This window comes from Dermacentor silvarum, chromosome 2, assembly GCF_013339745.2.
Source record: "Dermacentor silvarum isolate Dsil-2018 chromosome 2, BIME_Dsil_1.4, whole genome shotgun sequence".
In the NCBI taxonomy this organism is placed as follows: domain Eukaryota; kingdom Metazoa; phylum Arthropoda; class Arachnida; order Ixodida; family Ixodidae; genus Dermacentor; species Dermacentor silvarum.
In genome coordinates, this window is record NC_051155.1 from 175,555,613 (window position 1) to 175,699,791 (window position 144,179).

General features: G+C 45.4%; 4 protein-coding genes and 1 pseudogene across 8 annotated transcripts in view; 3 read left to right on the forward strand and 2 right to left on the reverse strand.

Annotated features, from left to right (window-relative positions):
- LOC119442183 (mannose-6-phosphate isomerase) overlaps positions 1-7,129 on the forward strand; it is a 23,199-nt gene extending 16,070 nt beyond the window's left edge. Inside the window, exon 8 of the mRNA XM_037706950.2 lies at positions 3,382-7,129. Within this exon, the coding sequence (XP_037562878.1) occupies positions 3,382-3,573 (192 nt within the window). The 3' untranslated portion in view covers positions 3,574-7,129. The remainder of the gene's footprint in view (positions 1-3,381) is intronic.
- Positions 7,130-12,623: 5,494 nt separating this feature from the next.
- LOC119442185 (ras-related protein Rab6) lies at positions 12,624-35,732 on the reverse strand. 2 transcript variants are annotated; one of them, XM_037706958.2, is made up of 8 exons: positions 35,517-35,732; positions 33,173-33,231; positions 31,658-31,711; positions 29,925-30,030; positions 28,296-28,407; positions 27,396-27,489; positions 25,331-25,394; positions 12,624-16,468 (listed from the first exon to the last, which is right to left on the reverse strand). In XM_037706958.2, the coding sequence occupies exons 1-8, from the start codon at positions 35,584-35,586 to the stop codon at positions 16,401-16,403; spliced, it is 627 nt and encodes a 208-aa protein (XP_037562886.1). In that variant the 5' UTR covers positions 35,587-35,732; the 3' UTR covers positions 12,624-16,400. The 2 variants fall into 2 exon arrangements, with proteins under 2 accessions (XP_037562886.1, XP_037562885.1); XM_037706957.2 differs by lacking the exon at positions 12,624-16,468 and adding an exon at positions 18,375-19,144.
- Positions 35,733-35,754: 22 nt separating this feature from the next.
- LOC119442184 (regulator of nonsense transcripts 3A) lies at positions 35,755-60,159 on the forward strand. 4 transcript variants are annotated; one of them, XM_037706954.2, is made up of 11 exons: positions 35,755-36,136; positions 36,207-36,313; positions 36,395-36,501; positions 36,926-37,135; positions 38,198-38,268; positions 40,248-40,460; positions 44,859-44,996; positions 49,024-49,188; positions 52,882-53,141; positions 54,996-55,248; positions 59,829-60,159. In XM_037706954.2, exons 1-11 carry the CDS (start codon positions 36,035-36,037, stop codon positions 59,961-59,963), a joined length of 1,761 nt encoding a protein of 586 aa, XP_037562882.1. In that variant the 5' UTR covers positions 35,755-36,034; the 3' UTR covers positions 59,964-60,159. The 4 variants fall into 4 exon arrangements, with proteins under 4 accessions (XP_037562882.1, XP_049517903.1, XP_049517904.1 ...); XM_049661946.1 differs by having other exon boundaries at positions 54,999-55,248; XM_049661947.1 differs by lacking the exon at positions 49,024-49,188.
- Positions 60,160-72,879: 12,720 nt separating this feature from the next.
- LOC119443267 (U1 spliceosomal RNA) lies at positions 72,880-73,020 on the reverse strand (annotated as a pseudogene).
- A 13,685-nt stretch (positions 73,021-86,705) lies between these two features.
- Positions 86,706-110,738, forward strand: LOC125943563 (uncharacterized). Its single transcript, XM_049662974.1, has 5 exons — positions 86,706-86,984; positions 95,310-95,524; positions 97,356-97,536; positions 103,876-104,130; positions 110,316-110,738. The coding sequence occupies exons 1-5, from the start codon at positions 86,912-86,914 to the stop codon at positions 110,573-110,575; spliced, it is 984 nt and encodes a 327-aa protein (XP_049518931.1). The 5' UTR covers positions 86,706-86,911; the 3' UTR covers positions 110,576-110,738.
- The last annotated feature ends 33,441 nt before the right edge of the window (positions 110,739-144,179 follow it).

Genomic DNA, 144,179 nt, shown 5'->3' on the forward strand with positions numbered 1-144,179 from the left:
TGCACGGTACATCATGAGTGCATGCCAGCTAGCCAACAGGTTAGGCTATTCTGCCATTGTGTCAAGGAGAATTGCAAATTGCCCTCGCCTCCTCCTATTTTGCTGGCTCGTACGACGATATCTGGAAACTTGCTTTCCTCACGTGGTGAGGTGCGATGTGTGTGGCAGGGTACTGTGTTTGACTATTCTAAGCGACGCCGGTTGAATGATAGGATTAGCAGCAAACAATTAGCGAGCCTTGCAGACTGCAGCGAAAAGTGCTGATGGCTGCGTGACCTGCAGCATTCCAAGCCGCGTGCTACTAACCAAATGCCATGTGTTCCGATGCCTAGCGAAGTTTTGAAACACGTGATTTCCAGTAGGTGCTTTTCTTGTTGAAAGATATATCATATTTACCCGCGTAATCATCGCACTCACATAATGGTCGCACCCCCACATTGTCCACTTTCTTTTGCGAGTGATTATCGTACGCTCGAAAATCACTGAAGTGACTGCCATTTGCTTGTTGCAGTGTGTGGCAGCCGACTGAGCAGGGTTTTCTGCTATTTCTTCTTGCGAAGCTTTTCCACCATTGCATGCACAACAGTGTGCATGTGTGGCTCAACAGTAGCTCTGTGTATTGTTAGCACAGAAGTAATGAAAACGAGCTTGCTGGGGGGCTTCTGAACGTCGGGAAATAGGCATCAGGTCACGCGGCACATGCGGTCGAAACAAAACTGATGTCAGCCGTGTCCACAACTCTGATTTCTATGCACGTGGACCGGGGTAGCTTACAAAAGCACTGCTACTTCTTCGAACAGTCGCGCCTCGACACCCGGCTGTTCCACGTGACCGAACAGTACCGGTGTGCGGGGCCGGTGACAAACTTTCTCGAGGAAATCACTCCACAAATGGTCTTCTTTTTTCTTTTCACTTAGTCGCTCTGTTGTAAATATTTCATTGTTACTCTATACTAGCCTTTACCCTTACTCTTTTACCGCCACCTCTCCTCCACTGCTGACTGCTGTTCAGGTGTCAGCAGACTGTGCTAGACAGTTACTGCGGTCCATAGCAATTCCCTACCCTTTCCTTTATTTATCTATCTATCTGTTTATAGGCACAAGGCAATAGTGACCATTTCAAGCCTAGAACCTTCATTTAGCGGGCCCATACTTTGCAGAATGAAAAAGAAAGAAAGAAAAGAAATGAGACGCTAGGACGAGAAAGAAACAAAACAGTACTAGTTGACGATCAACGTCACTCAAGGTTCTACAGTGAGCACTGGTCTGCAGGCCATCTGCCGAGACGGCTTTCGAGGCAGCGGCCCGTACTCACATGACAGCCACATCAAAAGCGGCAGTGACGAACCACTAATAGCCACCGTCATCAGCAATGACCATTTTACATAGAGAAAGGTTCGACCGAGCCATTGTTGAAAGTATCAGTGGGGACAAGGCCACCATGCGCAGCACCAAAACTACAATGGTGCCAGGCACAAGTTGTCCTGAAAAGAAGGGGAGGGGTAGGGGGCATTTTCCCCAACTACAGCAGATCAGCTGTCGCAGCGTCGCAACAGGGCCAAACCGGGGCATGCTGCGACGGCAAAGAGCAGATTTTTTTCGCTTTTTCCAAACATGACTGAGTGGCATCGCCTGGTGGGAGAATCTGAACTACACGCAAGATCGCGACAGTGATACTTTCACCTTAAGCCCAATTGTGTTGACTTAATCTGAAATTTTCGTCTCTAAGCTGGTCTTATAGCCGACGATGCTGAATCCAAAAATGAAGGCTCCTGCTCTTATGTCCTGTGCTGACCACAGTGGAGCCACACTACAAGTGAGACGGTGACACTGAATCACACGATGCTCTGTGCTCACTTTCATCTGTTGTATTAATTGACATTAGCAAGCCAGTGGTCCACCAGTAATCAGCAGATGATAGCCAGTAGAACATAATGTTGGGCTTTGCATAACCTTGTCTTTCTGGAAAAATCACTTTCTTAAAGGAGATATGAATGTAAGGCTTCTTGAGCTGTGAAAGATACATGGCCATTCCACTAACATGAGTGCCAAAGTTACTGACAGCTGGCAACATTCTTATGGCATGATAAGAGCTCTTGCACACTCTGAAGCATGTGTGGTGTGTACATCAGGTTCTTTCCTCTTCCAAATTTTTAAGCATTCAAGCTTATACTAATTATTTAATATTGAGTATTTTGTTCAACATTTGGCTTTTCTTTCTTGATTCAGTATTTGATTTGATAGTTACAATTTCGTATTCACACACTTTTAGATGAAACCCATCAGTTCCTCTAATACACAATTTGCTGCTGATGCAAGCGACCAAGTTCAGCCGTGAAGACTCATGTTTTCTTAGTTTAGAGCCCCAGGTAACTAGAACAGAAATCCAATCTGTTTGCCCGCATACTCTTGCGGGCTGACAGACTTCTGTTGTTCGTCAGTGTCATTAAGATTTACTACCAAGAGGGACATTAATTGAAAGGAATGCATAACAGTAACACTTATATACACTGTCTACCAAAAACATTTCCAACCTTCAGTTCAGATTGCAGCTTGTCAGCAGTTTGTCATTGAAGCTGGTTACTCTTGCATACCTGCCAACTCTCCTGAATTTTTGTAACGTTTACGAATTCAGGCTCTTCCTACAATTTTGTGAATGTTTTGTCAAGATCTATCAAACAGAAATTCAGTTTGCAATAAAGTTTTGCTTGTTGGTCTGCGACGATACTCTTTGAAATCTCCTGATTGTTAAAGGACACCAAAGTGGTACTTGCTGGAGCAAGCTTATTCTGGACAATTTCCTGAGCAGGCAAAATCGGCAACAGCTGTGATCTAAAAACTATGTGTTGCATGTCAGTTTGGGCTGTTCCGAGTTTTCTGCTACCTGTGTGCTTTGTCTAGAGGTAAATCATCGTAAATAATATGCCTATATATCCCACAAGAGTCGTGTCTAAGGGTGAACTTTAATCATTTTTGCTATCCACCCCCTCCTCCCTTCCTGTGTTGTGTCCGCAGGATTTTTATGATATCAGAGTTCACAGGTTGTCAGGTATGCCATTGGAGAGGATAGACAGCACCATTTATGGAAGGTTGCATGTGGGCTGTTTTTGTTTTGATTTATCCTTGTTTGTTTGTGGTTCTCATCAGCCTATGTCATTACTAAACAGATATTCACGATGCGTAGTACATTTTTAGTCATCTCTGATGACTAAGCAAGTGCTCACTGATGGTTTCAAGCATAGATCAAAACCTTTATTTTATAATTTTCTTTGTTTTTCACCATGTAACAGGGTGTATAATGTTTAAAAAACAAAGCAACAAACCCATTAAAAAAAGGCAAGAGGCTCTAAAGTTTGTGTGCCTGCTTCATGTATTTTTACAGATTTTGCCCAACACCACCTTCCTTCTAAAGGGCATCGGCTCTGCAAGCATCCTATTGGTGATTAATGGCGAGGGCAAGATAGGAAGTGTCAAGCTGCAAAAGGGCAGCATCCTCTTCCTGGCAGCAGAAAAGGCCCGCACCATTGTCTCTACCAGTGGCATGTGCATGTACCAGGCATTCTGCCCTGTCTGAACTATAGGGGTGCATCGTGCTATAATGGGCTGCCTCGCGTTGCTTTCTTTGGCCTTGAAAGCAGTCTCGAAAACTGCTGGCAGTCTTCTTTTAAGAAAATTACTTAGAAGGACCTTAAAGCAATGGTCTGAAATACATAGTCAACAATGTGTGAACATGTGTGTCTTCCTGCCTAAGGCCAGAGCCATAATGTGTCAGCTACACCACTGCTGTGATGTTGCGGCCAGCTTGCCAGATTTTCCATCTTAATGACTGTCCCACTCTGCCAATGTGCTGCATTGTATGTGGGCTTAAATTTGTGGCATACAGGGGATCTTTGTTAATACCGTATTTTTGCGCGTGTAACTCGCAACAAAAACGCCCCCACAAAAAAAGTTTGACAGTAAGGTCGGGGTGCGGGTTATATGCGAATTTCGCCATTGTGGCTTCACGGTATTGCAACGCGCGCTGCCGTCAAGCCACATCTTAAGGCCAGGTTCTCCGCCATTTAGTTTCATTATCTCCTAGGGAACCCCACCCTCTCCCCATCCCTGCGTGTTGAAGTTCCCTCTCCCCTTCATTGTCGCCCATTCTACTTTTTTTTACGAGATCGTGCCATTTTGCGTTTAGTAGTTAGCGATTAGTGCACGTGGCGCCGGCTAACTAGAACTCGGATCATGATGAGCTGCGTTCTACGGCCGTCCTAGCACAGCAGAAGCTGATGATAAGGCTTTCACACGATGGATCAAATCGCGATTTGGGCTTGCGGATTGCAAATCACAAGATCATACCAACGTCACCCATGCCCACGGTGCTCCCTCTGTCCGCGCAAAGCACTTCGTGATACGGCTCGGTTGCGTTTGCTCCGTTGCCCCTGTGTGGGCTGCCCCGTCTGCACTGTAATACTTCGTCGCGCAAATGCTAGCTGCGAAGTGATCCGATTCACGTCACATGTCACGTAACTAATTCGTCCGTGATCACGTCCGTTGTGTGAATCCTGACTCAATCCAGCTTTATCAGCATCGCCGAAGATGGGGGGGCGGGGGGGGGGGAAAGAGCCGCTGGCCGAAGATACGACATGGACGAGTCGTGTATCTGCGAACGGAGACTTTTTGCAAGGATTTTATTTTTGTGTGCAGTTATTTCTGCATGTTATACGCGCGGATTTTTCTTTTTCTTTCAGAACTGTTGTAATTGGGGGTGCGGGTTATACATGAAAAAATACGGTAAGTTCTTCGTTCAGACCAATTCCAAGTTTTATGCTTACAATGAAAAACGCTGAAAAACTCAATTCCAAAGCTTGCCATTTATTTTCATATCAAAAATGTTCTGCCACATTCAGTAACTATACAATAACTACTACAACAGCCAATCAGTCCTATCTTCACTTACCTGTTTCACAGCATGTGTGGCGTAGTGACATTGGAAGTGTACTGCACACTTTTCATAGGCAATAACCCAAACGCACCAACGTTCCCAATTGCAGGGAACGTTTCTGTCTGACAGAATTGTATTCTGGCATCGCCCACCAGCTTGATTTTGTTTCAGTTTCCTGTTGCGGTCTTAAAACACTATGCAATAGAAAAACAGCAACCTGCGTCTCAGGTTGCTCAGGTCCCACCAGTTCGAGGCGTGTCGGCATCTCTTGCCGCGACAATTCTCATCGTGTGGGTGCATCAACACTTCCTGCCAAAATTTCTCGCCTGAAGAAGCTGCTCAACTAGGTCAAATTCGAGAGGTGCCAATGTAAGCTTACCGAAGCCACAAAAATGACAATGTACGTCTCTCGCTGCTTGGACCCTCCCTCTACAAGCTCTGCACACGTCGGTGTCTCGTGCTGCAATGAATTGGGATTATGTATATGTCTAAGTCTTGGCATTATGTAGATGTCAACAATAGTCGAGTCTACCAAATTGTTTAGTGCCGGATCGTACGTCTTCCCAGTTGGTACGTTTCTTCTTGTGTTAGTATTTCCAAAATCGTGTGAATGAGGTGCTACTGTACTTATTCTCCTGCTGAACTTTGCATCAAAAGAACATAGCCAGAAATGTCCTTCAAGAGCAGAGCAACTAATACTGAATGCAATACTATAAGTGGAGTGCTGGCCACTGTTTACACTGACTGCATCTGCATCTGTTTCATAGGGGCTGCACTTTGTACCACGAAGGGCCCCTGGAAACCATTGCAGTCACCAACATTCCACAACATAAGACAAAAGTTTGTGTGTGATAAAATGGAAAATGATTTGTGTTATGTAAAGAGACAGGAACAGGGCGGTATGGAGTGGAGAGAAAGCACTGTGCCGATAGTGTATAGTTGAGATTAAGAGAAAAAGTGGAGTTAGGCAGGTCACGTAATGCACAAAGCAGATAATCGGTGGTCTATTAGAGTAACAGAATCGGGGGGGGGGGGGGGGGGGGCACGAGGGAAGGGAGGAAGTGAAATGCAGTTGAGGACAGCACAGAAACCAAGGATGTTGCAGGCATGAATAGAGTCAGCTTTCATAAGACAGGGGTAATCGGAGAGGCAGAGCTGTTTAACATCCTTTAATGGCAAAGTTGCTGGTGGGAAGTGAGAATTTGTGCAACTCCTAAGTGTAAACAATGTGTCATTACGTAGTCCAAAGACCAAAGGGGCAATGGGGACACCAAAGCTGGAGTCCAGACTGGTCCATGGGTTCCGGGCTCGCCGAGGCCTCTGCGTGCCGGGGGTGCGTATGTGAATGCCCTCCAGCACACCTTGGCCTCGGCAGCCCCGACCTGTGGACTTTGCTTATACCACATAAGGCTGTGACAAGCTATTGTTCTTTTTTTCGGTGAAATAGTACCGTTACACAGCTACCTGTACATCTTGTGAATGTCTTTGTTGGTTAACCAACGGCATAGGTTTCTTTTGCTTCTTTTTAATACTGCACGTGTGAAATTTGAAGTTCTTACATTCAACAATATCAATACTAGAGCGTAATAATGTAGTGATAATTAACGTACACATAGAGCACATTTTATGGCGACAATTTAGGAAGAACTATAGAATGGAGTGTTGTCCTGCTGATTACCTTTTGTAATATTTAGGAATGTTAATACCTACTATGTACTCAACTATTTTTCTTGTACTTCATCATTTTCCATTTGACTTTAATAATACACGCCCTCCGCCAGAGAGCCACTCCCAAGGCCTCCATGCAGCATTCTAGTGGGGAAGTTTTGTTTAGATATGCAATGTTTGTATTGCACCATTACTTAGTACCCTTGCTCAGGTTGTAACAAAGAGCATAGTCATGCTAATGTTCTTCAAGTGCCCAAAGATAAATGTTTTTGAAGTTACGACTTGTGTGACTATAGTGATAGTAAAAGCGTGCAAGTTTAGTTTAATTTAATTGTGCAAACAATTTCTGTGACATGGACTGTAAAATACAAGTTTCATCTGACTTAACACAGTGGAACGAAGCTGTTTCGAATTGTTGCAATAAAATTGTAAAGCGCTTATACAGTCGTGCATGTCCTACTGTTCAATTGTGCTTGCTCCTGTGCTTTTTTATGATTTGGAGAGTGCAATAAAATGAGTTTTTTAAGGCAAAGCTTTCACTGAATCGTTTCTGGGGTTTGGCGTTTGGCGTCGTTCCCTCATCGGATATATTTGTGGATATATACAGGGTGTTTCAGCGAACACTTTCAAAATTTGTTTAAGGTTGCCTGTGGCAGATAGCCCAATTCTAGTTAATGAGCTTGTCTACTCGAAGAGGCGGACATTACTTCACAAAAAATTGAAATGCATAATCGACTAATCATCAAAAATTCACTAATAAAGTTTTTAACTAATTACCTGATGGCCCATATTGCAATTTACAAATTGTAGCCGTGGAGTTGGCAAGGTGGATCCACTTGGAACAAATTCTCGGAATGACACCAGTTTCGAGATATTAATTCCCGAACTTCGCGGAGAAATGCATTGACGTTCCAGTTAGTTTCTTAAGAAAATGTCATTTTATGCATTCAAGCACAAAATTAACTGGAACGCCAATGCATTTCTCCGCAAAGTTCAGGAATTAATATCTCGAAACTGGTGTCATCCTGAGAATTCATTCCAAGTGGATCCGCCTTGCGTACTCCACGGCTACAATTTCTTAATTGCAATATGGGTCATCAGATAATTAGGTAAAAACTTAATTAGTGAATTTTTGTTGATTAGTCGATTGTGCATTTGAATTTTTTGTGCAAATAGTGTCCGCCTCTTCAAGTAGACCAGCTCATTAACTAGAATTGGGATATCTGCCACAGGCAACCTTCAATAAATTTTGAAAGTGTTCGCTGAAACACCCTGTATATAGACAACCTGCACCACTGAGTATGTTCTGGCTGTAGTATTGCCAAATAGACAACTTTGGTCATTGGGTATATATACCATATTTTCCGGTGTATAATACGCATTTTTTTTTTCAGAATTTTTCGTCGGTGCGTCTTATAGAACAGTGCGACTTATGTACGTTTTTTTTTCGGAAAACTGCTGTCAAAATCAGATTTGATGTTATGGCCACGGGAAGCGCGCTGGTTGACTTTATTGCTACAGGTTCTGTGCGTGCTATCGAGGTGGCAGGTACGTTCTTCTCGTGATCGAGTTCCCGAGCACCGTGCCAGAAGGACGGAGCAGTAACGCAAGCGGCAGCAGGCCGACCCCGAATTCGTCGCATCTGCAGATTGCTGTCAAGATACGGCGCAAACTACGCAGTTGCTACCGGAGTACAAGCCGCCCCCCCTCCCTCCTGCGCTGCCTTCCCGCTTTCCTCCCTTGTGCGCGATTCGGCTCACCGTCGGACGCTTTCACTCGCACATACAGCATATGGCACGTGGGGACGATGTTATCGCCCTTGGACTTTATACGGAACATCGCGTTAACCACAACGGTAGAAATGCGCCTGTAGTGGAAATATATGGCACCCATACGCTTGCGCGTTACCCGCGTTCACGGAGTGAAACGTCACAAATTTTTTTCAATCGCTTACCGAACGAACAGGTGCATCTTATACACCGGTGCAACTTATATACGTTTCTTTCCGGGAAAACTGCTGTTTTGAGGGGGGTGCGTCTTATACTAAGGTGCGACTTATAGACCGGAAAATACGGTATATGTGTATGTATGTATGGTGTGTGCCTGAACAGACAACTTGCTGTAGGCTCTTGTCTCGCCTAGCTGAAGCCGACCGATAATTTGGACTGGACGGGGACCGCCAGAATGTCCGTATAATCGGGAGTCCGAAATACCAGATTCGCCCAAAATAAGCGACTTTATCTCGCAAGTGGCTAAAAAAGATGTGCCATATGCTCGGATCATCACATTCAGATCCATATACCTTCAATTTCTCGTGACTATAGCGCAAGACGTATAGGCGACTAGGAGTGACGGCATTTTTGGCACAGTGCCACGCACGCTATCTCATGTGACTAGCGCAAGACGCATCGGCGTCTGCGAGCTACAGAATATTTGACACAGTGCAAAGCACATTGACACATCCGGCACTAGTCATGCGAAATATTAAAAAAATGAAACCGTCTTTCGAAAGTGATCGACCCGGTTTGTTACCGCGTGTTTCTTTCAGCCTGGACAATCACGTCCTAGACATTATGTGACCGTGATTTTCTTGCAGTGCCATTTATGCTATCCTTTTCACACTCCGTCGATGGTCGAGCGAGACTGCGGATACGTTATCAGTGGGATCAGCCACGCATAAACAATGAATGAGAAGTGGCATAGAATCGAGCGGAAAGCATCGCTCTTATCTTGACCATTGTCATGCTGTTGCTACAGAGAAACGAAAGTACAGTTAGTACACTAGATCGTTTAGGCTTCGCTGCTTTCGCAGAGCGCCAGCAACGTTGGACGATGTTTCAAAATGAAAATATCGCTATTTCTCCCTGACGCGCAATCGGTGGCCATACTAGCACACCCATTATTGCACCCGTTATGCAGTGTCTGAATAATCGCTCGTTGATGTATACTACTTGGATCACTGGGTATGCATGTACCCATTGTTGCATGGTCAACACCCCTGAATGGATGAGCCACTGTGCTTCTCAACATTTATTTCTTGACAAGCATCATAAATCGCTTTCGTCCTCGTGACCCAGACAGCAACAAGTGATGGGACTGTGCTTGTGTCATCCGCTATATATATGCTGCCGTGCTACCTCGATAACTCAAAACGAGCTTCGCGTAATTTAGATTCTCACATTGTGTTGCATGGATCTGCATGCAATCTCAAAACTCTTTCAGTACTTCACACAGCTGTTGGAGTCTTGGCTGCTAATTACGACTTTCAAGAACCTGAATGGTTCAGCTGCGACATGAGGCATAAGAAAGCAAACCATGGCTGTGAGAATGTAACAGTTTTATTCCATCCGTGCTCCTTTTCATGCTTTGTCAGTGGTCTGAGCAAATTTCCACCTATTGAAGCGAGTAGCTTCTTTGCCTCTTTCGCCTGTTTTCGTGGTTGGCAGTTGGACTTACCGCCGATACAAAGGTGCCGATGCAAATGGCACGTGCACTTGCGCGACTGATCATGACCGAGTTGAGGGGCATGCGTTTGTCGCTGAACGCCAACTAGCTCTTTGAGACACACGTGCCGTTGCGCGTGTGCTAGGGGACGGCTGAAGTTCAGATGCTGCAGAGGAGTGGTCAGGCAGAACAGCTCTCCTCTCTTTTATTTTGCCAGCCTCTCCCCCTGCGACGCCTGCGAGAGGGCCCTGCCGGGAAAGGAGGACGGCAGTCCTGTTCCACGCCACCGCTCGCGCCGCTCCATAGTGACGACATACACATGACGAGTCTGGTTATATGTAAAGCCGCCAATACTACTGCTACAGATATGCAGGTTAACAGCTCTGCTCTCTACCAGATTATGCAATTAAACAATGGGTGTTACATAAATATCCCCACAGTAGCACATATGCACCATCAAGCGCATCATTCTATTAATAAAGCAAATAGCTTTCTAGAACACTCAGCTATTCGCTTCCATTGACAGTTAAAAATTAAATAATGGGGTTTACGTGCCAGAATCACGATCTGATTATGAGGCATGCCGTAGTCGGGGACTCCGGAATGATTTTGACCACCTGAGGTTCTTTAACGTGCACCGTGAAAAACCGGTGTTTTCACATTTCGCACCCATCGAAATTCGGTCACCGTGGTCGGGATTTGATCCCGTGACCTTGTGCTTAGCAGCCCAACACCATAGCCACTAAGCAACCATTGTGGGTGCACTTACATTGACAGTCATCGTTGATGCTTTCCGCAGTTTTTTGTCTTAAGGATTGGCAAGTCGCAAGTGGAGGATGATAAATGAATAGAATTGCTTGTACTCGTAAGCTCTTCCTACAACAGTGTCAACCTCATTGCAAGCTGCAATAGCTTCCCCAAAAACATGTTGAACACCAATTTGCTTGCAGACTTGTTGGTAAAGTGCCACGGTCAAAACAAGCACCATTGAATTCCCAGCAAAGCCAGTGCTGAAATTTTTTCCTTTATTATGTCACAGCGGTTTAATGGACCATGTTGACGCGACTGAATAGCTTGGCTGACGCCTGGTCGGCTTTACATTAAAAGCATTTGACGCTCGACCTCATGTGAACTATATTTTAGTTGAGGGAACCCGAGCAGGGGGGAACTTGCAAGTCTTTATGTAGTTAGAATGCCAAAGAGTATTTGGACCATTTACTAACTTGTGTGCGAGCAAATGAACAGAAGGCCCCCTAAGCACAATAAATTTTTTTTCAAACCTTCGTTCATTCCATGTTCTTTGGAGAGTGCGGTGTCTCACATGCATGCAAGCTTGTTGAACAATAGCACATAACTGGATGCAGCGTTAGTCTTTTGAGAGCGTTCGCCTTCATGTTGTTTCTTCGACAGCTGGACATAGAGAAATCAAGCAGTCCATTGCATAAGCTTACAATTGGTATGTTGCAGAACTATAATAACTGACCGCAAGAGGCTGAAATGGCCATGTTTTTTTCAAGAAAAAGAAAGTGAATTTGTCCATAAGCAAGCTGTCAATTTGTAGTCACATGAATACCTATATGTTGTCGAAGCATTACCACAACATTTCATTATTCTTAGTTTCCTGCTGCTTCATCTGTTGCTTTTCTGTTGCTGCTGCTTATTATGCTCGGTATAAATTCTCATCTCTTGGTCAATTATACTAATGTAAACAGAGACAAAAGCTGAAACTGAAATGGTCTTGCCTCTGTATTCACGTTTGAGCATCGACTCAAACTTTTTTCTCGACTTCATGGAGCAGAGGGCGGTGCTGCGCTTCAACAGAAGCAGTTACTATTCCACAACAATTCCTCAGGTAAGAACTCTTAACCAAGCATTTGACGGCATATCACAAATGGAGACAAGTTTCTCAAGCACCAAAATGTGTTTTGTATTGCAGCAACTACTTCAACTGAGGCAATGCTGCCTTGCACAAGATTGAGTCAAAGTGGTTCGAGTTGAGGTCTGTTAACGAATAGGAGAGTTATTGCAATTATCAAGGTTAAAAATTATCGTAGGAAATTCAATTTTTTCACTTTCTTTTTTTACTTCTGTTAAGTTGGTGCCATGCATATCTTACTATGTGTGCACATCTTTGGAAACTGGAGCATGCGATATAAGGTTCCAGAAATTTTGTACAAATGTCTCCATATTCTCACTAAGTCACCCAGACTGTGCTGAGCTGTTTTAATTAAAGGTGCTTGGCTATCTCAGAACTGGGAAAGAAATGACCTTATATCACAAGTTTAAATTCAACTAATTGTAACGAAGAAATCGGGGGTACGAAAGTGTTATGTGGCACACAAATAGAAAACACACATGGCACATTTTCTGGAAAAACCTTCACATGGACTGCTAAGTGATGAACAGGTTTCTGTGGCACATTTTTATAACCATGTTCAGCACTTTATGTAGCACGTCACTTCAGCAGAAGCATTAACTCAGTCACGAGAAGTGCAAAATTATGATTAATAATCTGAAAAAGCCGCAAATAATGCTCACCACGGAATGCACCCAAGTGCTTGAAAACACACACAACACATGTGCAATGGTAGCCAATTGCTCTGCAAAGCCTTCATGGCCACATTTATTTGGAAAAAAAAAAAATCAAATCTTTCTTGTTGGACAGAGCTCCTCCAAACCATAATAAGTAGCCTTGCACCATTCGCTGTCATTCTTGTGCATGTACAAAGCTGAGTCTCCTCATGGTAAAATGAGTCCTTTGTTCTCAGACGTATTTAGCACATATGAGTAGCAAGCATAGAAGGTAAATAAGTTGATAACATCGAAATAAATATGCAACAAACAAAACCCAGACACAAGCAATTGTGAGGGGGCTAAAGTAGACTTTAGCACTCTTCACTGCAAAGAAATGATTAATCTATGTTGGAAACAGCACCATTGAATTTATGCTAAATCGACCAGTACATTTTACACTTAGGAAAATTATAACTGCGCTAAAACGAGACACGAGAACGAAGTGGACAGGACAATCGATATAATTTTCCTAAATGTCTTACCAACTAGCCCCCCATCAAACGCTTCTCGATTTTACACTTGCTAGGGTAATTTTATTGGACAATACTCGTCATTCCCATGTGCATTTCTTTTTCTTAAATCTGTGTACCTGCATAGCGTGCCTGCACCAACAGGAATGGTACAAGATGCTCATTGCATTCTGTAGCATTCCACACCCTCCTTAAGTGTGTGAAGTCATTCTTAAGGTGTAATTAACCCTTTGGCCTGCATTTAGGCTAAAAAGTAAAAATTTTTTCAGTGCTGTGTCCTGTTTGACGAAGGAAAGATTATTTCATCAAGCAGCTGCTGCCTTCAGTAGATAGCTTTTAACAGCTATGGCATGCATTGACACCTTGGGTCATTACTACAGGGGCTTTCCAACTGAGCAATGCAGTGTTACGGCCAATCTGTATAAAACAAGCCGTACAGGCATTTCAAGCTTCAGGCAGATAATCCAGTGTAGTTGTACTGTCCAAACAGTACAAAGATATTTGCATTACTAGCCTATGAGAGCATTTTCCAGATAGCAGCACCCCATGACTGAAAATTTAATGGTCTACAAGAATTTTCAAGTATTGGTCTTGTAACATGCTTGTCATCCAGGCTAAATTAGCTTGCAGACCTTGTCAGAGATGAAACTGCTGACAAGTGCCACCGTAAAAATCTGTAAACGTGCAGCGGTGCCCCGTTGTATAATTTCTTACCTACATAGAAATCACAAGTGTCACGAGTAATTCAAGCTGTGCCTACTTTTAACAAGAACAACCATAAAATGAGAAAAGTAAAAAATTCTCACTAAAAAGAGAACTGCGCATGGCAGCATGAACGTCATCACATGTTGATTGTTGACCACCTTCCTACCCTTCCACACTGTGTTTATAAACATGCAAAATCTTTCAAACTTTGATAAAAATGTTAGACTAGAAAGGATTTCCATTCCTAGGCAAAGCCCCTCTTGCATCCCTGGGAACAGATGCTGGACAAAAACGTGCTGCAGCAATTCAAAGTAGAAACTGCATCATAAGACTTCAAAACAGGAAGGGGGGGAAAACTTATTGCGAGGAATGTACGCCGAGTGGCAGAAGTTCACAGACCATGCAAGTGACCATCACCAGTTAGAAGTATGCCAGACTTCTACCTAGCATTTGTTGCCACAGGAAAGCAATAGAATGTTTCCAATCTGTAGCCAACGCTGTCATGAACATACAAGCCAATAATTTGCTGCATGTAGTATAGAGAGCCCACAATCTCGCGTGAAAGATTGCTCTCTCCTGTGGCTTTCAAGGAAACCTCCATGGTGCCCCCACCTATGATGTCGTAGACTCGTGCAACAACTCATAGATGCCAGTCATTGGGAGATTCTTCATGATCATGAGTTACTCCCGAACGAAAGCTAGCACATTCGTGCACAGCCCTTCAATCTTCTCGTAAATGCGGCTGTTGTTAACCCGTCCTGTCACCGCTTCTTTGTCACTCTTCGGCACTTTTGACTGCCGAAAGAAGAAAAAGGAGCAATAGGAACAACATTGCTATCAGCGTCGCACCAGCCGAGAGGAAATGTGTTTGAAGAGGGACAGGGTAAGAAGTAAGCACTGCGTTCATTATATAACCATTTATAATTAGGTTGCTTTCGAGCATTTATGCGGGAATAGTATATTCCTTGGAAGGCATTGGAATCACTAATGTGCATTTTCAATTATGATGAGAACGTGTTTCGAGTTCCTTTTAAAGTTAAATGCACTTGGATGTGTGCCTTCCCTCTATTATATTATGGCAAAGCAAACCTTTTCTTTTTAAATATAAATGCTCAAAATGTGAGAAAGTGCACATGCCTTGTCATCAACACTGCTGCTTGCACTATTCAGTTCAATTAAGTGACAAAAAAAAAAAAGAAACCTTGCATAAGCGTAAAATACACTAGTGCAAAAGCCCAAAGAAACAATTTCCCCGGAACTGTTTTTCCACCTTCATTTTAAGCAGTTTGCAACATACAAGCCTCTATTGCTTTCAACTATGAAAGTCTGCAATGGCTACTCAACAGTGCAGTCCATTAACTGCTCTTATCAGACTCTGATGCACAAGCAAAGCTAACTAGTGCATCCAAATTGTGAGCTCGCCTTGCACTCCTAGCAAAAGCAATGCAATCTGATCAGTGGCAGCAGAAAGCTGCTGAATGCACACTTAGTGGGGGGGGAAAAAATGTTTCACCACACAACACTGCAAATGCATTAAACCAATTTTAAAGAGTACCGACATGTACTTTTAAAGTTAGAGAGACTAGCACATACTCCTTGCCATGTAAAAGGATCACACTTGGCAAGTACTTGAAGGTTGCAAAAAACTTAAGATAATTTAATTTCATAAAGTTGTCTCAAACTGTCAGATGTCATTAGAATTTTAGCTTGTCCATAAACTTCTCACCATTCATGAATTACAGAAGCCAGGCAGCAAAGGTGGTAGCGACATCTGGTGACACTATCGAACTACAATGCACTTGAAAAATTTTAATGAAAAATCACAATAGCACTGCACGTTCATTATGTCACTACTAATGATTTAATCCTGCAGTTAAGCAGGATCATAGGTCACTGCAGTATAAGCTTTGCGAGCTCTGGTTAAACTATGCGATGCAAGATGTTGCTACCAGTATTGTTGCTGCCGTGCATCTCTCCAAGTGCTAATACTTACGAGCGAAAACTCCCTACAGTTATCATGACGGAGCAAAATTTGCTGGCTTGCAGTGGCGGAAAGTTTGGGCATGATGATGTTGCTGACAGAAAACAAACGTGCGTTCTGCGCACGATACTTGTGGGCTGCACTTGCATGCGGCAGCCGCAGCGATCACACAAACAAAGTGAGCCAGTGCATCCACCTCCTTGGTACCATAACTGAAGCTAATTCATAAGAACAAGTATTACGTAATAAATTATCTAATGTGCTTTGGCACTTTCCAGTGCATCTTCTAATGCTTAGAGGAAACTAAACCTGGATTTAAGGGGGGGAAAAAACAAGAAGTTCATGTCAGTACTCCTTACAACTTGCAGCACAAGCCATCTTACTTGGTCTGCAAACTTCATAAGCCACAGGATACTTAGTAGCTCTCATCCGTCTCCCCACAAACAACTCTTCGCGCCCTGAACCATGCAACTCTGCTGCAAGCTCGATTTCCTAAGGAACATAAAAAGCTTTGTCTGCATGTGTAGCAGCAGCAGCAGCAGCAGCAGCTGTGGCAGCAGTGAGGAGCGACAAGATATGGAAATAAAGCAACGGCTGCAGCTTCTTGGACAAAGCCTATGTCTCGTTTTCTAGCAGATGCAGCTGCCTTCTTCGTCCTTCATCACCTTTGGCGGTTCTTGGGGCTTCAGCGGAACAGCTGGTGGAGGAATGATGAGTTAAGGTGACTGCCACACAAAACATACACACACTTAAGTTTGCTTCAGTTTCTTTGCGTGGAGGTAGGTGGAAAAAAAAAAGCCACCACACCCACTGACATTCAAGGTGCCCAGCCTGGCATAGCTCAGGGAATAGTTTCTCTGTTCTCCAAGGCTGTGTTAACTTGACAAGCAAACTCCAGCTTGCAATGTCACACAGAGCAGCCATACTTTTTCAGGACAATAAAGTAAAAGGTACTTTGCTTTTTTTTTTTTTTGCATTTTACTTTGAAAAGCTCCATTAAGTTTCCACCTTTGACACTCTGTGATAGACAGCTTTTCATGTCTGAAGTCCTAACTTTTCCAAATGTGGCAGCTATGAAATAGCTAAATGGTATAAAGGAATACACTATGCACATGTGTACGTGACCAATATGATGCCTTTAGGCTGTGCACCTAGGTCGTGTTGTGAAGACATTTGGCTCTTCCATGGCTCCTGAAAAACTGCTGGGCACATGCGACTATCATTCAGTCATGCTACTGCTTGTAGCAAAACTAGAAGACTTCCGACGCGTGACAAAAGTTCAATGTCACGCAGCACTGTCAAAGTATAGGATTTTTCCATTGTTTCATTTCTGCCTATCAGGTAGGTTTAGAAGACTGAGGCACAATGCAAGCTTGATATTTCTAAAAAGTGTTTTCAAGGCAGAACTACTCTTCAGTCTAGAAACCTTGGCTGACTGCTTGAAAACAATGGCATCACTGCAATAACTAGAACTGCAGTGGGCAAGCGTACGAACTCAATGCAAGAGAAGAACTTGAGTTTGGCCTAGTTGGTGTTTACTGCATGACATGTTGACCGCTAATCAAGGACAAAGACAGAAACACAAAAAATGAGGACACGGGCGGTGTTGTCGTTTTGTGTTTCTCTTTCTTTGTCCTTGATTAGAGGTCAACATGTCAATGCAAGGGCTTTTCCTCCCCCTTCAAGTTTGCAGCAAATGATTTGTTGAGAGTGGAAACAGCAAAAGGCAAGCTACAAGTTGGTGTATGGCAGTGCCACTGCCATTTTGATGTTTTCTTAATTTTAGATGACCAAAAACTATCTAAATATAGTTCCCATGTGCAGGGGAGGCCAACTTTCACTTGTGTAAAACATGCAAGAGATGCAATCGGTCAAACAAGTTTGTGCCTTGGTCTTGTCTGAACATCGAATTACTGAAAGTGGAAAAAGATTTAAGTTTGGCAGCCATGGTCATGCAAACATCCTTGTTAGAACTCAAGAACAAGTAAAGAATGGTGCAAGATGAAACAATGCATTGTAATCTAACCAGGATGCAATACTGACAGCCAAAGTGTACTTGCAGATGCAATCTGAGACTATGCTTTTATGAAATATGTGCAACGAACAAACGTCCTGAGCGTGCAGTCATTTCTACAGCAGAAACTTGGACAGAGAACTGCTGAGTACCAAGACTCAGTGGAGTGGAAAATGTACAAAACGGCGCGAGCAGTCTGCAAATGTGGCAGGGATATACGTTAGCAGCTACCGTTGATCAACATTATCTATACGTTAGCATAATGAGCCCTCATCGTGTACCCATGTTTCATGTAATCACGGCCCACACCTAGGTGCGTCAACACTATTCAGCCTTGTGCATAATGAGCCCTCATCGTGTACCCATGTTTCATGTAATCATGGCCCACACCTAGGTGCGTCAACACTATTCAGCCTTGTGCAACTTGCAGTCAGATTTGGATTCCAACGCTGTGTTCAAATGGCAGGCGCAAACACTGCCTCTGCCCCAAACATGTGTTCAGGAACTCAACTTTTCTCTAACGACAATAGCTGCCGTGAAACAGCTCGGAGGAAGGCAATTTTTCAGACAAGAATGCCAAGTACGAAAAAAAAAAGTTTATATTCTACAAAACGAGAACAAACAGAGACATAGAATGACAAACTAATGCAGATCAATGAGGACAAACAACTTGCAGAGTATGACAAACTTCAAACACGCAAGTGTCTGTTAGAATTTAAAGAAAAGTGAACAATGGCTGCTCCTGCAAATACAGAGCGGATTTGAGAAAGACTTAAATTAAAGTGTAGACGCAAAATAGCACGCCCAAACAGCTAAAAATTACAAAAGCCCCTGCGTGTTTCTCGCCTCTCTACAGCAGATGCTAACTTGTGTGTACTGACGTCACCATGCACGCACTTTCAACCACCGCAAGAATACAAAGCACGCGTTACAGCCGACTTGCCAAGAACATGATAAAAAAAATTGCTGCATCAGTACCAACTGCGGCACCTGTATTCCCACTTTTTGTCGCATTTTTCGTCTCTGATTAACGCACTCGGCAGCACTTGAAGATCAGCAGTTGCTCCTGCCTGCTGGATGTTGATCGAATGCATGAATACATGCCGTCTGCCATACACATGCCAGAGATAAACTGCGTGCCTGTGTGTCATGTTTGTGTTTAACGATGCGCTTCACGTTATAGCGGTAGTGGTGGACGGGTTAAGTGCAGCACAGCAGAGCAGCGGGTGTGGCGTGGCTGCCTTTTTTTTTGTTTCTCTCGTTTTTCTTTTTTTTCCATGCGGGCCCGACCTTAGCAGGCACAACCGCCTTCGGGGCGCGGCGTTTCCGTGGGGCCATCTTTGAGATCGACGTCCACGACTGGTGGTGAAGAGGGAAATGGAGGATGGGAAGAGGGAAGGGGCTTTGAGTCAAGGAGACCAACAAAAACAAACATGACAAACCAAAATAAGCAAAAAAAAAAAGATGATGACACCATGCTGCATGCAGGAACAGTAGTAATCAGATAATAGGGATGTGCGAATCAAACATGTACTGACCATTCCAGCTACAAACTAGGGTATAAATAGGATGTACTAAATAGTGCTAGTACGCACTCCTGAGGCAAGCAATTGTGTGCCTATTTCATCATCATCATCAGCCTATATTTATGTCCACTGCAGGACGAAGGCCTCTCCCTGCGATCTCCTATTACCCCTGTCTTGCGCTAGCTGATTCCAACTTGCGCCTGCAAATTTCCTAACTTCATCACCCCATCTAGTTTTCTGCCATCCTCGACTGCGCTTCCCTTCTCTTCGTATCCATTCTGGAACTCTAATGGTCCACTGGTTATCCATCCTACGCACTACATAGCCTGCCCAGCTCCATTTTTTCCTCTGTGTCAACTCGAATATTGGCTATCCCTGTTTGCTCTCTGATCCACACCGCTCTCTTCCTGTCTCTTAACGTTAGCCTATTTACATACTGCTAAAGTGACATAGGGCAGCCAGAATGAAGATGCACAATGCACTAGTGCCTTACATTGACTAAAGTAATAGGCATTCAGGTATCATGTATCATTGTTTTCTTGTTCAAAGGTTGACGCTTTTATTCTTACACTACAGACCAGGCACACCCATATTAGCTAAGGCCAGAGATGACTGATCAACTGATATGGTTTGATAAGGTAAGGGGTACACGGAGCATTATAGGTATAACAGCCTTAGATCAATTTTGGCTACCTCGTGCCTTTCAGTCTTCAATAAAAGCACCACAGCATGAGTGTTTTGCATTTCAACCTGATCAAGTTGCAGTCCTGAAACCAGAGTCAAACAATGGTTAACGAAATTCACTTTAAGTATCGCTGAATATTCGCACAGCCCTAATAAACTAGCCATAGAGACAATAAACAAGAAAACAGCAGACACCAGAATGAGTAGCCAAAAAGGAAAAAACAAGAAATAGGCAACACATGCTGCACAAGATTCAGACACTGTGAAAAAAAAAAAGCAAAGTGTAGAAAAAAAAAGTATAGACAGCTGCAAGATAACCACAAGGAAGAAGGGCACTACAGCAGACAGAAAACAGCCTGATGATCTCACTTTTTGCAAGACCTTAAGCCAAGAGTAAAAGTAAGAATGCAGCTGTAAAACTGTGCTAAGCCACTGACAACATTTTATGTGCCTCAGACCTGCTTGCAGAACACAAATGCTGTAGTGGCAGTGCCAGTAGCGAAGCAGTGTGGCATGGATGAGACAGGCAAGATGGTGTAACATAACAAGACACTGACAAAGTGCAGCCACCCACAAACTATTGCAAGGCACGCTGCACTTCGTGGAGCGCCAACGCAGCTGCTGTGGCTGCGCGCCACAGCAAATTTGTGCGGGCACAGTGATGCCTAGAGGCGGGGCTTGGTGTCATGTGCTACACTGTTTGGGCCTGCCAAGCCTGTGTCTTTGTTTGGTAAAGAGGATTTTGCTTTCAGTAGCGTATTGCCGTCGCGGCAAGCCAGCATTGCATTTGTATGCCGTGTACCAAAAGACTGTAGTTTCACCATCTCAATTCGAGTACACTGCATCATCGGCTCCAGTAAACATTTCTGTTGGTGTGCCCAAATATCGTAGCAGACGATATGAAGCCGTGCCTCCAGGCATCACTGCACCTGCGCAGGTTTGCTTTAATGCACGGTCACTGCACTGGCGCTTCGTGGAGCATAGCCACGAGTTCCGTGTGCCCTGCTATATTTTGTGGGCGAGTATACAGTGCAGCCCACTCTTAGGAAACAGGCAAATTTGATGCATGTGCGAATTCCTCTCCCGCTATTCTGGAAGCATCCAGACTCTGTAGCAGCGGTAGGTGTTTCTAGCTCCTCTCTGTGTGCCTGCATGGCGCATTGAAACAGATTATGCCAGAATTTGTAGCTCGAGTGCAATCGCCTAAGTCTCAGCCACGGTGTTTGCCTGTTCAATGTCATTGTCTCATTGTTAGCCTGTTCCCTTAGTAGACTGCGCTGTATGTGCTAAAACAGCCTTTTCAATTATTTGCTTTCTTTGAAAAATACTATACTGCACGAAAGTCTCCTAAAGTGCTCCAGCCTCTATATAATATGCAGAACTTCTGTAGGCTACCGGGCTCAGCCTGGCTAATCTTCCTGCCTTTCCCTTATGACCTCTCTCTCTCTGTGTAAATGCAATCGAGGAAATCAAACATGGTCCAGCTGTTTTAGGACAGACAAGGAACCATAATTCACAGAATCAGCAGATACTGTTTGCGGGGATAGACAATGAAGTGGAATTCCAGTTGGAGGCTGCAAATTTATAGTTTGCAAAACAATCACCATATTAGCCACAAGTGGTTACAATTTTGATTTTCTCAATGAAACAAAAGATCATAAAGTAATGCCAGAACATACCAGAATGTTTCAAATCATGCTGGTCTAACTCTGTTTTCCATCAACTGACCATGAGCCCCACTTCTAAATATGAGGTGTAACGTCCCAAAGTCACACACCCGCTGTGATGGGGGGCTTCAAATTAATTTTAACAACTGGGGCAGTATTGTGTAAGAGTCTACCTAGTGGACTGTCCTTTTCGGCTGTCGCTGATTGGCTGCTGCTCGACGTGCAGGAAGGAGACTGGCTGGCACCTTCCTGCACATCAAGCAGCAGCCAATCAGCGACAGCCGAAATGGACAGTCCACTAGGTAGACTCTTACAGAATATCACCCCTGGGCTTCTTAAACATGCGCCTAAAATAAAAAATTTAGCTGCAACACTAGGGTCTACCTGTGAGGGCTTGTGATGACAATATATTGGCAAACCAAAGAACGAACTTGACAAATGCCTGCAGACACCTTAACATACAAAATATAATAACTATTGGTGTTGCATGCTCCAAAGTGACAGTTCAACTACGGTAGCAGTGCGACTGAATTAGTTTTGACCACCTCAGGTTCTTTGATGTGCCTCAAAATGTCACTAACCAAGTGCTTCTGCATTTTGCCCCCACCAGAAAGCAGTCACCACAACCGAAACAGGAACCCATAATCTCACCCTACCTTGCAAATGCATTCTCGTGACAATGCAAGCCACCATCCTTTTTCACAATGAAAAGTGGTGCTTGTCTACTTTCTAAAAATAAATGTCTTGACCAGTGTGCCAGTAATCTCATATAAAAGCCTCACCAGAGTTTGGCCACAACCAAAGTAATGGAGCCCATGGTGTTCACATAACTGACTGAGCAACATGCCACAGCGTCGTCACATAAGCAGTGCTGCCTGACTAGTGAAGCTCTGCAAATTCTGTAAGCTCAACTTTACAGAGAACAGCTGTTCAGGGTTTAATACATGACTTCGATGTTCTCTCTGTCTATGTGCATGACCAATATTGTTGAGTTCATCGCATTAGTGATAGTTGCGGTGCACAGCCTGTGCGAGTGCACAGGATGGGAGGATACGAGATAATAGGTACATGCTGCCACAGAAATTATTCACCTGATCATGCAAGGGATAGCAGCAAAGGATAGCAGCAACGGCAGTTTTATATTTCGCACCATTCATTTACCTCCCTATGTGGTTACAACACAGGATTGGTGAAGTTTTGCACATCAGTGCGCAGAATTGCACAGATATGGGGGAAAAAAAAAAAAACATCCATTCACTGTGTATGACTCGGTGAAGCGCCAACACGTGCAAATATCATGCGAAGATGAAGTGGAAACCGTGCAGAAAACACATTCAATGTGCTTTCAGCATGCCACCACCATGTTCATTCAGGGCTGAATGGCATTGCACGTGATTGCAACTTGAAGCAATCACTACGTAAAACGCATGCATGTTGTGTAGACAATTGGGTATATTATAATGCCAGGAGGTTCGCCACTCAAGGATGGATGGTTTGAGTGAACTTAACTGTTAACTTGGCATAAATAAAAAAGTACATAAATAAGAGGAGAAAGAAAAAGGAAAGGTTGCTACCACATAACTAAACTAACAGCAGGAGCCACAGCACACACCACCAATGGTGCTATAGCTTTCACTGATTCAGTCGCAATATGTCAAGGAGTGAGATGCATTTGTTGGAATGACATTTCCAATAAAGGGAATAGCAAAAATCATTGACACCAGCTGAAACATCATTACAAGAAGTCACATAATTGTTACATATTTATCGCCTATCTCATTCGTAGTTTTCAAGCTTCAGCTTTAATTGTGGACACAATGCTCAACAGCCCATGGTTTACGGGCCCACATAGGCAACCCCGAAAAACAACCTTGGTGTCAGCATGATGACAATGCTAATGCTTTCCTGCTCTGATCTGTCAGGTTATCATCAATTAAGGCTAATATGCCGTAGCATGTATTTCAGCCACTGTAACACTGTGGTTGTCGTGAGGCATAACATGTACAGGCTGACACTAAGCACTGTCACTCGGGAGATGTGTCAGAAATGTGCTAGATGTGGTAGCTGATTTTGAGTGGATGACAATGGATGCCACACTTCTGACAATGCATGCCACACTTTTGGTTTGACAGCTGTCTAGATGAATTTTCTCAATTATTTTCATTGCTTACATTACCTTGTTTTGGTCTGGCCATATAGCTATATCAATACATGACTTGTTCTCTGTTTTCAGACACTGAATGCCTGAAAGCAGCTGGCCCCGTTACACTTTTACGGGTGCATTCTCAGATAAATTATGGGGTTCCAAATCCACATACGAGCTATACATATTAGAGAAATAGCAGCAAAGGGCTAAAAATTACTTCTGACCACTAGTTTTTCTTAAAAGAAGTGTGGGCTTTTTTAAAAGAAGTGTGCCGTGACCTCATGTGGAGGTTCTTGCACTCAACCCAGCTATGATTAGGACAGCTGCCATGGTGTGCCCTTGGGCCTGCATTCATTCGGAATACCAAGTATGTGTCATGTGGGCACCACCTACGATTTTGTACTAACTCAATGCCAAGAAAGAAACCCGCTTCTGCAAGAAAATGGTGCTGCCTTCCTGACCTGTGCTAAAGATTGTGTCCTGGAACTGGTGTATAAATAGTGGAAATGTGTGTATGCCACCTTGCAAACTTGACTCTCGAAACCAAATCCTTGGCAGCACTGACAAGTGTCAATTAAAATTGTGAAGTTGAACATGCTAAAACTGCACAGTGGGTTGACTGACACCGCGATAGCGGGGGGGGGGGGGGGGGTTGGATTAACTTTGTCTACCTGGGGTTCCCTTAAACCTAATGTTTGTTTTTTTGTATTCTGCCCCCAACCGGAATGTGACCACCACAGCTGGATATTGACCTTTTCAAGAAAAGCGTCCTGGGCATTGCCATAATGCTCTCTGGGATGTGCTCTCTGCAGCTGAGCCCCAGTGCAGAAGCACTGCAGACACTGCTGCGTGTGTCTTTGTACTCCCGCACCACAGTGCAGAGAGAAGGTTCTCGCTCTCCCTGTTGAAAATGTCTATAGAACACACGACCTAGTTTTTGGCAGCAAAATGCAGCAGCCACCGAGACCCCCACAGTGGGTCAGAATTGACGAGTGCCTTAAGATATTTCGTAGACAACGAGCACAACAATTGTCCAACAAAGATAGCCTAGTACAAAAGAAGGAGAAACACAGTCTGCAAGAGCACACTGCAACGCAATGCTACACCAAAACTGCCAGAAACAGAGTGGCTATTTGAGGTTAACGAGAACGTGACTTCCATTCATTCAACACATTACGATTGTGGTGGCCCCTTTTGACTCCCAATATAAATAATCCAAACTGTATTATGCACTAAATGTAACTGAAATGTGGTTGACGGCATCAAAGAGGCAAGGAATGAGCTGAACCTTAGCAAACGTCACAACAAGCCCTCAAGAAGCCCAAGTGCCAGCATCTAAGGTAGTCGTGGCCATGAATAATAAAAGTTGCTTAGTTCACTACTTGCTTGCCTTTCCTACTGTTTAAAAAAAATGTGGAACGAAGGGAACGACGTCGTTAAAAAAATATAAAGAAATGGGGAGGTACACAAGCACAAGAGTAGCCACTCGTCAAAAATGAAAACCAGTATGCTAAAAGGATACTGTCTTCTTTCGTTCGTTCCGTGTTCTCCATTCCTGGTAGGGCAGCTGCCACACGTCTGAAGAGCTGCATGATAAAGAAAGGTGGATTCAGCTTGATTTCACAGCGCTGCTCGGCATGCCGTAGATATGCGACATAAGTTGCAGCAAGATTACTCCCATAATTCCTCTGTCACACGAGCACGCAAAAACGCTTTTACGCAAGCGGTCTTTTACCAAGTTGAAAGACTTTTAATGAAGAGGTGTTGTGCAGCAGACACACGGCACCGACAATCTCATTTTAGTTTTTCCTTCTGGACACACTATCTAAAGCGTGGCGCTAGTGGTTGAAACAAAATTGGCCAAAATACACTGATGTATCTCGAAATATAAAGTGAAAACTTATTGTATTACACGTTTTTAAAATAAATTTAACAACGCCAGATTAAAAAACATTAATGTAAAGATATATTGTAGTAGATTAAAGAGCGTTTGCAGAACTAGCGAAGTGCACATGCTTGTCTGGCAACACTGGGCTTTTTCTGGCGTTACTGGGTTTACTACACCTTCTGTGAGCCATAAAATTATTTTTTTATGATGAGCCAAGGCGACAGATAAATATGTAATTTGCTTATTTTCTTTAATACATAATAATTGCTGGCGCCCACTGGTTTCGAGGCTACTCCTTTCAGTTGTAAAGGAGATCGATGAACTCCGCTTCCAGAAAAGACCGCTTCTGAAAAAGATCGCTCCCTGTCGTGTGTCTGCGGGCCAAACTCTTTTTCGGGAGAAGTCTTTATGCTGAAAAGACTTTCGAGTGCCCGTGTGACAGGGGTATAAAATAAAAACAGATCTGGATTTCACAGAAACAGCTTGATTTGCCGTGGAGACATTTGACTGGACCTGCTTTGGCCATAAAAATGTAAATGTTAAAATTGGAATGTACGTTTAAGGGCAGCCAGCTGTAAAGGAATATTTTAGGATGTTTTGCTAAACATTTCATTAAACAATTTCTAAACGCTCACCTCAAGATCTGTAAATAAATTGCAGTCAAAATTTGAGAAGTCGCAGCTTCAGTTGCTTTTATGAAGTGCTGATTTGCAGGATAACACAACCATTTTTAAGACAACTTCAAAATTGTGGCCTCAAAGATGTACAGTAAGGCCCACTGTTAGGAACACTAAATTAGTACTTCGGAAATGATTGTTGCTCATTTTAGAAACAAAGGCCTCGGCAATAATTTTTTACCATTACAGGTGTACTTATTGAGTCACATTGAGCACTTTTTTCTTGTGAAGTTGATATGTTCAAGCTAGGTTTGTATAATAATTAGACATTCTCTTTAAGAGTAGACCTCAGTCCTGTACCTATCCCCGATCCACACACAGGCACATAAACCTGTATAAACAATCCATTCACAACCAGAAGCAAGCTTTCCTGAATGCCTCTAGCAACGATTTCTGTCACTGCATCTAAGATGCAGTACCACCATACAATTTGTGAACTGACGGCAAAATGCATGCTTACTGAAAGCAATGTGAATTTTATTTACAATGCATGAAACCTCATAAGCAATTAAGTATCTGTAACCTATCGTCACTGTCCATCCCAGAGATATTTGAGATTGTTCGCTTTTCATGTCCTATGCAATATATATATATATATATACATTGAAAAACTGAAGCTGTATGCACCCTTCCTCCCTCCATTTTTTTGCTATTTACTGATCGGTATGACTCAGAATGGCACACATTGTATACATGCGAGTTAAACGAATGATGTCCCGCAGTGAAGGTTCTTTCATTTGCAACAAAATCTAAGTATATGAACATTTTAGCATTTCCCCCCTATCAAAATACAGCCGTGGCGACCAGGATAAGAAGCCGCAACCTTTCTCTCAGCAGCGCAATGCCACTAAGCCACTAAGTTACAGTGGCGGGTCACCTTTTCTTGCGCTTTTCACACAACCCTAAGCTTCAAAAGCAATACGAGCATTTTATATCTTCTGTAGGATAAATTAAATGCGTGCAGAAGTATGCTTAAACAATTTCACGTATCTCCTCTTGTCAAGAAGACGTGGTTCACCTACCTGCTTGACATTGTAGCCAGACTTTGCACTGGTTTCTATGAACATAACATTGAGCTCTTTTGCCTTCCTCTCACCCTCCTCTGTCGTCACTTGCCTGCAAGTGAAATATCGAATGCACATTAAAAGAAATCTCATCAGAGAAAAATGCTCCCCTAGTAAGTGCATTTACACTTTTCAAGCAATTACACTTTCATGAGCCTCACCAAACTTTTCTGTGATTAAGCATGGAACTTAAGAAAAGAACACCTAAAGTACATGAAATCACAATGAAACTACCAAGTGCATGCAATGTAGGGCATTTCAGACAGCAGACGCACATCATGATTAATCAGGAGATCATGAGCTAACTAGGTGACAGATGACTCCCATCATTACATAGCTTAGTGACAACCCGGGAACTAAAATAAAAGCAAAGCTACAGCATGTATTCCATGTATTCTAGCATATAAAGCCATGTGTTACATAGAAATAATGTACTCCCACACAAGGCATCCACTAATGTCTGGTAGGCCTCATAGGGACATGGGAAAGATGCAAGACTTACATATGCAAGATGTATTATTGTATGTGAGAAATTTAAAAAATAATTGACATACAAAAACGACTGTGAGCTGACAGCGTTTTCTTTGTGCATTATGACTAGTTTATAAAAATGAGGTCCTCCATTTCTCATACGTGTTCTCTTGCTGACAATTCTTCACATCAATGCAAAATGGACCCAAAAACTTGAGTTTTGGAACTTTCTCCACAGACGCTCTATTCCTCCAAGAATAGTGACTAAGTACCAAATTTTTTATCCTTCAATTAAAAAAAAAAAAAGAAACAAAAGGATCTATTATTAAATTTCTTACGTTCTCGCATACTGTGCACCATGTAACGCAAGCCCTAACGCATACTTACCTCTTGTCAGAGAGGTCAGTCTTGTTGCCAACAAGCATGATTATGACATCATTCCCCCTTTCCGTTCGCACATCATCTATCCACTTGGATGTTTGATGAAATGAGTTGGCATCTAAAACAGGATATAAATGTTACTGACTGTTAATAAATGGTTCATTTAAACCCAACAAGCCTAGAATTTTTGGCAACTGCACTCAATGTGAACATCGAAAAGAGCGCATGAGAACAAATGAAGCATCAAGATGCACGCTGGTCATATTACTGGATGGATATAAGACGTACTCTTCATGCATCACAACAAACCGAACAGCAATTTCCACACGAAAATTCTTTGTTTAGATGAATTGCTTCTACGCTACTGTTACGGTTGTAGTGCTAGAGCAATCAGGAAGTTGTAGAAACTGGTTGCAAATGGCATAGTATACTCCCATATGTAGTGCCTGTGGCAATACACATGCACAGAGCTGAAGCCATTGATTGACTAATCAATCAATCAATCAATAAAATCAAACAAGCTTGGCTTGGGCACAAGGCATAAATGGCATAACAAGTATTGAGCCCACTATTTCTAAGCTCTCTATTGTTGCAATTCTACTCAACTGAAAGCAAATGGTAATCCCTCTGTGCCACCTCCATAAAATATCAAAAGGCGACTTCCCCCACAAAAACTCGGATCTCAGACAAACAGCACCCAGAATTTTTGCAGTTTACCGTGCATAGATTCAAAGACTGTCACTAAGTAATTAAGCTTTAAGCTTTACTGGGATAGTAAGCTGCTACAGTGTTAACAAAGCTGGAAAAATGCTACTATGTACATTCATTTGTCGGTTTATTACAGCTAATTGTTTTACGCAACCATAGGAGAGCGCTGAAATGACATGTCAAATATACCCATTAGTTTATACAAGATGAACTTAAACACACAACATGGTCAGCCCTTGCACTGTTTGAAGGTCTCCTTGCGCACAAGAATCTAAATCTTTACAAAACAACGCTTGCAAGTGTTGCAAATGACGTAGAGGATCCCTTCGTGTTGATTTGGGAAAAACCCTTAATGGTACTAAAACATTTACCGTAAAAACCGGACTATAGGTCGAACCGGAATATAGGTCGACCCCCCAACTAACCAATTCGAGAAATGAAAAAAAAAAAAAAAAGTTTTCAAAAGGCAAAAGTACCCAAAGACGCCCTTACCTTAAACAAATGCGACTCAGCCGGTTGCACAATGGTGACAGTATTTATTTAAATGCTGCTCCGTGCCGTGATGACAAGGTGCTGACAAATACGCGGGTCGATGGTCGCATGATACGAAGCCCACGGCAACCAGCCAGGTTGCCGTGGGCTTCCGCGTACTCAATCGCCTTTTTCTTGAAGGCGACGGTGAATTGCCAGCGGGTTCTGCTCATTTCGAAACAAAATGTGAAAATCAGCCTGAATGCGATGGCGAAGGCGGCTGTTTACTTCATCTGCCCATTGTTGCAAGACTTCCCTAGTTTTTCCACCAATGTCCGGTATATAAGACGAGGGTCGACTTTTCGCAATGGTTTTTTGAAAAAAAGTTCGACCTATATTCCGGCTTTTACGGTATATCCAAGAGAAAATCAAGAGCAGAACATTGCGACAACTCACTGGTTATGTCATAAACAACTACAGCAACTGTAGAATCCCTGATATAACTTGGAATGAGGCTCCTAAATCGCTCTTGACCTGCTGTGTCCCACAGCTGTAGACGGACCTGCAAGACAAGTATGCACCATGAAAGGAACAAACTAGATTTACCAATACCCTTTGCAGAGGTACTCTATGTTGCTTCTGTAACTAAACTATTGCAAGAATAAAGATAGTGATGACAAGTTTGTTTTCTGCATACTTGACAGACATGTTGTCCAACAAGTTAATGCAAAATGAGATCCATGCTAGCAATAAACCATTAATATGTTCAAGAATTAGCCTCCCTCTGTTTTGTAACCTGTTCACTACATGTGAGAAAATGGTTGAAGGATGGGGTACCGTAAAAGAAGAAAAAAGAAAAATAACATAAAGTACAACACTAAATGTATCCTTCAAACGCTCTTGAATTAGACTACGATGGACTTGTGTAAACTTGACATTGGTTGATGTGGCCTTAGTTTCAATTGGACTCTGCTCAGGGGCACTGGGTCAAACTGACAGATATCAATGGCACAAAATTTTTCCAGTATGAAAATAACAATAATAATCATCACAATCAGCCTCTTTTTTTTTTTTTTATGCCCACTGCAGGGAGAAGGCGTCTCAGAGCTATCTCCAATTACCTCTGTCTTGCGCTAGCTGATTCCAACTAGCGCCTGCAAGTTTCCCAATTTCATCACCGCACCTCATTTCCTGCTGTCCTCGACTGCGCTTCCCTTCCCTTGGCCCCCATTCAGTAACTAACGTCCACTAGTTATCTTCCCTATGCATTACATGGCCTGCGCAGCTCCATTTTTTTCTCTGAATGTCAATGAGAATATTGGTTATCCCCGTTTGCTCTCTAATCCACACCGCTCTCTTCCTGTCTCTTAACGTTATGTCAAAAAATTTTCGTTCCATCGCCCTCTTTGCGCGGTCCTCAACTTGTTTTCGAGCTTCTTTGTTAGCCTCCCAGTTTCTGCCACATATATCAGCACTGGTAGAATGCAGTGATTGCACACTTTTATTTTCAACGACGGTGGTAAGCTCCCAGTCAGGATTTGGTAATGCCTGCCATACACCAGCCCATTTTCAGTCTTCTGTCAATTTCCTTCTTGTATTATAAAAAAAATTCCCTCTATGAGTAATTTCCCTCTGTGAGTCACTGGCTTAGATGAACTTTCTAATGCAAAGACTAGAGGCTGCGTGGCGATCATAAATTCTTGTTCCCTTGCCAGTGTTGCTGAACAGTACGCAAATATGTGATTAAGTGAAAATGCAGAATTCTCTAGCAAAGTTAGCAGATAAATTATGCATGATTTTAACTATTCATTTCAAAGGCATATTGCAGCCCCTTTTTATCAGCATGACATATACACTCTAGAAGCCGACTTTCAATGATACAGTAGTCCACAGGGTTGAAGGTAACCAGCATGGTACTTCTAAGTCAGCATTTGATGATTTACTAAAAATGGTAAATATGGTAAATTCCTTTACTCTTTCAAACCTTTCTACGGTGTAGAAGTAACAGTTTCAGTAGTTTTATTTGTTGAGGATTACCTAACACACATCAGCAGAAGCAAATAAAAATTAAAAAAGGTCATCACAATCTAGGTGTGCAATTTCTTTCACCTTGACATGTGAGCAAGTTAACAAATACAAGATATTGAAGGAATTTTTCACCAAATGAAAATATGCGGCAGCAAACTTACTGTGCGGTCTTCTAGGTACATGGTCTTGGACAAAAAGTCTATGCCTATTGTGGCCTGTGAGAAGAATGGCGAGAACGCTGTGATTACAACCAAAACAAACTGCTGCACAATGCGTACATAGGAACGACTACAAGTTTTTCATCTGCAAATAATGAGGCATATTTTTGCAGTCATGCTACACAAAATGCATCTCAGGCAGGCAAATGGTATGACAAACCAAACTGAACATTCACTTCGTTACACAAAAGTTGGCAACAGTGAAGTTCATTGTGATAGCTACATCACAGTTAGGAAAGACAAAGTTATTGTTGCAGCAAGTAGCTCCGTAACTCTATCACCAAGATTTAATTTGCAAAAACTAGTAACGAGTAGTAATGAAGAATTTAGAGGTCTGTTCCTTGCCACCTTCAGCATGACAAAAAAAGATGGACCAAGATGGGGTTTGCACAAATTCTAGCACTAGCTAGTGTATTCCAACAACCACTGTGCACCCGTTCTACAGAAATAGTAATGAAGACTGCTTCCTGAAATCAAAAACACTGTAAAGCCACAAAGCACTAAATAAATCATGCAAAGTGCATAAGCTTTATGGAGCTTATAAGCAGATATGCCAAAGTGATAAAAGAACTATAGAAAAAGTGCATACATGAGCATGTTTGTATTTAGATATTCCGGACGCACCTTCAGGCAATCGATAATATAACACAAAAAGGCTTCTGTGTCCACATTCAGGCCTTATACAAATGAAGTTTGCGCAATAGCTTATAAACTGAAAATACGATTTAGCTATCATATGACTCATTTACTTGGAGTGATTCATTTGAGTAGCATTCTTCCATTAACCATGTTAAGCAGGACAACACAAATTTATAATAAAAAAGCAGACTGCCGGATGGCATTGTGGGGAGGAAAGGTCAGTCACAAGCAGAACACAACTGTATGCCACTGCAAACGCCTGTGCCTCACTCACTCTTCGTGCTACTTTTTTTTTTTTTTTTTGCAGCACATATGCAACACAGTAAAGAAAGCCATTTGAGGAACTTGCACCACTTAGCATTGCAAATACATTTGTGTGATTTTTACTGTTAATGTATGACAGCATGGCACAGCTATCATTCTAGTTGTATAGGCTGCTGCTAAATGTAATTTCTCAAGTTTAAACAGTGCTTGGAGCAGCGACGTTTAGAATGCTACTTAACGTCACACCCCTGGTCACGTTTCACATATTCTCCAAGGGCTTATTTGACTTAAGTTGTATGCAATTACTTCAGGTGACAGGAGCTTTGTCAAAGCAAACTAGTTAGAAAACATGCGATGCTACTTTTGGTGTTGTACATTTCATGCAACAAAAGACCACTTCAAAATCAAAAGAGTGTTGAAAAGAAAAGGCCATTCATAACAGGCTTATCACAGAAATACTGACATAAGCAGTGACCAACTTTCGTCAACTGAGCTTTCAGCCTAGCCCATAAAATCAGCATAAACACAGATGCAGTGTAGGGAAATAGGACACACCTGGTATGTGTTATCAAAGCTGTCATACATGAAACGTGTAATGAGGGAAGTTTTCCCAACTGAAAGAAAAGAGAAACATTTTCACTATATTGCAACAGGTTTTATGCTTTGAATAAGTGCACCAAAAGAAGTAGCATCAAAGCACCTGACAGACGTTATGTACTAGTTTCAAGCACACAGAACATTGACTTCCGTACTACAAGACTTCATAGACTTCCAAAAGACTCATCAAAGTTTTGAGCTAGCATTGTTTTCCATATTCAAACTGAGTTAGACAATACATTATGATGACAACTCCACTCTCTGAGAGTGATGAACTCTCACACATATACAGAGTGATCCCCTGTTAAAGGAAACACTTGCAGAGCATGTCCGGATTTTCCTCTCTCGCAAGACTAATATCACCCAGGTTCGCAGCAGATAACTTGCGGTTGGTAGCTCTTATTCCTTTCTACACACCTGTGTAGTGCTTTGACACTGCTTCCGCAGCCACTTGCAGCTAGGGCGGTAGCAAAGTGAGAGCCGCACATTTGAGTGCTAACTTGAACAGTGGACCGCACTGTAAGTACTAAGTATGATGCACATGCGTACTGAATGCAAACATGTTCACAGTGAACCATCAGTAAAATGTTCTTTTCTATACGGTCTGAAAACATCAGTGAGGAAGCTGTAACGGGCAAGGTTTCTCCTGATATGGTCCAACAACTTACTCTGACCTTTCTTATAATCAGCGCTGCCACATCCAGGCGCAACATTTTCAATGTGACAAGCACCATAAAAGAGATAAGCACAATAATGATAAGACTATGTCCTCAATGAGCAAATTGCTTTCAAAAATATGTAAGAACGCAGGGGCATCGAAAAAAAAAAAAAAAAGAAGACCGCAATGACATGCGTTTGCTCGAACACATTAGCTTGAGGCTCGGGGAACCATTCTTGCTCATCGCCCTTTAACAAAATCGCCGTAATACCTAATGTCAATTCAACATCATGCACCTTATGTGTTCGTTGGTGATGTGTCATGAGCAGCCTGGCGGGGGTGAAGTGGCGTCCTATTTGTCATCTACGGTGTGAAGATGTCTACTGCGTAATTAATAATGCGGCTTCACGCTGCTACGTACAAACTGCGAATGTTAACGGAAACCGAAACCAGCAGTGCACAGCGGCAACTTAAAATGGCCTGGGCCGGCGACTTCCGCATCGACGGCTTGTCGACAACGTAACCAGCTGACAGCGTATTAACCATGCGCCCAAATCGCCTTCACGCGGGAGCGCGCAACGGACCTGGAACCGCGGACACGCACTCCATTCACACGATCGGAAAGAAGAAAACAAAACTAGGTTGGTCGCTTTCGTCCGCGCACCTTTCTCGCTAGTGCGTTTTTGTTCTAACCATTCTTGTTCCCCTCTCTCTATACCCGTACAGCCAGCTAGCTGGCGAGGTCACTTACCCCCACGCTTCTTTTCTTATACGGCGGCCAACCGGCTACAGCTACCAGCGGACGCTACGAAAGTAAAATCTACCGCGGCCGTCGTCTGCAGTTTCCCAAAACGCTACCGTCACTACGTTAACTACTTGCCTTTGCAGCTTCTCTACGCACAGGATTTTTGTTTTGTGAAGGCCCTCCGCAAAAGGGTAAAGCAACAGTTATAACTTGCATATGCGGACGCGTGCTCTAGATGCGGTCGCACCTGTTCTACAGGCGCGCGGCTTCATGGAGCGAAAAAATAAAAAAAGTGAAACATTTCAGTAGTGACCGCATTCCAGTCGGCCACCGGACAGCGGCCTGGACAGACAGAGGCTAGGCTAATTCACGCGAAACGCGACGTCATCATTTCCATCGAATTTTGCTCAAGCATCGCGCTCGAGCCGGCGGGCCGATCGGTAAAAACAGTTCGAAACAGAACGCGGAGGCGTGGACCCTTCACCACCGCTACAGACACAAATTTTGATACTCGGTTCACATTTTACTGCGCGCTATACAGACGTCGTAACGTGCCTAGGGCAAAAAATATAGGCCGCTTCCAATACACAAACTTGGTTTTAAACTTCAGGAGCGTCAAGGGAGGGATTCCTCAAAGTGACAGTATAGGCCTAGCCCTGCGTACTGCAACGGGACCCTGTTCGCGACCAAACGAAACAACCGATGCTCGAGCGAAACGCTTTTCGCTTTCTGGGCTGCGGCACTCGAAGCAAGAGCCCGCGGCGCCGTATTAAAACGAAGCAAGATCAAACTGGGCGCCCATAAGATGCGCAATTCTAGAGGCGATTGCGGAACCGCGCGTCACGCCCGCACCACCACAGACCGGCCTACGTGGAAGGGGCAGGAGAAGTTCGACTCACCGCTCTGTTCTCCCAGGAACACAAGCTTGAACTTTCGCAGAGGGTTGCCGAAATCACCCGAACTGGACATGACGACTCCTTCGCCCCAAGAAAAAAATCACACACACCGGCGAACACGCGCACAAGGTATCCTGGGGACACGAGCCCCCGGACAGATATTTTTTTGGCCCGTCGAATACCGAAAACCAGTGGCAGACGCTGCGCAACTTTTTTCGTCTCTTCTTTTCTGGGCGTCTGCCGTCGAGGTTTCCTCAACGCCTACTCTCGCACGCAGATCGATTTGACTAGTGCCGCCATCTGTGGAGAAGCCGGAGCTTGTTTACCGACAGCGATTTATGTTTGCACCGACGTGTGTGTTGGAAAGTGTGCGCACTTTATTCTATGGGCGCGCATACATCCAATGAAAGAATCTGCGATTGCCTGCCTCGTTTTTTACGGTGGCTAGCACAACTGGATGAGTCTCGGTAGATGTTCTAGTACACTCTAGTCTCGGCTAGCTTCGAGTACACAGAAGCTAGATGACGCAGGAGAAAGCGAAAGATGAATGCTCGCCTCGAAGTCGCAGCTCGAGCGAGGCATCCAAGTCTAAGGAGAAGAAGGACAAGTCATTTCTCACAAAGGTGAGCGCACCTTTTGTTTTTCTTGTGAGTTTGTTTAAAGCTAAAACGCCGTGTCGGTCGTTGCTTTCAGGTTGTAATCCGAAGGCTGCCGCCGACGATGACGGAAGACCAGTTCCTGGAGCAGATATCCCCTGTTCCTGAAAGTGATTACATGTACTTCGTCAAAGGAGACTTGAGGTGAGCAGCAGTTTTTTGTCATGAGCGGGAATGTAACGATCATCGTACAAGCAAAGCTCTAACATCTTTCACCTTGCGCAGTCTCGGCCCACACGCGTTCTCGAGGGCCTACATCAACTTCGTCAATCAAGATGAGATATTCATCTTCAAGGAGAAGTTCGACGATTACATTTTTGTTGATGAGAAAGGCAAGTCCCGTCGCACAATTCTGTATGATTTTGTATTTAGATACACGCGCCTCATGCGTGTAGTACAAAATTCAGTGTGACCTCGGCGAAGGTGACCACGTGTGGCTTCCGTGTTTGCAAACAGACCCGGCTATAGCATGTGTTCAGCGCAGTTGAGCACCCCAGATGCTTACCATGAACATACAGAAACAATACTGTTTATAAATACGCCATGCACTTTTTTTAGAAGCTTCATAACTTGGCCAAGACAACTTCTTCGGTCAGTTTTTCTGACAAAAACGCAGTGTGGATAGAGTTCGCATTTTGCATTCGGGCACACAAGTGCATCAGCAGCTAAATTGTTGGCCATGCTTGTAATAGCTGAGGATGTCAACATGTGTATGTGTGTCAACCGGTTTGTTTGATTTGTTCTCTCTTGGACCAGGCAATGAGTTCCCAGCCCTTGTCGAGTATGCACCCTTCCAAAAAATACCCAAGCGGAGGACTCGCAAGAAAGATCCAAAGTGTGGCACAATTGAACAAGACCCAGAGTACATCAAGTTTCTGGAAAGCCTAGAGCAACCGGAAGAAGTGACACTACCTTCAATTGATACCTACATAGAGGAGATTGAAGCTAGGGAAAAAGAAATCAAAGGTATTTTATATGTTGTGCCATACAATTGACCACCATGCTCTTTGAGGACAAATGTAACTTGTAAATGAGTAGGGCTCTGCACTTAGGATGCACCATCATGATTTGAAATCAATGTCAACAAATGTAACACTATGAGAAACGCAGGTGAATCATATTCATCTGTACTACTGTTTGTCTTCTTCCATCCTGCTTGTTCTCACTGCTATCAATGAAATATGGTTAACTAAGTGCCTGAGTTGGTACCCTTGGGTATGTTCCAATAACTTTGTGTAAGTGAAATAGTGGCATTAACTTGGAAAAGCAAGTGTACATGAAATAGTTGTAAATGAGAGGCTTTACAGTCAACTGGCAAGCTGCAGAATTCAGGAGAAGTACCTTCTGCAGAAGCAGACTGTGCCTGCTCTCCATGTTTCCTTGGTGTTTGCATAGGCATGAATAGACACCGCAGCCATTTTATTAATAGATGAACATGCTGTGATCACGTACCACATGTACGTAAATCGAGAGAAACTGTTCTTGGTGTGAAGATGGCTCACGTCGTAAACATATTTGCATGCAATAATAGCTGTAACATGAGGAACATTTCAGAAATGTTAAGGAGGTGTTATGCTGACAAAGCGCCACCGGAGGTATTTGGGGCCTTTGCATCTTGTACAAAATCGTCACCCTTCTGGGTGACGTTCACACCAGTACAAGGAAAGGAAGAATCAGCAAAGACCATTGGCTGGCACATGTGTACAAACTCCATTTGAGATTTAGTTGTTCAGACTTCCTTAGTTCGAAACTGACTGAGTAACCCTAAACATCTACATGCCAAAAAAGAACACGAAAGTGCTGTGTGTGTGAAGTGCAATCTAACAAATAAATTGATTCAATGTTTGCCTTTAATGTTTTTTCAACACCTGCAGTCTCTTGGAAGTCTTAGTACAATGCCATCTTCACTCGGGTTAGAGGACATATGCAGTGAATGTTAATAGTGATTGACTACACATTGGTGATAAATAAATGTGATTAATGCATTGTATAAACAATAAGTTTTGCTATGCATTTCTTTCTCCATAGCTAACAATGGCTGCCTCAAGGTGGTGACCCCTCTAATTGAATATTTGCAGCAGAGGAAGCTGGAAAAGCTGGTAGGTCCTCGTTTTGAGTACTTGACTACTGTGATGGTTACAACTGCTAAGACAAAAGAATGGTCGGTTCAGAGCTTGCCTTTGTTTTTTTTTTTTAGAACGAAGCTTTTAAGGGGAGTTCTGCAATAGTGCTCGTGTGGCAACAGCCAGCAAGTCAATATTAAATGTAAATGCAGCACAACATGTGCTGGAGCCCTGAATTTACTTTGAAATATAATGGTCAATGATTATAAAATAAAAGTTACCGTGCATAAATCTCATTCCAATACACAACTTACATGCGTGTTCTATTTAACCAGTAATCCGTAATTATTTTTTCTGACGTTGTGCTATACCAGCTCCACGTTGGAGGTCAGCTAGGAGTTTGTACGGCTGCAGCAGTGAAAGCTGACATTGGTGCTGCAATGTAGCCTCCATTGAGATGGTCATTTAAGAACAGCCAGCCTTGACCACGTTGCGTTCGAAACAGTAAGCAGATTATAATAGTTTTGTTCACTCAAGTTGAACTTGATGTCATGTGATGCTGCCACTAGCACAGCTGCTCATGTTTACATCTTTAGTAACCCGGCGCTTTTTAAATTGTATTATATGCACACAGGCTAAAAAACTTGTGAGGTCCCACTTGCTCTTGATAACAAAGGAAACGACAACACAGTAGTGTAAATATACAAAAAAGTGATTTATTGCTCCTTTTATTCAACAATGGCAGCTGGCTGAAATACATACTAGGAATAGTTCCTCGATGGAGACACGCTGAGGAATTGAGGAGGCTCAACTTGCCACGGGCATAGATACTAAGGGAAGAGTGTTCGCTTGTGTTGGGGGGGCACCGAGATCCAAGTCATTTGTGGGTGTGGTCCTACGAATGAATGCACGCCCAAGTGATCGTGCTTGCCAGTGCTTTGCTCCGAATCCAGACAAAAAGCCTTCTATAAGGCAGTTCTGTGGAGGAGTGTGCCAATGTCCCACCACTAAAGAGGAGGAAGCAGGTTCCTCTTGTGCCCGAGTTATCCAAGCCATCAGGTGACGCTTACATCGGAACACTCGCACCATGTGTTGCCACAGCTGTGCAACTGAGACTCCCACCAATACGTGGGTGTCATGCAGGAAAGACCTCAGGGGACGTGAGAGAGTCGAACACATCCACAGACTCGTAGTATTTATCCAGTTGCTGCTCGGGAATGACAGTGCAGAATGTGCCAGTGTAAAATAAACTTACAGCGGACCGCTGTGTTTTAGTTTCTTACAGTCAAACTTTGTGCACTCATCAGCAGTATAGTGTCACAGGAGCAGGAGAGCTACTACACACACAGAATTGGTGCTGGTAATAGGAAGCAATGTAAAATTTCAGAGACAGTGGCATAGACAATGGTAGAAAATGTGCATTGATGTGTCTCCATCTTTTTCACCAACCATGCTATCAAGCTGACACATTCCTACCACCACTTCCGTGCACATGTCAGTGCGTTGTACAAAAACCACTTAACAGAAAAAGCTTGAAACTGAAAAGGCCTGGAATGCATTTCAGGAATTCTGCATTGTGCTCTTGGATTAGCAGTGATGGTTCTGTTATCGCAAGCAGTAAAAAAGGAAACTGGTGTTTTGATGTTGATACTGCTTTAAAGCTTCCAACACGAGCAAGGGGTATCTGCACGTTTTATTGTGGCATGAGATTGCAAGGAACACAATGGGCAACACGCAGTTTCACTTTGCAGCTACCTTATAGATCTTGAGAGATGCAGTCTATATTCCTGTCACAGCGTCACATATTTTTAAGGACTGTGTGACACTGAGGCATGTGTCAGCTATGAGGTGCCTATAGAACCTATTAGAATCATCTACAGAACCCGTTTGGCAAACCTCAGCAACCAGTGCAAAGATTTTTTCATGAATAGAAAAAGAAGGCAATGGTGGGAAAAAAGGACGGGTGCTTTCAACCGCACCTGCTTTTTTGGCTGTGTTTCATAACGGCGGCCCAGAAATTGCGCGAGGAGCGTCGGGAGGAGCGCAAGAGGCGGGAGGTGGAGAAGAAACGTTTGCGAGATGAGGAAAAGAGGAGGCGGAAGGTGGACCGCGACCGTGCAACGAAGGAGCCAAGCATACACCGAGAGTCATCTTCAGCCCGCTATGATGATGACCTTGCCCAATTTGATGATGCTGAGCCTGCACCAACTAAGCCTCCGGTGGTCAAGGTGAGCGAAATTGTCGTAATAGTAGCCTTATTGTCGCAGCTGGTTGCTGTATGAAGCTTTTCAATTTTATTTTCAGAGCTCCTTGCATCCTTATTGTTTTGCTCTATCTAGCTCAGTAATTTAAGGGGTCAGCACAGAGGCTTTCTCCTTTGTGGTGTTGTCCGCTTGAGGTCTTTGCAATTATCAACCTCTCCCATATTCTAGTCCAATAGGGGATATATTTTGTTGCACTAAATAGAAGATTCCCTGCATGACATGTTGCACTAATGTTGTCATGCCATTTCTTCCAGCTGGCATGCAGCCATTTTCACTATGGTATTGATTGGACTAAAGCTAGCTTTTGACATTTGGATATCCCATATTTTGTGCCTTTCTCTTGGTCATCAGAAATACGCCATGCTCATTTTGCTACTGTAAACTTTGCTAGGAATCGGTTTCAATTTAGTACAGCTTGCATTTGAATTGGAGCAGCTTAGGGGTTGGTGATTTCACAGTGAGAAATCTCTGAGAAATTATTTGCTGCTGTATTGTGGTTTGCTCTTAGTGTAGCTTTAAACATATCTTTATTGAATCTGATCGCTAGCTTCTCACATGTGTGAGAGAGCTCCAAATTTCAGTCCGCTTGTATCATTACCAGCATCATTCCATCATATGCAGACCTTGTTCCACACTTAATAAGCACTTCATTTCTTTTCCAGTTTACAACTTCATTCCTAGGTTGTTGAGAATATTAATTTCAAGTTGCTGGGTAAAACCTTGACACAAACATTAGCAGAAGGATTGCTGCTCTGAGAAGCAGCTCACAATGTTCAACCTGTGCATTGGCCATTGTTCAGTGGGGTGTTGAGCCTCATTTGGTTGAAACCTTTGAGTTTTGTTGGCAGCTTTAAAATGTTACCCTACGATTGTCGCCTACGAGAATTGCAGTGTAAACCGCTTATAACTCACCGCTGACCGCTTATAAGTCGCCACTTATAACTGACCGCTTATAAGTCGCCGGAGTCGCGAATATCTGCACTATAAGCGGTACTGCACTATAACCAAAGCAACAATTTTCAAGGCCCACACATATGCAAAACATGTGCACCGAGCCGCCACGCGTATACGACAGTCGAGGAATGCGGCTAGAACGTTTGCATTCAATTTACAGTCGAATCTCGTTAATTTGAACCAAATCACGTGGCAGCGCCTCCGACCAGCATCGCTCTGGCACCGCCATAGAGTAAAAGCTTAGGAGAGACCCCTCAATGTCGCGCGCAAGCAAAACAAAAAAAAAAAGAAAGAAAGAAAACGCGGCGGAAATTTCACCCTCTCTCAAATGGCAAGGTCGCCGATTCTGCGTTGTGCCGGAACATGCGTGTACGTGCCGACGTCTTGGCCACGCTACCGTAGCCACGCGTAGAAAATGGCAGTGAACCCTTCTTTCTCCTTTATGCTTCCTCTACTTTCTAGTCACGTGTTGACCTTGCACGCTGCGGCTACGGCGCAGAGAGAAGCAGCGGCGCTGTCCCAGGCTGGCCAACGAAACTGCCCACGCCGGCAAACGCCCGTTTCCTGATAACGGCAGAAAACGAAACTTCGTTGAGCTGGCGCCGGGCCGGCTGGAGCGGCAGCGCCTGCACAGCGGCGGGCGCACACGGTGACAGTCGAAAGTGAGGGAGCTGCGAGGGAGGGCGAGAGGAGCCACCGAAGCGGCGGAGTTGCCGTGGCGAAATCCGCTTCCCTGCCGCCCTCCTCCCTCACATTCCACAGTCACCGCTGTGCGCCCTTCGCCGTGCCGTGCCAGCGCCGCCTGCTCCCTGAAGTTTCGTATACTGCCGTTATCGTGAAGCGAGCGTTGGCCGGCGTTGGCAGTTTCGTGGTCCTCGCTCGCTATGCGCGCCGTGATATTTCACGACTCACACTCAAAATTCTGGTTTCAGCCTCACTGGCTGTTCGTTCGCACCACGTGCCCTTCTCCTCCACTTCGTCTCTCTTTCTTCCTCGAGTACTCCTTGGGGCGCCCGTTTGAGGGAGCATTCGCCATCTCCGCTGACTTCCGTACTCCCAGGCAGCCGCACTGTAACCGGTATTTCGTTTCCCGTAACTGCACTATAAGCAATACGTGTATACATGGAGTGCCATGGAAAAATTAACGGGAGTCTGAAAAAACCGCACTATATCTGGTCCTGCACTATAAGCGGTTACGTTATAAGTGGTCTATACTGTATTATGAAGGGCACAATATAATTGAGGTGCACGTATTTGCACGTGATGTACAAACTGCACATTTACCCTGGCCTGCCCAAATCTCTTCCATGTGAACTGCACTGTATTGGAGCTGCAAAATTTGGCACTGTTAGCTGCCCTACCTCTTTCTTTCAATGTTTACCCTCGCCCCAGCCCATGCTTTGCTTCTTTGTGGACCCTTCACGTGCTGTTTGCACATTGTGCATGCCAAGATTGTTCACCAACGCAGTCACTGATTCTGAACGTGCTGCGCTGTTATCCCTAACATCGCCACGCTCCAATAAACAGCTTATTTACAACATCAACTGCTCGCACACCAAAGCCTGTGGTATGCAGCACAGTGTTGCTTTGCAGTGGCTGACATCTCAGTGCGGAGTAGTGGGCAATGTACACGTGGACTGCACTGCTGGTTCAGGGCACAACTCTACAGAGCTACTCCCAATACCTTTCTCTAGGAGTTGCGCATTAGCTCTTGTGCTGCGTGGTGTGTGCTGTCTTGACTGATTCAAAACGGCAGTATGGACCTATTTGCACTTACGATACTATGTGCGAGTTTCACGTACCATGTGGCCTTAACAGGCGCGATCGGGCATACCTGCACTGTATTCGCTAAATGTTGCAAATACTAATATATTTAAAATCAAATGGATAAGGTCATCACTGTGCCATACATGCAACATACAGGAAGACATAGCCCGCTTAATCTGCACTTGCAGGTTATTTAGTCTAGAAAAAAGAGCCTTAATGTCCGCTCTGAACATTCATGAAAAACATTCATCTCTTGAGCTAAGACATGTTCTTGGTCCAGGGACTAACGCTACCTGTGCATCTCACACCCCAAAGGCACTTTTATACTTCCTCAGAGGTCTCATTGATCATACCAGTTCATCAAGCTCTTGTTTGGCTTTGGCAAGCCCGCTTTTGTTATTATATTCTAATAAACATTATTATTATTAAGATAATTTAGTTGTGATGTGTTTTGTGTATGTTGCATATCAGCGATGTGCACTGTGCATATCATTTCACATTTCATCATACCCATCTGGAGTAGCATGCTAAGCTTGTCAGCGGGTAAACCTCTCTCTCTCACTAATCCTGAAGTTGGGGTTTCCTTGTGTATATTAGAGCACGACTGTTTGGCAACCCCTGGCCTATGTTATCACAGGTATGTGCTCCACACACTACACTTGTTTGGTGAAAATATCCATTCCTGTTTAGGAATGCTTTAACAAGCAACCTCGTTGGCAAGTGAGGCTTGAAGCTTGGAATGCTGGTCTAATGTCACTGTTGTCCTTCAATTTACATGCTGCAATTACTAGCCACAATAGTGACACTGTCTCATTTACAATTTACATTTCATTACATTTTTTTAAGCAAATGAACAAGAGGAATGGCATAATTGTGAGCCACAAAAGAAGAGTGGAGACAAGAAGAAAAGGCACCATTTTTGTCTATGGTGTAAACTGTGCTGTATAAACCCTTCAGATAATCCCTCGATCGAGAGACCTTGCATGCATGGCGTATGTACTGCTAGTAGCCATAATGGCGCCTTCTCAGAGCCCTTTATTCTTTTAGATTACAAAGCCTCTGCCAGAAATGCCATGCTATCACCACTATGAAAGCATGCTAGGTATATTTCATGAAACCAAACGCACTGGTTCAATATGTCTGTTTCGTGGAGATTTTTGAGACAGCACAGAGTGTGGCTTTGAATTTAGTGAGAAAGAAAAAGAAGAACGACTTGTCCTCAAAGATGGTCATATTCTGGGTGATGCAAATTCACTCTTTGCTGTCCAGCATTTACATTGGGCTTAAGACTCCCATTTTATTGGAAAATACATAATTGAATAATCAACTTATCATTCCACAGCACAAGCATGGTTTCGGAGATCATTGATCACTGTGGCCTACCAATCTGGCTTTTACTGCCTTGATCCAGATTAACATTCCCATGTTCTGGCTTTTGGAAACAGCCATGCATGCAGCTTAAAAGATGAGGTGGACGACATCTTAGAAGCATGCATTGATTTATTTTTGCCACCAACAGTTTCTTCGTCGGGGGGACAACAATTGTCATTCATTTTGACTTGGACACGCGCCAGGAGCTAGTGAGACGGCAAATGTTAACGGCAGCAGAAATGCTTACTTTTGACTGATGCGCGATCGCAGTCTTCTGCCAAATCATCACGACGACAGCAGGGCCCAGCCAGCTCCGAGTTGCGCCGTGGTCCGCCAGTTCAACCAGTCGACAGCACTGAGTCCCGCAATCACTCAGCGACAGTTGGTCATGACCGATCACATCGGGAAGTGAGGCAATAACATTTGTTGAAACAGTGATCGGGATTCCCATTTAGTAGGAGAAATAGAAAAGGATGCATGGCTCTTACATTTATTGGGGCAGCTTGGGAAGTGAAGAAATTGCGAAATGCTAGGGCAGTTTTATAGGGTGAAGCGAGCCATTTCTTTCCTTGCATTGCGTCCACATTATATATTACACATATTATAGATTAAATTGTACCACCACATTTTGTATTACGTCCACAAGGTAGTCTAACCAAGGCAAATGAAAGAAATTAGAGACAAGCAAGGCAAACAAGACAGAGCAAATGCAAATAGGCAGCTGAGATTTAAATTGCTCAAGTTGTAATTCAGAGAAATAAGTAGAGTTGGTTAGGTCACGAAGGTTGTGCTGCTTAGCCCAAGGCTGCTGCTCCTATCAGGTTGTGACCGTCATGGCTAGGAATCAAACTGGAGACTTTGTTTGTTTGTTCACTTGTTTGTGGCACACCATGAACAAACAAGCAAGGTCGCAGGTTCAGTTCCTAACTGGGGCAACTGCACTGGCCAGAAAGAACTGGTGTACTTTATAATTTAATTTCAAACAAAACTTAGTTGCCAGAGAAAGCGCAGTGTTCTCACCAGGCCACACTGGTGTCTATATTGCTGCCTGCAATCAGTACGTACAAGTAGAAGCCTGAGAATTTGAAGTGGTGACGAGCCATTGAGCTCATGTCCTTTTCACCTATACCGCTGCCATGTCAGATTGCCTCGGCAAAGCACACTGCTGCAACCGTGCCTACTGTGCATACAAAGATAGCATGTACATTATTTCAGGTGTTATTGTCTGGCTGAAGGAGTGGTAATGTGTTCTAGACACTCAAGTGTATAGCACACACATGTAGACAGTTATTACTTCTTTTAAATTGTGTTTTCGAATAAGGCAGCGTTCAATATGTAAAGCAAATGATCAAGAAAAGAGAAACAGAAAGGTCCTGGCATCTGTCATGCCGAAAGATGAAGACATTAGATAACATTTTGCTAAGTGTCTGTTGCTATTGAGACACTTGAGGAGCATTTTATACTTACACACAGGCTGGATATGGGTTTTTGAGTTAATTTTCGTAATCACCTCTTGAAAGCTCATTTTTGAACCTTACCCAGCTTTTTGCATCTGCTCTGATTCTTTCTGCACTTTGAAAAGCATGCCATATTGGTGATAGGCAAGCCATTCTTGCACAACTTTCACAGACCTTTATACCAAGCTGCCTCATTTTCCTTTTCTTTTTCTCTTAACAGAGAAAGGTTTCGTCTTTCTCACTGCGAACGTGGAAGTGCATGACTTCCTTATTAAAGCAGCAGTCTTTTCATCAATTTGCATATAATTTGTTGTATTTTTAAAGTGAACTTGGTCAAATGAAATCAGATTTTTTTAAGTGAGGGCTTAAATTCTACTTACCAGTGAAAAATAAAAGGTTTTGATCAAGGTTCATCAATTTTTTTTAAGTATTGTAAAAAACGAACATTTATGATTGGTGCTCATAGTACTTTAGTTCAACTGCAGAAACCTTGAAATTGCACATCAAGTCTGCTGGACTGTGTAATACAAAATATTGGCATTCAATTTAAGTTGCTTTGTTGCTGAACTTAATTACCCCAGTTGCACGAGTGCCTGCAGCAGTCCTGTGTATGAAACACTGTTTTATTGAATAGGGCTAACATCTCAGTTTACAGCGAAGCTGTATATGGCTAGGTTCTGGCGGATCGCATCCGCGGACGAAACGAGGCGTAGAACAACAATTTTCGGTGGCGAAAACTCGCGTCTCGGTTCACTTCGTATATACCAAAATTGGCATGGAAGGGTACGAATGTATGACTAACATGACTAATAGGTCACAACATCAGTAACATACATGCTCGTCAGTTACGTCAGGATTAACAGTAATAAAATAATGTGTGGCATATACCTGCATTAAGTATGCGGATATGAGCCAGGGACAAAAAAGAAATCACGCATGGCTCATACCGGGGCCATGCATTTCAGCTTCACTGGTTTACCATCTGTGCGGGGTGCATGGGCAGTGAATTTTTCTTCACTTACATGTTATAGTGATTTTTATCTTTGTTAATATTATTATTAGTCTTAACTTTCATATCACTCTTGTCTTGAGGCTAACAGCTTTGCAATCTTTACATTTTAATATCTGGAGATTTAATTCCTGGTTTCACACTGTATACTAAAAAAAATTGGGGCCTTAATCACTTGTACGAACAAGAAGGAGCTTTCTTGAGTCCCAATCACTCAGCAAAAGCTTAATGAAGGCAATCATGCATACCACATGTACAGTAGACACCTCTTGAGACAAACATAAAAGGAGTTTGAAAATTTGTTCATATTATCTGAATTTAAACCAAAAAGAAGTGCACTTCATCTCTGGAAAACTTAAAAATCCAGATACTGTTGAGCATATACGATAATTGCACCTAACAGAAGTTGTCTTAAAGAGTCCTGCTGTATATTTAGGGAGGTAGATGTTACTTTTAGTACCTTTGCATGTGCTCTTGCCACTTTGTTCTTTGCAAAACAGCAGAATGACAATCTGTTGTCTCGCAATATCAGATTGCAACTTTTCATAAACCGCTGAGCATGGCTGAAATTTGCATGGTTGCATGTTACTTCCTTGGTTTGGATCTAAGTGCTTGCATGCATGTGACTTTGTATGTAATTTTGTATGCCATAGATTTGCTTGCCTGTGTTCACATGTGTTTAGACATGTTTGCAATTGTGTGGCTGATAAGCTGAAAATGAGGCATTGCTTTAGGTACGCACTGCTCTCACGTTATAGCTGCGTAGTTTATGGCTGATATAGCCCCTTGCTACTCTGAAGATAAAGAAGTTTGTTCTTTGTTCGCCCTGCAAAATATTTTTACCTTTACAACACAACCACCAGTGGTTGCAAATGATTTTCTATTTCTGAAAAGGAACCTGGAAGCATGGAAAATGTATTCAATTTTTCCCATACAGTTGAAACAAGGTTCTCTAGATTTGTAGAAGGTTACGCTGTGAGCGATGCACAACATTGTTAACTGCACAAAGAGGGTTCAGGACCTACAAATAATGTGACGTGTCTCTGAAGGAACTTAGAAAAAAATAAGTACAGTTGAACCTCACTATAACGAAGTTGCACCTGACACGAAAATACCTTCGTTATATCTGGTAATTATAAGCCTGGACTCTGATATCATCAAAAATAAATAATTCACGATTGGGTCTATCGAAAGAAACACAAGTATCTGTGATACCTCTGATGGCCAGCAAATCTTTTGAAGGCCTGTCAGGGGCTTGCCATGCCGTTTATGTTTGGGGTGCAAACGGTTAGCAGAGTAAAGACTTGCAGTGCTTGAACAGTGTTAAATTGACAATGCGCTTCACACTGTTGTTAATATGCAACAGTGCAATCAATATGACCACACAGGATCGGCATGTTGGCTTGCTAGCTGCGAGCCAGCCAAGCTGAGCTGCTAGCTAAAATGTGCAGGCGAGTCTAGTATTTACCATTTCAAGTTGCTTAATCTGAGTACATTTTACGTTCTCGCTCCCAGCATACATATTTTGGGCTGTGAGCAAACAGATGTTCACTTCTCTGTAATCGTTAGTTCATTGAAATAAAGCATGGCCAATAAAATTTTAGATTTACTTTGTTATGTCCAATAATTGGTTATCTCCTTGTTCGGTATATTGAGGTTACATTGTACTCAGCTTGAGTCAAAGAGTCACCACAAATCTCAGAAATGACAGCATAATGTAGCTCTTTGTGTTTATCCCAGAGAACACTTCATTTTATTTTTGCACTTGGAAAGCACAAAAAAAGCCAGAGCTGAGTGGTACTTTATTGTAGGATTTTGCGAAACTAGAAAGGCTTGGACTATTGAGAGTGAATGGCTTTTGAAGAGTGATGCATGTTGTAGCGTCATCCAGCATAAATGCATGGCATGTGCCCAAGCATGCACAGTCATCCAGGTAGCATATCATCCACATATTTTCATCTACTGCAAGTCGTTGGACCAGAAACCTGCAGGCAGGTCAGTGAGTGCTCGAAGAGCAAAGGGAGACCGCGCTGCAAAAAATGAGCATGTTCCGGCAGTCCTCAAAGTGCTCAGTGTGGTTGGCCGAGCTTCTCGAGAAAGTCCGACTTCGAACAAACGTCTCGTGCAGCCTGTGGTGAGTCTGGGATAGACCGTTGAAGCAAACTACTGAATTAGCAGTTTTTCTGCTGCATATCACAGTGTGCCTTTGACTTCCAACGATATTCACATCATTAGAGTGGCTTATTTTATTTTGTTTGTGGACCAGTGAACAAATCATGGAGGACCTTAACGGAGAAAGTGTAAGAGTGGGGTTGAAGATTAATATGGAGAAGACGAAGATAATGTTCAATAGCCTGGCTAGGGAACAAGAATTCAGGATCGCCAGTCAGCCTCTAGAGTCTGTAAAGGAGTACGTTTATCTAGGTCAATTACTCACAGGGGATCCTGATCATGAGAAAGAAATTTACAGAAGAATAACATTGGGTTGGAGTGCATATGGAAGGTATTACCAAATCCTGACTGGGAACTTACCACTGTCATTGAAAAGAAAAGTGTACAATCATTGCATTCTACTGGTGCTAACATATGGGGCAGAAATTTGGATGTTTAAAAGAAGCTCGAGAACAAGTTAAGGACGGCACAAAGAGCGATGGAACGAAAAAACGAAAAATGTTAGGTCTAACATTAAGAGATAGGAAGAGAGCGGTGTGGATCAGAGAGCAAACGGGGATAGCTGATATTCTAGTTGACATTAAGAGGAAAAAATGACGCTGGGCAGGCCATGTAATGTGCAGGATGGGTAACCGGTGGATCATTAGAGTTACAGAATGGATACCAAGAGAGGGGACGCGCGGTCGAGGACGGCAGAAAACTAGATGCGGTGATGAAGTTAGGAAATTTGCAGGCGCAAGTTGGAATCAGCTACCGCAAGACAGGGGTAATTGGAGATTGCAGGGAGAAGCCTTCGTCCTGCAGTGGACATAAATATTGGCTGATGATGATGATGATGATGACAATTTTAATTTGTGTAGCTTACAGTGAGTGGTTGTAAAGCTTTTAGCTCTACTTGGCTGAAATGTGAAAGTAAGGACAGGAATGTTCGAAGCATCATTTCTCAGTTGTGCTGCTTGAAAAGCTAATACCAATAATCTTATGGCACACAAGAACAAGATTTTGAAAGGCACAGTAATGGCTTGTAGCAAAATAGCGTGACAGTAAATCAAAGGGGTACGATACTCATAATGTGCACCCACAACGCATTGGTCCACTCAGTGATTAAATAAAATGTCGAACAGAAAGAGGGAAGTGGTCATGACTGGTGTGGCTCAGGACATGATGAAACCAAGCACTATCGCAGTTAGTAACTTGCCTGTATGAAAAAGCAGCACCATCTTGTTTGCATGGTGTCAGGCATGTATCATTGCCCTAACTTTTAAGGTGTTTAAGAGCCTACTTGAATTTTATATTCCATTACAAGGATAATTGTGCAAAAAACCCTCATTCTCACCACTCTCTCTGTTCTCAGTTATAGGGCCCATTCACACTTGCGACTAGGCGAGGTCGTGCGACCAGTCACAAGTAGTCGCAAATGGTCGCTTTTCTCGAAATGCGACCGTTTCGGGCCAGTCGCTCACTGCTCGATTTTTCAGTCGCGCGACCGCAGTCGCAGAACAGCTGAACCAATCAGATGCAAAGGAACAGGACGTCCGTATACGCAGACGCTTATTTTACGCGGCGATGACATTTCAAGCAGACGTGAACGGCATATCGTGATACATTTCGGTTTAGCGACTCGTCGGTCGCATTTGTAAGTATGAACATCGTCGGTCTTGAGTAGTTTTCTGGTCGCCAGTCGCAATTGGTCGCGCGACCTCGCCTAGTCGCAAGTGTGAATGGGCCCATAGTCATCACCGTGCACATACATATGTGTATATACTAACTTGGCAACACAGCAGTGCTTCCTAATTTCATTCTTCCTCTTGCTTGCTTGTTGTTTCCTACCTTGCCAATTTTTCTGGTGCTTGCCATTGTCTTATTCGCTGCCTTTGTTGACCCTTTCAGTGGCACTGACGTACCAGTATGTTTCCGCATTTTGTATCGCCATGCTCCTTTTGACATTCTTTTTGTTAGATAGATTTGTGAGGACTACACAAAGAGAGCATTTGCCATATCAGCATTATTTCTTCGTTTCTGCACAAACAAAATGAACCACTGTGTTTGCTTTATAATATCCAAGAAAAACAACGACGCTGGGGGTGCATCATCTCTGGAAAAACCCGACACTGAAAGGGTTAAAGAGATATTCACAACAAGGAGAAACCTCTCCACAGAGCAAATTGTGTGTCATGTTGCAAGAATTTCTCGCTTTGTGATTTGACAGTGGGACATAAAATTCCTAGCCAAGAGATGAAGGCTTTTTACACATGGAGCAAACCCTCTGCGACTGAGCTAGCAATGTTTTTTCTCACCCGCGTTGATTATGGTACCCTGACGGCTTGTGATATTCAGATTAGGTGCCTGATAATGTGAACAGTCTGGTAATGTCAACGTGCTTCTCAGCTCCATACCATTCAGAGGAACTGTGGAGGGAGTTTTGGCCTCTTCTTGTATAACACTTTTCCATCCGTGGAGGCCTCCTTCGTGTGAATAGTACTGCTTTTTACATGCTCATGGTGTGCTCACCACATGTTGTACCCTTTCTTTACTCTCTTTAGTCTTCATGCCTCTCCAGAACTGCTATGGAGTTACTGACTCCAGACAAATTACAGTTTCTAGGCTGGAAGTGCAGCCAATACGGACTTCAAGCAGCACAGAATTGGGGGCCTTCACAGCAGTGCCTTTGAAAATCTGGATGCTGTTCTGACATGTAAAACTTCAGACACTACACTACCACGCTAGCACTCTTGCCTGTTTGAATAAAGCTGTCATTATTTTTACGAGCTCTGCAACATGGTGTATGTGAACAACGTAAAGAAAAAAAAAACATACCTTAAAACACATACACACGAGAAAGAGGATAGGATGTAGGCTAATTGACAAGTTCCCTAGTTTTCTTTCGTGCTCTGCATCATTGTATTGTCAACTGCTATATAGTCAATGTCAAGTCTTTTGAACAACTTCCCATGTACTATTAATCACTGCCTTTATTTGTTTGGTCTGTTGTTGGCATGTGTAGCGGGTGTTGATGGAAGAGTTCACTATTGAATTTGTTAGTGCAGGAGCCTGTTTCTTGCATTACGAAATTGGGTCATTGATGTTGTCGAAGCAACAGAAGGACAGAATGGACTGGTTTGGCTTTCAATTGCTTTTCTAATACTGTAATACAGCCTGTTGACAGGGCCTTGCGCTCTTGCATAATCTCTATGTTGCACCTGGAGTGGTTCCGGGGGCCAGTACAGTTTGTTAGCACCTGTCTCGTGGGAGCAGCATATGCAGGAAGGCTCATGTTCATAGACTTATACATGGTTCTTGCTGCTGTGGTCATAACAGTGAATTAGCCAGAAGCGATAGCCAAGCGCATTTGTCAGTGCAACGTAGTGTATAGAAAACACGCTGATGTTTCGAGGCCTGTCTTGGTGCTGCTTAACCTACCATGAGAGCATAAGGCACCTGTGTCTTTTGGCCCCGAAATACACAGATACAGGCATAGTTTCCAAATTTAATGCTGACATGAGTAGCAGCAGCATTTTCTTAAAACAATCACAATGTGTTCTCGTTGATGTGGCCTAAGCAGTAAAATTATCGGAAATAAAAGCCAAATGCATGTATGCAAGGTACACTGCAAAAGAAAAAAAAAAAAAACGTGATTGTTTTGACGTTTGCCTAGGTGCTGAGGAACCCTGTGCGAGAGCATGAGCCACCAGCTGCGACAACGCCAAAGGACTCGGGAACAGGTGTAGTTCCGAAATCAAGTGCAGGCACGGGTGGCAGCCATTCCAAGGCCCCACCGGTGCGCAGTTCAACGGGCGGCGGCAGCAGTGCACGCAAGGACTGGGATCGACCCAAGTTGCCCAGGCCCAGCAAGGACTACCCGAGTTCCAAAGAGTACAGCAAACACAAGGCCGAACAGCCTGCATCCTCCCATAGGTTGGTGTATTTGGATATATATTCTGTAGATGACACCATCATGGTTGCCCATCTGTATTTTTGAAAGATGACGTTGACAGAGTTGCTGGTCAGTTCAGAAGTCGGGCACGAGTGCATGTGTTAGATTGCTGGTTTGAGCGATTGCACTAGAACAGTTCCTAATCAATAATGGTACTTAGAAACTTGGCGCTTGCATTTGTGGGCTTGGCTGTCTTTGTGTCTCTGGTTCATGTTTGTGCAACTGTTTAGAATAATTTGAGTTGCCCGGCATAAGCCTAGAAAATATAGTATTGCAACAGCCAAGCTTTTATGTATCAGCCTTCGAACTTTATTAAAGCTACACAGATGTTCCCCAGCTGTATCGCTTATCAGATTATTTAGCCTAACAGATTTGTCTTGAAGAGAGAGCAACAATTTGCTGCTGTTTTATAGTAGGTAACTTTTCAACTTTCAGGCAACTGATCACTGCTATACGTAAAAAGTAAGTATTTGATGTAGTTGAAGTGCAGTTCAATAATTCAGACCCGTGCTCTAGTACCATGCTTTTGTATACATAAGTGTTTAAATATTTCCAGCAGTTGGTGCTGATAAAAGTGCACACCAACAATTCAAAACTCAAAACTGTTATGAATTGCTTTTCGCAAGAACATTACAGTATAACATCAATCAAGTTTATTCAACAATTGTGCTCGACACTGCTACAGATAATTAACCACTGAAGTGCTTTGGATGAGCCCAGCTTGTCAACACAATACTGGTAATGTTTGCTTTGGATGAGCTTAGCTAGCTCGTCCACAGCAATATTCCCATGTGCGGTGGCCCTGGGCCCTTGAAGGGTCCAAACTCGCTTGCTTAATAAAGTTTTTCCATCCATCCATCCCGTTATCGAAGTGATCAGTACGAACAGAGCGCAGCCACTTAGTTTTTTGCTTTTACTGCATAGATGCCAGCACTTTGTCAGTGCTGAAACATTGCATTTTTGAAATCACACTTATTCAAACATCGCAGCATGTTTTGAGAGGAAACGAGCACCTGGTGTGAGCCCTGTGGCATAGCTCTGTGTGCCATTCTGTGGTTCATGAAATTTTACGCACTTCGTCACCTGCCTTAGCAGTGGAAGAACGGGTGAAAAACTTTCTTTGGCGCCGAACCTTGCTTCACAGAATGGTTGATTTTGATATGTAAAACATTTTTCTTGCTTCTCACTGTGTCGTTTATGGAAATGACAAATGCATATATATGGCTTAGTGAAGAGGTAAATTAGGTTTGCGTGCAGAAAGTATGAAGCAAATTGGTGGAAAACGCTTTCGAAATTTTTAGGAAAAAAGGATTCTCTCGTCCTTTCCTAGGCAGGCGTTGTGCCCCTTCTGGTGGCAGTTGCCAGCCTTGCTTCTCGCTTTCTCTTTCCTGTGTATATGTTTACAAACCAAATAATAATAATAATAATAATAATATAACAGTCGAACCTCGATATAATAAACATGAATATAACGAATTATCAGGTTAACAAAGCAAACCTAAAATGTTTCTTGCCGATATCAGTGTGTAACAAATATCAGCTGTAACTAAGGTATTTTCGTGTTGGATGTTTATTTGTTATAACCAGGTTCCAGTGTATATGTTAATTTTTTCTGTGTTAATGCACCAGACAGGCTGTTGAGTTATGAATAAAAGCAACAGCACTTCTGTAGGCTTTTTGCAGTTATGATGTTTTATGTAAATAATAAGTAATGACACTGACGACACACAAATTTTTATGGGTTGTTTTTGGGAAAGCAAATTAAGCATGCATCGAATGCACTGCGACATTTGTGGTTGCTTTGATTTATTGATGATATGGTGCCTCCTTCACAGCAGGCGCGGATCGACAGGTTCAGATGGCAGAGGCCAGGAAACAAGCACCCCGAAAGCATCGGCAACGACTCCAGCCACAGATGACGAGCGATCCGTTGTTGAAAGCTCTCGGGGTGTTACATCCACCACAAGCCTTCCGGCCGAGGGCAAGAACACTAGTTCAGAGAAGGATCGCGAGCGACCATCGGCACCCGAGGAGTCCTCGCAGTCCCGAGCTAAAGACCCGCGAGCAGAGAGGAGGATACGCAACAAGGTAGGCTTTCTTGCATAGCTGTCCAATTGGGAACAGGCTGAAGACCATTCACTTAAAGCACTGCCCATATAGACTTTTTGGTGTGGCCTTCTCTAATCAGTACCTTAGCAGGAGGAAGGAGGAGTTCATAATGAAGAGAAAAGTGGAGAGGTTGGCCGGAAGAACATGTCTCTAGCCTGCTACTCCTCATAGGGGAAAGTGGGAAAATCGAAGGGAAAGAGACTGGAAAAGGGAGAGGTTTTAAAATGAATACTGGGGTTTTACATGCCAAAACCACCATGTTATTATGAGGCAAGTCATAGTTGAGGACTCCATATTAATTTTGACCACATGGGGGTTTTTAGTGTGCACCTAAGTATAAGTATGCAAGCGTTTTTGCATTTCGTGCCCATTGAAATGCAGTTGCTGTGGCTGGTATCGAATCCGCGACCTCGAGCTCAGCAGCGCAATGCCACAGCCACTGGGTTGCTGCAGCGGGTAGAGACAGTAGCGCACCCAGGATCTCTTCCAAGGGGGAGGTTGACAGTTTGCCAATACCATCTAAACAGCCCTAATTTCGATTTCTTCACGGGAAATTGTCAAAAAAAGGGGCTTTTTGCGAGTGTGCAGACGATTGCGCGTCTTACATCTTAGTTGTAGTACTCAAATGCGTAAGGAAAGAAAAGGGGTTAAACAAAAGGGGGCGTTAAGTCGGCCTCAGGGGGGGGTTACAACCCCCGAATCCCCCCCCCCGTTGGTGCGCCACTGGGTAGAGAGGTAGATTGCTGGTGACTACACAGTAGTACAATGTTGTCAAATATGTGCACTACTCGTAGGACTACAATGTGTTCACACAAAATGTTCTTGCGCAAGCACATTTTGCACATTCTCGTTCACACCCCATGTGTTCTAAAGACAAGCGTGTAAGCCCATCTCGCATAGAAAGTTCAGTGGGGAGGTGGGAAAGGCATAGTAGTACACACTAGTGCAACTGTCATGTACAGTGCTTTTTTTCTAGTATTTATTCTTTTTTTTTTGGTCACAATGAATGTTCTTGCTGCACTCTTGTGTTTGATGTGTGTGCCTATGACATTACATAAGTGCTTTCAATGATAATTGAGACTTCTCATTTGGTTCTTGAATGCAACTTCCACATGCCACTCCTACAGTGTGTGTTTTTATGCTCGTAAGGAAGTGGGCCCAACTTACGTTTGGTCATATTGCGTGCACTAAGGGCCATTGGTTGTAGTTTACATGGGCTCATTTGACAGTATAAAAGGCAATGTAGGAACACACTTTTTGGCAAAATGAATGTAATCTTGCGTGCAGTTATGCATAAAAATGCATTTCAGTACAGTATAGACCACTTATAACGTAACCGCTTATAGTGCAGGACTGGATATAATACGGTCTTTCCAGACTTCCATTAATTTCCTCATAGCACTCTATGTATATGCGTATCACTTATAGTGCAAATGTGGGAGACGAAATACCAGTTAAAGTGTGACTGCCTGGAAGTTCGTAAGTCAGCCGAGACGGCGAATGCTCCCCTTAAGCTGCTGATCTACTCCAGCGTAACGCTCGCGTGCGCATCGAACTTTGCGACGTCACGGTGGGGAACAACCGGCATCTATACTCCAATGACATGGCACAACCGGTGTGTCTGGCGCCTGACGGCGCCAGACACACTGGTTTCTGCAGAGGTCACCTAAAAATAGGAACAGACACTGTTCCTATTTTTCGCCCGCCGTGCCGCGCTGGCCACGCATCCCAGCATTCCTTGTGCAGAGCGGGCAGAATGACGCAATGGCGGGAACGCACGTCCGCCGCTGCGGCTTTTTGCACATTAACAAGCGTAAAGTCACGCGCGCACAAGCAAACATGAACACATCTAACTCGATGACCGCTGAAACTTGCTATCAAAACGCTATAGTGAGGAAGCGCGGCAGCAGCAGCGAGTGAATTGACCTTCGTCTCGCATCAACACAAACTAAGCTGCGAAAGCACAGTGCGCGGCGGGCACGCGCGAAGTAGAGCACTCCCCTCCCCCTCCCTGCCAGGGACACAGTGAAAGACAGTGTCCAAGTAGCCCAAGCCCAAGTAGCCCAAGTAGCTGGGCTACTTGGGCTTTTGTGTTTAGCTGCATCATTAAATATTCAAAGAATGCTTTTATCTCTGGTGTGAATAGTAGCTGGTTGCAATTTTTTTCTGCCTCAATATCAATTATTATATTGATTCTGTTGGGCCTCTTCTCTGTAAACACTGATGAACATGGTTGCCAGAATTGCAACACATTTCACATACTTCATTGGATGCGCTACGCTAGTGTGCCCTTCATACTGGTGCATGCAGCTTGTTTGAACATGCAGAATAATAATCATGTGTTCTGGCATTCTCATAGCTAAGGTAGAGGCTATTTGGAGGTGTCGCTCTTTTGTCATGCACTGTACTACATTGGTTGCAAGCCTCTGACTTAACTACACCTTTGAATATTCAAGTCATACGAGTAGTAGTTCTATTCTCATGGCTTCAAAAATTGTTTGTGTTCTTTAGTGACCTAGTTAATGTCCGAGTTGTCATCAAAATATTTTAGTATCTTTAACACACTCACTCACAACTGGGAAGCTAGCATGACTCTCCTAGAAGCTTATAAAATTGTCCACACTACTAAACCTGTAAGTACGAACTTGTTAGATCAAGGTGTGATTAGGTGCACGTGTTAAAGCTGCTACTTTGTGTATGCATTTTCACTGTCCTTGTTTTTTAGCATCAAATAGCCCAGGTAAACAATCTATTTACTTTATTTAATGTACACCTGAATCTAATGCTCCCAAATTTTATGATTTAACCCTTTGCGGTCCGGTGTCAGGGCCCTGACAACGCAAGACGGCCGTAGCGGTCGGCTGTCGGGCGCCGCCCGACAAGGGGGTTCGGGGGTTAAATTTCGTGGTTTTTCTCACTGCGATTCATGTGCATGCTTTGTATACACGATGCGCCATCTCTTGAGGGATAAATAAACTTTGTTTGTTGAAGTTTACTTCTCTTTGCTCTAGGGTGCAGCACAATGTTCAGCACGGCTTCTGGATACCAGAGCGTTCTCACTTGCGCACGGAACAGCACGTTCGCGCGCAATACACACGATTCTGCCATCTCTTGAGGGATAAGTAAACTTCGTTTGTTGAAGTTTACTTCTCTTTACACTAGGGTGCAGCACAATGTTCAGCACGGCTTCTGGATACCAGAGCGTTCTCACTTGCGCGCGGAACAGCACGTTCGCGCGGTTCGCTGAGAAGCATGACCACTTTTTCATTGCGTGCGTTTTACGGTGGCGCATTGAGTGAAAGCTTCTAGATGTTTCCATTGTCAATAGCTTTATTTTGAGGCGCACACAGCTGCAGAATCATGATGAGAAAGAGCAGCGACACCTGCAGTACCGTCGCAACCTCTTCCAACAGCTGGTGGGTGACGTGAGGGCTATAGAGCCAAAAATCGGGGCCCGTCTGCGTGGAAGGAGTGCGAGGAAATGCTAGATGGGAGGAGCCATTTCATCTACAAGCTCCCAGGCTGAAATAGCAAAGACTGTGCTGTTTGTAGCGATCGAAAAACAAACGGAGGCAGGAGGGAAACTGTTTTTCTGCAAAACCTGCAGTAACAACCCTGGCCTGCACCAAGAAAAATGCTTCGAGTGGTATCACATGCTGCTCAAATATCGGTAGAGTAGTTGCCTGCAGAATGCAAAAGAAAAAATAAATATCCTATGAGTTTTTCGTCCACAGTTTGTGGTTTTCATCACGGCGCTATAAACTGGCAAAATAGTTTTGGACCGGGACAGCCAGAAAGTGGGTAAAAGTTTCGGACCGCAAAGGGTTAAAACTAAAAGCAAGGAAATAATGCACACCCAAACGTATTGCGCGCTCAATTTATATAACAAGAAAATAGTAGCATGGTTAGCTTGTCCCTAATTTTTGCGATGAGAAAAATCTTGATTGATTGAAATGTTTGTTATGGACTGTGGCTTGCCTGTTACTGTCTTGTCATCAGGTTGGATAATTACATAGGCAGAATTTAGATTCACAGCACGAAAATTTAATCACTCACTGTGCATTGCTGCGAGTCTCAGAAAGCTCATTACTTCATGGTCCACAAAATGTCATCCTTTGTGCTATTCATTTCACATTTGTTGAGCGACTTCACAGCAATGTGAACAGAGTGGTGGCCTATGTCTCCACCAACTACTTTGTCCGGTAGCGGAAACAAGTCTCCGAAACGTTAAGAACATATCATGCAGCTCGGTTTACACTAGCTGTAGCATGTAAAGTGACTTTTCTTTTGAGCTCTTGTAATGAAATCTGTGTGTCTTCACCAACTTAGGTACATGAAAATGTGTTCTCATGCCACCTTGATAAGACATTAGCAACGACATTGGCTCTGAGAGCGGGCCATTGGAAACACTGTGAATGCGGTTTTATTTTTGTATCCGAATGTAAAGTGCAGATGACATTTTTTGGGGCAGATGTGCTTTAGAATTGGTTAAATACAGTAACATTACACTGTATTTGCTAAATTCTAACCAGGGTGTAACTTTTATTATTTTTCCATAGGATCGACCATCTATTGAGATTTACCGGCCTGGAATGAGAAGACTGTCTCAAAAGGGCACATCATCACAAGAGGAAACACCAGCTGCCAGCTCAAAACCACCAAAAAGCAACAGCAGTAGCAAGCCACCTGCTTAAACTTCTGTACAGTCAGTCAGCACTGCTCAGGATGATAATTAGTGTACATGCTTTTTCACAATGGACAGCACTTTCTTTCTTGAGACAGATTATTTTATTTTTTTTTTTGCTTATTTCTACAAAAACAAAAATCCATGTTTTCTCATGTGACTTCTTTTTTTCTGTTCCTTGTATATAAATTCAATTGTGGTGATGTCCAGTGGCCAAGTGTGACTGCATTGTCATGACTACATTGTCAGATACTACTCAATTGGAGAAACATTGACATTGTGCATGACAGCTAGCTGGAAATAAATGATATGTTATAACTGTGTGCTTGAACTTCAATTCCTTTTCATTTTTGTCCGATTCGAAATGAGACATGAGCAACATGTTTTCATGTGTATTCTGCAAAGAATTGCTGCTGTATAGCATGAAAATTATACTATGACTATAATGCAAGTCAAGGAGGACTTCAAAAATTGAAGTGTTACAGACTGAGCATGCTAGCAGGAACTGAACGTTTATTGAAGCACTCAGTCTTGAGTGATGTTGAGTTCTTGATTTGAGCATGCGCCAACAAAGCTGAAATGATACCGCCTAATATGCTTGAAATTGCTTGTCATGAGCTGGTGATTGCTGACACTGATGTAGCAAGAAAGAAGTAATACTACTAAGATTTTAATGTGAACAAATAATGATGTGTAGTGTAGTGCAATTATGGCCATGCGCTAAAATAAACTCTCCACTAATGTCGATGCTAAAGAAGACAAGGTTGACGTACATGGTCGCACAAATGATTCGATGATTAAATGTTGATTATATGTCTCTAGTCTATCTCTTTTTCATATTTATTATTTACTTAATTCCTTTTTAATAGTATCTTGTGTCGTGCAAAATTAGGATGATGCCCATCGGGTCTCCTTGACCATCCTGCAATGTAGGAGACACTCGTATTCTTCAAAAGTTTTGGCATCCATGCATCTGTGTTGGGCTACATTGGGCAACTCTCTTCTGTTAGTGCCTCCAAATGCTGCTCGACGTCCTGCGGCTCCTGGCAGGCATGATGTGAATCACGCACTTTTGCGAGACGGGCCTAGTGAGCTTCGGTCGTGTTCTTAGCGTGGCTGGCATATGTTTAACACGTGTCAGCACTCTCATCGGCTCTCCAAACGCGGGCAGGCCCAGTGCGCTTGCATTTCCTCTCTTCGGCGTCGACAGCTGCGTTTCGACGCGGCGGCGTGTTGCCTTTACGAATTACTCAAGGACATTTTATAGTATGCCGTTTTCAGCGTGCCTGGCAGCAGGCAGGCGAAGTCAGATACACCACGCCAGTGATGCCAGAATCGCCAAAGATTTGCCCCTTGTGTAGTTCGGTGCTTTGAACATGGCCCACAGCTATGCGGTGATCAGCTGTTGCCACAGCACATGCGCACAAGTGCATGTCGAGCGAGTGCTTTTTCGTTCAGTGAAGGTGCAAACTCGGCAGGCTCTCTTCAGTACACCCGAACTTTAGGCCAGCATGCTGTGAGCCAGCCAAGGTAGCACATGATGCACTCTGATCTAGCGGCTTTGATGTGACATAGGACATGTTCTATACCTGCGCTGGCCACACCGAATGCCACCTGTCATGTTGACTGAGCCAGAAGCTACATTGTGTGAGTGTCCACTTTTCGTCAGTGTAGTGGAACTGCATTGCATGTGCGCGCTACGTTTCAGCATAACTTGTCCTTCACACACTCTGAGATACTGCACCGGGCTTCGTCAAGGACAGCCACTGAGTACAGATCAGAGTGGTTGGTGCGCCTCTTTTGCCTCCACGCGTACTGATGAATGACAGCGTGCATGTATGTGCAGACGTGCTTCTCTGACCCAGCTTTCCTCCATCCCTAACTCTAAGGTGCCTCAATGCGTGCGCCCTCTCTCCTGCCATGCGCGACAGCGCATACACAGCGATTGTACCTTATCGAACTTGGGCACTACATGCTCCTTCTGCCATAACGGAGAGCAACAACACTGACACCCATATCCCACCATTTTCATGGCTACTCACACTCGTTTTTTATATTTTTAGTTGACTATCGCTACATATTCTCGGCATGACAAGGTATCATTTAATACCATTGTCATGTTCACACGATGTCTACAAGTCACCTAACCGACCATTTCTTTCTAGAAGTGGTTACAAGATACCGATATCCCAGATACGTCAAATCTGTCTGAAGTCTGCTAAGAAGACCTTGTCTTCAGTGTGTTCTAGCGTAGCGCAGTATGTGATCTGCTACGACAATGCATGCTAGCGTGATATCGCCTGCACATGCTTTGGTGCCCACTGCAGTGTGCATTCAGCAACGAACCGTCAGTTGCGCTATTAAACACTGTAATATGTTGCTCGAAGAGGCAAGATATATGGGCACTGGTGATGCTGGCTCTGCGCAGATAGGGCTGTGTGGTCGTACATCAGCTCATTAATGTTATAGCTTTACATGCCGTTAAACAGACATTTTAAGTAGACTGCACTAAACAGGGTATCAAACTGAAATTTTTTTAATTTAAGATTGGCTTCATCCTTTGGTAGAGTTCTGGTTCAACTCTGGGGCAAAATAATAATGCTTTGAACAATTCGAAGCTTTCTGAACAGGTTCGTGCTGGTTCATATGGGCTAAAAAAAAAAAAGAACAGACATTTGTGGGCCTCTTGTTTCTGGATATGTGCATTGTGTTTTGGGAGAAAAAAGTTTGCTTTGGTATTGTGTATAACTTCTGTAGATTGTTTTCTTTTGCACGAGAATTATGTAGAAAAAAAAAAGAATAAGAATGAGGCCACAAATTTGAGGCACCATGGTATTTAGGTGTATCAGAATTTATACAAACAGCTTTGTGGCAGCATCCAGCTATCTGGTGTGTTACTGCATTACCTCCCCCCCCCCCCCAAATTATCTGCTCATTAGATAAATATTTAGGTTGATTACTTGTCTATAGTGTAGAAAATGAATTAATGTCTACTGCTTGGCCACCCATGTATTACGTGTTCATTCTTGTGAAAATTAAAGTGCCTGTTTCTAAGAGAACACGTAATATCATACAAAAGTGAGCAACTACCGTTAACACAATTCCACCAACACTTAGTGCATCTTGATGAATTCATGAATGTACAAAGTGTGTTCAAAAAGAAACCGAACTTTTGAAATAGCGTGCCAACCGGCAGAGGGAGCGCGCTGCGGCTACTGAGTGCATGTAGCGGCAGGTTTAGACAACAAACTGCAATTTGCCGCGTATCGCTCTGACCGTTAGTTGGCGAGCTACAGCCGCTGAAGTGAGCATATTGTTACGTGGATGTTGGGAGTATAGGCTGTATGTATTTACAATATATACACAAGTAGAGTTAGTGCGGTCAAGATAGCTGACCAGCAACAACACGAAGCAGCCACTGTTTCTCGATCTTCTTTTTTTTCCTCCTATCCTTCCGTAACAGGACCCCCGGGTGCTGAAGCGCCGTCTCGGCGCATCTCAGGCGAAGAACTGCGAGCGAAGTATGGCTTCAACCGCGAAACGTGCACGATGTTAACTGGCGTCGGACGTGAGGACGTATCAAACTGTAACGGCGAGATCTCGTAATTGACGTCGTTAACCTGACGTAGGACTTCATAAGGCCCTGTGTAGCGAGAGGGAAGCTTCTGGGAGAGACCGACACGACGACATGGTGACCAGAGGAGCACCCAAGCACCTGGGACGAACTTAACGTCGCGATGGCGGCGATCGTACCGCTTTTTTTGTATATCCTGCGATGCCAATAGACGAGATCGGGCGACTTGGCGCGCCATGTGAGCGCGATCGATGACTTCACGAGCGTACTCAGTTGTAACACGTGGCACAGAAGGTAGGATGGTGTCAAATGGCAATGTGGGGTCGCGACCATACAAAAGATAAAAGGGTGAATATCCTGCGGTGTCATGTCTGGACGAGTTATACGCGAATGTCACGTAGGCCAGCGTGGCGTCCCAGTCGCGGTGATCATTGGAGACGTACATCGACATCATCTCTGTGAGTGTTCGGTTGAGACGTTCCGTAAGACCGTTCGTTTGTGGGTGGTAGGCGGTGGACAGCTTATGCTCTGCGGCACAAGAGCGGAGGAGGTCGTCAACAACTCGGGACAAGAACGAGCGGCCGCGGTCGGTTAGTAACTGTCGAGGTGCACCGTGGTGGAGGATGACGTCATGGAGGAGAAAATCTGCGACGTCAGTTGCGCAACTAGTCGGCAACGCCTTGGTTATCGCGTAGCGTGTCGCGTAATCGGTAGCGACGGCGATCCACTTATTCCCTCGAGTCGTCGTCGGAAAAGGGCCAAGCAGGTCAATGCCTACGCGATAGAAAGGTTCAGAGGGAACTTCAATTGGATGGAGTCGTCCGACAGGTGGCAGGGGAGGTTTTTTCCGGCGCTGACACAATTCGCAAGTTGCGACATAACGACGCACAGAGCGGTAGAGTCCCGGCCAGAAGAACCGGCGTCGTACGCGGTCGTATGTGCGCAAAACTCCAAGGTGTCCCGCCGTTGGTCCATCGTGAAGTTGCCCGAGAACGACGGATCGTAGATGACGAGGAAGGACAAGGAGAAACTCAGGGCCCTCAGGGTTGATATTGCGGCGGTAGAGGATGCCGTCGTGCAGCACGAACATGCGGCACGGGCCGTCGGTGCTGCCAGATTGCACTCCGGCGAAGATGGCCTGCAAGAACTCGTCGCGATGTTCAGCGCGCATGTCGCACATGTCAGTGAAAGCCAACACGCAGGTCTCCGGATCATGTGCAACAGGATCAGGAGGATCCACGGGATGACGAGAGAGGCAGTCAGCGTCCTTGTGCAGACGTCCAGACCTTTAGATGACAATAAAAGAAAATTCCTGGAGCCGCAAAGCCCAGCGACCAAGCCGTCCTGTCGGGTCCCGGAGGGAAGACAGCCAGCAGAGTGTATGATGGTCTGTAAAGACCGAAAACGTGCGGCCGTACAAATATGGCCGGAACTTGGCGACAGCCCACACTAAAGCCAAGCACTCACGCTCGGTGATGGAGTAATTCCTCTCAGAAGGTGACAGCAGGCGGCTGGCGTAAGCCATCACGCACTCGGTACCATTCTGCTGCTGGGCGAGAACAGCACCGATGCCGTGGCCGCTGGCGTCAGTGTGGACTTCGGTCGGTGCTGATGGATCAAAGTGGGCAAGTATGGGAGGGGTGGTCAGAAAACCGATGAGAGCGGCGAACGCGTGAGCCTGCTCCGGGCCCCATGAGAAAGGCGTATTCTTCTTGAGAAGATCTGTCAAAGGGCGAGCAACGTCGGCGAAGTTTTTGACGAAACGCCGAAAGTAAGAACACAGGCCGACGAAGCAGCGCACGTCAGAAGCAGAACAAGGCACAGGGAAACTGCGAACGGCGCGAACTTTATCCGGATCTGGTTGTGTTAACGAGATGTCCCAACACGGTAATCTGACGGCGCCCGAATTGACATTTCGTTGAGTTCAGCTGAAGGCCGGCTTTTCGGAAGACCGCAAGAATTGCAGCGAGTCGCGTAAGGTGGCTGCCGATTGTGGGAGAAAAAACAATAACGTCGTCAAGATAACAAAGACAGGTGGTCCATTTGTAGCCTCGCAGAAGAAAGTCCATCATTCGTTCAAATGTCGCAGGAGCATTGCATAGGCCAAAGGGCATCACTTTGAACTGGTATAAACCATCAGGTGTTATTAGGCAGTCTTCTCGCGGTCCATTTCATCAACAGAAATCTGCCAGTAGCCGGATCGAAGATCAATGGACGAGAAGTATGTAGCTCCGTGTAAGCAGTCCAAGGCGTCATCGATGCGTGGTAATGGGTAGACGTCTTTTCGCGTGATCTTGTTTAAATGGCGATAGTCGACGCAAAAACGCCAGGTACCATCCTTTTTCTTTACAAGGACGACTGGCGAAGCCCAAGGACTGGCTGAAGGCTCGATGACCCCTTTCCGGAGCATTTTGTCCACTTCTGATTGGATTACTCTACGTTCAGCATGTGATACACGATAGGGACGCCGACGAATAGGATTCATGTCTCCAGTGTTTATACGGTGGTGAACAACAGATGTTTGGCCGAAAGGGCGGTCGCCGATCGTAATGTCACTGTACGATTAATCTAGCAGGAGACGGAGGTCCTTAGCCTGAGCAGAGGTGAGGTCAGTTGCAATCATTTTGACGAAGTCATCCGTGAAAGAACCAGAGCTGTGAGCTGCAATTGGTGCTAATAATCCACTCTCGGCATCCATACTTTCAATGTCAAATTCGGACGTACTAGAAATGCTGGCCAAGAACATGCTGGCCAGAATCACTTGAGGGCACAGGCTGAAGTTCAGAAGCGGGAGAACGACGTCATTATTCGTAACCGTGATCAGCGTATGCGGAACAGCAACGTTTCGGTTCAAAAGCACGTCGACGATGGGGCGAAGCACATAGTCACCGTCAGGAACCTGTGGCTCTGCGGTCAAAGCGACGTAAGTGACTGCCTCGGGTGACAGGCGCACATCTTGAAGCGAGCACAGGCGCGGTGGCGCGGTGCTTGGAGCATCGGCGAGTTGAGGCAGTTCCAACTGAAGGACGCCGGTTGCGCAGTCGATGAGAGCATAATGGTTGGATAAAAAGTCCAACCCAAGGATAACGTCGTGAGGGCAGTTGTCGATCACAGCTAAGAGAACAGAAGTAGGGCGGCCGGCTATACTTAAACGCACAGTACACATTCCGAGAACAACCAGCACGCCACCGCCGGCTACACGAAGCACTTGTGCAGTTGCTGGGGTGAGGACCTTCTTTAAACGTCTACGTAGGCTAGCACTCATGACAGATATGTGGGCTCCAGTGTCGACGAGTGCTTTGACAGGTACACCGTTTAACGTCAATTATACTTCTTTTTGTGGGCACAGACAGAGGATTTGCTGCAGTAGTTGTCAATGCAGCACCACCTCCGAGGGCTGCAGTGCTTAGTTTTCCGAAAGAACGCGGTCGAAAGCCACAGGGGACGAAAGGTGACGTGGCTGCGGCGAACGGAAAGATGGCCGACGTGTTTGTGGTGAACGAGACTGGTGTCCGCGAGGCGATGGTGAGCGACTGTACCACGTGTTCCTGGCAGAGTTGTCGGCACTGTTAGACTCGGCGGAGGGCGAAACACGGCGGGAATTTCCATAAAAACGGTTCAGGTTGGTCGGCGTGCGAGGTGTTGAGGGCCACGAGTTGCGACAGTATCGGGCGACATGACCAATACGGCGACAGGTGAAACATATCGGCTGGTCGTCCGCAGTTCTCCACTCAGTCGGGTTGCGATAATGCGGAGGGAAGCGTCGCGCTGGATCATACAGAGTAGAAGGGCGTTCGTTGGCTCTGGGGTTGGCGACAGCACAGACAGAATGTAAACCCATGCTTTCAAGTTCCGGACGAACGATGGCTTGAACGAGGGGAACTGAAAGAGGGGTAGCGTCAGGGCGACGCGAACAGAAAGCTGCGGGCGCCATCGCTTCCAGTTCACGTCGGACGATTCGCACCACGTCCTCTGATGGCGACGCATGCTGCTGTGTGGGCTGAGCTTCACACGTCGACGTTGCGGCAGTATTTGGAAGTCTGGCGAATGGTTGCAGGACGCGGCGGCTTTTGGCCTGCTCGAATTGTCGGCACTCTTTTATGATAGCATCAACTGAAGAACAGCCTTTGCACATGAGCAGATTGAAGGCATCGTCAGCGATTCCCTTCAGCACGTGCCCGACCTTCTCAGCTTCAGTCATGTCGTGATCGGCTTTACGACAAAGCGCCAGCAGGTCCTGGATATATGAAACATAGGACTCTGTGGGGGTTTGGGCACGGGAGGCGAGTTCCTGCTTTGCGGCAATTTTATGGCCGGCTGGTTGGCCAAACAACTCTTTTAACTTCTCTTTGCATTGGTGCAAGCTGGTCAGCTCCTCTTCGTGGTTTTCGTACCACACCTTTGCCGTGCCTCTTAGGTACAACAACACGTTAGCTAGCATAAGCGTAGGATCCCATCTGTTGACTCCACTCACGCGTTCGTACATAGCCAGCCACTCTTCAACGTCGGCGCCATCGGTCCCACAGAAAGTTCCGGGATCCTTGGCTTGTACAACCACAACCGATGGGGACGACGACGTAGCTGGCGACGGTGACGTTGACGTTGAAGGCGGCAACGACGTTGAACCCGCGTGCTCACCGTCAGTCATAGTGGGGACGGTGATGCGACGTCCACTGCGGAGCTCCGTTTCCAGCCTTGGTACCCAGCACCTCTCACCAATATGTTACGTGGATGTTGGGAGTATAGGCTGGATGTATTTACAATATATACACAAGTAGAGTTAGTGCGGTCAAGATAGCTGACCAGCAACAACACGAAGCAGCCAGTGTCCTCTCGATCTTCTTCTTTTCTTTCCTCCTATCCTTCCGTAACAATATGAACAAGCTGTTCTTCGGATTGGTGCCAAAGTGACAATGAAGGAATTTGAAGAACAGTGTGTGTGTGTGAAGTTCTGCTACAAACTTGGGAAAACTTTCACAGAGACATTTCAGTTGCTTAGCCAAGCATACGGGTAGGACTGTATGAGTCGCACACAGTGCTATGATTGGTTCAAGCGTTTTGAAGACGGAAGAATGTCGGTCGGTGACGATCCCAAGCCTGGACGACCTTCCACATCCACAGATGATGACCATGTCGAGAGAGTTCGAACTGTGATTCGTGGAAATTGTCGTTTGACTGTTCGAGAAGTCGCTGACGAAGTGGGTATCAGCGTGGGATCATGTCATGAAATTTTGAGCGACAAACTTGGTATGCGTTGTGTCAGTGCAAAATTCGTGCCGCGTTAGTTGACTGACGAACAGAAGCAGACCCGTGTTGAAATCAGCCAGGAACTGCTCGCCGCTGCCAGTGACGATGAAAACTTTCTTACGAACATCATAACAGGCGATGAGACATGGGTTTATGGCTATGATGTTGAAACGAAAGTGCAGTCATCGCAGTGGGTGGCCAAAGGTTCTCCTCGTCCAAAAAAAAAGCATGCATGAGTCGGTCAAAAATGAAGGTCATGTTGGTTGTGTTTTTTGACTGTAAAGGCATTGTCCATCAGGAATTTGTGCCACACGGTCAGACGGAAAACAAAGAAGTTTACCAGGGAATCCTAGTACGTTTGAGAGATTCTGTGCGCAGTAAGAGGCCTGAATTGTGGGAAAATCAGGCTTGGATGTTGCATCATGACAATGCCCGGCTCACGCGTAGCTCCTTGTCCGCAGCTACTTAGGGAAACACCACACTCCTGTTGTGCCCCACCCACCATATTCTTTGGACCTAGCCCCAGCAGACTTTTTTCTATTCCTCAAGCTGAAAACCACCTTGAAAGGATGTTGTTTCCAAACCGTAGAGGAGATCCAGGACAATGCGAGAAGAGACCTGAGTGCCATTCCAGAAAGTGCGTTGCAGGAGGCTTTCCAAAAATGGAAGAAAATATGGGAAGAGTGCATTGCCAGTAGAGGGGACTACTTTGAAGGGGACAGCACTTAAAATATTGTTACCATAAGCAGTAAAGGTGTTATAGCAAAAGTTCTGTTTCTTTTTTGAACATACCTCGTATAGCTGAAATATTTAAAGGGGACAAATAACGTAGTGAAAGCGCTGAACCAAAATACAGGGTGACCATTTTTAAGCTTTACAGAATTTAAAAATATTACCTGTGGCAGATATCATAATTCTAGTCCTTGAGTTGGATTGTTCAAAGAAGCGGACATGCACAAAAAATCGAAATGCATATTTAACAAATTAACAAAAATTCACTAATTAATTTATGGTACATATTGCAATTTACAAATTGTAGCCGCTGAGTTTCACTGTTTGCAAGGCGCATCTACTTGGAATGTATTTCCAGGGTGACATCAGTTTCGAGATAAGCACCACCAAACTCGCCATAAAGATGCACTGTTCCATCTTTTAACAAAATTCTCTTTTATGCATTGAAGCACAAAAGTAACTGGAACACCCATGTATTTCGCCCCACACTTTGGAAACGAATATCTCGGAACTGGTGTCATCCTGAAAATTAATTCCTCTTCGGACCTCCTCGGCTCCAGGCGCGGACGCAGTTACAGACAAATCACTAAGAAACTTTGATGATGCCTCGATCGAAGCAATAATTAAATACTTCAACGAATGTTGGGAAAGGGGGGAACTCCGCTCATCCTGGAGGCATGCCAAGATCGTCTTCATCCCGAAACCGGGAAAGAAGTTTGACTTGCAAAACCTCGGGCCTATATCTCTCACCTCCTGCTTAGGCAAAGTGCTCGAGCACGCAATTCTTAAGCAGGCTACAGAGCCACATGGATGACAAGAATTACTTCCCGCACACCATGATAGGCTTTAGAGTAAATCTATCAACACAAGACATCATTCTAAGACTCTCAGAAGAGGTCTTGCACCCTATTCACAGGAAAAGAACTAGAGCTGTCTTAGCCCTAGATCTAACAAAAGCCTTTGACAACATTACCGTAAGCATGAGGCAATCATGCTTGCATTGGAGAAACTCAATGTCGGACATAAAAGATACAACTATATCAAAGCCTTCCTCTCCGGCAGAACTGCTGAACTCCAGCTAGGCTCCGTCGCATCTTCCATATTGCAACTTGGCAGCAAAGGTACTGTTGTAACCTCCCCTCCCCCACGTGTCCAGCCCCACCAGTCCAACGTGTAGCTTCAGTGCTCTGTTCACATTGCCATTTCAATTCAGGAGGTGGATTGAGGTCGAATTTTCCTCAATAACAAAAACACTCTATCACTGTCTTGTATTTCTTCATTCACTCTTAAATTACTTTGAGTAAATGCTGAAGAAATCAACATCGTTATCATCCTTGGTGTCATTATCTTATTATAATTATTAGGCATTTTATTTGGTGTTTGATTCCTCAGGCTAAAGCAAGGAAATTGCATAATATGCAAAGTGCTTGCTTCCCCCCAACCCACCCCCACCACCACAAAAATTCGCTCGCTGCTTCCGCGCTTCCTCACTCCAACGTGTTGACAGCGAGTTTCCGCGGTCATCGAGTGAGATGTGTTCATGTTTGCTTGTGCGCTCGAGACACCATCTTGTTAATTTAGTTAGTAAGCCTAATTTATAAGTTTATACGGCCGATGAAACAACTATCCTTACTTCGTATAGCTGTCTACTGATTTTATATATCGCAATCGATGCTTCACCGTTCGGGCGAAACTGGGAATTTATTAATTAGTTGAATGTGTCTTTCGATTTATCGTGCTAGTAATGTCCTCCTCTTTCAATGGAGCTGAACAGGCCATGTAATGGGTAGGATGGATAACCGGTGGACCATTAGAGTTACAGAATGGATACCAAGAGAAGGGAAGCGCAGTCGAGGACGGCAGATAACTAGGTGGGATGATACGGTTAGAAAATTTGCAGGGGCAAGTTGGAATCAGCTAGCGCAAGACAGGGGTAATTGGAGATCACAGGGAGAGGCCATCGTCTTGCATGATTGTCGGCGCCACGACCACGCAGAAGCCGTCTGCGTGGCGCATAGGCGTTGCTGAACTAATTGAATTTCTCCAAGGAAAATGCGCAGAAAATTCGTAAAGTACGACTTACACACAACACAGACATGATATAGCGTAGGATTGTAATTTGAATATACGAGAAAACATAATTCTGTTACGCGCGAAGTCACACAAACCCTTTTTGCTTGCGATGAGTCACTGCTGGTAGCCTCTGCCTTGGGGGGTATGAGCCATTTCTCTAGTCCTGCACTGCCACGGGGATCGGCCTATTTTCTGTCGACCTTACGCCATGAAGAAATCCCGGAATTTCCTAGCCATAGGCAGCTGCGCTGTGAAAAAAAAAAAGAAAAAAAGAAAAAGAAAACGTGGCGTAGAATCTCTTCAGGGAGTTTTATCTGAATCATGCGTGAGCATTTCGTAGTGACGACGTGGTGTTGAGTGCTCACACTCAACACTGCTGGTAATCCTAGCACTGCTCAGCGACTGCGGTCGTCTTGGCGCCATTACGGTGAATGCGACAGCGCTGCGGCGACACGAACTGCTGCGGAAGGCGGCAAACGTGAACTGATGATGATGTTTAGCGCCAGTGTCGTGTTCTTCTTTGCCTGTGTCCTTGTCTATCCAGCGTTGTTATTTTCCTAAACATGAATTCCCAACTACTCGCCCAAGTTTCTCTTCTAGTGAACTGATGAGGCAAGCAAACTACTGCACGTGGCAGTGCCAGGTGCACTGATGACGTTCCGACCCGAAGCCACGGCTGCTCCACAGTTCTGGCTTACTAAAGGCTAAAGGTGTGCCTAGTGCGTGCCTCATTGCACACGTCACGTGGTCACAGATACGCGCTCGTGCCACTGCTCGCGTGTTCGTCGACTTCTTCCACAGCTGGCGCCGATCCCGCTTATCATGCCAGCGTTAACATACTGTCCCTCACGCGTTCGTCGTCGTCTTATTCCACAGCTGGCAGGCTATCGCCTTCACGTTTTACAAACGCGTGATACCTTGCTTGCTTTTCAAATATTTTTAACCCACTTTAGGGGCCCGAGCTGTCGGCGTCTAATGAAATGTCATGTCATCGTGGTCACGCGCAAAGCAAGATCTGCCGAAAACTCGGCGTCTCGTTCACTTGGTACATACTAAAATTGGCATGGAAGGGTACGAATGTATGACTAACATGACAGAAAGGTCATGACATCAATAACATCACATGCTCGTAAGTTACGTCATAATTAACGATAATAAAATCACGTGTGGGGCACCAATGCGGGAATTAGCAAAAACTCGTTAAAAAGCGCTTTCGAAACGCCAGTATGGTAACAACTCGTGACAGCGTCCACGTTGTCAACACTTATGAGCGTCACATTCCGATTTTCGATTGATATAGAAGGGGAAAGCGTGAACGCAGTCCCCCACTACCAAAAATTGCATGCCCCATCTGCCCCAGTTTGGGGTAGTGGCAGGGGTCAACACGAGCGCAGTGCAATGCCCGCGCCTCACCCTGGAGACACCACATCAAGAGAAGTTTATTGTCATCTCTACATTTTTACAATTCACTGGTGTAACACCATTCAATTTTCTTGATATACTGGTATCTGTTTACATACTATTACACACAATTATACACTAGGCATTTGTAACATAAAATTTGATCAGTTTCGAACAGTTATACAATGTTTAGGCTATTACATTGTACTTTCGTTCAACCTTGCACAGTTATAAAATGTTTAGTTTGACTCACAATACATTTGAAAATGCACTTGCAAATGGATCAGCCTTGTATTTTTATACAATGTTTAGGCTGCCCATTATTTCTCACAAAATTGTTATTCTTTAAATGTTGTTGGGGTCACATAATTCCATTTTCCCCCCTAAAGTTCAAAGACTTAAAGGTGTGTCAATATGGAATACTTGGGATTTCAACTGTGTTTTCTTTTACTATCCAAAATTTCGTATGCCATTTTTTAAGGAAATTGTCTATTCCATTTTTTTCTAGCTCTTTATACACACCACCTGGTGCCGTTGTCAGATGGGAAGGGGACTTGGCACCCGTAGGTACCGCGCCCCAGAGCGTTCATGTACTCAACCCAGCATCATTCGGTACATTGACCCCGGCACCCCCCCCCCCCCCCCCCCTACCCGGGCTGACTGGGTGGGGGGGCTTTGGTTTGGGCCAACGGTCCTTCCCGGACAAGGGGGCCGCTGTGGAGCGGCGCACACCGTGCTATTTCACGCTTCACACAAACAGCCATGTCGGTCGTCAGGGACACAAGCCCATCAGATCCCTGGATTGCCTCGACGGAAAAGGTGTCAAGGCAAACAACCATGGAGACAACAAAGGCCGTCCGCGGCGCAGCGCACTCTGTTGCGCCAGCACCAGTTCCAACTCTGTGTTCCACTGAGGCGAACGGAAACACGTGGATCGACTGGCGCATGCTGTCCAGTCGAGTGACCTTAGAAGCATGCATCATAACTTAATCGAAAGCTTTCCACCTGACTCATCAAAAATCACAGCAGGGCGAGCCCACACTTCGAGAAACTTCTTCTCGCCTAGGTGATGCCGCTCCCTGGTGAGATGGAACCAGACTTCCTTCCGTGCTTTTCCAAGCACTTCGTGAAGACCCGGCGCCCCTCCCCCGAAAACCGCATCACAGCGTGCTAACCAAACTTGGTATGAGCACTCGACAAGAAGAAGCACGAACTGGTTGATCGCCTGGCTAGGCAAAGGGGGCAAGAAACGGACTGTCTGAAATGGAACGCCTGGGAGACTAAACAAACTAGCTATCCGTTGGAGGAGAGAAGCAGAAAGTAAACACTGCGAAAAGATGTGAACTGTATCCTCTCGACCGCGACAAAAGGGGCACACTCCACGAGCCGGGATGGCTGTGAAGGGTCGGAAGCTAATCGGCAAACAGCCTCGCGCCAGGCGGTACATGAATGTAGCTCGCCTGGCGTCAAGGAAGCTTGCCGTAACGAGCTTCCAGCTTGGCCTGTGAAAAGACAGGTCATACCTTTGGCAACGCGGGGGGAGACCGGGGGTAAGGATATCAACTAATTCTAGGAGCGGAGTAGAAATTACATCGATGTCGGAATGGACCTTGCGAAGGCGTGCCAATGAATTGGCAGCCATCGCATAGAATAGGGACGGGGTTCCTGAGCGAGGAACACAGTGAGAGAATGTGTTCTGGGAAAACAAACGGAGTCTAGTGCTAAGGAAGAAGGAAGTAAAGCTTCGAGTCAGGAGCATATCTGAGCTAACGCACCACCTTGGTTATCGTGGTTATCTCGGCACCAGGTAAGCATGCTTAGAGCCCGTCTCGCTTCACCACCCCATCCATCAAGACTCACTGTGTTTCTCTGGGTTTTAGCAAAATACTTAAATAAATTTCTTTATAAATGCACAGTCGTTAATCTAAATTTAAAATGAATTTATTTAGGCAGTGTTCTTCTCCGTATCGCCTTTAATTCGGCAGATTGTAAATTTGCTGAAATAAGTTATAAGAGCATAAAAGTTACACACACTACTTGCATTGTCAACGTCTACATGAAGTTTCACATGGCTGACTGGTGGTGGCGCAGCTTACCACCCATTTTGTTAACGCTGGTTGGTGTTTGTTTCGCAGTATTTGCTGCCGTTGGTGGCTTTGCGTTGAGGAAGGATGCTGCTGTGTGTTCTATCGGCGTGCCAACGTGTCATGCTTGCTAGCATGGATCGCTAGCCTTCACCTGCTCTGCTTGAATAGCTCGCATACACTCGTACGCGCAGTTGATCAAGAACACTGCTCGGGAGGTTCCTGATCTTAATCCGTACCGCGGTGGCAGTGCTGCCAAGAGAGAGAGAGAGAAACTTTAATGAATGAAATGAAATTTTAGGACCTGTGGTTGGGGCCCCTAGTCCAGGGCTCCACTGGCACGAGCGGTTCGCTGGGCTTGGTCCAGGAGAGCCAGTTGGCTGTCCTGGTCCTCGTCCGCAAGTCGCGCCTCCCACTGCCCGTTAAAATGTTGTGTTTTTAGTAGTGTGGAGTTTATATGTTTCGGTCTGTTTGGGCATATCCACGTGATGTGCGGTAACGTTGGCGTGTCCCCGCACCACGGGCATTCGTCAGTGTATCGTGCTTGGTGAATACGGCTAAGTGTATGTAGGTTTGGGTATGTGTGTGTTTGAAGTCGGCGCCAATTCCTCGCCTGTTGACTGTTTAAGTTAGGATGAGGGCGTCCATATTGCCTCCGCTCCTGTCTTTGGTGTTCGAGGATGTCGCGCGGTGTGGAGGGAGGCTCGTCACATGGGTCGGTCCGCAGCTCGGATGCTTAGTACGCGAGCTATATCTATAGCCGGTCCGCCCTTGTGTTGCCCTCCATGCCCTCGTGTGCGGGGCACCAAGTGAGGTTGTGGAATCCGGTAATTTGACTCCCTAGAATTTTTAGTACTAAGCGCGGTGCCATCCCGGAGAGATACAGGCGGCAGGCGGTTTGTGAGTTCGTGAGTATGGCAGCAGATACGTCCCTATTCTCCGCGTCCCTAATTGCAAGTGCAATCGCTGCGGCTTCTGCTGTGCTGGTAGATTTTGCCCTGACCGATGCAGCTATCACACGATTTTGGTTCGTGGCTACCACCGTATACTTGTCCCTGTTCGTTTGACTCGCGTCTGTGTAGTACGCAGTGCTGCCAAACCCAGGGAAAGTTCCCTAGATCTACGAGGACCGCAGCGTGGCCTAGCGGTAGAGCATCCGCTTCGTATGCGGGAGGTACCGAGCTCAAAACCCGGTGCCACCGGGAACCCACCGGTTTTTCTAATGGGTAGAGATGTCCCCTGGCCTGGTGCTCAGCTGTCGTGGGGGTTCACATCTCGAAAGAGGGCCCAATAGAGATTTTCAGCACTTGTCTCTGGGCGCCTCTTGTCCAACCACAGACGGCCTGGTTGACGAGCATCCGCCGCGGCTGTGGGAGGCAAGTGCTGCCGCCGGGTACCTACCAGTAAAATAGGTACAAGCGCACTCCTGGCCTGGTGCTCGGCCATTATGGGACCTCAACGCTTGGAAAGGGGTGTTTGACCTCAACCCGAAGGCGCTCCCACCTCAATAGGTGCTTGAGGCGCCACATGGGAAATGGCCGCCATGGGAGCGGCCCAGACATCACTTGTTTTCCGTGCTCACGTTGGTTTAGACGGGAATTCAGGGCGCAGGCTCCTTTCCCAAGTGCATCACTCCTGAAGAAAGCCAAACGCCAGGCCGGACCCATTTGAACCAGTGGATGCCCGGCGGCGGTGGGAATCGAACCCATAGCCTCCCGCAGCGGAGGCGGGCGCTCTACCACTAGGCCACTGCAGCAGGCACCACTGGCGGTGGCTCGGCTGCAGGTTTCGACCAGCCAAGCCCCGGGAAGTGTGGAGGCGCAGCTTGGCCGTGACCTCACCGGGGAGATAAAGCTCGGAGCCGCCGCGGCAGAGCTCTCGTTGACTTTGTGGCGAGCACATGTACCCTTGACATTGGACGACCAAAGAAGATCCGGACACCCGGAGAAGAAGCCGCTCATCTTGAAGCGCGTCGCGCGGCCAAGCGAGAATGTGAGCGTCGGCGGTGAGCCGATTCGGAATACCGTGCCTCACAGCACTTAGCATTTCCTAGCAAAACTTAGTGAAGTCTTGTAAAACCTGGAGGAAAAGCTAGGTCGATCACCAGCTCCGCTGTTTACTCCAGCCTTGCACCACTGTAGTGCCCCCGTTTTTTTTAACACGAAGGTGTTTTATGCCGGGGTCCACCAAGACTTCACTGACGTATTTACGGAAATACGTCACACGAACATACACGAACATAATACAAAGAAAGAAACCAGAAGAAAAAGTTCCACAAACATGCAACATTTGGAAATCGAACCCACGACCTCTCGGTCCGCGACGATAGATCGCCGAGCGTTTAACCCATTGCGCCACAAACGCATTTGCAGAGAGCTACACAGACGCGCCTTATATATCTAACACTCCTCCGTGTACCCGCGCTCTTGCTCGGGGCGGTGCCGCCGCCTACGAGCAGAAAAGAGAAGTACTGCATTATGACACTAACGCGCACCGACAGTATAATGCCTGGAATATACTTACTAGTGTGCCGACCGCCGGGAGTTTCCAATGGGAGACGCTGGCACTGCCGGTGATGCCTTCCGCCGGAGGCCCCCAGACGGCGACACTGTTTGGGACCGTGCTAACCGAGCGGCGCATCACGCGGCGCATCACGCGTCGCTTGCGCTTCGGGTGCACTTCGGATGCGCGTTCGTAAGCGCAGTCGGTTGCGGCGCGTTGTTGCTTTCGAGCAAGTAGCGTGTGGTGCCTCCGCACGTCATTGCTGGGGTTCTTTTCTGTGCGCATGGTTCGTACTTGTGTTTGTTCACGGACGGAACCGACATGTCGTCGCAGAAAACGAGGCGTAAACACAGCACCTGTTTTGTCCCATATTGTACAACTGGATACCGCTCAAATAACGAGCAAGTCTCATTATTCAGCGCGCCTGCTGACTGGCCAGAACGTTTTGCCGAGTGGGAGAAGAATATAAGAGTGCAGATCGAAGGCTAACTCTGGCGGCTGTCGCTTGTGAGAAACACTTTAATAATTGCTACATTGAGCGCTCGTTCAAAATTAGTTGACGGTGTGTCGCCTATGAAAATGTGCCCTGTTTAATTACCTTCATTTATGGTAATTAATTTAATTTATGGTAATTAGATACAACTTGGTGTGAATTTAGCATTTGTGGACATGTCTCGCATATAATAGTTTACTGTGGAAAAAAGTTACACTTCTTCGGAAACCACGTATTTATTTATTGGTATTTTTCGCAGAAACACCCCGTATCGTGTAGCGTTATAATGATAACTGTGCATACGATCGTTTGTAAGTGCAACAAAATCATATTCTTTCGATTACGCTTTGCACCTCAACCAACGTTCCGCAGAACGAAACGGGCTGGGACAGTCCATTGGCGTCTGTCGCACACGCGCGCGTTGGCTAGAGACGCCGCTCGGCATAGCACGGTCCGTACGGCTATCGCCGTCTGGTGGCCGCCGGCGGAAGGCATCATTCTCCGTGCCACCGGAAAGCCCGCGGTCGGCACACTAGTAAGTATATTCTAGGCACCAGTGGCGTAGCCAGAAATTTTTTTCGGGGGGGGCTCAAGTTGCAACGCGGCCTCCTCCTTATAAAAGTTGTCGAGGCATCAAATACATCAATAATAACTGCATTGCCATTGCCAATGCCATTGTATATTAGGTGCTGAAAACGAGTTATTAACGCTACGCACAGTCAAGACAAGTAAATTATGTGTTTGTTTCGTAAAAGAATAGCTTCGTATGTCCCAAAAATTGTGGCAGTAATAGCTGATATCAGTGCTTCCGCGTTTTTTTTTTTTTTTTTGTTTCTGGTTTATCTAATAAGCAAAGAAAATATCACGTGAACTTCATATCAGTTCGAAACCAGCAAAGCAGTGCATGCAGCTGGTATGAAAAACGTAAAGGCCATAAAATGAACAAGTTGACAAATATTTTGATGAATCTTTGTCATTTAACAACCTCGTTTACATTTTTGTACATATGCAACGGTCAGGGAAAAACCTCAATGACGCTGTCCTTCGTTGCAACGGATTGCGCAGCAGCAGATGTTACCGCACGTATATTGTAATTGCACCGAAATTATAGTTGCAACAACGAGTACATATAAAAAGCAGAAGTTCCGCAAAATATACATTAGAAATGCGAAGATATAATGGAATATACAAATGGCAAGAAAGTGTCGCGTGAAACCAAGTTCACTGCTTGTATACACAAAACCTCGCAACAAGATATTTAAATATACGTATAAGTCTGCAATAAATCTACGTATCTAAGGAAACGTCATTGTATATAATGCGTCAAACAAGACAAATAAACATGTTGCGCAGTCACAGACAGTAAACTTCACGCATACGAGTATAAAGACAGACGATCCCAACCTTTAATAATCAAATTCTGATTCTGATTCTGATCCAGACAAGAACAAAACTATGATCTCAGAAATTGTGATATGCATTTGGGCCATGCTGCGATCGCGACAGCACCGTGTGGCTAGAATAAGAGAAAAAGAATGCAGAAATCAATATGAAAATGCGTATTTTAACTGCCTGCACAGCGGCAACAATTATTCTGCACCCCAAGTCAAAGAAGGCTATTGCTTCGTTTAAAAAAAGAAGTAAATCCATGTAGCTAAAAAGGAAAGAAAAGGACAAACGAAAGCCACAGATGATGCGGCAAGTTGATTTACCCAACATCCGAGTGCGTTTTTGGGAAACGCCGCGTGTGCCGGGCTTTCAATGAGCAAGGTTTGTCAAAATTGGTTATTGATGTCCCCGTAATTTTTGTATTCCCAGGATAATTTTGATTATCATGCTAACTGTTACAACAAACGGTAAAAATTTCTGTGGTTTTAAAAGCTAATGAACAGTCATACGTTTTCATAATTACGAGCTTATATAGGAATGTGAAGGAACACATATTTTTACAGGCATTGATTTTTGCTGCTTCGCTATCTAAACGATAAACTTTACTCGGCGGGGAGGTTTAGTGAAGCGTTCAGTAACTTCCGACACGTTGATGGCGACGTCTCTGTCGGCGTATAGAAGCGCCAGCATAACCATGCGTTCCTCATTGTAAAGCGCAAGTGGTTTTTTTAGTAATCTCATGTTTGAAAATTTCTCTGCGCTGGCAGTGGCACTGGAAGGGCGACTAGAATATGCAGCAGTTTGTACTAGAGCACTGCACGGGCCGATTTTTTCAGCCCGGACCCGGCCCGGGCCCGTTTTTACGTTGGGCTGCCCGCCCGAGCCCGAACAAAACTTTCATGGCGAGACCCGGGCCCGGCCCGAGCCCGGAAATAATCTACGTTACCCGCCTGGCCCGGCCCGCCACCCCTTTACCTCAGGCCCGAACCCGGCCCGATACCGAAAAATACATGTTTGTCAGAGTTCAGACGCCCGAGAATAACTCGCTGCACGTTACACGCACACCACGAGAAAGCCCGGCCCGGGCCCGGGTCAAAAAGCACACGCCGTTCCCGAGCCCGGCCCGAGCCCGGCCCGAGCCCGGCCCGAGCCCGTGAAAAAACTGCTCTACCCGGCCCGGCCCACGGGCCGGGCCGGGCCCGGGCTTTCGGGTAAGCCCGAGCCCGTGCAGTGCTCTAGTTTGTACACATGTACATATAACCTGCAGTCTCCATGAGAGAGGGCATCTATTCCTGTGCTGAAACCTAAAAACACTTCGATATCGTTTCCTCAGCACCACGCTCGACAAGGTAGACAGCCGTCCTCTTACGGAAGCCACAATTCTTGGTCCCTGGTCCCAGCCGACGTCGGAACGAACTGCTTTAAAAGCGCTATTACGCTTTTTAAAAGAAACAGGACTTAGTGAAAAACTATAGAATGTGCGGACTGATACGTTTCTTTTAGTTTTCTTTTTAATCTTCTTTTGTTTTCTAATATTTTCTGCCCTTACCCCATCCCCCTGTGCAAAGTAGCCAATCGGACACTTAACCTGATTAACCTCTTTGCCTTTCACCTCTTATTTTCCTTCCTTTCTTCATTCGATATCGTTGACATCCTTGTTTACGTACCTTGCACAAACAGTAAGCTGTTCAATTCCAGCAATATCCGTCGTTTCGTCAGCAAGCACGGAGAAGCAGCCTGCAGCGTTCACTTTTGCATCTAGGCTTTCTTTGGTAATTTCACCACGAATTTCTATAATTTGGATTGGTACATCTGGTTTAAATACGAGGCATTACTGGGGCAACTTTCCAAATGGTTCTTCAGATGTGTATCTCCACAATCAACTTGCATGCGAAGAAGCGTTCTGGAAATACCAGTAATTTCAGCGGGGGCTTTACTTAAATCCATAGGACCAGTGTCCCTATCGCCACGGAGAGCAAGACCTTGCCGCCCGCAAAAAAGAACTGTCTCAAATTAAATAGGCCGTTGAGTTTCTTCTGTTTTCTCTTATTTTACTTTGCCCGCCCTGGTCCAGCTTATCGATCACATTGGACGCGCTTTCTGAAAATGTTTGGAGAAAATTATCAGATGCCAGCTGACAGTCGCGGTGATATTTAATATTTTCCTCTGCGTGGAAGATTGCGAGCACGTGCTTCCATTTCTGGAACGGCTTAGACACGCGCGTTCGAGTGCGTGCATGTTGGCCCAAGTTTATAAAAACATTAAACCCAGAAAGTTCCAGAATTAAAAACCAGAAGCACGCCTTTGGAAATGTCAGTGCACTTTCGCGTCAAAAGTGTATGAGAACTTTATACTCATGAAGTTTCGGAATTGAAATCCATGCGCTCCGTAGATTCCGGTGCCGCTGCGAGATGCCGCGACGCGCCCGCTCGCTATCGAAAATCCCTTGAAACTTTGTGCTCGGCTGGGGCTCCTTACGTTATGTGACTCTAGTTGCATGGGCGTTTGCACGAAATCCAGCTTGAGTTCGCAATTTTCGCGCCGAAATGTCCTTTCGAGTGTCAAAAAGACATTGTAGACAAAATCCACAATAATTTCCGGCGCCGGTGGTTGTTTTGGTCGGCGGTGCATGACAGCACGAAAAAATTTCGGGGGGGGCTGAAGCCCCATCAGCCCCCCCCCTGGCTACGCGCCTGCTAGGCACTATACCGACAGTGAACGCTTCGGTGGTCTCAGCACTACGACGCCTCGATGCCAGCATTCGAAGGGACGCTGGCATCAAGAAGCACTACCAACGCCACCTAGGTGGCGTTCACCGTACTCAGCACAGCGGAGCGTGGCCTCCGCAATTAGCTCTGAAAATGTTTCTGAAGTTGATCGCGGAGGCTGCAATTACGACGCGCTGTACGCGCTGATTTGACTCGGTGACGATTCAGTTACGTGCTTTGTCTTGCGCGTTGTATTAGTGTGTCAGTTACGTGCTTCGTCTTTCGCGTTGTGCTAGCGTGTGCAGCGTAGTGCAGCTTCCATATGCACGACGGGTGCTCATGGTCATCGACGTTGGTAGTCGTGATGGAGGAGACGTGCCACCAGGCGTCAGCGTGGGTGCATCAACGCCTAAGGGCGCTTTAGCCACAAAACACCAATAGACATTATATATCAATGTGCAATAAACATTACACTACTTCTGTGAAGACACGTTTCACTTTCGTGTTCTATACCGATTCCTATATAAGAGGGATCAACCACATTTTTTAAACACGCGCCGCGCGCGGTTCTCCCGGTGCCGCTACTAGATGGCGCAGGGTGGCGTTGCATGTAGCAGTAGCGCACCCAGGATCTCTGCCAGGGGGGGTGACAGTTTGCCAATACCATCTAAACAGCACTAATTTCAATTTTTCACGGAAAATTGTAAAAAAATGCGCTTTTTGCGAGTGTGCAGACGATTGCGCGTCTTACATCGTCGTTGCAGTACTCAAATGCCCAAGGGGTTACACAAAAGGGGGGGGGGGGTTAGGTCGGCCTCAGGGGGGGGGGGGGGGGGTTACAACCCCCAAATCCCCCCCCCCCCGTCGGTGCGCCACTGGCATGTAGGCCCCCTAATGATTTCTAGGGAGCCTATTGACCCTTTTCGCGGAGCAGTTTGTTTTCGAGAAACGAGATGGCGCTCACGGCGGCGCGCCAAACCTCTCCTCAGCGACCGCGCACGAATACGAAACCATTACCGCTTCTACCTTGCTTCTGCGCGATCAGCTGTCGGAAAAGCAATTGAGTTTTCGCTAACACACTGTGCTCCAATCATGCTAGATTGAATCATGCGGATTGAAGACGTGTGCAGTAGTTGGCTACAAAAATAGTGACAGGCATGTTAAGGAATAGAATGAATCTGTGTGGCCAAGTTCGCGGATCGCTGCTGCAACTGTCCGAACGTGTTACCGGCACTTCGGGTTTCCTCGAGGATACAGAAATTTGCTCATCCGCCAGCCTTGTATCGCTAACCTTCAAAGAAAGGGCTTCATCCCCAGAACGTCGGCAAGAGTGAGTACCACTCGTTAAAGAATGACAAAGGGAGTAGCGCCGCTTCCTGTCATAGTAAGTTTCGCGCACGTTATCTATACACATCTGTCCCAAATGGCAGGGAAACTTACGCCCACTCTATCGCCGACGTATCAAGAATAAGTGAATGGGCGCACACTTGAATATATGAGCACTGTATACACACAATAAATGACGGACACCTATGGCGCAGGAATGGTCGAAGCTGAATGTTTCGTGACGGTCCACAAGAGTAAGCGAGTTACTAGCTGTAATATATATTTGCTACAATGTACCCAATGTACAAAACAGCTACTTTTCAAGCCTTGTGCGCAGCAAGAACAAATCTATCGGAACTGAGCACACCCGCGAGCGATTAGGCAGAAAATAATCAGATAGTGGCCGCACCGAGGAACTTCACTGAGTCAGAAACTGACAAGCCACTGCTTCAAAACATTTGCCGAATAAAGAACAAAGAGCAAAACACACTAATCCTGACTGAATTCATAATCAGAAAGCTTGGATAGCTTGGAATACATATTTAGCCCCGCTTTTAGAACAAGCACCATATTCGCTGCTTGCGCCGTTTGGACATAGCTTAATTTTTTTTTTCAGAGCTGATATGTTATCAGCTCCGAAAGCGCTTTGCATGTTCTATGAAGCTGTGATCAAAGCTTCGTGTCGTCCACCTAGTCACCGTCTATACGATATCTCCGAAAACATAGGTTTTCTAAGCCGCGCCGGCGTCATACACTTCCATTGTAAACAAGGAGGCAACGGAGGCAGTTGAGGCAAGCAATGGACGCGTCACCACGTGATCAATTATGGCAGTGCCCACGGGATCGCCGCGAAAAGGGTCAATATGCAACGCTATTACATGTAGATGCTCTTTAATGATTTCTGCCGGCATTTGTAATTCAGGACATGGTCAATTCCCTTCGATCGTGGATATATGTGCCGTGTTGTCAGCTTGCTTGATAAAAACACGCACTGTCCACCCGAAGTCTTTTTAAGGCAAAAATTTTAAATTTCCATAAAGGGACAAGAAGAAAACCATTCTCGCACCATCTTTAGGCCACAACAACATAATCATTTCAGAATTTTTAAGGAACAGAGAATTTTATTGCTTCCAAAGCGGCATTTCTTCGGCTAGGTACGCGCAGTCAAGAGGCGTTCCACAAGGGGCAGTACTTTCTCCAGTCTTATTTAATATTCTTATGAGTTCCATCCCATGTCATGATGATGTACATACTTATGTGTACGCTGATGACATAGCGTTTTTTTCATCGGCAAATGACATCCACAAACTATCAAATATTACAGACATACTTGTCTGCTATAGAAAGGTGGCTTGATGCGATGCATCTCTGTCTCAACGTTAACAAATGCTCAGTGCTAGCGTTTCCATTAAAGGACCCCATATATATTTCTCTCTCTTATCATCTAAATATTATCCCACAAGTAGAGACAGTCAAGTATCTTGGCGTGATATATGACGGTTCACTGTCTTGGAAGGCACACATTGACTATATTGCAACAAAAGGTGTTCGTGCGGTTGGCTTGCTGCGTAGGCTGAGCAATAGTCGATCAGGAATGCGAAGAGCAACGCTTTTAACAATATACCGCATGTATGTTCGACCGGTATTGGAATTTGGATGCGTACTGTACTCTGGAGCTCCTGCATATAAACTTCACCCCCTTGTTCTTCTGGAGAGGCAGGCCTTGCGACAATGTTTAGGGCTACCTAAATTTGTAGCAAATGAAGTTTTATATCTGGAAGCTAGGATGCCATCTCTTGTTACGAGGTTTCGATTATTAGCCGTGCAGTCATATTTAAGACTATATGAATCCCCTATAAGGCGTTCACAAACAGTTTTTATCTCCCAGCCGGACTTGTTTTTCGGCTTGTACTGGCCGCGATTCCACACACCACAAATTATTTTTATTCAAACTCTCCTAGATCAATTAAACATACAAATTCGTGAGGTGAGTCATGTTGTTTACAACACCAATTCCATTAAAATTCAGTATGATGATATTTTCCCTAAAAATGCAAAGGCATTATCTTACCGCATGCTAAGCTCAATATTAAATGATTACTTTTTGCACGTTCCGATCGAGACAGTTATTGCCACTGACGCTTCTCAAAATGAAGAAAAGTGTGAAATTGGAATATTTTCTCCTATTCTTGATTGGCCGTTCTCTGTTCGCCTCCCAGACTTCGTACCGATCTTTCTAGCGGAATTTTTAGCTGTCGTTCTAGCCCTCCGTAAACTCAATACATCAACACGTTCCACAGTGATCGTGACGGATTCTTTATCTCTGTGCTCCTCCCTCACAGCTTCCGATAATTCCCCGGTTTTGCGAGCTTTCACATCGTTAGTGCCCCCTCACTTAGCTTTGATTAGATTGGTGTGGGTACCAGGGCACAAGGGCATATTTCTAAACGAAATGGCAGATTCGTTGGCGAAAGCGTCCCTGAATGGCCCGGTAATTCATATCCTACCGATTTCAGCTTTCATCATAGGGGCTAGATTTCGTAGAAAAATGATGCTGCGTCAATTTCACGCCTCTTCTTTAACAAACTCGTCAGATTTTCAGCACTTGTCGCATTATTGGAATAGCAAACTCTGTCAAACGCGATCACTTGAAGTCGCAATCACTAGACTACGCTGCAGAACTCCATCTTTAAATTTTTACCTACACAGAGCTGGTCTGGTTCACTCACCTAACTGTCCCTATTGCGGACAACATGAAACATTAGATCACTTTCTGTCAAAGATATTCTGAATTGCGAAAAAGAACCTTAGAAACACCGTTCCGCCTTCTTAGATTAGAATTAAATGTTCAAAATTAACTATCATTGGGGGCCTCTACCCTTGGGCACAGCGACGGGAAGGTTGTCGATGCCATCCAGAATTACATTACAGGGTCAGACAGATTTATATGACAAAATCAGGGCTTAGGGTTCCGAAATATTTTTATTAATTCGATGACTACTTCTTTTTTTTAGTCATCATTTATTCCTTTATTCTTTTCAAGTCATTTGATATATTCTAATTATTCATTCTCAGATGCCTATATATTCCCACATTTATGTTTGTATTGTTTTATACATCTCCTTTCTGATTGTTATTTCAAACTACCCGGTTCTTGGCCAATCCCCCAGAGTGGGTATGTGCCAATAACTCCAAGGCTCTACCTCTACCTCTACCTAACATAATCATCGTGCATCTTCAAAGCCTAAATTGTACACCTTCCTATATATACCTATCCTCCAGAGGAAGAAGAAGGAAACAAAATCTGGCGCTCGGTGGTTGAGAGAATTTTCGCTTCCCAACATTGTCCTGTGCTCGTTCCGCGTCGTCGAAGAGCGTTTCGACAACCTCGTCGCCTGCAGAGAGAACGATCTCGGCTCCCACTTCGAAATGGCAAAGCGCATCCTGCTCCTCCCGCTGGCGTGCCTCCTGCTGCAGCAGGCCTACGGCTGGGAGAACACGCGTAAGCACACACACCGTCAATGTATATAGCAGTGCCGCAAGGTATTTTGCTGCCCCAGGCACCAAATTTAAGCGTATGGTGCCGAAAAATTTTAACGTCACTTTGCGAGGCATGTTGGTTGCCGCGGTAAGTTGCTATCACAGATAGTACGTGCAATAATAATAATAATTAAAAAAAATTCACCGACTATTACGATACTCTCTAATGCGAAGTTGAGCGCAGCTCTGTACGTGTTTTCATTTCGCGATGAATTGGCTGCCGCGGACAATCTGTCTCGTGCGGCACGTTGCAAACCGAGCGAAGTGTGTTGCGGCCGCCTGACTAATCTGGAGATCGCTAAAACCCGTGCATGGGTGACGCGTGGGCGCGATTCACAGAAGCCGCCGCCGACAAACCTCCCAGACGACGCGCGCTACTCTGGCGCCATCTCGTAGCAATCGTCGCCACACTATACACTTTTGTTCTCGCGCTTTCACTAAACCCTCCTCTGCTTCCCGCGCGCGCTACACCCTCCTTTCCGCTTTCTTCCACACGTCTCTCATCTCCCGCGGCGCTCCGCGTTCGCTCTCATATTTCGCTGTGCTCGTTCGCTCGGTTACGCCGACGCTTGCCGCAGGAACGGACGCCTAAGAGCTGCGCTCTTAGAAATTGCACACAAATTGTGCGGGTATCATTTCATACCGGTGTCACACGACCACTTTTGATCGCGATCAAGCCTGATCCGGATCGAAATTTTTGACTGCGATTGGCTCCCTTGCGCAGCTCGCGCAAAGAAGCCAATCACGACCGAGAAATTCGATCCAACCACTTGTAGCTGTGTCGCCGCAACCCTTTGCGTGAATAAGGCAGCCACGCGTTCCTCAAGTAGGTTACAAACTTGTATTCTAAATAAGGGTGTGCGAATAGTAATTTTTGAGACCGAATACGAACATAATTGTGGCAAAAACGAATCGGGTCGAATACTGTTTGAATAGTTCTCGAATATTGAAGTGTTTTTCACCATTAATATGCAACAACGCTTACATCCCAGCATTCGCTACATCAGCAAATTTCTGTCATTGAAGTTTGGAAGTGTATTGAATACTTAGTGCAGATACAAAAGTATAGATATTCAGTACAGAAAAAAGGTCCCATAGAGTAAACACTGTAGGGGGACCTTTTATAATGTTAAAAAACACGAATACTACTTAACAGCAGAAAAGCAGCGAAATATAAAAATACAAATACGAATGCAAATACATACTGAGGCGAAACAGTAGTACAATTGAAAATATAAAACGATAGGGATAAGGCATAAGCTGAAGTAGAAAACGAAGCAAACAGTATTCAAAATGACAGATTGGAATTTGAGTTTAAAAGACCTATTCAGCAAACGGTGCTATAGGTTAAACATGAAATTGCGAAGCTGATGTTTGAATGACGATATGGAAAAGGCACACTAAATGTTATAAGGCAAAGAATTCCAAAGTATGATTAAAACAAATGCTACTCTTTGAGAACCATAGTTAGTTCGTACCTTGGGGAGTATAAAATTGTTATTGGAGGAAAAGCGCGTAATATTTGAATTAGTAAGCTGTTTGATAAGAACAAATTTCAGAAGACTATGGTCTTTAATTGCTTGGTAAGCTTGGTAAGTGCAGACATTAAATTTGATTAGATTGTCAATATTCAGTATGTGCAGTTCCCGGTGCAGAACGTCGGTTGCTCCAGGTGAGAATGCGAATGGCTTGATTCTTTACATGTTGGAGGGAAGAAAGGTGGCAATGATATGTTTGACCCGAGGAAGCAATCCAATAATTTAGATGACTGTGAATGAATGCATAATATAATTAAGGTGATCAAAATAGTTAAGTCAAAGTAACATCTAGATTTTAGTTTTCCCTAATACCATAGGAATTTTTCCGCTGCAGCTCATTAATATGCAAATTAAATTTTAAGCGGGAATAAAGCTTGATACCAAGGAAGGAACAATTATCTCATAGATGAATTGGATGTTTGTTTATAAGGAGGGGCATGACTTGCGCGTTATTTATGGACCTGGAATTAAAAATTAAAAACTTAATTTTGGAGGGATTTATCAAAAGCTTGTTTTTAGCACACCATGCACTAACGTTAATAAGTTCTGCATTAAGGGTTGTTGTAAGGCTGCTTAGAGAATTACTCGAACATAAGAGAGTCGTGTCGTCAGCATATAAGATGCATTCTGATAGTGTGGTTAGACACTGTGGAAGGTCATTAATGTATAGCATAAATAAAAGCGGACCCAGAATTGAGCCTTGTGGAACGCCGATGTTAATTATTTTTTTAGTGGAACAGATGCCGGAGATGGATATTAATTGCTCACGATCACACAAGTAACTGCGGAAAAGATTGAGAGAGTTGCCACTAATGCCATAAGATGCAAGTTTAGAAAGAACTTCATAATTGTATCAAAGGCTTTCGTAAAATCTAAGAAAACAGAACCAACGAAGTTACCATTGTCAATTTATAGTTTACATTTTTCTGTGAAGTAAATGAGGGCTAGGTTAGTCGAGTATCCTTGTCTAAACCCAAATTGTTTTGGATGAAATAGGTTAAATTTCGTTAGGTAGCTAGACAGGCGAACATGTATTAGTTTTTCAATTACTTTGCTAAAAAAGGGGAGAATGGATATCGGCCTCTAATTAGAAATTAATCATCTGTCACCGTTTTTTAAATACCGGAATAACCTTACTCATCTTTAACTTACGGGAAATAGACCGGTTTCAAAAATTAGATTGATTATGTAGGTGAGCACAGCCGCAATATTATCAGCAATCATTTTCACATGGTTAGCAGAAATGTTATCAATACCTACGTTAGAGGATTTTATACTAGTAATTGTTCTTACCTCCTCTGGGGTAGCAGGAAAAAAAAATGAGTGACCACAATGATCAAGTTCGTCATGCGTACTGGATGGAACAGCTAGGTATGGGAGAGGAGAAGTAGTCACTAAATGCATTAGCGATATCTAATGGGTTAGATATTACTGATCATTCATGATGAATGTTGGATGTAGGCGGATTAATGGTTTTATTGAGAAAGGAATTAGATCAAGCGTCATTGCTTTTTTTTATGTCTGAAACAGTGCAATTAATTTCATTTTGATAATATCGCTTTTTCGCATCCTTCATTACAGCATTCAGTGTGTTACAATACTGCTTATAACGATCAAGTAGATGCACATTAAATGGTTGTCTTTTTTATATCTTTCTTGTTATCTTTCTAGTTATCTTTCTTACGCAGGCTATTAAGTAGTCCCTTTGTTAACCATGGGTTTCTAGGGGGAAGAATAACGTTTATGGCACTGTACACATGTTGTCGATGAAGACACGCAATCGGATATTACAGAGATGAAAGCGGTGTATGCCGATTCAGCATTATTCATTAACGTGACACGAGACCAATCAGAATTAGATACCATTTCTTTAAATTTGTCGCGATCAAACTTATTCTTAACAAAGCTTACACTATTAATGCGAGGACTGTTCTCAAAGCAAAGTGCAACTGGGAAATGATCTGTAATATTGCTTTGAAGAATGAATGCGGAGGGAGGATGAAGAACGTTCGAAAGCGCATGGTCAATAAGTGTTCCCAAACCGTTATTAGTGCAACGGGTGGGAAGGGAGAGAAGAGACCATAACCTTGGAAACAGCTGACATACTGAGTTAGGTAAGAGGAGGATGCATCAAGTAAATTAATGTTAATGTCCCCCAAGATGATAACGGCCTTTTTTTTTCCTTTGAAAGAATGTCAAGAAGAGTGTCAAGTGCTTCACAAAAAGCAGGAATCGGTGAATGTGGTGATCGATAAATGGTACCAAAGACAATATTATTATCAATGCCTATTACAGAGTGGTCAACCTCAATCCACACGGACTCACAATCACAGATATTTAAATGAAGATCAAGCCTACGCTTGTATCTAATGTCAGACCGAATAAACATGGCTGATCCACCATATGTTGTGATGAAAAGCGATTGCAACATTCTGCATTGTATGATAGGGAAACCATGAAGATTTTGATCGAAATCACTCAGCCACGTCTCAGAAACACATATAATTGAGAAAGAATGAAGACAAGATGACAATAGTATCTGATAATCGCGAAAATGTTTGCGAAGACTGCGTGAATTGAAATGAATCGCTGAATGATGCCTATGCGTAGAGTAGGATTGGACATCGTTAACGGAAATGTACGACATGCGATCAGATCAGAATACGAGGATCCGAAAAAAAAAGCAACAAAAAGAGAAAACCTGGTCAATTTAACCAAAAATCGCAAGATCCGAGTCACTCTTTATGCGAAAAACTTTGCTATCAGTAGATTGCCTCGCCTTGATGACGCAGTCATCAGTCAAAAAAAAAAAAAAAAAAGCCACTTTTTCTGTCAGTTGCAGGGCCTTGCTGAATGATTGCTTATTCTGTGGAGTGAGGTGGTCATTGACGAAAACTGCTTTGTTTCGTGCTTTGCTGAATCCAATGTCACTAGTGTTAAGGCGTGCCTTTCGGGCTTTGCCTATCAACTCGGTTTTCAAGGCGCGAGAGTGAAATCGGACAAGCAAGTGCTTTGTATCAGAAGCAGACGGAACACGATGAATGACATCAATATCATTAGCAGAAACAGGACATTCTATTTTAGAGGCAATAGTTTGAAGAATTGTCATGCAGTCTTCACCCTGGGTACACGGAACGCCTGTGATTTCCAGGTTGTTTTTTTGTGAGTACTGTTCCATGTCACGAATTCGTCTTTCCAAAGATTCGTTATGCGCGATTAGGAATTTGTTCATTGCAGTTAGTTCTTCCTTTTCTATTTTGAGGGATTCAACAGTCCTGTTCAGAAAATCAAGAGTGCTTGTTAGTCCTATCTCGTCATTTAGACCTTTAATGATCAAGGAAGGCTGGGAATCTAACTTGGATACTACAGTTGTCGTTATCTTGTCAAACAGGTTATCAAGTTTGTCTTTGAAAGTATTTTCTAGCTGTTCCACGCGTTTGGACAGTTCAGCGACAGTTGGCATGGTTGAAAGAAAACGCCGGAAGCAGCAGCAGCAGCAGCAGCAGCAGAAGTGGCAATAAATTATAAACTAAATGAATAGCAATATACAGACGGGGAAAATGTGCACGAACCTGTGAAGCCGAGAGGGAAGAGTCAAGCATGCACACACTGCTACACCGCCACTGCTGCTTCTGAATGAAGTTGAGTGGTCCGTAGGACATTCATATAGCCAAGCTGCTGGCGACCAGGCGCAGGCGCAGATCCTAGGGCAGCAGTGAGCTGTCAGAATCACGCCGGGAGCCCGATGACGCACGCTGCTGTGAATCGCGCCCACGCGTCACCCGCGCGCTGCTTCTCGCCGTCTCCCGATTAGCGAGGCAGTCGCGCCACAGTTCGCTCCGTTTGCAACGTGCCGCACGAGACAAATTGTCCGCGTCAGCCAATATATCGCGAAATAAAAACACGTATCTAGAGCTGCCCTCAGATTTCGCACTGGGGACTATGGTAATCGCCGGTGAATTTTTACAGCGAAGCTGTATGCCTCTCGTTGGTCGGAAAATTTCGTGGCGTAAACACAAATCACCCATACCCAATACCACACAGGCGGAAAGTTTTAGTTTTTCCGGGGGGGCGGGGTGGGGGGCCTGGGGCCTGACCAGCTTTCCGAACGCCACCCATATATATATATATATATATATATATATATATATATATATATATTACACTGGAAACTTCGTGTGGCCTCGAAAGATTGGTCACTGAAGTGCCGAGCTTGAATGACGAGCTCAACCAAGAGACTGACGCGCCTCTTGGTTGAGCCATGCGACAAGCGGATTCAGTTAAACACGTCAGGGAGATACATGTGTTTTGTGCGTATTCAGTCGCTCAAGTACACATCTATGAAAAAGCAATGTAACGCCTTGTAAAAGATTTGCTACAAAAGATACAATCAAGAAATCTTTTCCCGACGAAAGTTCACTTATCGACACGAGAAGACATAACATATATAAACATTAAACGATATATAACAATTTCTGAACACAACTTATGCTTAGAATTATTAGCATAAGTATAATGTAGTTCCATAACGCCATAGTTTGATTACATGTTAAAGCATGCCTTATGCCACTGGTTTCGTTTATTTTCCGGAGGCAGAACAAAGGATTATGGAGTAAAAACTATCAGGTGCCCAAATAAATAAACATGTTAACAAATAAATAAATAAGACAGCGATATCTCAGAAGCGCGAAAGGACTCGATAGCAAATATAGGAACAACGTGGATTGTGTTTTTGAGAGGCAAATGCAGCGTACGACGAATAAAAATTAATAAGGATAATGCACAGATATACTAGGGAGTTTTACAAATAGCGCAACCACGCGTCTTTTCTTACCCAAATGGCCTCACTCTGCTTGCGTGGATATGGACCACATTTTCGTTTCTTTGTACAACTTTTTGTGTTGTTTTCAAAGGCAGGTGGTTTGCTTTGACTTGTAAGTTGGTTCCTTTCTCTCTCCTATTAAAGAATGCAGTTCGTTGTCTGATGCGGTGATTTTAACATCATTGAAAAAGTGTTCGTTTGGGCACTTGATCTGGAAATGAAGTTGTCGGCAATCTTATTCAAGTTGATTTTGCGGGATAGTTCTTTGTGCGCGTGCAAAATTGCCAGATGGTTCAAACGGTCGTGTCCAGTTGTCGACCGCAAGTACACTTTCAGTCACCGAAGGCAAGAAAAGGACCTCTCGGATGTCGTCGACGAGACCGGTATGGCCAACGCAAGTTTTTTTAGCTCGGCCATTTCCGGCAAAAGGTTTCGCAGGTGTTCGCCATTGCCCCCCGTAAACATGTGCACGACGTCCCCAAATGTGTGCAATGATGCCGACCTTTGCTGGTTTAAAATGTCAATCAGCATATCTCTGTGCAAAATCAGGCATCCTGGTTCAAGGTCGTCACCGTAAAACTATGTTATATATACTTCGTCTTCCTTCCCTATGACAAGCTGCTCAATGTGGGACTTATGCGGCCACATATCATGTGGATACCTGTTGTTTAACGAAGACAGCACTGTGTCAAGTACTTCATAGAACCCCTGGTGGTACATGGCACTCGTTGATGGAAACACGTGAGCTGAGGAACCTTCTTGATAGCGGCGTGGAGTCTTCTTTCGGATAGCGGCTAGAACACACGGGTCCTCAACTCCTACTTTTCCTGCCTCTGCTATACATATGTGGGTCACGCGCTTCATTTTGGAGTTAATCGGTCCAAGCTTGGGCCATCCGAGATGGCTGGTCCCTTCGCGTGCGCTGTCTCCCCGCGCGCCTAGTGTTATTCCGTATGAAGTCCAATAGTCATATGAGTGAGCGACCCATACACTACGGGTGCGAGAAAAAGCCCGTAACGCTGAGCCGTAACACTTGATGGATATTATCTTCACACGCGCTCAATATTCGGGTTAGTTGGAGGTCACGTGATCAAATGCGCGAATGGAGAGGAGAGCACACGTCTTCTAATCTAGCCCTGCCGCAGCTGCGAATTACTATGTGCGGTTGACGCTTACGCGGCCCGCGTGCCGTATCCGATTGTTGGTAATCATTGGGGGGGGGGGGGGTGCAATGTTAAAGGGCGAGCAGGGATGGCTGCTAACTTCATGCGCGCTGTGTTCCTTCTTAGGATGTTTTTCAGCGCCCCAAGTGTTGCAGATCGCATAGCCTAAGTTAAGAGACAGGGGTAATTGGAGATCGCTGACAGAGGCTGTCCTATAGTGGACATAGAAATATGCAGATGATGGTGATGAATCTAATTTGCGGAGTCGCGGTGAATCGCATGGTTGTACGAAACGTTCGCCCCCACTGCCGGCTGTTCATCATAATGCCAGCGTTGTGATAGCGACTGCTCGCGGTCATCCAGCGGGATATTTAGAGGTTTACATGGTCCGTGCATTGCACGATCTTTGTTATTTCAATTAGTGAGTAAATGTTACAATTAATATAGGCGATATACCCAACGTACAGAATCGTGTGAGGGCCGCACTTTTTGCCGCAGTTTCTTACAAGGGACCGGGCCATTTTATCAAATTTTTCCAACTACGAGTATGAAATCTGCCGTAAACATCCGCGATCGCCTCCTCTCGCCATCTATGGTCGTGTACAACTTTAGAAGGCAGTGGCTTTTGCCCCTCAAAGGCGGATGCACACGAGCATCCACAAATGGGCGTGCACTCTTGCGGGCCAGATTGTAGATAGTCCATAAACACGCTCCTCGTGGGTGGTGACCTAACTATATACCCGCACCACGCTGGGCGAACGCAGACCTGTTCGGCGACGTGTGCTGGTCGAACGGCTCGAGCGTGCTGTGGCTCCACCGTGGCGAGCTGCCGTCGGCCGTGGTGGGCCTGCGGTACCCGCTCGAAACGGCGCACAACTGCAGCTTCGCCGTGGCCAGCGACAGCGGCGCGCTCATCGTGGTCGTCCGGCTGCTCGACCTGCGCCGGGATCTCAACGGCACCTGCCTCGACCACGTCGCGGTGCGTGCGCTTTGGTAAACAGGGGTAGGCTCGCGCTCGAGTGACCTGTGCCGTGCGGCTTTAAGAGAAACTTCGCATGTGGTCCAGCAACGATTCCAGCATTCCAGTCCAGCTACCAGAAACCAGCAACCATTCTGATTGCTGGTTTGCCCATGGCTAACACCTTTACCCTTGAGGCTATATAGAAACCTTGTTGTATACTACAGCGAGCTCAAATTACACCTGCATTGAGAGAAGCCACAGTAGAAAACTAATTTTGACCAGCTGGTGCGCACCGATATATATATATATATGGCACGAGAGTTCCACTGCAATAGTTAATAAAGCTTATTTCATACAGTTTTTTTGTGTTTCTGTCGCAGCTACCATCGTGTTTACTTGCCACCAAAAGGACGCAAGAAAAAAAAAAAAAGCATTAGTTCTCATGATAGGTTCTATCCTATGTACCCCTCAAGAATTAGGATGTAGCCATGGGACAGAGCAAGCGACCTTCATAAACCAAAAAGAAAGTTAGAATGTTTAGTGTTTGACCAGTGGCTCGTTGCCAGTAAAACACGAAGACGCAATGGTAACGCGTGTCACTTTCCCATTCTTTCCCCTGGAGCGAGACTTCGAGTGCATTCAGCTATCTGTTCGTGCGCGAGCTGGAACATCTCGGTTTCGTTTGTCTTGGTTAAGAAAAAAAAAATGGAAAAACCGTTTGCAGAACTTCGCGTGTGGTACACTATACTACGACATTAAAACGGATGAGAGCTAGAAGGTCGGTCGGTGCATGGTGTCAACTTTCTGGAAGTGAAGCGCCCGCCATTCTGCCGTGGAGTCAACGTACTGCAAATAGGGTTGCCACATTTGAAAAAAAAAAAGAAAAAAAAAGGAGAGTGAGAGGGAGGAGAGGAAGGGGAGGCGTGTTCTTTTGTGAAAAGTAGCGTAAGCAAAAGCAAAACAAAATGAAGAAGGAAATAAAGTGTCGAATTAGCGATACGCCGAGTTCAATGTTTGCATGCGTGGATTAAGTTTATCGAACGGCTTAACTATATAAGATTTGGTACCCTCGGCGATCACGTAGCCCCGGGTTGTAGAAGTACAGGATTGAGCCGTGTGCGACCGTTTCGCTCATGTGGCCCGTCCTAGCATAGTGCTAGATGACGTAATAAGCGCCTACATCGGGAGATCGTCGAGAAGACGTATTTGAAGTAAAGGATGCGCTGAACTTGCAGGAGAAATAGGAAATGGTTACAACGCCTCCCCCCCTTCCCCCTCACTCATCGGTGCGCATGCGCCACTGGTCTGACGTTCCTTGTCCCCGTGTTGCGCTACACTTAATCCCAATTCATTACGTATATGACTGCGGACGATCGAGCAAGAACTATTCGTACTCGCCTCTCTAAGCGCCGCAGCTTTGCATAGAGAAACTTATCTCACGCTAGCTGGGTCGCACCGTCAAATTGTGCCATGTCGTCGAATAGATCACGCCGCTTTCTACGAGCCGATCAGGCTACGAGCCGATCAGAGAAGACGTGACCGCTTTGAAGTCCACTCTAGACGAGGAATCCACAGTGGCCAAACGAAGGAAGCCTCAGCCTGGAGCCAACGGATTCTACAAGCGGACTTTTCTTCGCCAGAATGTCCCCTGACGGCGCCGTCCCTTGAAGAAACGTTGGCTCCTGGCTGAGGCTTCCCTCGTTCACCCACTCTAGCCCGTTGACCACTTCGTCTTCATCCTGTGAACCATTTGTCTATAAATGATGAGGTTCGGCGGTGTCTGATTATAACACTCCCCGGTCAAATCCCCGCGCTTTCAAGCTATAGCTCCTTCTGGGAATACTCGCAGCTGGAGGAAGGACCAGGCGGCCGCCCTCTGATCTTCGAGGGTCCCCGATGCTGGGCGAAGCAAGGCGACGACGTGATGCACGCCCTGGCGCGCGGAGTCGTACACGTGCGCCTCAGCGTGACGCCGCCGGTCGAGCGCGTCTACAGGGGACTCAACATCGCCTTCACCACCTACTCTCACGGCGAGTGCGACGCGCGCTTCCGCGTATAAAACCAATAAAACGCGCTTGCGTGAACACGAGAAAAACGCGTCAGGCCGCGACGTGAGCCCATGCCGTGGGCCAAGTTCTAATGTAGTCCTTATGTTAACACGACGTACTGAGCGAGCTTATATACGTCGTGGCTGACTCAGTTCGCCTTCGCTGGGCAAATTGGCTATAGTGTGACCCGTTGTCTGGACTAGTTAGTCTGGACTCAGTGAGCCCACAATTAGAACTCTCGAAAAAATAAAAATAAACACAAGAATAAAATTTAGATTAATAAAAAAATGACATGCACGAAAGAAAATAAAGAACACAGCAACAGCGCGCATAAGCCGCGTAAATAACCACGCATGACGGCGCTTAATTATTTACTGAAACAACTTCCGCACAATTATCGGCATGCAGCGAAGCACCAGAATCGATTTTGTTCAGCGTGTTCGTTACCGTTACGGCGTGTTCGTTAAAGTAGCTCCCTGCTGAAGACCGGCGCGTGTTCACGTCAATGCGACGAGTGTTGCCGTGAAGCCACAATGCCAAATTCCCGTACAACAGAAATTCCCCTTTTGTGCCAAATTCGTTGAAGTTTTGGCAAGGCGAGTGGGCGCACAAATAGCAAGTTATCCATCTGGCGAACACACGGAACGTTCATGATGCATGTGCAGGGAACTTGGATTTGTAGTAGTGCGTCCGACGCGGCGACGAAATTCTCGCGATGTCAACACTCTTTTCCCGTCGGCATTACAGCTCTGTATTGTTGCCTACCAAAACACCGGGTACATATACCGCTTGAAATGCATGTTGGAGAGACGCGAATATTGCAGATTTCGAGCCCGATCGGAATATTTATTTCTATTGGATGTTGAATTTGGTTCCGGAACCGTATGTTGAAAATTTCGGATAACTTGACTGGTCCGAATATCAGGCTAAGCGTGGGCTAAACGAGGCTAAGCGAGGGCTTCTTCGAGGCAAACGTCCGTGCATATCGGAGCTTCATTGTGATGGCTTCAAGCTCCCGCTGTTTGCTAATGAGCGAACAGAATCATAGCCAGATAATGATATACGTGCAACCTCCTTTCCTATATAGTTAAATAGCGTTTGCATGTGCGGGTGTTATTGTCGTTGGGCAGGACGACGGTAAGCTCAGCGAGTATGCGGAGAAGTGAGTGTCGTGCGCGTTAACTTGCACTGACATATGAAGGGATGCCTTGTTCTTATGCTTCTGGCAAACGCGTAATTTAAGCCTGGTTACCTCTGTGGAACCCACAAATTCTGCGTCAATAATAACGTACCGTGCACATGTCCGTGTTTTATACTTTACATTTTAACTGGAAATAAGATAGACCATGGGGTTTTACGTGCCAAGACCACGGTCTGATTATGAGGCACGCCGTAGTGGGAGACACCGGAACAATTTGGACCTCCTGGGGTTCTTTAAAGTGCACCTAAATCTAAGTATACGGGTGTTTTCGCACTTCGCCCCCATCAAAATGCGGCCTCCGTGGCCGGGATTTGATCCCGCCACCTCGTAATTAGCAGCCCAACACCATAGCCATTAAGCAACCACGGCTGGTAACTAGAAATAAGAGCATCCTCAAATGGCAGGCTTTACTAACCGATCATTTCAGGTGCATCATGCCGTGTGTACTCAACGCGTCCCTTTATTTCCATTGCTATGTTCACACATATCCTGGTTACATTTCAACAGTCGCTTATTCACGCGCTTCGCAATTGTGAGTATGCATAGGATTATCTCCACATGGAAAGTGTAATTTATGTACTACGCTAAATATTTTGCCGTGCTTTTAACAGCGGAGCTGTTTAAGCTTTTGGTTAGGCCGTGGAGCGTTAGCAGAAAACTGCGCCTGGTGATGACGCCACTGCGCGTTGCCTAGCAACGCCTCGCACAGCTGGTGCGAGGCGTTGCTAGGCGACGCACGTGACATCATCGCTTGGCGAGGTTACCACCCTCTCCAAGGTTACCCTCGCCACAGCGCGAGGCGCAGCCGACGTATCCGGCGTTCGTTGGCCACGTCCTCGCGTCGCGGCGTCCCCGTGCCGAGCGCGCTCGCGCGTCAACGCTACGTCAGACTGTAAAGTGGCCTTTAGAAGACTGCGCGCTGACCCTGGGTATCATGCCGATACTCGGGGTTGGCTAAGTTTGGCTAAGAACCAGCCAAGCCAACCAAGTTCAGCAAAGGAAAGCAAAGTTAAAGCTAGGCAAGGGCCACCAGCTTCGCTGTTTGCCCAGTCTTCGTACCACTTTGTGTGAAGCTGCCCCTATTTTTTTTGTCTTTTCCTAGTTAAGCTTGTATATCCAATGTAGAAAGAAATTCGCATTAAAATCAATGCTTGAAGCCATTTTGTTTCGCTCAGATATCGTATTCGATCACATATTGCAATGTTTGAACAACACCATTTAATATCAATTACTACTTGTTATAGTACGTAATGTTTTAGATCTGGGCGTTGCTTGGAACAAAAGAGAAATACCAAGTCAGACTAGACGGGTACATTAGGCTCTTGGAATACCAAATACACTAAATCCTCGTTATAACGAAATCGCTTTAGCGTAATATCGCTTTATTCGAACTTTCTTGGAGTCACGACCTCAGCGCATGCATTTTAGACCGGCATAATTGAAGTTCAGTGTCGCCAGATACCGTTTAGTGCAAACTTCGATGCGGGAAATACGCCCAGGAGCGCGCGGTGCCACATATGCTGCCACCCTTTGCGTTTCTTCGTGCCAACTCGGACAGGCAAACTGCGCCTCAAACGTCACTCCACCACGTGGCGATATAGCTCGTTGGGTCTAACTGTATCGCGTGATGATAACAGACAGACGAGGAAGCTGCTCACGGGCGTCAGCAGAATTTCTTCACTGCCGTGTTCCCACTGGCGAACGCTGACCTGTTTCAGTATATGTTTTGCGAGCTCCAGCTTCTGGAGTGCACGTACCGGCTTTTTTACAGCCTCTCCTCTCTTGACAATATACCGCTCATAACGAAGTACATTTTCTCTACCAATGATTTCGTTATAACGAGGTTTTACTGTACGTCAATCCCACCGTGAGCGGACGCTTCTGTAACCGGCATAAGCGCGGGAAAAAAATTAGTGGTGATTTCGCCTGGTAAATTCTTATGGCAGCGTCTCGTAGCCATTAAATTTTGGCAGTGTATGCCCCGGGTCTATAATGTAAATGTTATATCCATAAAGAATGATTCCGTTACGTTCGAAAGTAAACAGAAAGTCTAAAGTTCACAACTTTTGGTAACTTTTCTTCCACTAAAATGGCCTATACAGTACGGTAAAATATCGTGGACCTAATTACGTCTCAATTACGTCACCGGCTCCACCGTCGGGAGGGGGGGGGGGGGGGTCAAAATTTATGGAGGGAACTCTCGCATTAATTTTCTATGTTGATAATGAACGATTTTTCACATAATAAACCAAAATATAATGAATCTAAATCGAAAAAGAACACTTTAGCAGTGAAAACCGCTCTATATGGTATTTCAGTTTAGTGCTGCATTCCTTTGAAGCCGCTGCTACATCAATGATGGAGTGGGCCGTCTTTTTTGACGAAATTGCTTTCGATTTCCTGTGTTATGGCGTGCGCTGCTGTGGACGTAGATTTGGTTCCCGGCGACCGCGGTTGCACTCCCATGGGGCAAAGATGCAGAAAAACTCGCGTGCATCGTACTTTAGGTGAACGTTACAGAAACTTAGCAGGTCAAAATTAACACGGAGTCCTCCACTGCGGCGTCCCCCATGACGCACTCTGCAGCGTACAATTTAATTTTGTGGGAAGTTCATTAAAGAAACTGCTTTTTATGCGCAGAGAAGGCGTCCAATGAACTGTCCCAGGCCACTGTATTATCTTGTTGGTGCAGCAGGGGAGACCATGACTGCTCTCTGTCCGACCGTTGTTCTAGCGAGACGGGCATGAGAGACGTGGTGGCAGCACAGCATCGACTTTCGTCTCGGAAATATACTTACTAACGCGATAGCGTTAAGGGCCCCGTGTCGCAGAAAATCCGGCATCAGTGTCGGCGTGGGCGCGGGCGCACCGGCATCGTTGGCGGAAATAATCATCCCGAACCACCCCCACTGCGCAGGCCCTCCACGTGGCGCAAGGCATTAGGGAACAAAATTGAATTTCTCAAAGTAATACCCGTCAGAAAAATCGTAAAGTACGACTTAACCACAACTTACAGACGTGATAGCGTCGGATTGTAATTTGAATATACGAGGAAACATAATTCTCTTACGCCAAAATTCAAACACAAACCCCTTTCCAAGCATTTCTATAATGCATACAGCGGCGTGCCGCTGGCACTTCCTTCCTTGCAAAAACACCATTCAGATGGCGCTCGCCTCCTCGGAAGCCGTGCGTGGAGGCGAAGCTTGACAAAAAAAAAAAAAAATAGTAGCCCTTCCCCTGTCGAGGAAATGTGGGTAAGCGAAGCCTGTCGTGTGTTTCTTCGGTGCTCCTCCGAACGAATTGCACCGACGAGTACCACGTTGTTCTCGAACCACAACCGGTCACACGCACTGCAGCTGGCTCCGAAGTTTCGGTTGAGAAACTCGCGTTGAAACCTGGCTGTCGCACCGGGGAAGTTGGCGCTAGCGTTGCTGAGGCGTGCAGCACCCTTGTGGGGTTGGGGAGGGCAAGACGACGCTGACGTCTGGCCACAACATCACGCTCCCGCAACTCGGGGTCCGCGGCTCTTCGCTGACGTTTCGTCTGGGTTTCGGAAGCCCTCACGCTAGAATCGGCACGTCGACGACGAGCCCTTTCCCGAGCGCGTTCATTCTTGATGGATTTGCATAAAATTTCTTCAAAATTAAATCTCTCCGTTAGGTAAGACCATGAATGGCTCATACCGCCTTAAGCAATGGCTCATAACCCCATAAACGCGGCCTCCTCATTACGACGACAGAAGAGAAGTGAAATTCTACGCTGGAATGATTAGCGGCAACGCAGCCAGCTGTGGAAGCAGACGACGACGACGACGACGAACGCGGGATCAGTGGCACGAGCGCGTGCCAACCACCTGTGTAGCTCTAGAAGGAGCTGGTTTATTTTACCGTTACATCGCCGGAGCAGGCTAGCGTGTACAAAAAAAAAAAAGCTGCAGTTGCCGGGAAGCCCGATAAGCAGCCAGGGATCTTTGAATGCTATCGCGTTCGCTCTTAAAGGCGAAGCTTAAGCATCGTCCAAATATTTAACCTATAGGTTGATGCGTGCTCATTGTGGTTTTCATAATCGCAAACCCTGCGGCGGCGCACACATACTATCCTTGCTCAGCTGGCTGGACCCACAGTCGTGGCACGCAACTATCGACAGAGGTTTGTTCTAAGCTAGGTGGCGCATTATTAGTACAGCGCACCATATATGTAGGTATGCGATAAGGGACATCCACCATGGTGGCCCCAGTATAGCTATGACGTTCGGGTGCCGAGCACGACGTTACAGATTCGATTCCCGACGGCGACGGCTGCATTTCGATGGGGGCAGAATGCAAAAAAAAAAAAAATCGCGTGCATCTAGATTTGTGTGCACGTTAAAGAACAGCGATTCGGAACTCTTCACTAGAGTGTCCCTGATGGGTCCAGTGTACGGTGTAAGATAGTATATATCTTACACAGTGGTCCAGTGTATACTCTGTTCCATATACAGCAGTCAACGCTCTGGAAGCTAAGCAAGAAGTTCGGTTAAGAAAAGTCCGCGCGTTCCGTCTATGCTTCGCTTGGCGTTCCGTCTATGCTTCGCTGGGCGTTCCGTTCATGCTTCGCTGGGCGCCAACAGCGTTCACTCGCACAAGCATGCACGTGAGGCTCCTCACGGCGGGTTGCAAATGAGAAACTAGAAAACAACAACAAAAATAAAAATGATCTAAAACAACGCATTAGCAGCCGTATACCACAGTGCGCTTGTTTCTCAGGATTAAAACTTGTTTCCTTCAATACTGAGCCTATATATAAGAAACACTTGCGCACAATTGCGGTCAAAAGACATCCAACTATATTCAAGTGCGAACGAAGCCACTGCAAGAAGTCTCTCTAGCTTCCACAGCGTTGGCTGCTATGTATGGAACGGAGTACAGAGTTACTGTACTTAAAGGAAGCCTATACAGTAACCCTCGTACAGTGTTGCAATTGGGTCGGTAAAACCCATGAGTCGCTCGATCAATAACGGAGAAGACAGAAAGCAAGACGAGTCAGTCGATCGACACGCGTTGGTTACCGTTTTGACGCAGAGAGATGCTTTGTTACAGTAGCTTTGTTCCGCTTATTGTTGGTGCTTTTTTTTTTTAGGTCGCGACACCTATAGCCTCGTGCGCAAGACGCGTGACATAGCGCGCATCTCGCTCAAGAGAGCGCTGCAGCCTGCCCTTGTCGTGTATGATGAACGGTGTATGGTCGACGCAGGCAACCTGTGCGACTCGGAAGATATGTTTCGCTGTGCCACGGGTGGAGACGTGTGCATCCCGCGCCGGCTGACCTGCAACGGCATCAACAACTGCGGCGACGACAGTGACGAGCCCAAGCACCTGAGCAGCGAGCACTGCCGTCAGTATACGCGATATCCTTTCATGTATTTAATCGATTAATAAAAAAAATCGGGCATGACAACTGCAGCTCACCTTCACCTTGCACGACTAGTTACAATGTGGAATAAGCTAATGAGGAAAACTCCAAGTAATTAACTTTTAAGAGCGGAGCTGTTTAAGCTCTTGGTTAGGCCGCGTAGTGCGAACAAAAAAACTGCGCTTGGTGATGGTCACCGCGCGTTGCCTAGCAAGCATCTCGCGGAGCGGCGTGTGCTTCGCCTCCTCTCCCTCCAGCCACGCCTCGGCAAGTGTGGAGGTGCAGCTTGGCCATGACGTCACCGGGTAGATAAAGCTCGGTGCCCAGGGATATAGTCAATTTTCGAGTCTTTTCTTCTTACCGACTGGCATGTTACAAACGGGAAAAACTCATTTCCTAGTGTTTTAAATACCATGGTTTGATGTGGAACTCACTAGCCCTGTCTCGTATACCTTAGATGCGTAAGGCACTATCTCCATGCACAGTGTATTAAGTAACCGTCTGCTCATGTTTCTTGTCGTAAAAACCACTCTTATATTGTTTAAACATAGCGATAAAGGTGCGACATCGTGTGGTGCAGGTTGGCGTGTTGACGCTACATCCTGGATTTTCGTGTCAGCTCGCGGTATTCGGACCTCACTTGATGGATGCTTTTCGTCGTCCGTGACGACACTGCGGTGTGACTCAAACTAATGTCAATTTTAACGAAAGCTAGCGAAATGATTTTGCTTAAACCACTTCCATACAGCTCCGCACGCATCAAGATACTTTGTATCTGGGATGGATATTTTACTTAGTCGCTTCCGAGTTCATTTCGAAAAGGATTGAATGGCAATGTTCAATGTAATGTACTTACAGGGGATCGCAGGGGGTAGCTATGGGGTAGCCAAATGGCCTATACATTCAGCAGTCTACTTCTACGTCCCACTTACCCAATTTGAGGCAGCTCGTCGGTTGAATGAAGCCGAGTGTGGTTCGTTGATTCTCTTGGTGCTGGGACCATCAAGCGTCAATTAGCGCTGTGGAATTCGCTTCGTTTCCACAGCGCTCCGCAACTGTCTCCTCCAGACCGTGCCGTTCTTCCTAGACATTAGATAGTTTTAGAGTAGGGGACGTAAGTGGATTGCGTCGTCTAATCTAAAGCTCTCTATTGTACGCGTAATGGCACGGTCTGTGGCACCCGCTCTCTGTTAACCTAATGTGAGCAGACCCAGACCTCTCGACTTGGACGGCATGTGTCCTGCTTTCACGGTCGCGGTTTCCGCTGTCGGTTCCCGCTGTCCAGACAGGTCTGTATTTCGTCCCCCTGTCCTTTCCCGCCGCTGGTGCCAAGTTGGCATGCATATGTACTGGCGCCAGCAACATATATGCACTCAGCGGCATCTGAAACGTACACACGGACATCGAATGCTATAGGGAATATCAAGTAGCAACAAGCGTAATATTTGATTAATTGCAATAAGATTTCCATGTGTTTTTGCGGAGAAATGAGAACTGTCAGACATTTGAGCAAAAAAAAAAAAAAAAAAAAAAAAAAAACCCCCCCCCCCTCTCTCTCTCTCTCTCTCGCAGGGAGTGATAGTTATGAAGATTAATGAAAAGCAGAATTTCGAAGATAAGGACTAAATATGGATGGAAATTTTCATTATCCCAAATTCACAGCCTTAATTAACTCGGTAATGCCCAACGTATTATATATTTTTGAACTGATTTCGATATCTAAAAATTCTTATTTATGCGCGGGAACTTAACGAATAGCCTATAATGGCGTCTTTGATAAGCTGGAGCAAGATTTCAGTTGTGGATAGTTCAGGAAAATGTTTACTAATTAATTAATCAATCGCTAACTAGTTAAATTATACCTCTAGTAATATTTAATTGCTTTATGTACACGTATATTGACAAGTAATAAAGATGAACAAGTTGTATTAATTTTTCCGAATGTGGAATTCCGGAAATTGCAGGATTATACAAAAATCAGGTGTGTTTATAACGCATTGATTCCTTCCCTCTCGACCTTATTGAGTACACGGGTGTTTTTTCTTTAGCTACCTAAATGACCCAGCATTCTTTTTTTCTATTGGGAGTATGTTGTGTCTTTAGCTTACCTCTTTTCATAATTCGTGATTGTCAACTTGTGGCTCAAAATTAGGCGGTGATGAATTAGGCGATAAACAGCGATGCTCAACACACTGTTGTGTGTTGGGCATGGCTGTTTTAAAGGTGTTGTGGACCGCTCTATAGAAAAAAGAAACTCATAAGCGCCCTATTTACTAATCTCATATAAAAAACCGGTGCGTTCTCATATGTCATATTGGTCATATCTCATATGATTATATCGACGTATGGGTATATCCCATATAAAAAGTCCGTATGTTTGTGTGTCTGCTAAACGAAGTATCGCACATTATTAGAAGTGAAACAACGACAAAAGTTTTAGAAGCAATTCCGAAACAAAATGGATCATGCGAGCTTTGTTTACGGTTTCACAACGGAAGTCTATATGACAACCTGTGACTTTTGTTTGTAGTCAGTGTCAGTAGTGTAGTCAGTGTCTTTGGCAGAGTCATGTAGCAGGCATTTCTTTTTTACGCTGCAACCAGTGATGTTTCACATGCAACGGGCCCGTTTACATGTGTCTACGGCACACAAGTCATTCGGCAGCTTCCTCTTGTTCTTTTTCTTTTCTTTTTTTCACAACTTCATACCTATGTTCGGTAACCATTTCGCTAGTGTTTTTGGGAAGATAGTCAATCAGCAGCCATTCATTCTTAGAAAAATTTTTTTTTGCAACCAGGCTCTAAAAATGGTGAGTGGTTATTCGTGCAGTTTTTTAAAGGACAATAGCGACATTGTGTTTAAAACGGATCTTTTGTCCCCGATAGCTGTCCTTTTTCTCACGAGCCAGCACAGGCGTGGTACACCGAATTAATTACACCGAAATAAGTACTCCTGCACTAAATATATGCGTCTCTGTTTGACTATTCAATATTTAATTCAATATTCGATGCTTACTATGCGCATTCGATTCGTACTCAAGAAATTCGATATTCGCCAACCTCTACTCTTTCGATAGGGGTGCCCACAACACCTCTTAAACAGCGATGCTCAATACACAGTTGAAAGTTATCGCAGCTTAATTGTGAGCTACAAATTGAAAACCAACAATTATCAAACATGATATCCAAAAATGATATGTCCTCAAATAATAAGCGGAGCATGCCCCATATAATACGGGCTGATAATTTTTTATTTTTACGAAATTTTCAAAATCGCCTGTGGCAGATAGTATAATTCTTGTCCTTGAGCAGGATTATTCGAAGAGACGGACATTACTAGCATGAGAAATCGAAACACATATTCAACTAATTAACGAAAATTCACTAATTAACTTCTTACTTAATTACGTTACATCGCATATTGCAATTTATGAATTAATGCCCATGAATTTGCGACACGTATCTACTTGAATCAAATTTCCAGGATGACACCCGTTTCAAGATATTATTTTCCAAAGTGTGGGATAATATACATGGGCGTTCCAGTTACCTTAGAGTTTCAATCCATAAAAGAGCGTTCTGTTGAAAAAGTAGATATGCCTTGCAAACTCCTGGTTACAATTTTTAACTGCCATATGTGCAGCAATGTAAATAATTAAGAAGTTATTAGTGAATTTGTGTTAATTTGTTGAATATGTCTTTCGATTTTTCGTGCAAGTAATGTCCGCCTCTCTGAACAATCCATCTCAAGGACTAGAATTAGGTTATCTGCAACGGGCGATTTTTTAAAATTCCGTAAAACTTAGAAGTGATCACCTCGTGTATACCACACACGGGTTTTTATATTGAATACCTATATGTTCGTATGAGATTACTGGATTTGGGGCATATGGCTTTTTTTTTCCGTGGGGAATACGAAGTGTTTTGTTGAATTGCTTGGTGTGTTTTCGTTTGGTATTTCACCGATAAGTTTTCTGGTGTTTTGTATGTGCACATGCATGCTTTAAGTTTTCGTTTTCGTTTTTTTTGTTTTCAATGTACGAGGTCAAAGACCTAGTCACGTGTGAAGCAACGCCTGTTGCCTCCCCCCCCCCCCCCCCCCCTTTCAAAACACACACAATCTTGTTTCTTGTTTCCTGGATGTAAAAAAACTAGGAATGTTAAATAAACGAAAACGAACTGAAATGTCACCCTGCTCAACTGCTAAGAGGAGGAGGCGCAAGCGAGGTTTCCCAAGGTCGGCTTGGAGAGACGTCGAGAAGGCATCGGTGGCAGCCTGGCACCGATGCGGTTAACAGCCGGTCACTTGACACATGATAAGAGGTCGAAGGCACAGAGCGCGAGCGCAATATTATCACGTCAAGTCACAGACGGAGACAGGAATTTGAATACACCAAAACCGGAATCCGCCGCAGAGTACTTGCGTATATGAATATAAAACGAAACTCGCAACCATATCGGCCTGTCACATCTCGAGCTCCTTCACTTCTGGAGCATGAAAAGCGTACGTGCTCGCACTGCTCCTCCGATACAAACCGACCCTCCCCCCTTTTTCTTCTTTTTATTTAATACAACTTTCATAGGAGGCAAGTTGTCGGTCGTCAAAAACCAAGAACCACCGAACTACTCTGAGCGTGCATACCAATAACTCGGGTCTTGACGCTGCACAGTTGCCACATTCTAACTTGCACTGAGCACGTTCGCGCAGCCATATGCACTTCCCACTCGACGGTTCGCGTGTGTAGCCGCGGGTACACCGGTGTCGCCATTCTTCAAGCCTGTGGCACAGTAGGTTAGCGTGAAGAAGAAGAACGGGTCAAATCGTCTTGTAGGGCTAATAGCCTATCATATACTCATGCAAATGATACAGCGGGTCATGCAGTTTGGTCGTCTGGAAGGACTGAGTCTGTCGGTCGTGTAGCACAGTGTGGGTTGAATCAAAACCATCCACTTGGCGTGATGAATGTAAACGCAATCGGGAGAGTGGAGCCGGCTGTGCCTGCAGTCGCATCCTGGCAGCACGTTCCCTGTTGTCTCGTTTCGACCCTCTGTGCTTCTGCGACCTCGACCTGCCCAAAAGTCAAATAAAGTTGTTTCTCTCTCTATCTCTCTCTCAGCCAAAAAGTCGAGTTCGCTTGCAAATTCCGGAGCTATCCTGGATCCTGAAGCAATTCTCTAATTCCGTGCATATTCCACCATGCTGGCCTGTTTAAGCGAACAGTGAGATGTAGCAGGTCCTGAACCAGTGTATAGAAGGTGCTACAGTTCTCTCCGTTTAGCAATAGCGCGACATGGCGGCTTATGTACACCCTTCCGATTTTTAAACAATAGCACGCGAGCGTCGACCGCACGGCGTTTCAGTGGTCTTGTAGCGGTGAGGGACACTCCTGAAGCGAGTAGCGCAGCAGAATACATTAGAACTAGAATTCGCCTTGCACGACCGCTCATAAAGTTGACAATACCACCGTCCCTTGCCGCTACAAGGGCGCTGACACGCCGTCCGGTTGAAGCTCGCGTGATAATGTTAAAAAATTGCAAAGGTGTACGTCGCAATTCGTTTCACGCGGTGTAGGTATCCTGGAGCGCGAGACACAGAATTGCTTAAATTTGCGAGAAGTTGCACAGTTCACGTGCAAGAGTTGTCGAGATCGTTCCACACGGGCTGTGCGGTGGCCCTGGGCCCTTGAAGGGTCCAAACTCGCTCGCTTAAGAAAGTTTTTCCATCTATCCATCCACGCGAGCATGGCGTTGGCACTGAACTACCGTAGACTCTACATAGTTCACGAAATACTGGGCGATATAGAATACGAGCTTAAGACGTAGGCCTGACGCGAGTCCTTGCAAACGGGGTCGAGTTGTGCTGCGTCTGCCCTACTCTGACTCAACCTGCTAACGCAGGATTAGTGTAAGCTGCGCTAGAACCTAATTAGCGTAATTTTGTGACGCCATAATAAAAATCAGGACGTCATCAACCCTAATAATATAATTAGGGACTTCGTAACCCCCCAAAAAATGGCGTCACCGCCATAATTGAACACAAGCTAACCTAGCCTTATTATCATCATAATCGCATGACGTGACGATGACGTCATCGAGCCCCATGACTATGTGTTGCGTACTCCAGGAGCCACAAAAACGCTGAACGTTGCTTCGTAATCTCACTCGCAGGTGTGGATCCGGAGGACATCTGGGGGCCCATCGTGTTCTGCACCATCCTGGTGGCCTTCTCCGGAATCGTCATCTACGTCATCGTGCTCGACATATGCATGGCTCGCGTGTCCTTCAGCACGAGCTCGACCAGCAGCACCAGCGGCGACACCAGCACGGACAGCAGCGACAGTGGAAGCGGCGACACCGTGCTCGCGCCGTTGCCGGAGGGCGACCAAGCCGTGCTCTTGCGCAACGCGGAAATCGAAGTACAGGCGTGACGTGCAGGCGCTCGGGTATTCGTGCAGGCGCCCGGCGAGCTGCGTCTACGACGTCCGATAGGCTCAAGGTTGCAGCGCGCGTCAAAATTGCGAGAACGTCCTTAACTACATATATGCTGAGCGGTTCGATGGAAATTAAAGTTGATCAGCTTTTCCTTGCGAAGTTAGGAATTTCGCTGTTTATGCACTCTTGGCGGAGGGAATTCGACTGATGTTATACAGTGCCCGACGGTAGCGATGGGTTAGTGTCGAGACGCTGTCGAACGCATTTAATTAAGAGAAGGGTTTGATACACGTTGACATACTATATACGATGCGAACATGGACATGGTGGTTCCAAGGTGATCAGAAGTCCAGGAGGGAAACTAGGCTATATACTTCACAATAGGCAGCTTCAAGCCCTCCTCCTCCTGTTTGCGTTGATGCGCTGCTAAAATTGCCAGTTTGTGTTAGAAGCTGAATACACAAAGTGTAATTTAAAAGAAATACTATGAGGGAGAGAGAAATAATGGAGGCATTTTGTATTAGGTTGGACACAGCTGTGTAAGCGCGCCCTCTCTTGCGTTATCAGAAACAGAAGTATACTTTTTGCGTTATACAGCGTGATAATTTTTAAGTTTTATGGAATTTTAAAAAATCGCCTGTGGCAGATAGCCTAATTCTTGTCTTTGAACTGGATTATTCAATAAGGCGGACATTCCCAGCACGACAAATCAAAACAAATTCAACTAATTGACAAATACCCACTAATTAACTTGTTATTAATTACTTTGCGGCACATATTGAAATTTACGAATTGTAGCCAGTGAGCTTGCAAGACGTATCCGCTTGAAATGAATTTCCAGGTTGACGCCAATTTCGAGATATTATTTCCAATGTGTGGACGAAATACATGGGCGTTCCAGTTACATGTGTGCTTCAATGCATAAGAGAGCGTTTTGTTCAAAAAGTAAGGCGAACAACAGTGCATTTTTACGCCATGTTTGATGGCGCATATCTCCAAACTGGCGTCATTCTGGAAATTCATTCCAAGTGTGTACGCCTTTGCAAACTATGGCTACAATTTGTAAGTTGTAATATGTGCCATAAAGTAAATGATTCGAAACATAATTAGTGAATTTTGATAATTAGTTCAATGTGCGTTTCGATTTCTCGTGCAATTACTGTCCGCCTCTCTCAATAATCCAGTTCAGGGACTAAAATGATATCTGCAACACGCTATTTTTAAAGATTCCATAAATCTTTGAAATGATCACCCTGTAGACTATGATTGTGTCATCTATATGTACATGTACGAATGCATATTCGACTTACACACAAGTTGCAGAGTCTACAGCTTCGGATTGTAATTCGAATATACGAGAAGGTTCCCTTACGCTTAAACTGAAGGACAAAGCCCGTTCCCAGCTGCCGGTTGAGATATGTCCGGGTGGCCGCTGCCGCTAGGGGGAGGTACGGTTTTCGGACAGTGTTTGCCATAATGTCGCTTACCGTCGCAGCCCGTGCCGTACCACAGATGCAACGGGCAGAGCGCACACGCATCAAGGACAGATGCATTGTGTGCGCACGTACAGTCAACCGCAAACGTTTACGGGATGCGGTTTCCCCCGCAAATGTGAATCACTGCGATGTTAAGGCGTGACACTTCCAATTTAATGAATCAGCTGTGTAGGTGGCGAAGGGCTACTACATGTTGGAACTTTTAATTTGAGGCTGTGTGACCGCGCTTCACGAGAATTGAGCTTCTTGGCAGATCCTGCGTCCCGTAAACTTTTTGCGGTTGACGGTACTTCACGCGCGCACGCACGTGAGCGGAAGTGGAGCCTATATCCTCATTCCCCTAGGCCCTCCGCTAAGCGAAAGTGCGTTATTGAGCTTACTCAATTTATCGAAGCAAATTGCATTTGAAAATTCGTGAAGTGCGACTTATGCACAAGCTGCAGACATGATAGCTTCGGATTGTAATTCGAATATACGAGAATAACGGCACCGTCACGTGACGATATCGCCTGATGACCTATTCGGATGACGTCATCACGTCAAACGTGACGTCACGCGATGACGGCTTCGTCAAGTGATGATGCCACCTGCTGACGTCACGTGATGCCTCTTGGAGAAGCAGCACATTGTGCGCTTCCCGCTTCTTTGCACAGTCTCCGGGATGGGCCCACATTTTTGTGTGAGCACCGCGCACGCGGACACGGGAAATCCCGACCAACTAGAGGCTAACAGCTTCGCTGTAAAAAAAGGCAATACAAAGGCAATGAAAAGGCGTACGAAGGTAATGATTAAGGAGCATGTGCACAACAAAGGTCAGCGCACAACAAGACTATGCAATGTTTCATAAAAAAAGGTAGGTGTTTTCCACATCAAAAGAAAGCACACAGCAACGCCCCAGATATAACAATATGCATTACAAGGCAATGATTACAGGGCCAATGCACAACAATAAGCAATAACTAACAAACGGAAAAGCCCCACAAGAGGCTGTGCAATGTTTGATTAAAATCTTCAATAGATCATGGTGGTGTTACACATGTCTGGCGATATGTATGAAAATTTAGTGGTCAAAAGATTCTTTCATTTTTAATAAATAAAAACTTGTTGCTGCAAGAAATTCTTACGAGTGGGGAAAGCAGGCGATTCCATTGACGGATGGTTCTTGGGAAAAATGTGCTGCTATAAACTGATGTATTACATTTATACTCTCGTATCTTGTGGTCATGATCTGTGGGTGTTGATATGTAGAGAGGTTGATAAATGTATACGTCACGGGAAACACGAGTATGAGAATTATGTATGAATAGTAACAGCTTAAGTCGTAACATCGCTCTTCGGTGCTCTAGAGATTCCCATTCCAGTATCGCCTTAGCTTTTCTTGCACTAAACTGCCTGTCATACATGGGTATATCAAGTACGTATCTTGCTGCCCTGGACTGTACTTTTTCTAGTCTTTCATGGTTGGTTAGAGATGGAGGGTCCCACACAGAGCACGCATACTCTAGGCCAGACTTAACATATGATTCGTATAATACGTCCCGAGTTTGCCGAGGAAATGCACGTGTATTTTTACGCAAACACCCCAAACTCTGACAAACTTAACTTACGGTGTAATCCACCTGCCGATTACGTGATAAAGAGGGGCAAAAGTAAACGCCCAAGTATTTGTTGTTCTTCTTCTTCTTTCTGGGGTTTTACGTGCCAAAACCAGTTCTGATTATGAGGCACTCTATAGTGGAGGGATCCGGATTAATTTTGACCACCTGCGGTTTAAGTATTTGTATTCACGTACAATTTCAACCAAGAACTGTTTATTGTGTACTGAAATTCACCTTGAAACTTAGGGGAACAGCGCAAACAGACGACCACAAGAAGGGAGACACGTATACACAGCGCTTGTGTGTACGTGTCTCCCTTCTTGTGGTCGTCTGTTTGCGTTGTTACCCAAAGTATCAAGATGTACCAACTCGCCCAAAAAGAAGTATTGATGAAATTCACCAGTGTTTTCTTTTTTCCTAGACAACTTGTGTGCAAGAAGTCCCGTGTTCGAATCCTGCCGCCGCACAATCACATTATTGTTTATTTGAATTTTTATAACACCGTACGTTGTTGAAATGACGAGCTTGCAAAGTCTGAGGCCAGAAGGACGAATTCTAGGCCAATCCATGTGCTAACCATCATTTCCATGCTAGATGAATCACCCTGCTTGCAGCTTCCATAGAGACTGGCGCCACAGTTCCCTGTAGTAATTAATATATGAAAATCTATGTTTGAAAGAGTAAAATGCTTCTTCGCTGCACCATTCCTAGATGGCGTTACCATCGCATTCGCCGTTAGAGGCCAGATACGTACGAAAAAGTGCCTCGAACTCAGGGAGGAAGCTTCGCTTTAAAACTCAGTTGGCAGTCAGCGCTTGTTTGTGCTATTTGTTTCTCTGTGAGTTCTTGTTTCATTCGCGCTATTGAGCACATATCTCATCCCTACTACTCATCGCCTTTTTAATTCTTGTAGCGTGCTGCGTTTACTACTAACCGCTTAAACCAGTAATTTATACTACCATTCTCGAATGAAGAGTGGAACATGCTATACAGATGAATAAAGTTGTTTACGAACATAACCATTTGAAATTGAAGCAGCGGCTCTCAGATCGTCTCAGAAATTGACACTCAGTTATTATATGAATGTTCTGCACTCTCTGACCAAATGCTCAGTTGTTTGGCATGTTAATGTAACGCCAAGTACTCACATGTCATTGTAAGCCATATTTTAATGCGTTCTCTCTGTATACCCCCTTATTTAATACTCGAAAGGGTCCTTTAGGGGCATAATAAATGACGAAACGATGATAACATAATGCTTCACGACTAAATCCCGCTTATGCGACCGCATAGAAACCGCTCTTACCGCCAGAAGAGTCCTGGTAAGCGGGCAAAGGCGCAAGAACGGAATACGGGTGGCGACGCTGCCCTGAAGCTCTCGCACCGGGTCGCTGTGACGTCATGAACATTGACAGCGCTCAATAAAGAAGGCTAACGTTGCATTTCTAAGGAACTGCATAGGCTCAACCTATAGCAAGCTTCGAGAACTTTTCATGTGCCAAAACGGCCCTAACACGAGAAATAGTTTTCAAAGTGTCTCGCGTACCGAGGCAGAAATGTTTCTTTTTCATACCTGTTGCGGTCGTCTGATTAGGCGTGTCGTTGTCGTAAAATTCCGCCGGAATAAAAAGCGAACAAGAAGAAATAAAGAAACATTTCTCTTCCGCCTGATTAGTTCAGAAGGAGATGTATGATCGTGACGCAGCCGGGTACTATATCAGAGCGCTTTGGCCCCAATTCTAAGCGCATCTGTGCATGAATCACCACAGTGTGTCCAGTCATATACATATCGGCGAACGTGGCAAGAGAATTCCGTCTTCTCCCGTGACAGTACACGTGTTACGCCCTTCTTTCTCGGCCTTAAAACAAGCAAACAAAATCAAGTACGAAATCCGTGGCGTCTCTGACGTACCACCTCCTCTGGGGTTTCGGAGCGAAATTAAACGAAATGTACTCTGGTCTCCATTCTCTCCTCTATAGTTATCAATCTTATTCCTCCAAATTAACGAATAGAATCTTGAAAGAAAACTTTACTATTCTAAACGGATTTCGTGTTGCTGGTTAGTGTCTTTTTAAGCTCCCCACTGCTTCGCACCAGCCGTTAGACCGTTAATTGCAAGCGCGCACGCGCGAGTCTACGTAGGTCAAGAAAAAAAAAAATATATTTAAAAGGAAGATACTGACATATCGTACTCTCTGTACTTGAATGAAGTAAGAGAGTGTCATTTGACGTCGTCCATTACATGTCTTTGTTCCTCGTTGAGTTCTTTACGTGCCCGTATATATGAAAATAACAGTCGTAATATTAATTACCTGGGGCACGTGGTTAACGTGGCTCATAAATTACACCGTGTCACAAGCCTTTGTTGCAAAACACAAGGTTGCCGCGTGCAAGCCTATAGAACGCGGCAGCTTTGCTTGACCGCACAGGCCTTGCCCTGAAAATCATATCTATCCGAAACAGGTGGCCAACTATAAGGTACGCACTCTGCGAAATTAACATTCGTTCTGGGGCGGCTGCAGAAGTACGCGGCCTCGCCTTTGCCTCACTTGCATTAGCGGCGCTCACGTTTGGTTAATCACGGCTCGCATAGCGCGCACGCGTGCGCATGAAATGCACGGCTGAAACGAATAACGGCGGCAGTTAGTCATGACGCGCGTGGCGCATTGCGTTCCGCACCTGAGCGCAAGGGGAGACGGGGTAAGCAGCTGCAGGTCAAAGGTCACGGGCGCGTTTGTGACCCTCACATCGCGTCTGCGGCGGGCCGACGTGGCGGCAATGCAATATTCTCTCTGCTTCGCGGACCCGCAGCCTATGCCTTCTCGGCGAAGTGGTGGTGATTAATGCGGCGTGCCCAACCCAGTGTCTGACGTGCGGTCGATCTGCTGCCGAGTGTGCAGAGCCTGCCGAACGGTAAAATTAGACGCGTTTTGTCATTCCGTGCTTCGTGTGATATATCTCCGACGAATAGCTAAGTAGTGGCTCCTATTCACGCTGAAAGAGGCCGACGGCGCGCTAATTAACGCCGGGAGAAGGCTCGTGTGTGCGCTGCGAAGGCAGTCAGTCCTCTGTCGACGGCCGAGAAACGAAGTCTGCGAAAACGAATTGCGTTTTCCAAGAAGAAGTGTTTCCAGTGCTTGGCCCAATCGTCGTCACGGGATGTATTTTCTACGTGTGCGGAGAGGAGCACAGAATGCACTAGAGGATGCGGCGCGTCAAAGTTTACTTTTCATGAGAGAGAGAGAGAGAGGAAAGAAAGAAAGAAAGAAAGAAAAGAGAAAAAAGGAAGGCACTAACTAATGGAAGCCCAGGATGCGGTCTTGGGACCATTCTCGGATGATTAGTATTTGAGTGCACGAGCTACCTGTTTAACCTTCACAGATATATATTGGTCATTCGATATTGTTCTGCAGTCTGTTAGTGCTGTTGCGCTGTGCTTATTTGAGCATTTCGCAACTGCGACCTTACGGTCAGTAGCGGAGCGTCACAAATGCTGACGCTGCCGTGAAGGGGATGGTGTAGGTGGTGTAGCGCAGGAGGTTTTAAAGCGAAGCTTTCTGTGTCACACTGATTCGTCCGTGAGCACCGAAAACGCACTGCAGGAAAGCCAACTTACGCGACGGAACTATCTGCGCATCTGCGCACACAATAGAACAACGGCGCACGACATACGTATCGTAGAACACTACAGCTTACATTCGCAGTTGTACCGATAAGAACAATGGGAACTACAACGCCAGGCTACCCAGACGAATTGTATATATCTGCATTGCATTACGCGCGCCACGCAGTGCATTCCCGGCCGTCACCATGGGTAGGCCGCGGGTGCAGCGCATGGCAGAAGAAGAGGCTGCCGTACGCGAACGTAAGCGCGAGCGCGATCGTGCCCGTAAGGCCGATCCCGTGTACCGGCAACGGCATGCAGTCCGGGAAAGTGTGAGTGTGTGCGTGCAATCAATGGCTACATGATCCAAAATAAAGGCTATGCAACTTAACGAAATGTGTCTTCATTCAACTTTAACGTTCGAGAAATACATTCCTAAACAAGCAATCAAATCACATAAGCATCGCATTGGGTCGCTCAGCGTTTCTTAGGTTCGTTGCGTGGTCGTTGGCTTTGGACTTCGATTCAGTTTGCATCGGCGCAAGCTTCGCGTTCAACCATCTTTCTTTAAGAAAGGGGCTTTGGTTCTTTTTTTTCCAGGAGTGCTGTTAATTAAGCATTGGCGGTCACATACTGACCTGTAGGTGACCAGCTATAGTCGCTGCTGTGGTATTGTTCCTTCTGTGTTTCCTCCTGTGGTGTGGTTTTGTGGCGCATGCAGCAGCCGTGAAGGCTATAGAGGACTTACTGGCGCCCTGTGCTGCAGTCAGGCGACGCTGGCTCTTGGCCGCCATTGTTAGGGATTGAAAGGTAGGCAGGCTCCATGCAGTAGCCGCGGTTTCTCACCACCTCATCATCTCCAGTCCCACCGTCACTATATTGCGAAGAAAAAAAACATAAGACCGCCGCGGTGGAGTGCGGTGGTGTTTCATTGCCTAGTCATTAACAATAACGGGTTTATGACGACGGAATGTGGTTGAAGAGGCTAAATATATGAGAACCTAGAATAAAGTTTGGAGCCAGATGAACGAAGTCTACGCACAATTATGTTATAACCATAATTTTCATGCTATGTAGCTGGACCGAAATACTGGTGAAGGTGCTAGGTGCATATCTTTTCTATAATATAGCCAACGAGAAGAAAGGAAACCAAGGGGCCTATTTAAAGCGACGTTTTGTTAGGAACTAACTGCAACGCCAATGCATTTCTCCGCAAAGTTCGGGAATTAATATCTTGAAACAGGTGTCATCCTGAGAATTAATTCCAAGTGGATCCGCCTTGTGAACTCCATGGCTACAATTTGTAAATTGTAATATGGGCCATCAGGTAATTAGTTAAAATTTTAATTAGTAAAATTTTGTTAATTATTCGATTATGCAGTTCAATTTCTCGTGCAAGTAATGTCCGCCTCTTCGAGTAGACCAGCTCATGAACTAAAATTGTGCTATCTGTCACAGGCAACCTTGAAGAATTTTTGAAAGTGTTCGCTGAAACACACTGTATAATAGTTTACTGATAAAGGTAGAGAGGTCGCCCAGAGGTGAATTCCTCTAGCCAGTTTCTCTGTTTTGGGGAATGACGGATAGGGAATAGAAAAAGAAACAAAATGGACTGACGAGGGAGCACAGAGTCGAACACATAACGGGCAAGCATATGTTCGCAGCAGCCTATCTTGATGTGCCACTCAATGGCACCGCCCGAGCTCTTGTACGCGAGAGAGGATACGCGAATCTTGGAATCGGATTCAGAAAACTGCTCCTTGTTTGCGCACTTAGTAATGGGGGTGACCTTTGGTCGGCGGCTATATCCACGGCACACAACCATCAACGTATTATCCGAACGATAACCGGCAATGACTGCGAGTCACCTAGAACCACAACAACCACGACGACGACGAAGAAAAGATTGTCTCTAAGAACTCATCAATGCCTGTACATAGCGTTCGTTTGCAGACTCGTGCGGTACCGTAGAATCATACAAGCGCGAACGCGAAGGCCGAGTAATACAGGGCAACGTGATTGGCCTCGTTAGGTATCGTAAGACGACGAAGCCCTGTGAGAGACTTGTCGCTGAAGGAAAACGAAACGAACCAACTGGTATTTTGCAGTGTGCCGTACATGCATGTTGTATTTCCAAGGAACGACGGCACGCCTTGCTCGCGATCGTCATTCTCATCGGCCTTGACTGGTGTACGTGGACGGCCGTACCGTTTCACTCGAAACGTTACTCGTGCGCTCTATTCATGAGAGCACAATTGAGATAGCGTAATTGGAGCCCTTATCGCGCTGCACAGGTGCACGTGTTTAGAGGCGCACGTGAATGAGGTGGGCTATCGCTTCGCGCACATACTTTGGCGCGACCTTCGTCGGTAAGTTTAAGGTCGTGAACCCCGAGCGTAACAAAGCAACGGATGTGGCTTAGTTGACAAGGGGACATGAAAGCCGACGGGATATTTTCGAAGCGTTCGCCGGGGCTACAGCTGATGCCAATAAACGCGTCAGCACGCACCTTGGTCGCGTCATCGTCCCGTAGAATTACAAATAACGGTTGGGTATACGCGATGTACTTGTTTAAGTGTAATCGTGTTCGACGAATATGTTTCCTTGTGTAGTACATATGAGAAGATGCACTTACAAAAAAAAAAAGAAAAGAAAAGAAAGAAAGAAAGAAAGACAGTAAGCGGTGTGACAAAAATGGTGAAATGCAAATGTTTTACAGGATTAGAGGGTACACAGCAAGTTTACAAATTTTCAGCTTTATTTCCTTTTATAGAATAATTCGAGAAACAAAGAAAAAACAAATGAATTCTGGCGTTTCTACATGTAAAAACCACGATCTGATTACTGAGGCAGTTGCTTGCTTTTTCATCTGTTCACTTTTCGTAATCTTTGCGGCTTATGTTGCGTGAGATACCGGTGCATACGTTACGATAACAAGGCCTAGCTAGCTGCGCCTGTCTAAATATAAGCGACGCAGTCGGCAGAGTCGCTTGCTTGTGTTATCCAAAGCGAGATGTTAGGTAAAATCAGCTAAAATTACAAATTATAAACCAGTGCAGATGTTCTACTTGGCTAAACGTCGGTGATTCGACGGAGGTTGTGCATAGTGCTCTCTTGTAAATTAAGGAAAGGAAAATAATGTAACGGCATCTGCCAACGTGGTGCAGAGTCATGGATCATACCTAACCGTATACGCTGTTTTTTTTTTTAACGGAGCATGCGTGTTTCTCTTTGTTTCATGCTGATTGTATATTTTTTTTGCATCAGCGGTATTTGTACAAAAGCAATAAAGAACGCTCGCAGTAAAGTAAGCTGTTGGAATAGTTGGTATTAAAATTAAATGAAATTTGGGGTTTTACGTGCGAAATCGTGTACACATTTGTGCACTTTTTTTTTTTACACTGCTGTCCAGTAGCGGCAAGGAAAAAATAAAACACGGAAATTGAGCTGCGGGTCAATTGATCCCTCTGTTTACCCAATGTGACTCAAGTTTACTTCAGAACGCAGAAAACTGCTACACACGAACACGTCACTAAAGGCACTACCATGTTCGACGCGATGTTATACGCGCCCCTTTTCGTCAGCAACGGCGAAGGAAGAGCTTCCCCGTCCTCGTAATGTCTGCAACCAATAATTTACGTGCGCCTGTGGTTTTGGCCGGCGATTCAAAGTGTTTAATAAGAAATTGCGACATGACTGACGGTATCGACGCTTCTTGCGGAGTAATTTGTTCTACACCCGTTGCGGTGTCTTAGCGACTATGGGGTTGCGCTGCTTAGCACAAGGTCGCGGTATTAAATCCCGGCAGCGGCGGCGTTCCAGTTAATTTCGAGACATTAAGAAATTAACTGGAACGCCAATGCATTTCTCCGCAAAGTTCGGGAATTTGTATCTCGAAAGTGGTGTCATCCTGAGAATTCGTTCCAAGTGGATCCACCTTGCGAACTACACGGCTAGAATTTGTGAGGAGGAGGAGGAGGAAAAAGAAGTAAAGACAGGGAGGTTAACCAGAAGCACGTCCGGTTTGCTACCCTACACGGGGGAAGGGGTTTAAAGGGATGAAAAGAAAGGTGAGAGAGGGAAGAAAGTACTCGCAGTATGAACACGTGCGGTTGTCCAACACTTCACAATCGGTCACTGAGGCCAGTCGACTTCATGAACTGTAACAATGTCCGGGTCGCTTTGTAAGCCTGCGACGCGTGGGGCCACGGTCCAAGAATCTTTGTCTCTGAAAACGGTCTGCTGTCTAATCGGTTTAACACACTCCGGAGAATGTCGCGTTCGGTCTCATAACGATGACAAAAACACAACACGTGTTCCACCGTCTCCTCACAGTTGCACGAGTCACAGATTGGTGTGTCGGACATGCCCAGAAGGAATGAGTACGCTTTCGTGAAAGCCACTCCTAACCAGAGGCGGCAAAGTAAAGTTGCATCACGGCGGGGGAAGTTCGATGGAATTTGTAGCCTCAGTGTAGGATCCAGCCGGTGGAGATGACAGTTCGTAAAAATCGGGCTGCTCCATGACGTTTCTGTCTCGGTTTGAGCGAGTAAACGAAGACCCCTCGCGGCGTCTGTCCTTGATAAGGGTATAGGAACAGTCAGGGTTTCCTTATGGGCTGACCGGGCGGCATCATCAGCAAGGTCATTACCGACGATGCCACAGTGCCCCGGCAGCCATTGAAAGATGATGTCATGTCCGTTCATGAGGGCTTGATGGAGAACCTCTCTGGTCTCAAACACCAGTTGTTCATGTGTCTTGCGTCGCAATGCTGACTGCAGACTCTGAAGGGCTGCCTTGGAGTCACAAAAAATGACCCACTTTCGAGGTGGTGTTTCTACGATGTAATTAACAGCAGCACGTAGGGCAGCAAGTTCTGTTGCCGTAGAAGTCGTTATGTGGGACACTATGTGAATTTGTGAATTGTAATGTGGGCCATAAGGTAATTAGTTCAAAACTTAATTTGTAAATTTTTGCTAATTAGTCGAACATGCAGTTCATTTTTCTTTGCCCAAGTGATGTCCGCCTCTTCGAGTAGACCAGCTCATGAACTAGAATTGTGCTATATGCCAAAGGCAACCACTAAATATTTTTGAATGTGTTCGCTGATACACCCTGTATATCGCTCCTACACTTCTACTGTCCGATCAGCTGTCGGAAATGCAACTGGGTAATCGCTAATGCACTGTGCGCCATTCATGCTGAAAAATGTGGGACGATATAGAGGGAACACGTGTGCAGTTGTTGGCTGCAAAAATAGTGACTGACATGTCTGAATCTGTGTGGCCAAGTTCACGAACTGCTGCTACAACTGCCCGCGTGTGGCCGGCCCTCCGAGATGTAGGGCTTTCCTCGAGGATAAAATTCACTCATGCACTAGTGTTTTATCGCTAACGATAAAATAAATGACTTCAACCCCGGAACGTCGGCAAGGGTGAGTACTACTCGTCAAACAGTGACAAAGGGAGTAGCGCCTCTTCCTGGCATAGCAGGTTTGACTCACGTCACCTATACACGCATCTACCCTTACTCATGCTCAAACTTACGCCCACTATTATCGCCCCGTATCAGGAATAAGTAAATGGGCGCACTCCTGGATCAATGCGAAGAAGAATGTGTAACGGACTACATCGACCAAACATGAACAAACGTTTATATGGACTGCCTAAAAGCGAGCCATTCTTATTGAATGTCTGAAACGTATTCACCAAAAGTTATCTTCCCCATGCATTCGCTCAGGAACGGGAGCCTATATAGAGCTGCTAGCGTAGTTATCCTACAGCAGAATAATTTGGAGCAATCGTCACATCCATAATTTAGTCTCCCTCGAGACTGCGATAAGTGCCTCTATATTTTGCGTATTTGCAAGAAACAAATATTCAATAACTTCGAATTGTGAATTATCGAACTGGAATAAGAAACAAAAAGCAGGGACTATTCCATTCGTATTCGAAATTTTGAATAATCGCACACAGCTAAACCTTATGTAACATGGCATACTTATAAAGAGTGCATAATAAATCACGACTAAAAAGGGGATAGGAACAAAAAAATAAAAATATAAAAAAGAAAAAGAAAAGAAATGAGAAGAAAGAGAATACAGACGAGTATACGCGAAAGGCGTCAGCACTAGCGCCTATATAAAACTAATTCTTCATTTTCAAAGGCCCCTCCATATACAACAGTTCCACGCAGACATGCGCAAACGCCACAGACACGTCGGACTATATCGACACAACGCGTGCATTCAAAGGAATCTTCTGATCCAATCATATTCACTTTTCTTAGGTTCTACTCCGGGCCATAGAGCCAGCTTTATTAAACGCTGTATTAGTTCATTCATTTATTTATTCACTAATTATTAAATTAACAGACGTTACACTAATACGAACGACTTACAAGTGAGCACTTGTACTGTCGTCTGTCTTGTATTCGTCTATTTTTCGTGCTCGTGTTTTCCTTAAATTTGAGATTAGGATCATGCGTTAAGGTAACTTATCATACGCATTGAATGGTCAATTAATCACGTTTTAACCTTAAAAAAAGACGTTATTCGTCCTTGTTTACGTCCACCTATAAAAGGCGATTCTGGTGGTGGTGGTAAAACTTTATTTCCCAAAGAAGGGGTCCTGAAGGACACTCGGCTAGGCGCCAGGTGTAGAGGGCACCTCCCATGTCGGCACAGAGAGCCCGAAGCTCTCCGCCGCCTCGCGGGCCTTCTGGACAGCCCGAAGTTGGTCGTGTAGTGAAGCACTTTTTAGCTCTTTGTCCCAATGTTCCTTGTTCTTGGCGTACGCGTCAATCGATGCACAACCACACAGCATATGGTTCAAGTCAACACGTTCACTGCAATGTTCACACACATGTTGTCCGTCGTAGTCTGGGTCGATGTGCTTCATGCGCCAGGGGTTGGGGTATGAATTCGTTTGGAGCAAGCGTAGCGTGACTGACTGGCTGCGCGTTAATTTCTTATCCGGGAGGGGAAACTCTCGTCTGCTTAGATAAAAGTGCTTAGTGAGCTCGTTGTAAGTGAATAATTGATCCCTGTACTCGATATGTGGGGTAGCGGGGGAAACCGGAGGGACGCGGTCGATGAGTCCTCGCGCCGCCTCGTGTGCCATCTCGTTGAGACTTTGTCTTTTGTTGGTCAGCATCGCTAGGTTTAAACGGGCGACACACTGGAAACAGCGAAGCAAGTACCGTAGCTGCAGGTGCAGAATTGGTCAGAGAGAAGATTCTGAAAAAAAAAAAAATCACCGCTCAAGCACTCCGTACAGATGGTTAACCAGCGAAGCTGAAAAGTGCGGCCCCGGTGTTTATCACTGGGTTAATCCAGACGGTTCATTAAGGTATTTCTCAATAATTGGTTACGTCTTTGGGTTTGTTAATGAGGTTACACACACGTTCGGCTGCGCCGGAGAGAACGACGTCACTGATGGTATATGCGTGCAGTCCGCCGTATAGTCGCTTGCGTTTGATATCTCGAGTTTGCTCAGCGGCGTGGTTAGCAGCATTCGCCCACGATTGCCGCTTGCGAATCTTCGAAATTAAATTGCTTCAAAATTAAATCTGTCCGTTACGTAAGACAACGAATGGCTCATACCCCCCAAAACGTGGCCTCCCCATTACGACGACAGAAAAGGAGTGAAATTCTATGCTGCAATGATGAGTGGCAACGGAGCCAGCTGTAAAAGACGACGACAATGAACGCGGGAGCAGTGGCACGAGCGCGTGACCGAGCACGAGCACGAACGGAACCCGAGGGGCGCCAACGAGCCAGCTGCGGAAGAAGACGACGACGCTCAAGCCAATGCTGACGATTGTAGTTTTCTGTGGACAGGCGACTAACCGACGCTTTTTCGTTGCGCCAAGCCATATAAAGCTTCGCGTTAAAAAGAACGTCGTTGCTAACACGAAGCACAGCAGGCAGCTTTGTCTAAGCGTAACATGCGCAAAAGAGAGATAAATATATTAATTTATGGCACCCAAAGCTTGCCTAAAATCTGTAGAAGTCCCACCTGGTGCAGCTGCACTACAGCAGCGTTCACCACATTTAGTGTATTTCAACGAAGCATATTCTTACAGTAGAAGAATTAATTGTTGGGCTAGTTGGGATTCTTTAACATGCACCCAATGCACGCTAACCTGCTTTAATTCCCGGGTTGTAAAAAAGTTGCAGTGGCTTAGCTCGGCTATGCCAGGATATACGTAGCGTTAGCAAAGGTTCAGCTGATTATTCTTAGCTTTCCTGGTTGTCTAGATTGTCAAGGATTAGCTTGATTGTCATGCTTACTGCTGCTCCAATGACACACACGCGGTATACATATTATGTGGCACATGTATATTTATTTTTGCGCTGTGCTAGACGTTCGTCCCTTTGCTTCAGTGTCTCCGCAGCACGTTTAGCCTTCTGTTCATTCCTCCTACGCTCAACCGCTAATTGCCAGGCAACTACTTCGGGATCCGATGAGTCAAGCTTCTCCGTTCTTCTGCGCTGTTGAGCAGCATTTGCGCTCTCCTTCCATGCTATACCACACTGGCAAACGCCAGTCAGAAGCGCAGCGGCTCCAGCGCAGTGTCAGACGGCGACTGCACAGCGAGCGCGCGCCGGCGCCAGTGCGTCTACCACCTCTACGACGTCACTCCTCTGGAATGCGCAGACCGGCGGCGGTGAGTCGCGCGCGGCGGCGGTGGAGTGCGCGAGAGGTGCCGGCTCCGGTGGCTCCGGTGCGCAAGCCGTGTGACATCACTGATCCTTGCGCATGCGCAGCACGGCTCTTGATGTGCCGCGCGAAACGGGCTTGGCTAGGCCAGTGTAGCTAACGCTACAATATACTGCGAATGAAAATTAGCGCAACAAGAAAACCGGCAGATCCCACGCCCTGCGGGAATCGATGTTATGGGAAGCAGTGTGCGGGGAGCCTTCCAAGTTAACTTAACAACCATGAGAGCACCAAGACGTACGCGGCTGTTTCAAGACCTACATGACACGCATGTCATGACATATATGTCATGAGTCCTGAGCAGTCCCTTTACCTACGCCTAAGAGACCTTAAAGCGAAAGCCTTAGTCATGTTCATGACTATGACTTCAACCATTAACCTTTAGCCGTTTATTTCACTTCGTACAACATCCGAACCAACTCCACTAGTTTTTGAGTGTTAATCTTTTTTTCGCTGAGTCAGTGTCATTTTTGCTGAGTCATGCTCACGACTATGACTTCTAGCATCATACTTTAGTGTTTCCTTCCCTTAGTACCCACGTCCGAACCCATGTCAGCGGTATTTGAGTGTTAATGTTTTTGCGCTGGGTCATTGTCACTTTAGGCGGCTGTTTTATGACCTACATGACACACATGTCACGACCTATTATTTATGTTCCTCATACACTCTTGTCATACAATGCCAATTTTGGTAAATACCAAGTTAACGAAACGACCCTGAGAGCACCAAGACGTAGGCGGCTAGATAGATAGATAGATAGATAGATAGATAGATAGATAAGATAGATAGATGGATGGATAGACAGATAGATAGATAGATACTGTCAAAGTGGCAAATGTTCGCCAAGAAATGCTTCGCATTTAAAGCTGTCAGCCCTCCCACTGGGGTGGAGTGGAGATGGAAGACCAGCGACGTTGTACTATGGTGAGAATTATGTATTTCCAATTATGACTATTAAGATGTGATGGTGTAATTGGTTATTTGAACTATGAAAGAATGGTTTTCATTTATTTAGCGACCACAGGGACTATGACCTTATGGTCGCTACGATACACCGCCATAGGGTGTACGGCAAAGGTTGGCGCGTTCTTCATAAACACGTCACCAACGCCGCGCGCGTTCGGTGCGAACGTGGGCAGAACGCCGCCGCCGTCGACAACAGTTGTGCGCGTTGTTTGTGTGACCACACACACCCGCTGTCAAAACGCTGGCTACCTGACGGAACGGCTAAACACCGTTGTCGACCCTGTTAGGGGAGAGGCGGGCGAGATCCCAGAGAGTCGGCGGCACAGGCAGCAGAGGCCGGCAGGGCTGCGCGCATGCGCCGCAGTGTAGGCAGCCTACATGCAACGCCGTGTGTGCGTGCCCGCTCTGCGGTAGGGAGCCTACATGCAGCGCCGTGTTAAAACGGCGTTGCATGTAGGCGCCCTACCGCAGTGGAAGAGCGGGCACGCACACACAGTCTGGGGTGCCTCGATGCCCTCCTCGCCCACCGCTCCCCTTCCATTGGGAAGTCGCGTTTACTCTCCGCCGTGCGTAAATGCGACTCATGTGCGAGTGAAAGCGCGCGTCCCTCGCCCTCGCGCGCTTTCACGGGGAGCGAACGCATGGCGGAGAACAAGTAGTAGTAGTAGTGATTTAATTGAAGAAAAATTACGCGTTTTTTTCTTCAATTAAATCACTACTACTACTACTTGCTCTCCGCCGTGCGTTCGCTTCCCGTGAAAGCGCGCGTCCCAGGCCGGCAGGGCTGCGCGCATGCGCCGCAGTGGAAGAGTAGTAGTAGTGATTTTATTGAAGAAGAAAATGACGCTTACTTCTGCTGTCCAATAGGGTGGTAAGTGGTTCTTGAGGGAAAGGGAAAGGTTGGCGCTATCTTCTGCAGCCCTTGAGGGAGCACGGCTCAGCGCCAATAGGGAGCACGGTGAGTGAAAGAGCGGGCACGCACACGTGCAGTCTAGGGTGCCTCGATGCCCTCCTCACCCACCGCTCCCCTTCCACGGGGAAGTCGCGTTTGCCCTCCGCCGTGCGTTCGCTCCCCGTGAAAGCGCTCGTCCCTCGCCGTCGCGCGCTTTCCCTCGCACATACAGCATACGGCCAATGAGAGTTTTTTCTATTGCCGAACCCGGGACCATCGAAGAGTGAGCCCTTAACAGCTTCGCTGTAATATATATATATATATATATATATATATATATATATATATATATATTGGGGGGTAATATCTGTTAAGTAAAAGAAGATTTTGCTCAACATCGAAGAGTCCACTTTCTCGAGGAACGCTAATTGCCCGTCAAGAAGCGTAAGAAATCTTTACTGCACACACACAGTGAGAAGCTACCTAAGATGGACGGATGGTTATAACTTTATTGAGTTGTCCTGCAGTTTTGACGACCCGGGCTCAGGTCTCCCACGACGGGACGTCGAGATTAGGGAGCCTACATGCAAGCGCTGTTTTGCATGTAGGCTCCCTAGTCGCGATCTTGTCTCAGCGCCGCCTCGCGGGCCTGCTGGACAGCCCAGAGTTGGTTGCCGAGGTCGGAGCTGAGCAGAGCGGAGGCCCACCTCAGCGATAGGGTCTCGGAGTTTATAAAAGTACTGAAAGTTGGGCGAGTTGGTAGCTATTCATCTTGAAACTGCAGCGCGCACACAAGAAACGAAAAAAAAAAGCCTTATTGTCCTCGTTTCTTGTGTGTGCGCTGCAGTTTCAAGATCTCGGAGTTTAATTCGTTTTTGTGTTGGCCGTTACATTCCCATAGCATGTGTTTGAGTGTAGCTGTTTCTTGTTTGCATATCTTGCATGTGTCTTCTTTGTGTACTGCGGGGAATATCCGTTTGAGGTGAAACGGGTTCGGGAAGGTTTTTGTTTGCAGTTGACGTAGGCCGGGCCATTGCTTGTGCCCTGTTTAGGTCTTTGTGTGGTGGTGGGAAAGCTCTTCTGGCTTGTTGGTACATCTTTGCAATGGCGTTGTATGTGGTCAGTCTGTCTCGTTCGGTTCAGGGGTCTTCCCGAGAGGCCGGCCGGGCGATGCATTTTTTTTGTGAAAGTGTAGGCAACGAAGGTCGAAACAAGACAAAAAGAAAATCTATCTTGTACACGCGGCATAGGTGTACCCCATTAGTGACTCCTCCAAGATGCAGTGTGCGATTGTTCGCGTCCGTTGTTTGAAAATTACGCGACTAGAATTTCATGTTTTCTTCTTCACGAAAAGACGGCAGGGGGTGTCTCGAATGACTGTACACGGAGATGTAGTACAATGTGAGTAATAGGATGTCTTGAACTACGCCCTACACGCCGCACGAAGTACGCAGACCGCAGCATGTTACAGGCAGAAAAGTGGCGGGACGGGTGTCATATGCTGGCATGCATTGGAAACTTGCCCTCGCTGTATCGCTGTCGTCGTTGTACTCAAACATCTCAATCGCAAGGCGAAAATGCGGCAGATCGCTCGAGCTAGCGTCTCTCCCTGTTACCAAGCACGCTGAAGCTGTGATACCTACGGCCGCTTCTCGTGATAAATGACGGTTGTGCGTGACTGCAACGCATATACCGTTGCGCTGCGCTCGTTTAGCTCCGCCACTGGTTGACAGCTTGAGTGCGGCTCGCAGCAACACGGCTTGCCAAACAACTCGCTTCGCTTCTGGCAAATGACCACTATAAGGGGGACGCATGAACGCGTTGACTTCGTTGCTGCTACACGCCGATGACGACTGCGCGCGTATGTACATGTATATATTTACGGTTTGCCGAACGAGTGGCTCGCATCGGAAAAAATTACCCCAGCTGACCCTCTCACACTGCTTTCATACACTAGATCCGAACGAATGCACTGCGATTGCAAGTGGGCGGCTCTGACGAACGACTCCGTTCGGACGACCAGTGGCCGCGTATACGGATGCCGACCGATTTGGTCCTCGTAGCTAGGGGTCATACGACGGAGATACGATCCTTAATTGTCGGGAGCGGCGTTCAAGGCCACATCGCGGAGCGATGGAGAAGGCGCTCAAATACGCTCGTCCTGTGCGTTAGGTATCGAGCACCGTGAGATTTGCATCCTTATCGGTTTTGCGGGGCCGGCATGTACGCGAGACTGCCGAAGGAGAAAGTTACGTGAAAGAGAAACAGAGAGAAAAAGAAAGAAAGAAAGAAAGAAAGAAAGAAAGAAAGAAAGAAAGAAAGAAAGAAAGAAAGAAAGAAAGAAAGGAGAGAAATGTGGCAGGGGCGATCTTAGGGGGGGGGGGGGGGGGCATGTTGCGACTTTCTGCGCGAATGGGCGGCAGGGTAAATTTTGTTATCGCAATGCACAAAATTTTGTTGCTGACGGCGTGCTGAAGCCAAAAAAAAAAGACGAGGGAAGACAGGCCGACGCCACTTGCTTCCAGAGGTACGTGTACGCGATCTTGATGCTCGCGAATGCAAGCAAGCAAGCAAGCAAGCAAGCAAGCAAGCAAGCAAGCAAGCAAGCAAGCAAGCAAGCAAGCAAGCAAGCAAGCAACTTGCTACTCGCCGTGTCCCGTCTTCTGCGCTGTTTTGTTCAGACATACATGCATATAAGCACATACATACGAATATAGGTAGCCAGGTCGACGATCGGGTGAGTCGGTTGAAATTACGTTAGGTTGGCTAAGCAAACAGGACAAGCGACGACTTATACATACATACATACATACACATACATACATACATACATACATACATACATACATACATACATACATACATACATACATACATACATACATACACACACACATACATACATGCATACATACATACATACATACATACATACATACATACATACATACATACATACATACATACATACATACATACATACATACATACATACATACCCGTATGAACTATCGGCCAAAAAAGTTTACGGACCACGAGATCTCAGAAAACGCTAAATATCCGAGGAGGCTTTAAAAGTAGCCAGTAAAACCGTACATCACAATGTTGTTCGCATATACCAGTAGAGACTGGATATGGGAATACCAGGATGCGTTTTGAGGCTGCGGAGATATTCAGTTTTTTGGCAGATTCCTTGGTCCATAAACTTTTTTGGTCGATAGTACATACATGCACCATACACACATGCGCACACACTGTGTGCATCATGTGCGTACATAGACAAACAATACAATACTAAGCCTGCAATAATGTATACATCTAGGTTATACATGTTTATCTGGTTAGCGGAAACATCTACACAATATCCCGACTCCGAAACATTTGTCTTCAACACCGACACACCAATCATTTATATAATTCATATCTGCCACTTTTTACCGCTAGGTAGAAAAAATGTGCGGGTCTTATTAGCTTGATCAGTTGCTCCCTCCTAGCTGAAGATCACCGTACACGGCATCTGTACTCGGAACGAAGCGCTCTCTTTCGATGATACAATGTGGCTAATGGTCGTACTGGTTGTAGTGACCGCGCAAATAAAACAGCCAAATGTGATGGCATTTCGCATTTCACTCTTCTAAAACATTTCACATGAGTCGTCCTTGTTATTCAAGTTCACTCTTCACTATCTCAGAAAATTTCGCTGCTTAATAAAAACACGGGATATTTGAACACTTGAAGTATGGTGTGAAAGTATGTGCCAGTGGGACGGGGGCGCGAAGGTTCTGTAATGATCGCATAGGAAAGCTAGCCCTACTCCTTCCCCCGTGCAGGGTAACCAACCGCAACTACCTTTGGTTAACCTCCCTGCCTTTCTATACGTCCTTTCTCTGTAGAGGCCTTATTGCGCCAAGGCAACAAATGTCAGATTGAACTCGATTGAGAATTCCTACTCTACTTTCTACGAGGGCGCCTCTTGAAAAACCAGAATTACTAAAATCCTGTGTGTGGGCTTCGCCATCGTGTACGAGATGACCATACGCCTCGTCGTGACAAATTGGCACCAATCGACGCTCTCCCCTTTTACGTACCCGACAACCTCCTTTGTTCCTTCAATGCGCGTCTATAGACGAATGCAGCATCCGGATGTCTAGCCATGCCCAGTTGGCTCAGTGCGCGTCAGAATTAAGGAAACGGTTGCGTCACACTTCGCAACCTCGGCCGCTAGCAGATCGGGCAGCGAGGCCCGCGCGCTTGAAAGAAACGTTTCGCTGCCGTGTGTTCGCACGTAATTTAAATGCCGCGGAAACAGGTATTTCCCTCGCAGCGGACGCGAAATGCTTCGGGGGCCGCAGATCGAACGGCGACCGGACGCGAGGGCCAACGCGTGCACGTCCGAAAAAGAAAATAAAAAAGAGAGAAAGAAAGAAACAACCCAGGCCCCCATACTTATAAGCGAACGCCGTTTCAATTTCGCTGGTTCGCTTCAGGGGATCCAGACGTCACACGGCGGGTTTCTGGCGGTGGTTGCGGGTAGGCGTTGCAGTCGGAAGGTTCAGGCTGGAGGTGGGCTTTTCTTTTTCTCTTTTTTTTTCTCGTCGCTTCGACATGGAAGCGCTTGTTGGAGATGCGCCCAGCACGTTCCCCGCTCTGTCTTTAATGACGCTCTCGAATACAGGGACTGGAAAGCTAGCCTGGAAGTTATAGACGACGGGGGAAAGCCCGTGAAGAGTATTGCTGGCTGCTCGGCGCTTCTCTGCCGTCACGCGCTGTCGTGCGGACGGCTGCGCGTGCTTTCCAGCGGAGGTGGTGGGCGCGCATTGCCCCCTCGATCTCACTTGTGTGCGTACGCACGCGGGGCGAACGATCACGACGGCACGTGCGACGCGGCGCTTGACTCTGCCGTCATGACTCCTGTGTCACGGCGGAGTGTGAAGGCGCCGCCGGGTTATCGGGTTAGCTGTAGGCGGTGAAGTGTGTCGAGATTCACACGCGACGGCTCGTGTTTCTTTTGTCGCTCTTCAAAGTGCGTGCCGCGGAAGGAGGGAATGTTAACTCGTATAGGCACCATGGGTCGACAAACAACTGCATCCTCCGGCTAGAGAATCACTGCCCAGTCGGCGTCGTGAATTGAGTTGGTTTCTTTCTACGATTTGCAACTATAGGTGTTTGCAAATATATAGGTGTTCAAATATATAAGTGTTTGCAAGTGAGTTTGTAAGTGATTTGCAAATATATAGGTGTTCGAGTCGTGTTTTTAACGCGATAGCGTTAAGGGCCTCGTGTCGCAGAAAAACCGGCGTCGGTGTCGGCGTGGGTGGCTGAGAAATTCTTCCCGAACCACCCCGACCGCGCAGGCCCTCCGCGTGGCGCAAGGCGTTAGTGAACCAAAATTGAATTTCTCAAAGTAAAATCCATCAAAAAAATCGTAAAGTACGACTTAACCACAACCTACAGACATGATAGCGTCTGTCTGTAATTTGAATGTACGAGAAAACATAATTTTGTTACGAGGAAACTCAAACACAAACTCCTTTTCCAGCGTTTCTACCATACCAACAGCGGCGCGCCCTAGTTGCAGAAACACCATCCAGATGGGGCTCGCCTCTTCGGCAGCGTAGAAGGGCAGCGGCGCGCAGAGGCGAAGGTGGAGAAAAAAGAAAGCTGCAGTTGCCGGGAAACCTGACAAGCATTTAGGGATCTTTGAATGCTATTGCGTTCCTCTCTTAAAGGCGAACCTCAAGCGTCCTCCAAATTTTTTTCAGCAGTGTTTTAGGGGATGTACTTTCGGGCGATCACTTTCTGAGATGTCGCCTTCAGTGCTTACAACCGGCGTCAGATCGAGAGCTCGAAAAGTAAATGAATAAATAAATAAATAAATAAATAAATAATAAATAATAAATACATAAATAATACATAAATAAATAAATAGAGAGAGAGAAAAAAGAGAGAGAGAGAAAGTATAATGGATCCTTTAGATGTGTGTGAGTAGATATGAAGAGAAGAAAATAAAGAAAATAAAACAAAATAAACATTAGAAGCTAAGAATAAACAAACAAAAGTTTAGTTTAACAGCAGGGCCGTCATGGTTATCAACATTTTTAGTTATACCCCTTGTAAACACCCTCAGTCTATATAATGTTGCATACTTTATTAACTACATAATATTGCTGTTTTTTTCTTTCTTCTCGACTTTCTAGCATTTAAAATGTACATCCTTTAATCTATAAGTGCTTTTCTACCGACACTGACGTTTTGTATAATGCATCCTATGCATGACTGCATTCTGTTTATCATGTTCATCGCGTATTTCTTATCACATGTGTTTACTAGTTTATTTCTTGAAATGGTTTGTTTTATTCTTTTTTTTCAGATTCTTCTAGGTAACCGTAAAGTGTGCTCATATGTTGAATTTGTGATGGTGTACTTAATTCTGTTGTTTTAGCCAAGCAAAAAAAAAAAAAACTTTTGCAATAACACTCTTGTAAATATATACCGTGTTTATATTTGCCTTCTTGTTCGCAACTCCTACCATTGTACTTGCGCTTCCTGTTATAATCCTAGGAGGCATCGACATTATGGAAAACAAAAAACAAAAACAAAGTCGCAGTTTCGCCCGAAAGGCGAAGCATCGATTGCGATAACAAAATAGTGGACAGCTATACAAAGTAAGGATAGTAGATTTTTCAGCCGTACAAACTTGTAAACATAGGCATACTAACTAAATTAACAAGCATGGTGTCACGCGCGCACAAGCAAACATGAACGCATCTCACTCGACGACCGCGGAAACTGGCTGTCAAAACGCTCGAGTGAGTCAGCGCAGCAGCAACAGCGAGCGAATTGAGCCTCGTGCCGGCGCTCGCATTAACGCGAACCAAGCCGCGAAAACACAGGGAGGGCGGACTGTGCCCCGGCCGCAGATGGCTTTCAAGATACAGCCGCGCGGGCGGGCGCTCGCGCCGTACTGGCACGAGCGCTTTCGCGCGGCTGCGTCGAGGAACGCCAACGAGCCAGTTCGCGGGTTGTTCGCGGACGACGGATCTGCCCTAGCCATGTACAGATTCGCTGTAAAAAGCCTGAGAACATATTACACGGAATAACGGGATGCATGCAGGTTGTACAGTGTATTGATACATTGAAATTCTATTGCAAGTACACTCAGGCCCTCACGCATAATAAATCACCTTGGAAAGAAAAAAGAAATTGAGGAAAAGAAAAGTAAACATGGCAAGGCAACGCCGCGATTAGTTGAATACTAAAGAGAATTGACAAGACCCAAAAGAAAACAATTTAAAGAGGCACTATTAACAAGAACATCTGGGAGTAAGTTTTTGATTTCTTACAGCCCTTCCCGATTTAACGAAAATCAGAAAGCATAAATATTAAATCTATATTCTGTAAGATGCTGGCTGTGGTTGGTTCTTGCGTTTCTGGAGCTCGAAGGTAGGCGATACTTTGATAAGTCAATTCGTCAGTCGTTATTCAATACAAGAAAAATTAACTTCGAAATATATATCTTCGAAAAGAAAGACATCTTCGGAAAAGCAAGCGGCAGTCGATGTGATGAAATGCAGCGAACGCCCTTCGTCGGCGTTATTTTTTACGTCGGAATGAAGGGGGGGGGGGGGGGGGGATTTGCCCGGATGCCTTTTGGGTTTTACTGAAACGTTGCGCTGGACGTTACGTCAATATATTAGTTGAAGATCCGTTCCTCGTAATTATTTCGTTCATTTAGCACCGTCGAAGGCCACGGTTGAGCTGCACGAATGAGCTGTCCTATAGTATCGCGTTGCCGGACGCTCTTTCGTAAGGAAGGACTAATAGGATCTTTAGATATCAACCTAACCACGAGAAGGAACCACATCGGCTAGAAGTATATACGCGCCGAAAACGCAACTTGTTCCGATGCCCGACGCTGCAACTATCGGGTCAGCGACGCCGAAAGTTTCAGGCACAGCCGGCGGGACTCGAAGCCTCGTGCACGTCTGTTTATCCTGGACGGCGCCGGCACGCGTCACGCAAGCACACCGGAATTCTTTTTGTATTTAATTCCATCTTTTTTCTTTCCTGTCGCGCGACACGTTCTCAGCCTCGTTTTCCAGTTCAGTTACCCTGCAATGCCCTTGCCCGTCGCAGACAGACGAGCCACCGAGAGATGCTTTCTTGCCGCTATGGTATAGCGATTGCTCCTACTGGAAGAAAACACATTTTGTGGCGGCGCCCTAGTTCTTCTGGAAACGTTCCCGTGACGGGAAACGCTGCCTCGTAAAGAAGGGGCAGAAAAACATTAAAATAATGTATATTACATAGAGTGGAGGAAAACGGCTGGCGTGTAAGCTGCGGATTGGTAGCTAGGTGGCGTGTGCTAACGCGGTGGTCATTGCCGTCTGATCGCGTGATCGGAGGTTCACGTAGTAACGCAGCCGCGGCTACTTGCAACGGAAGACCATTGTGTTTATATATATATATATATATATATATATATATATATATATATATATATATATATATATATATATATTCTGGCGAAGCTGCTATTCGGTAGAAACGATGTGAGGTTGAGCACTCCTTGCCCTCCCCTGTGCGCTAATTCGTTCTTTTTTTTCGCTTTCTGTTCTTTCTTTATTTTTTATTTTGAATTTCTTTTTTTAAATACGGGAACCATAGGGCTGTTGTCTGCTTGTTAATTATATAAGACAACGGGGCAACTTGGGAAGGTGATTGTTCCCAACGTGCGGCAGAGTAGCCGAAGAAATTGCTTGTGGTTCTATACATAAATAGACATAAAGGAGAGGAACCAGCAATCCTGTAACGATGACCCAACGGGAAAGAGGCGGGGGAGGCCAGAGTTGTTGATTGGCCTGTCGAACCTGCTTTTGCGGGCCTTCTGCAATAGTGATTTATCGCAATACTTAACGCGTATGGCCATTGACCATCGCACCCGTTCAAATTGAAAGGATTCAAAAGGGGGTACATTTGGGGTCCGAGGACTTTCAAATAACAGTTTTCCTTTCTTTGTTTTCTCTCTCGCTTATAGTTGTCTGTGGAGTTGCTTCGACAGACTGCCTCGTTTTAGCATTTGTGCTTACACGTCACCTTTAGTGATTACTGATCCAGTTCTGCACGCAGCTGGTCGGCCTTCTTCATTTCATTTCATTAATCATACCCGCGCTATATGTTGAAGCGTCCCGCCACCATTCTTATCAGCACTTGCAAAATCTGAAACTTCTTTACGTCCTACATCGGCAATAGTAAAACCATGAATTTCACCGGCCATATTCCTTCCTTTCTTTTACTGCCACAAATATATAAATGGTCAAAGCTGCTTCGCGGCCACCGTTGACGTCCGAAGCCGCGAAAAGTGACAGTATCCGTGGTCTCCAAATGAAAAATTGAGGTGCCACGCGAGGTGCAAGATTAATCGCATGCTAATGTGCAGCGAATGCCGAAAGCTATACTTCGCACAAACCACCACGCATAGCATTGCGAAGCAGGCTTCTGTTTAGCGAACGCCGAGTGGGAGCAGCAGTGCATCGCTCTCGAGAAAGGAACGTAAGCTAACGCGGTCGGTAAACAAGAAACCGGACCTTGGTATAAGTGACCTCGGCGAAGTGACCTGCGACCTCTCTGACCCTCCACGCCTTTCCCCTGCGCATCTTTACTTTTCTCAGAGGAATCGTTGCCCGTGATTCACTGGCCTCGCAGTTGCGACGGGCGCCACAGGATTTCAGTTGTGCACTGCAAATCGCGCAAGCTATGCTATTCCCCACTAAAGCTGTGCAGTGCAGCGCGAACGCTAGGGCTGGTGTTAATCACGCGGTGAATTCGTAGAGCTGTCACGCAGCGCTAGTTCTTGAATAGCGTGAAATGGGAACGAACAGCGAGGAAGTCTATATGTAATCATGATATAAGAAAAATATTGGTCGTTCATCAGCGCTGTTTGCGAGCTGCCGTTCATATCGTTCGGCCTTGTGCACTGTTCGTTCCCACTTAAGGTGTTCGTGATTGGCCGGTACCGTTGGTTATTCTTACTCGTTCTTTCCTTCTTTTTATTTCGCGGAAAGTTATATGGAGCAGCCTGGCAGTATGTTAATTCTATATTGTTCCTTTATCGGTTCTCTAGTTGACCTTACCTAACCGAGAGAACGAAAGAGAGAAAGAGAAAGAGGAATAGGACATGAAACGCACGTATAGTTAATCAGATGAAACGCCCGGTTGGCTACCCTCTCCTGAGAAGAAGGGGAGAGGGTAGAGTAGGTGAGGAGGATGGAAGCAATGATCAGAATCTAGGAACTGTGCTGTGAACACGCATGCACGTTGGACAACTTGAAGCCCACTACAATGGCCGAAGAACCCCCACAACTTTGCAGTGAAGCGATCCCTATCGTCAACAGCTCTGCATCGTTTTCGTTGACTCGTGTGAAAGGAAGAAGTACAGAAGACGCCACTGAGGCAGGACGAAATGAGCAGAAAATAAAAAAATAAGCTGGAACGAAAAGAACATCTCTCTTGTTAGGAGAATCGCCCGAGGAATTGTTTTGTCGCTTCGCACGCGAAATTCCTCTACCGTCTTTTTTTTTTTTTTTGCAACACGCGAGGACCCTCCTCCAAGCCGAGCAAACAGAAATTCCAGGTATCTGATAAACGGCGTGAAGCGATGCGTATACGTTTAGCGTTCGCGCTGCTGTGGGGGTGGGAGGGGAAAGACGTACATACACGGTGCGGCGTGGAAAGCGTGATGCTTCATAGCGGGAGCAAGACAACGGGTCATTTCGAGCACCGTTCACGCGACGGGTGTAGCCAGCGGTATGTATAATATATTTTGGCGAGAGGCCGGCACGAAAGAACGGTCCGCCGGACGGCCGGTCGCCCTTCACGACAAAACACCGGCGCTGCCAGTGTCAAGGTCGCGGGGGGGTATTCACCACTCGTGCGCAGTTTCGCAACTGGCTTCGACATAACGCGTATACGAGCGTACAGTGATCGCACGCGCGGACGAGGGAAACTTGTTTAGCCCCGCGGCGGCGCTCTGCGTTTTCAGCAGGCTGTGCGGAATCCTTTCCTGCGTTAGTCGTGTTTGTGGATCACAATCTCATGAAAAGGAATTCAGTACAGTATTGCAGCACGCAGCGCAGGTCAGTTTGCTGACGGCCAAGATGCAAGGCCTCGGCACTGTAACGGAAACTGAGTCGCATTGCAACGCTTGCGACAAGAGGCGGCATCGCAACGTACGACCAGCTTGCCAAAAGTGTAGCGCCCAAAATTTTCTCTGACTCGCTCTCAGCTCTAAACAATAAAATGAGCTTAGAACAGCGCAGTCGGATATATTATACCAGATAAACGGTATACATACGCGTCCGACTTGCGAAGGTCCCAACGTCACTGTGCAGTGGTTACCTGGACACCGCGGCATCAGATGCAACGCCCAAGTCCAACGCCGTTCAAAATGAGGCCCAATCTGAGCGATCTACTCACGAGGTCCCGTTTTTTCACGAGGACATTAAAATTCTTGTCTCGCACACCGACGCAATCAAATTGCTTTTGTTGGACTGACCCTGATCAGTCAATAGCTCCTATTTAATGCGTTGATCCACCGTGCACCTACAGCTTGCCGCAAGGGCTGGGAAAGCAAGAAGAGGTTGTCCTTCACTGACTGAGACTTTGTGCAACCTGCACCAGAAGTTTTTTCTTTGAGATCTGACCACTCAGTTTGCCGCTGTGACTGCAATTCAATCAATATACCTGAAGACATTGTGTGATGGCCGGCGCTACACCACTTTGCGGTTAGCAGAAAACATAAAGCTTGAAATGCGCGGACAGATCCGCGCATTGTATTACATTTCTTGGCGTGTGGTTCCACCAAAAACTTTCCTGGAACACACATTTATCAATATTGACATCCGAAGTAAGCAAACGTGTTGGCTGTCCCTACAAACTAACTAATCAGGTACCTGTGTGGCTAAGACTGCATATCTATTATGCACATATATACTCTAAATTAACCTACTGTATTCTGGTATGGGGAACCAGTACTACTACTAACTATCAGAAACTACTAATACTTCAGAACAGAGGCTTACGGTGCATCCATGCTTACTACGGCAGACCAAAAGATTTGTCAACGTGGCCGTTACTTTGCAGGTATAACTTGCTTAAAGCGAATCAAGTCTACCATTTTCGTTTGCTGTGATCTATTAAAAAGAATAAATTACACATTGAAAACAATCCCGTGTCTAATGACACTTACTACTTTTGTACGAAAATCCACCAGGTCCCTAGAACACGTACTATGACAAAGAAAAATTAAATTTCAAGTAATTGCAACTCTTAAGAAGGTGTCAACAAATGCTAATTTGGGTGTGTCTTTGAGCATATTACAAAAAAAAACTAAACAATATTTAATTGATTCTGACTTGTGTTGTGTATAGTGCCATTTTTTTAGTGTTGTCTGCTAGTTATCTGCTTCTATGTGACAGTTGCAGTGCACAATGAGATTTTGTGTTTATATGGTTATATTTGCGGTTATGTGTTATATTATGTCAAACTGCACAGTGGAGCCGAGGCCTTCGTCAGGCCTTCCAGCCTTTAGCCCCGGCCCTAAGAAAAATAAACTTCACTTCACCTCAGATGTAGAAAAGTGATTTCTCAGGGTGCAGGAAGAAAAACGGGGAACCCCGTCCGAGCCGTGAAGGCCCTGCTGCAGTCAAGATTTGTAGACACCCTTTTACATTATAAAATGTACGCTTGATTTGTTAATTGTTTCTTTTTATATTATCTATTTTTAAAATATTTTATTGATTTCTTTATCAATCACTTGATCCGAAGTAGCAATCTCTGCATGTAACAGGATTGACATCGCTTCTCGGCCTTTTGGCTAAGATCAAAGTGTATCTTGAGCTCCGATCAAACTGTTTATTGTTCTCTCTTTTGCCATAACGTTAATATTTTGCTAGGTTTCTTGGATGAGTTTCACATTTTGAGTATACCAAGTGAGTATACCGCTTTGACAATTTAACAGACGCAGCCTAGCTGGTGCACCTGAAAATATCTTCGTTGGTTGATAAGTGTTAAGATCTTTTGCCTTGTGCGCATTTGGCGCGGAAGGCACTAGCGCTTGCGCAAAGGTTTCGAAACTGGCGACATACAAATACATGTGGACAAAAGCAGTGACCAGCGGTTTGTTGAAGTAAGGGAATAAACATACAGAAAAGCGGAGCGACAACCGTTCAGATAAAACAGAACAAAGAACTAACACTGCTCTTAAACAAACAAACAAACAAACAAACAAACAAACAAACAAACAAACAAACAAACAAACAAACAAACAAACAAACAAACAAACAAACAAACAAACAAACAAACAAACAAACAAACAAACAAACAAACAAACAAACAAACAAACAAACAAACAAACAAACAAACAAACAAACAAACAAACAAACAAAGAAGAAAAGAAAGAAACAACGAGCACCACAATCGCACATACCAGCCTGGATATTGCGGCACCAGAATGTATAATCACAGCCTTACGTGCACTAGCACTGAAGTGCAGGATCGATCACATGTTGAAACGAGCTCATTTCCAAATCACTCGATTCGTTACCGGAATTCCGCTTTCTTGGGCCCACACGTGGCATGAGCTTGAGCACAAGGCGATCGAAGTTAGCTTATGCCTTTGGACATCCCATAGCTACGTGTCGCTTCTTATACATGCAGTGCAAGAGGTTCGCGGTGTTCACTCAAGATGTGCTGAATACCGCCCCTTATCTCAGTCCTCCAGTGGCGAAATGAGCAACATCCTAGACTTCATCAGTAGAAGTGAAGTGCTGCAAGGTCGTATCGAGAGACCATGCGGATGCAGTCAAAGGGAACAAAATAAAAGAAAAGTAAGCAAGTGTTACACGTTTGGAAAACGTGAAGGCGAAAGCCTGCCAGCTGTGGAAGAATACGACGATGACGCGCGAGCAGTGGCACGAGCGCGTCTCCCTGACCACGTGACGTGTGCAATCAGCCACGCACTAGGCCCACCTTTAGTAAGTCAGAACCTTATAGCAGCCGGGGCTTCAGGGAAGCGTGCTCGTCTCGCACCGCGCAGACCGGGGCTCGATTCCCACTCAGACCAAAATGTACCAAATTTTCCTTTCGAAGCCAGTAGTGTACTTTGTTTACAGGATCGTTCCTGACAAATGTGACGTCAATCCTAGCATTTTTAGACTTGCTTTTAAGGCGAAAGTCTTATATCTCTATTTTCAAGGTCGCGTTGTGAGGTACAGAAAAACGGAGCGCGCCAGGAAAGGGAAGCAGCAGTGCCGGAGAAGGGCTCTGAGAAAGGGCGACGGAGCGCAGTCGGAGAGTTGAGGGAAAGGGCAACGACGTATATTTGTTGCAGTGAGAATATTTAGGCAACGGAATATATTTGTTGCAGTGAGAATACTTAGGTAGCGTTTGTTGTTCAATTGAATATTCCGCAGCGAACAGAGTCGTCAGTCAGAGAGAGAGAGAGAGAGAGAGAGAGTAAAGGCAGGGAAGCGAGTTTCCGGTTTGCTACCCTACACTCGGGTGAGGGATATAGGGGATAGGAAAGAGTGCAAAGAGAGAGAGAGAGAGAGAGCACATCTCTCGTGGTAATATAGGTCGACAGCACGCGTGTCTAGAAGAGCTATTCAGGTGGAGTTCGACAACAAACGCGCCCCGCAACCCGACGGCGCGGGCCTTTTTCGGCGCTGTTGTTCCGACCACGAAAACGAGAGAAAAAGCGAAAGAAAGCGATTTGCTTTAAAATGTAGATGAAAAAAAACAGAACCTCGGGCGGTGTGACGAAATTAGGAGCTTTGCAGGCATAGGATGAAGTCAGCTGACGCAAAACAGGGGGTAATTGGAAGTCCCTGGGAGAGGCCTTCATCCTGCAATGAACATAAATGACGCTGATAATTACGAAACTGGATCACAAAGCCATGTACTTCTTTGGCAAAAAGATATACATCGTGTCGATGTTACTATATAGTTTAGGAACCAAAGCTTGACCCCGAAATGTTTTCGACGAGGCCGAAGTTTACGCTAAATGAAAACTACGCGGCTGCATTCGATCAGGTGCATAAAGCGCGAAGTATTTTCTAACTTTGTCCCCGCGCAATCAAACACCGAGAAAGTGAACTATTTTACTTCAGATGAAAAGAAATTTTCGGATTATGAAAATTTAATTTCGTGAAAATCATATACCAACGCACTTCCACTCCCACACTTGGTGGCTTGCTTTATTAATGTGTTCTACACGCCGAGCTAGCCTTGCAGTCTGGGCTGGCAATAGCTTTGTTCTGATCGCGTTGCGGGCGATCAGTACGTAACATATATAAAATTATTCATTAAATCAGTGCTTTAAAATAATCTAGCGAAGGCGAGCACTCAAACTTTTCCGCGGCAATATAGGAAAGCCATCAACACTCTGTGATTCTCAATTGGTCTCTCTCCCAATTAAGCACTAACAAAAATGCTGCTTAGCTTCGGTGATCTGGCTATCAATAACCTACGTGCCAAGCATGAAATAGCCAATTGCAGTTATAAAATTGAAACAAATAGTTAAGCATGCTTGATACGTAGCAGGTTACGCAGCTGTGTGTCGTTTAGAAAACGCTGATGTGGTCGTTTAACCACCTACTTAGCGAACAAAGGTCATTGCGGTCCCGAAAATGTTACCGAATCTGGCCTTGCGGGAAAATAGCGTGCAGCGCACTATGCAGGCAATAGGAGAGAGAGAGAGAGAGAGAGAGTTGGAAAGAGAGAAAGCTGTGGCCAAGCAACGTATACTTGTGGTCAGCGGAGAGCAATGGACCGACACTCTAGTATGAATAAGCCTGAACTTATCGACTAATTTAGCGCGACATTCAATTTCACTGTGAGGAGAGTCGGTAAACGTTTCGCATGGAAGGTATGGTCGCGAAGCGAGCTTGCCAGGCGGGCGTTTCGAGATTAAGATCAGGGGCGGGGTTATCTCACACCGTCCGAGGCAATAATCGTCGCTGCGTTTCTTACTCGAGAAAAGATCATAAATCACCATGTTGCGCGCGTGTTTCTTTAAGAAAGACAGGGATAGTGTTTCTGGTAGCCACATATTCTCACAAGGAGAGGGTTAGAGTGAAACAAGCACTAAGCAGCCAAAGAAAAAAAGGCTTCATTTATAAGAGTTTGGCGACTCTGTTTGCGCCGTATCTCGCGTGCGAGATGACTCATGCTAGTAATTGCAGTTTACCGTCAATTTTTCACAACTTTCTGCCATTTCGCCAGTAATTTCGAGTTGTTGTCGCTCGTTTTTCGGCCCGGTTC

Excerpts from the sequence above, each read along its gene's own strand:
- LOC119442185 (XM_037706958.2), bottom strand. The coding sequence starts at position 35,586 with ATGTCCAGTTCGGGTGATTTCGGCAACCCTCTGCGAAAGTTCAAGCTT. Across the intron at positions 30,031-31,657 it reads TGTACCTAGAAGACCGCACA|GTCCGTCTACAGCTGTGGGA; the intron begins GTAAGTTTGCTG and ends CTTGTCTTGCAG. Across the intron at positions 27,490-28,295 it reads ACTGACCTCTCTGACAAGAG|GCAAGTGACGACAGAGGAGG; the intron begins GTAAGTATGCGT and ends TTTCACTTGCAG.
- LOC119442184 (XM_037706954.2), top strand. The coding sequence starts at position 36,035 with ATGACGCAGGAGAAAGCGAAAGATGAATGCTCGCCTCGAAGTCGCAGC. Across the intron at positions 40,461-44,858 it reads CTAAGCCTCCGGTGGTCAAG|TCTTCTGCCAAATCATCACG; the intron begins GTGAGCGAAATT and ends GCGCGATCGCAG. Across the intron at positions 49,189-52,881 it reads AACGTCTCGTGCAGCCTGTG|GTGCTGAGGAACCCTGTGCG; the intron begins GTGAGTCTGGGA and ends ACGTTTGCCTAG.
- LOC125943563 (XM_049662974.1), top strand. The coding sequence starts at position 86,912 with ATGGCAAAGCGCATCCTGCTCCTCCCGCTGGCGTGCCTCCTGCTGCAG. Across the intron at positions 86,985-95,309 it reads CTACGGCTGGGAGAACACGC|ACCTGTTCGGCGACGTGTGC; the intron begins GTAAGCACACAC and ends GGGCGAACGCAG. Across the intron at positions 95,525-97,355 it reads CCTGCCTCGACCACGTCGCG|CTGGAGGAAGGACCAGGCGG; the intron begins GTGCGTGCGCTT and ends GAATACTCGCAG.